Source organism: Hypomesus nipponensis, chromosome 22 (assembly GCF_054491055.1).
Source record: "Hypomesus nipponensis isolate SF chromosome 22, ASM5449105v1, whole genome shotgun sequence".
Classification (NCBI taxonomy): domain Eukaryota; kingdom Metazoa; phylum Chordata; class Actinopteri; order Osmeriformes; family Osmeridae; genus Hypomesus; species Hypomesus nipponensis.
This window is the reverse complement of record NC_140382.1, coordinates 5347051-5488917: the sequence shown is the minus strand read 5'-3', so window position 1 is coordinate 5488917 and position 141867 is coordinate 5347051. Positions and strand designations below refer to the sequence as shown.

General features: G+C 48.7%; 5 protein-coding genes across 7 annotated transcripts; 2 read left to right on the top strand and 3 right to left on the bottom strand.

Moving 5' to 3' along the window:
* Positions 1 to 40665: 40665 nt before the first annotated feature.
* Positions 40666 to 84185, top strand: ntng2b (netrin g2b). The gene is made up of 8 exons (XM_084687202.1): positions 40666 to 41024; positions 42120 to 42925; positions 51568 to 52211; positions 66991 to 67163; positions 68311 to 68340; positions 80642 to 80809; positions 81851 to 81985; positions 83397 to 84185. Exons 2-8 carry the CDS (start codon positions 42713 to 42715, stop codon positions 83618 to 83620), a joined length of 1587 nt encoding a protein of 528 aa, XP_084543328.1. The 5' UTR covers positions 40666 to 41024; positions 42120 to 42712; the 3' UTR covers positions 83621 to 84185.
* Positions 84186 to 85453: 1268 nt separating this feature from the next.
* setx (senataxin) lies at positions 85454 to 102370 on the bottom strand. The gene is given in 27 exon segments (XM_084687119.1): positions 85454 to 87684; positions 87903 to 87990; positions 88240 to 88329; positions 88719 to 88919; positions 89040 to 89132; positions 89623 to 89807; positions 89924 to 90031; positions 90268 to 90417; positions 90586 to 90657; positions 91404 to 91522; positions 91638 to 91739; positions 91828 to 91996; positions 92313 to 92465; positions 92976 to 93199; positions 93362 to 93529; positions 93818 to 93917; positions 94096 to 96214; positions 96217 to 97562; positions 98101 to 98166; positions 98399 to 98507; positions 98636 to 98819; positions 99081 to 99200; positions 100379 to 100598; positions 100888 to 100997; positions 101184 to 101394; positions 101526 to 101705; positions 102197 to 102370. Coding segments are annotated over 27 exon segments (7764 nt in total). The 5' UTR covers positions 102200 to 102370; the 3' UTR covers positions 85454 to 86610.
* Positions 102371 to 104541: 2171 nt separating this feature from the next.
* dolpp1 (dolichyldiphosphatase 1) lies at positions 104542 to 109253 on the bottom strand. Of its 2 annotated transcripts, none has more exons than XM_084686273.1 (8): positions 109095 to 109253; positions 108280 to 108380; positions 107274 to 107358; positions 107048 to 107147; positions 106729 to 106827; positions 106434 to 106562; positions 106177 to 106266; positions 104542 to 106023 (listed from the first exon to the last, which is right to left on the bottom strand). In XM_084686273.1, the coding sequence occupies exons 1-8, from the start codon at positions 109168 to 109170 to the stop codon at positions 105987 to 105989; spliced, it is 717 nt and encodes a 238-aa protein (XP_084542399.1). In that variant the 5' UTR covers positions 109171 to 109253; the 3' UTR covers positions 104542 to 105986. The 2 variants fall into 2 exon arrangements, with proteins under 2 accessions (XP_084542399.1, XP_084542398.1); XM_084686272.1 differs by having other exon boundaries at positions 107048 to 107150; positions 109095 to 109252.
* A 310-nt stretch (positions 109254 to 109563) lies between these two features.
* On the bottom strand, positions 109564 to 119317 carry miga2 (mitoguardin 2). Of its 2 annotated transcripts, none has more exons than XM_084687739.1 (16): positions 119224 to 119317; positions 117905 to 118278; positions 117522 to 117732; positions 117149 to 117264; positions 116793 to 116913; positions 116372 to 116502; positions 116050 to 116167; positions 115648 to 115754; positions 114709 to 114815; positions 114377 to 114449; positions 114169 to 114255; positions 113791 to 113889; positions 113375 to 113509; positions 113118 to 113171; positions 112839 to 112955; positions 109564 to 112442 (listed from the first exon to the last, which is right to left on the bottom strand). In XM_084687739.1, the coding sequence occupies exons 2-16, from the start codon at positions 117998 to 118000 to the stop codon at positions 112242 to 112244; spliced, it is 1773 nt and encodes a 590-aa protein (XP_084543865.1). In that variant the 5' UTR covers positions 118001 to 118278; positions 119224 to 119317; the 3' UTR covers positions 109564 to 112241. The 2 variants fall into 2 exon arrangements, with proteins under 2 accessions (XP_084543865.1, XP_084543866.1); XM_084687740.1 differs by having other exon boundaries at positions 119199 to 119270.
* Positions 119318 to 120042: 725 nt separating this feature from the next.
* aif1l (allograft inflammatory factor 1-like) lies at positions 120043 to 130381 on the top strand. The gene is made up of 6 exons (XM_084687675.1): positions 120043 to 120200; positions 120359 to 120420; positions 122423 to 122489; positions 124373 to 124414; positions 125055 to 125217; positions 128100 to 130381. The coding sequence occupies exons 1-6, from the start codon at positions 120176 to 120178 to the stop codon at positions 128185 to 128187; spliced, it is 447 nt and encodes a 148-aa protein (XP_084543801.1). The 5' UTR covers positions 120043 to 120175; the 3' UTR covers positions 128188 to 130381.
* Positions 130382 to 141867: the final 11486 nt, after the last annotated feature.

Here is a 141867-nt window from a genome sequence, read left to right as displayed (position 1 = left end):
GTGTGTGTGTGCGTGTGTGAGAGAGAGTTTGTGTGTGTGAGAGTGTGCACACATGGCCAACCATATGACCAACTATCTTTTGGCGTGGGAATATATGTTTTAGCCTGTGATTTGTCAAAATCTGGTTTGCAGATACTCCAACAAGGCATGTGCACACACACACACGCACGCACGCACGCACGCACGCACACCAACCCGCAGTCTCCCTCCCCGGTGATGAGCGACAGCACCAGCACCGGGCTGGTTAGGGAGGGCGCCTCACGTCCGGCTCTGTAATTAACCATGATCAAGGGACGTCCTGCCTGTCACGGCTGCCTCGCGTTCCAGCCGGTTCAAAAGGACTCAAACCTCCCTGGCCTGAGCCGAGAGGAAAGCTGCGCGCTCGCTCGTGTTCGCATCCAATCAGTAGCGAGCGTGCGCTTGTGCATGGATATGAGGTGGGGGCTGATTTTTGACTTCTCTAAAAGGAACCAGGGAAGATCAAGAAGGTTCTGCCACCCTCCCTCTTCCAAAGCGCACACACACACACACACACACATACAGACACACACACACACGTCTACGAAGGTATCACCGGCTAAGTCTACCGCCCAGACCACTTCAGTTCTTTTCTCTCCTGAAAATACACAAACACACAGATAAACACACACATAAGCATAATTGCTCAGAGATTCAGTTTGACGGAAATGGATTCTCCAAGCTCTCTGTCTCTGGTGATCCACCTGTCTCTGGTGAGCCACGCCTCTGAAGAGGCCCAGCACTGCAGGCACCGGGCAGGGCAGGGCAAACCGCCGGCAGGCCGCCTCGCATGCTTTTAGCATCCTGGGAGGCGGGCGGAGGCAGGCGGAGCAGTGTGGAGATGAGGACAGGAGAACGATCAACTGACCAGACGGGATGGTGGGCCTTGTGTTTGGGGTGGGGGGGGGGGGGGGGAGAGGGTGACGGGAGTTAGAGACAAGGTGAAGGAACAAATGTGGGGTCGGTGATCCGTTCGCGGTGTGTGTTTGTGTGTGTGCGTGCGTGTGTGTGCGTGGCGGGAGAGGGTCTGCATGTGTGTGTCAAATCATTTATTTCATTCACACATTCCTTCTTCTCATTCACTCCTACATTCTCCACATCATTCAGGAAACAGAGCGTCGAGTCTCCATGAAGAGGGTTTAAACAATGCAAGCCTGGCAACCCAAAACGCTGCTCAGCAATGGTTATGGCAAGATCATAAAGATCTGTGTAAAGCTCACAAACATAGATACACAAACGCACGCACACACACAAAGTCACACACATACAGACACACACACGCAGACACATACACGCAGACACACACACTCAGAGGTGCCGGGGCTCCCTTTTTGGTGTGAAACTGCTAATGAGAGCTGTTGTAGTCTTTCCTGTGTGTTAGTGCGTGCGTGTGACTGTGTGTTGGTGCGTGCGTGTGACTGTGTGTTAGTGCGTGTGTGTGTGTAGCCCCCCTTACATTCTCCTCTTTATGGGCCTATCAGGCACTCTGCCAGTTTGCCAAATTACCGGAAGGATTGGAAGGAGAAGGAGAGAGGAGCTGGGGACAGAGAGGAGGGGGAGGGGGGGGGAGGGAGGGAATGAGGGAGGGAGGGAGGGAAAGAGGATGAGGGAGAGGTTACTAAACTAACTGTTATGGGACTAAGGAAAACGGGGGGGGGGGGGGTACAGAGAGCAGAAGGTCTTTGTAATAGAATGATAGATTCTTTTTTTTCTTCTTTTCCTTTCCCCTTTCTTCAGCATTTCATCACCTGTTCACAGTGCCAGTCGGGGATGAAGGAAAGGAAGAATGGAAGGATGGAGGAAGGGAGGGAGGGAGGCAGGGAGGGAGGGGAAGGGATCTAATCTTAGGGTTGAGGGGGTGGAATTAATATATAGAAACAGGGGAATGGGAGACAAAAACAAAGAAAGTTAATTGTCGGACGACCTTGTTTGCCTTTATTGTGCTCTACTGGAGGAGGTATTTAAAGAGAGACTGAGGCTGGGCTGAGGGATGGAGGGGAGAAGAAGGAGGGAGGGGAGGAAGGGGGAGAGAAGGAGAAGGAGGGAGGGGAGGAGGGGGTAGAGAAGGAGAAGGAGAGGGGAGGAGGGGGTAGAGAAGGAGAAGGAGGGAGGGGAGGAGGGGGTAGGGGAGGAGATGGAGGGAGGAGAGGAGGGGGTAGGGGAGGAGATGGAGGGAGGAGAGGAGGGGGTAGGGGAGGAGATGGAGGGAGGAGAGGAGGGGGTAGGGGAGGAGATGGAGGGAGGAGAGGAGGGGGTAGGGGAGGAGATGGAGGGAGGACAGGAGGGGGTAGGGGAGGAGATGGAGGGAGGAGAGGAGGGGGTAGGGGAGGAGAAGGAGGGATGGTGGAAGAGAATGAAAAGCAGGATAGGTGGAGGGCTGGATTATCGAGGAGAAGGAGATGAAGTAAGAGGGAGAATGGACGGGAAGGGAGGGGGATGGAAGGAGGGAGGAGTGAGGCAGGAGGAGGAGGAGGAGACTAAAGTAAGAGGAGGAGGGTAGGGGAGGATAGATTAGGGAATAGAAAGGAGAGGTAGAGGAGGGGTAGGGGAGGGGGGAGGGTGGATTGGAGGAAGGGAGGGATGATGGAGGAGAGGGAGGGTGATGGTCAATGCCAAAAGTCCCAACCCAGTTCTAACCCGGCTCAGATCCCGCACAGCGCCACCACCGTCTTCAGAACAAACCGCCCTGGGCATTACCAAGACTGGAACTCTGAGATAATTGTTATGACTGTTTTGACTGTCCTGGCACTTACTGAAAGCACTCTGGTTTGACAAGTCAAAGACAGATATATATATTCATGTCTCGTTTATTTTTTTTTACTTCTTAGCAGATTGCCGAGCCGGACTGGAGCTGCAGAGATGGAGAGAGTGATATATATATATATATATATATATATGTAGAGAGAGAGATATATGGATGGAGTGAGAGAAGGAGAGACGGAGAGACAGAGAGTGAGGGAGAGGGAGAGAGCGAGAAAGAGAGATGGAAAGAGAGCGAGTGGGAGAGAGAGGGATAAAGACAGATAGAGGGAGAGAGAGAGACGGAGGGAGTCAGGGGAATTGGAAACCAGAGACATTATCAAGCACGCAAAGGAAAACGCAGAAACAGTCATTCATATTTCATAAGCAAAGCCGCCCCCCCCCTTAAACCCCAACCCCCCCGCCCACTCCCCATACCTTTAACGTTTGCTTATTAAATTCACATCTGTCAAAGCATACCTCAAAGCAAGAGTACACACATACACCCAAACACACACACACACCAAGGAAACCATATTCAATGCTTTTGGACACACACACACACGTAGGTCCTTTGCGCATCTCTATCTCTCTCTCTGTCTCTCTCTCTGTCTCTTTCTGTGTCTCTCTCTCTGTCTCTCTCTCTGTCTCTCTATCTCTGTCTTTCTCTCTCTCTCTCTTTTCTCTCTCTCTCTCTCTCTCTCTCTCTCTCTCTCTCTCTCTCTCTCTCTCTCTCTCTCTCTCTCTCTCTCTCTCTCTCTCTCTCTCTCTCTCTCTCTCTCTTACTCCCCATCTCTCTCTCACACACAAGTGCTCACAGTTTCAACTCATTACTTTAGACAGGCTTTTAATGGAGGCTGGAACTGACACCACTGTGTTGTGTCACACCAACACATGAACGTGAGAAATGGAGAGACAGATTAAGTGCATGAATATGTACAACTTTTGATCAATTTCTCAACGTTTGGAATGACGTCAATACTTTTGTAAGTTCCCTTGTATAGTGAAATCATTCCAAGTATCGAAGTTGAGAAAATTCCAAGTCCTGACAAGTCAAAAATAAGGCTAAGTCCAAACGTTGGAAATGATGGAATTTGTCTCTGAATGTTTGTCTTTTATATCTAAACCTTATCAGTTCTGTAATTTTTCTATTGGTACAATACTGTTTGTCACAGATGCATTATGCATTTCTCCCACTATTGGTCTCTTACCCTAGGTGCTTCAGATTACAGTTACAGTTACAAGACTAGCTGCACTGGGTTACTGAGTGTAAAGTCGTAAATCTGTCCCATGATATCTGGGCCTTGTAGTCCATGATATCTGGGCCTTGTAGTTTTTTTATGGAAGAAGAATACACACAGTCTTCTCTCGCCCTCAGCCTCCAAATATTCAGATTTGCACTTTGGGTTTAATATCTTCTACATATTAGTGGCAACACTAATCAGTCAACAGCTTTGCATCTGGTTTTCAGTAATATAGCATATAAAGGTAAAAAGGGATTACGTAAGAGGTTCATTTCAATCATATAATCCATAATCATTACCCATGTTCACAATGACAACACTGTGATGTTTTTCCACAACAGAGAGAGACAGTGAGAAAAATAGAGAGAGGTGGGAGGGGGGGTGGTTTACAGAGAACGGTCATGGAAGCCATCGAAAACCCCCAAATCCCATCCAGCACTTGTCACAACGTCCCACCTCTCTCTGTCCATTCTGGTGGGGGGATGATGGAGGCGTCTGAGATGGGAGGGACCCAAAGAGGCCCCCCAGAGACTCAAAGTGCCCTCAACAAACCTGGGTCAACGACCCTGCCAGAGGTGCACTTGATTTGTCTCCCAAACCGACACTCCCGGGATCCATTGGCTTCATTGCGCTCGTTGAAATACATCAAGCGCACCCCGAGTGGTCGAGTGACAGTATTTGAGCATTCCCCAGTGATGGACCCGGGTATGATCCCCAGAGACGGAACCACGTCGTCCACAGTGACCTCATCACCGGCTCCCGAGGTGAACTTTAAACTTACGTTTGATCTGAGTGGACAGTGTGTCTAGACTAATTGGCGTGACCATTAGAGACTGTGGCACACTCGCCCACACACCCACACACAGAGGAGCCTAATGACTGCACCAGTGGAGAACCATGCGTCAGTGACAGACGGCGGCGTCACGGTTGACGCCCTGTTATCTCGTCCGAGCGCTAAGCGACAGTGATCTCAGAGGCGGAGTGAGACGGGCCGAAGATGAGCGATCGATGGGCGATCGATAGCGCCCTGCCAGGTAATCACAAAGCACAGTGATTAACAACAACTGATCAATTGCCATTAACCCTTAGACGGGAGTGCTACGTAGACCCACGCAGGGGGACGCCAGAGATAAAGACAGCGGAGATGACTAAGAAGCCTGAGACGAGGTCGTTACCTATGAGCTACAGAACTGTCTCGTTCACGTCCAAAGTGGTATAGATTGAGACCTGCGCGTCTGTGTGTGTGTGTGTGTTTGTGCGTTTGTGTGTGTGTGTGTGTGTTTGTGCGTCTGTGAGGGTGTGTGTGGGATGAGCGTGGGTTCCAACCACTTTCTCAGTCCTAAAGATCAATACACTCCACTCAAACTCAAGAGCTTTCGTGGAATACATTTTTACCGGGCTGTCGTATGTGATTTTTCATGTCCTGGCGTGTGGAGCGTGAATCTTTAGCTAACTAGGCTTGACGTTGACTAAGACACAGTGAGCCAACATGATAGGATGATACGTTTCCAAGCTGTGTACAGCTGTTTCTCCATGTCATATGTGTAAGGAACAGCGAACACAAATCATGGCACGGGCTTGTAGTCTAGGGAATGTGAATAATAATGTAATAATAATGTGAATTTCTCTCTTCACCCCCATTAGGAAGAGGTAAATTGAGACACCGTGGAATAAGAGAGCCAGGGACAGTTATGAACGTTGTTCCCCCGGCCACCACCGCTTCACTTCCTCCCCCTCTCCTCCTCGTGTTTCACCCTCTTCCTCCTCGTTGCCATCCTACATCCCTCCTCCTCTCCACCTCCTCCCCCTGGTCTTGTCCTCCGACGTCAGCCTGTCAACCCTCCAGGGGGGGGAACCCAGCCCTCTCTGCATCCTCATGTCATGACCAATCAGAGTCTTTCTGCTAGGAGAAGCACCCAGAAGGGGATGGAACACATACTAGAAGTCAAAGATTTATTCCCAACAGCAAAGTTTGGAAGAGACCATGCACACCTCTGCTTCACTCTTGAGAGCTGACATAACGGCAAACTCGCGCTCGCCATGTTCTTAGTTCGGAACGTCAGAATCCTAAACTTCTATGAAGAAGGAGAACGTTTGTAGAAAGTGTACGTCTCACCCCACCCCTCCACCCAACCGGCTCCAAGCTGCAGTTCCAGATCCTTACAGTAGAGGGAGCGTTGTGGCGCGTGTGCTGGGACCACTGAGCATCCCACCTCAGGAAAATAGGTCAGAGAACTCTCTAGCTCTCTCTTTCTAGCTCTCTCTCTCCCCCTCTCCCCCCTCCATCGCTCTCTCTCCCTGCCTCTTTCTCTACTTTCAGTTACTAACACATCCAGACCACTGATGGGTTACTCCCACTCCCCTGCTCTTTGGACATCCACATTTCACCATCCAACACCTCAATCTCCTCTCCTCTCTCCTCTCTCCTCTCTCCTCTCTCCTCTCTCCTCTCTCCTGTCTCCTCTCTCCTCTCTCCTCTCTCCTCTCTCCTCTCTCCTCTCTCCTCTCTCCTCTCTCCTCTCTCTTCTCTCCTGTCTCCTGTCTCCTCTCTCCTTTCTCCTCTCTTCTCTCCTGTCTCCTGTCTCCTCTCTCCTTTATCCTCTCTCCTCTCTCCTCTCTCCTCTCTCCTCTCTCCTCTCTCCTCTCTCCTCGCTCCTGCCTCTCCTCCTGTGCCTCTCCTCTCCCTCCACTTGTCTCCTCCCACCCTCTCCCCTCTGCACAGCTGCAACTTCTGCCGCCACCAGCGATCTTGGACTGTGTTATTTAAAAAGAAGCATCCCGACCCCCCCGCTAATGTCGTGGCCAAAGGTTCATGGTTAGGACAGGGTAGAAGTATCCGGAAGTATATCTCAAGTGTGCAAGGGGGACCTAGAAGGAGGCATGATTATCTTCAGGGCTGTTATGTGTTTCCTCTCCCAAGAAGGAGTTGTTATGAATAAACGATCAACAACCGTGCATGAGAGAACAGAAATGAGGAGGACAGAATGAGGAGGACAGAAATGAGGAGGACATTGTATGATCCCCTTGTATGATTGTATGATGTATGATTGAAGGCCAAGCATCTGGGTTTGCTGTTGTCCTTCTGAGTCTCTGCCCATTGTGAGAGAAAAGGGAACATAGAGAGGGGTTTGAGTGAACATTAGAGATAGGGAGCTCGTACACATGACGCATCATGGAAAAGGGAACAAACCATGGAAAGATTATGTATAGTATTATGGAGGAAGAGGGATTTTAGGAGTCTGGAGCTTGGTGTGTCTTCCTGTACCAACTGCTGCATTGCTGAATAAACCTCTCAAGCCATGTCGACTTTGAAGGTTCTTCCGTCTCCAACTCTATTTTTCGATCCAAATCCTTCTGAAGTCAAATATCCTACAACGACTTGGCAACCCCCGGTAACCTAGAGTTTGCAGAGCGAGAGAGTTTGCAGAGCAAGAAAGTGAGAGGAGAAAGTAAGATGGATTGAGAGCGAGACAGAGGTCTTTGTAGAGAGAGAGAGTTACTGTACATTTGGAGAAAGACAGAAGGATAGGGTAAGAGGGGGGGGGGAGGAGGAGGAGGAGGTGGACGGGTAAGAGGGGGAGGAGGTGAGGGGGTCTGAGCGAGAGGGAAAAAAGAAAGAAAGAAAAAAATGCAGATCAATACCACGCCAAGGTCACTTTAAAATTCAATTAATAGGAGAGGGGGACACATTACATCCGACTACAGCTCACCACCCAGGAGCCCCAGACTCAACATGACCCCCCCCCCACCATGCCCCCCCAAGTATGAAGGCGAAAGCAGACGAGCGGAGATGGGGGGATGATGGAGGAGAGGAGCAGGGGGATGAATTCCACCCTGTATTATTAACGACAGAGTGGTATTTGGAGAGGAGTCGCTGTGAAATGAATGCCTCCTCAACACCATGCTTTATTAATAGGAGGGGTGAGAGCCAACAAAGGCATATTTGTCTCGTGTGCGACCATCTGTGTGTATTTGACTGTGTGTGTGTGTGTGTGTGTGTGTGCTGGGCTGCTTGTGGGAGAGAGGGCGAGAAAGACGGGGAGAAAGAGAAAACCAGACGTTGAGAGAGAAAGTGTGTGTGTGTGTGTGTGTGTGTGTGTACGAGGGACATCTTTCCAACCATCTTTTCTATTTTTGCCTCCAACATATAGCCTGACACCTAAAGGTCATCTTTAAGCGTCTAGATCTGTGATATATGCTAAGTATCCGTCCACGTGATGGTTTCCACACTGCTTGTTGTGTTTGGAACTTGGAGCCAGTCTCCCTTTGCATGACAAACTGTCCTGAAATATGCATGCGGAGCCATCCCTTTCTCTTAATATTCATACCAGCCTGGAGGTGAGTTCTTCTCTGACGCTGCTATCACAGACTGCCTGAGTCCAGGCACTGGCTGGGCCCCTTCTTAAACGCTTACACACACATGCAAATACTGGACACAGGGGGTACAGTAGATGCACCCGTGCATATTCATGGCATTGTCATTTTCCTTTCACTCAAGAGTGGCTTTCTTCTCGTCACCCTACCACTAAGACCTGATTGATCAAATGCTGTTGAGGTGGTCGTCTTTCCAGCAGGTTCCCTCAGCTCTGTCGAGGGCTTTCAAACCTGTCTTAGAGTAACAGTTTGATTCCCAGATGCACCTCCCTGACCAAGGCCGGTTTCTTAGTTTAGGAAGAGTCTCGGTGGTTCAAAATGTCTTCCATTTCATCATTTTGAGGTCACTGTGCTCCTGGGAACACTTGACGGTTTAGAAATGGTTTGATCTCTTTGCCCTGATCTTTGCCTCGCCACAACTTGATCATGGAGAGTGTCTTGGACCACTTGACTTGGTTCCTGTTCTGACGTGCAGTGTGCGTAGTCTGACTTTATTTACAGGAATTCAATTCACAACACAAACAATTGAATAAAAACTTCCGGAAACTACTTTATTTGTTATATTACTGTATTCATGAACAGACACACAGAGACAAGACAGTTACAAGCACAGATAATGACAGAAACACAGACATAGACATACACACACATACTGATGACAACAAGGCTCTTGTTAGCTGTGTGCTCCCAATCTAGGGCTTGACCTGGGACTGAGACAAGGGGTGTGTTTGTTTGGGTGTCTGTGGTGGCACAGAGGGGAGCTAGGGTGGAGTGCTAGACAGGTCGACCCTCAGAGACCTGGGTGATCCTGCCGTTAATTACCGTCTGCTAATTATGAGATTACGACGCATCATTAGACAGAGCAAGCCACCGGAGGGCCTGACCACTCTCTCTCTCTCTCTCTCTCTCTCTCTCTCTTTCTTCCCTCTCTCCTTCTATCTCCCTGACCCCGATATTCTGTCCCAATTAGCATGGCCCTGCTCTGTCTTCTTCCTCCTTTCTGTCTCTCTCTCTCTCTCTCTCTCTCCCTCTCTCTCTCTCTCTCTCTCTCTCTCTCTCTCTCTCTCTCTCTCTCTGTTCTTCTCTCTCTCTCCTTCTTTCCCCCTCCTCTCCAGATACTGGTGATATGGTAGAGTGGTGTTGGGGGGTGACTCCTGGTCACTGTTTGACTAATGTGGCGTCACAAGCTGTCAGACATACCTTGTTGAGCTGAACTCTAGTTCACACACACACACACACACACTCACACACACACACATGTATGCCCGCACACACACACACACACACACAAAGTCATGCACACACATACACACATCGTCCACACATGCATGCATACACACACTCATGCACGCTCTATATTTTTCTGTCTGTCCTCCCAACCCCTCTCCCTCCACCTCTCTTTTATCTCTTTCTTCATCTCTTTCTAAGATTTTTTTTCCTCCTCCAGAACCTGAAACATACCGCTGATGAGTGTGTGTGAGAGAGTGGGGTGGGGGGGGGGGGGGGGGAGAGAGGGAGATAAAGAGAGGGAGGGAGCGAGACTCCAGTCCACCAGGCCAACATTACTATGAATATGCCACAGATATTGGGATGATGCAATCTAAGTCTTGAGAGGTGAAGTGAATATGCAATACGTAGCAGTGCAATTCTTTCTCATTCTCTCCTTTACTCTGCTTCACCACGAGTGTCCCTCCTCACTCCCCCTCTCTCTCGCCCTCCTTTTCTCCCTTGTACTTCCATATCCCCCTCTCCCTCTCCCTCTCCCTCTCCCTCTCCCTCTCCCTCTCCCTCTCCCTCTCCCTCTCCCTCTCCCTCTCCCTCTCTCCTTCTCCTATTGTGTGCCCCAGCCCATGGGTGGAGTGGTGGGACAGGATCCACTGGTCTGGGATCAGTTCTGGTCTGTCTGCCTGGCAGAACATCTAGTGACCCATGGTCCCAACGCATCTTTTCCTGGGGAGGAATGGGGGGGGGGGGGGGGGGGGGGGTGAATGAGGTGTGGGGATAAAAGGGAAGAGATAAGAATCTCAAGAAGAGAGATCTCGCTCTCCTCCTCTCTCTCTCTCCCCCTGCCTTCCCCATGACCAAGTCTATGGAGCTGGACGTCAAGCAGCCATCTGAGTTGATCTCTTTGCGTTGCGTCAACTCTTTGAGTTCATCTGAACCTGGTATCAGAACAGACTTCCATTATTATGTCCAATGACACCAACCCCCTCCCTCAAAATGATATTCACTACCAGTATGCAACAAGATTGTACGGTATGTCTATATTTTATTATTTTATTACAATACATTTGATGTGGTGTATATGAAATAAAAAACGTATGTGTGTGTGTATGTGGTCAGTATGATCCATCTGAATGAGCCAGGGTGTTCAGAATGCATGTCATGTAAACTCAGTGACTTAATCTGGATATCATGAAAGCAGAAGTGTCAATCAACGACAGTCCTTGACCCTGGTTGGGCGCATGGGTTCCTTTGGGGCCGGACTTCCTCCAGCCTTCCAGTCTGTCAGGACATTTGGCTGTCAGCTCTCTGGGCGTCAACATCGCCAAACACATCTGCAGCAGATGACAACTGGAGAGGAGGAGAGAGAAGGGCAGAAAGAAGGAGAGGAAGAGGAGGGGGAGAGGTGACACGAGGAGGAGAGAGAGAAGGGCGGAAAGAAGGAGAGGAAGAGGAGGGGGAGAGGTGACACGAGGAGGAGAGGGAGAAGGGCGGAAAGAAGGAGAGGAAGAGGAGGAGGAGAGGTGACACGAGGAGGAGAGAACCGTCAGAGTAGGGCATCAGGAAAGAGGAGGGGAAGAACATAGATGCATAATGTACGCCAAGAGGCCTTCAAGAGTTGCAACAGAACAATCCCATTAAAACTCTGCACACAAGTGAAACCAGGCTGTTGGTATGGTTACATGGTTCAGCAGCCTTGGCCCAACGCTTGATGGGTATTGGGTTCACAGAGAGCTAACACAAGTGTACCAAGGGTTCCAACTTGTGAAGAGGAGCCGGAGCAAAGAATGACAATGGGCCCGCACCTGTACTGGAAATTGGCCAATAACCTTGGAACTTGAAGTTGCTGAAGTTTATTTGTGTCGACTCGTCGGTTTCTGTCTCCTCTCTCTTTTGTCTCGGTTCGTCCCATTCTCGCACCGTTCATCTGTCTCTTCACATCCCTCTCCCCCTGTTTCTCTAGGTCTCTCTGGTGCCCTTGTGAGGGTGCCCATGTGTGCGTGCTTTGATGTTTGTGTGTGTGTGAGAGAGAGAGACAGAGAGAGAGAGAGAGAGAGAGAGAGAGAGAGAGAGAGAGAGAGAGAGAGAGAGAGAGAGAGAGAGAGAGAGAGAGAGAGAGAGAGAGAGAGAGAGAGAGAGAGAGAGAGAGAGAGAGAGAGAAAGGTGTCAGCATTTTATGAAGAATAGTTCAACCGCCGTCCCGTTGCCCCACCTTAAGGACACGCTGAGGAGAGGAGAGACGAGGCCCACCTCTGCCCACCTCTGACATTTTAATTTGTCTCTGTTCCCTGTCCTGCGTCCGTCAATACAGCATCAATGCTGCATAACACCAGCCAGGTCACCTGGGGCCATCGCACTCAATACCATTGATACATGTTACTGATTAGGACCTACAGTACGTGCCACATTAGCCTGCTATGGTATGCCTGGGAGGAGAGGAGAGGAGGAGAAAGGAGAGGAGAGGAGAGGAGAAGAGAGGAGAGGAAAGGAGTAGAGAGGCCACCAGAGCAAAAGAGGACAGAGTGCAGAAGAAAAGAAAGAGCTGAAAAGAGGAGAAGGCCTTTGGAGCGTCCGTTTGAGTCTGACCTTCATGTCGATATGTCCTTCAGGTCGGCCCCATTGTTCTGTCGTTTGCATAATCGTCAGTGAACTTTCAAATTCAGCCCAGTAAGTGAAACTTAAACATGCTTGTGGTGCTTGTCTGTCTGTTTTCTGTGCCGTAACGAGGTATGGGTTCAAATTACAGTGTATGCTGAGTTTGTCTCTGTGTGTGTGTGTGTGTGTTGGTGTGTGTGTGATTAGTGGGACTCTGGATTCAAATAAAGCTTTTAAAATGTGTGTGTGGGGGTGCTGAAAAGCAAAGGGGATGCTGTAAAAAGGCCCCAAGACTCTCTCACACACACACACACACACACTCCCAGACACACACAAACACATACACTCTCCCAGACACACATAAACATATACACACACACACTCACACTCACACACACACACACTCCCAGACACACACAAACCCATCCACACACAGGGTCATTAAGGCCTGACGGTGGCGTCCGTCAGCGGGCCAGAGACACCGCCTCCCCAGACGTCGATACAGCTTTGGCACACCTCGACCCACAATGCCCTCTGAGACCCTCGCTCTGTCCCGCCCGTGTCAGCAGAAACAGGAGCCACCGTGTCAGCCTCCTGTCCTTCCACCCCGCCCGCCCTCCCTCCATCCTTACCTCCATCTACTCCCTCCCCTCCTTCCTTCCGTCCATCCATCCATCCCTCCCTCCGTCCCCCCTCCGTCCCCCCTCCGTCCCCCCATCTCTCTCTCCTGCTCCCTCCCTCCCTCCCTCCCTCCCTCCCTCCCTCCCTCCCTCCCTCCCTCCCTCCCTCCCTCCCTCCCTCCCTCCCTCCCTCCCTCCCTCCCTCCCTCCCTCCCTCCCTCCCTCCCAGGGGTGGCAGGTCAATCCTAATTGTATGCTAATCAGGGCATCGCGCTCGTCTCTCTAACTGCTGACAATCGATGGTTGATGTCAAGGGATGGTGGCCAATGCAAAAGAGAAGCTTTGGAGTAAACAAAAGGGACTGGGGGGAAGAGAGGAGAGGACAGGAGAGCAGAAGGGACTGGGGGGAAGAGAGGAGAGGACAGGAGAGCAGTGGGGAGGGGAGGGGAGGGGAGGGGAGGGGAGGGGAGGGGAGGGGAGGGGAGGGGAGGGGAGGGGAGGGGAGGGGAGGGGAGGGGAGGGGAGGGGAGGGGAGGGGAGAGAAAAAGAGAGGATTGGACATATCTGAGAGATATAATATAACTTGTTTGTCTCTTGTAAACTCTCGCATTCCCTCTTTCCCTTCATCTCTCTCTCTCTCTCCTTCTCTCTCTTTCCGTTAACTTCTGTAGAATGACTCACAGTGAGGACTGAAACTGTTGTGACATGCAATAAAGCAGAGCATGACAAGCCTAATGGGATAAAGCCTGGGTAAGGAGAAACGACACCTGAACTAATGAACACATGCCTCCATGCTGGTCTGACATGAACCGGAATGTGTATGTGTGTATGTGTGATTGAGCTGTAGCCTAACTGTGTGAGAACTGACTGCAGGCTATCTCACACATCTCCCCAGTCTTAAGCATTATCCTTCATCTCCTCGTTACCCCCAAAACACTTTCTCTCTCTTCCCTCCCACATGTCTGTTTCCCACATTGTGCCCTGCCTTCCCTCACCCCTCCCTCCCTCCCTCCCTCCCTCCCTCCCTCCCTCCCTCCCTCCCTCCCTCCCTCCCTCCCTCCCTCCCTCCCTCCCTCCCTCCCTCCCTCCCTCCCTCCCTCCCTCCCTCCCTCCCTCCCCCTGATACATTGGGGTCAGGGTAAACCAGCGGTCTGTAATCTCGTAATCTCCCTCAATCTCTCCCGATTAAACACCAAGAGATGTCCCTACAGGAACTGGGAAAATCACAACAGTTATGCAACCCAAAATGACACAGGCAGACAATGATGTCATGTCAAAATAGGAGGGAGGATGGGGAATGGGCCGGGAAGGATGTAAATGATGGCTCAGATGGCTGAGGGGTTAGGGAGTGGGGCTATTAATCAGAAAGTTGTTGGTTCGATTCCTGGCCATGCCAAATGACATTGTGGCAAGGCACTTCACCCTACTTGCCTTGGGGAGAATGTCCCTGTACTTACTGTAAATTGCTCTGGATAAGAGTGTCTGCTAAATAACTAAATGTAAATTAAGGGGTTGAGAAGTGCGGACAGAGCGATGGGACTGGAGGTAGAAGAAAAGAGGCTGAGAGAGGAGGAAGGGAGAGGGCGAGGTTGAGGAGACCGTTCCGACTGAGGTTGGAAGAGGGATGACGCAGACACGACTTGTAATCTTGTCACTACGTGATCAGCTTTCTTTGTCGAGGATTTGAAGACCTCATTGGGGTCTTTTCAGGACTCGGTACGATGTGTGCGTGCGAATTTACATTTGTGTGGATTGGTGCGGGCACATACATGTGTGCATACACGTGTGTGTGTGTTTTGGAGGAGATGGGGCAGGACCAAAAGATTGAGTGACATCATTTATTTTATGACATCATGTTACATGAGCCGAGATTTGACTGGTGCAGCAAGATGATGAAGGGTTCACAGACAAAATCACCTTCCATTCTTTTCATCTTTTCTTTTAGGTTATTTTCTATCACATCTGTGTTTTGTCAAATAAAAGGAAAAGTTTAGCAGTGTGGATGGACAGCCTTGATCCTAATGTCTCAGTCGTTTTACCAGGGAACAGACGCTTTCTAGAGACACGTATCTGCAATGTCACAAGGTCCCAGGGAACCAGGCCCCACCTCCAGACCATAAAAGAGGAGCTTTTAGATGAGCTTCCTCTTGTGAGGCTTCACTATAGGAACCTGCAAGGTCACAAACATCACACTTAGACACACTCAAACACACACACACACACACACACACACACACACACACACACACTAGTGGTCACATCCGTGCAGACAGCAGCAGGGTAATGGTATATAGGTGGCAGTGGGCCAGACTGGCAGGGTTCTCCAGGAAAGTGGAACCGGACCTGAAGGATGCCCGGACCATGTGACCGTGTTCTGTTAGCCACGCCTGGCTTCCCTGGTGACAGGAACATGGCAGAACCGACCCGACAACGCCAGTCTGGATCGATCCCACAAGGACACGGCCACCCCCCCACCCCTCGACCCCCCACCCCTCGACCCCCCCCCCCACCCCTAACTGGGACGGATTTTCTGATTGGCCAACTGGTGACTTCCCACTATGCTTTAGGAGGAGGTGACCTTGTTTGTCTTGGTGAGCTTCCAGCAATGTTTCCGGGACACACACACACAAACACACATATTCATTGGAACGAATAAACATACACACACACACACACACTCAGGAACGACCACACACCCAAACACTGCAGTGCGTTCACTGGGGCAACTTGTGTTGGTAATTACAGTGGACCACAGTAACTCTTACTCAGGAACATGAGCCGGAGGAGGCTGATAATAAAACGCCAGGCTTCCGCTTCTCCACTTTCAAGTGCCTATGAGAATCTGATACCAGTGCAGAGCAGGTTAGAGCAGAGCAGGTTAGAGCAGAGCAGGTTAGAGCAGAGCAGGTTAGAGCAGAGCAGGTTAGAGTGGAGCAGGTTAGAGTGGAGCAGGTTAGAGTGGAGCAGAGCAGGTTAGAGCAGAGCAGGTTAGAGCAGAGCAGGTTAGAGTGGAGCAGAGCAGGTTAGAGCAGAGCAGGTTAGAGTGGAGCAGAGCAGGTTAGAGCAGAGCAGGTTAGAGCAGAGCAGGTTAGAGTGGAGCAGAGCAGGTTAGAGCAGAGCAGGTTAGAGTGGAGCAGAGCAGGTTAGAGCAGAGCAGGTTAGAGCAGAGCAGGTTAGAGCAGAGCAGGTTAGAGCAGAGCAGAGCAGGTTAGAGCAGAGCAGGTTAGAGCAGAGCAGGTTAGAGTGGAGCAGAGCAGGTTAGAGCAGAGCAGGTTAGAGTGGAGCAGAGCAGGTTAGAGCAGAGCAGGTTAGAGCAGAGCAGGTTAGAGTGGAGCAGAGCAGGTTAGAGCAGAGCAGGTTAGAGTGGAGCAGAGCAGGTTAGAGCAGAGCAGGTTAGAGCAGAGCAGGTTAGAGCAGAGCAGGTTAGAGCAGAGCAGGTTAGAGCAGAGCAGGTTAGAGCAGAGCAGGTTAGAGCAGAGCAGGTTAGAGCAGAGCAGGTTAGAGCAGAGCAGGTTAGAGTGGAGCAGAGCAGGTTAGAGCAGAGCAGGTTAGAGCAGAGCAGGTTAGAGTGGAGCAGAGCAGGTTAGAGCAGAGCAGGTTAGAGTGGAGCAGAGCAGGTTAGAGCAGAGCAGGTTAGAGCAGAGCAGGTTAGAGTGGAGCAGAGCAGGTTAGAGCAGAGCAGGTTAGAGCAGAGCAGGTTAGAGTGGAGCAGAGCAGGTTAGAGCAGAGCAGAGCAGGTTAGAGGGGAGCTGAGCAGGTTAGAGCAGAGCAGGTTAGAGTGGAGCAGAGCAGGTTAGAGCAGAGCAGGTTAGAGCAGAGCAGGTTAGAGTGGAGCAGAGCAGGTTAGAGCAGAGCAGAGCAGGTTAGAGCAGAGCAGAGCAGGTTAGAGTGGAGCAGAGCAGGTTAGAAAAGAAACTAAATGAGTGGAACATAGAAAAATGGAGCCGAGTAGAGAAGAGCAGGAAAGGGTGGGTCGGAGCAGGTCAGGGCTGGCCTGGGAGGAAGTGAGGGGCAGGAAAGGGCGGGTCAAAGCTTCTCCTTCTCCAGGCTCTACATTTTGCACCAGAAGAGCTGTACTGTGAGAGTAGGTAGGCAACAAGGGAAGAGCGGAAATAAAAGACAGAAAGAGACAGAGGGTGTGAGAGGGGTGGGTCAGGGCTAGGGATGAGAGAGCGGTAGCATCAAGGATGGAGGGAGACCAAACACAAGGTAGAGGGGAAGCGTGGAACGGAGAGAGTTCAGTCGCCGTGGAGATGAAATGAGAGGTTAAAAGAGTGGAGGCGAGGAGGAAGCAGAGAGGAGCGCGGAGGAGGGAGAAAACAGCTGGCAGAGAGAGGAGCGCGGAGGAGAGGGAGAAGAATCCCCCATGTGAAGACAGAGTTGCATAATTCATGCGCTGCTCCTTTTAGAAATGGCAGCTTCATCAGGACAGGCCCGTTTGACTGGAGTGATGCTGGGGCGTCCCTGTATGTATGTGTGTGCATGGAAGTCTACTGTATGGATAGTGAGTACACTACGTGTGTGTGTGTGTGTGTCCACTGTGTGCACTGGATACAGCATGTGGGTGTGTGTGAGTTTACTGTGTACTGGGTAGAGTGTGTGATTGTGTGTGTGTATGTGTGCATCAACAGTGTGGGTTGTATGTACAGCATGTGTGTCCGTACGTGTGGTCGTAGGCTGAGTGTGTGTGTGTGTGTGTGTGTATTTAACTGGAAGAAGAGCTGCATGCCTTCACCTTGCTCTGCTCTTCACCCTCACTCTCCCTGACTGCGCTGTACAAGGCCATTAGAGCTCCCCCCGGCCATGGGAAGCAGTGCAGCACTCTCTGTCTGCTTTCATGTGTCAGTGAGTGGGCTCAAAAGCTTGTGTGTGTGTGTGTGTGTATCTGTGTGTGTGTGTGTGGGTGTTCATCAAAAAGTGTGTGTAATTCTCAAATGTATTCTAAAGTGTGCGAACGTGTTTGTGCGTGCATGTGTGGATGGGTGTTTTGAACTTGATTGATCGTGTGTGTGTGTGTGTGCGTGTGCGTGTGTGTGTGTGGGAGGGGGCACTCTTTTTCACTGTCACAGAAAGTGTGCGTTGTGTCTTTGCACTCGCTCTCTGACCAAACATTGGTTCAACCCCCCCACGTACACACACATACACACATGGCCACATATCCTAATAATCTCTTGGTTTTACTATGTTGACTGTTGGCTTAAAATCATACAAGAACAAACAACCAAGACAGAGAAATGGGGAACAGCATTCTACAGCACTCTTCAGCACTTTATGAAGGAGCTTTGAGACAGAGATTCCCTCGACAAATCAGTTGACAATTATATTGCAGATTTCAAATGTTTGAATTCAGGTACTTAAACGAATGGTTGGTGGAAAGAAAATCTCTGCTAAACTACAATTCAAAACTTAAGGATTTGCTAGAAAATGGTCACCAATACTACATGCAATGCCTCAACTGTAAGAACCCTCTTATTCTTCTTTTCTTCCCTTATTACCTGTTTATGTTTATTGTAATAAATGAAGGAGCAAATCATTGAGACTGACTAAATAAGTCCAGAATTATATTTAGACTGTAAACTAATATAATTTACTGCCTTCTGTAATTACATAAGTATCTCCACTTGTGTGTTTTTGTTCTATGTGTGTTCTATAAAAACTGAGCAAAAAAATAAAATAAATCAAAGGGTTTGAGTTAGGGTACTGTACTACACTACACTTTGTTGTTAGTGTGCTAGTATATTGCAAAGGCGTTTCCTGCAACTAATACAACTGGGAAACAGACTGAACAATCCAATCCATATTTATAATGTATACACATACTCTCCCTACTTTGCATTTTTGAAAACATCACAGAATAAAAGCTTTGCATGATAATTATCGTATTTCTGTGTAAAGACTACTAAACAGGGTCAAATCTCATAGGCTAATAAACAAACTGGCCTACCCAGGTGATTCCACAATGAATTGGGTTGTGCTTCAATTTAATTTAGTCTCTAAAACGATTTCCATCTGTAAACGAGAAGCTTTAAAAAATGCATCACCCAAGATGCGCCCGTGGTTGTAAGGTCTCCGATACGCATTAATAATGGTAAAAAAAAAAAAAGAAGACTAGACCTGGCTAGACTAGGCCTACCAGATTAGTAACCTACCTATTACACCTACCTCCTGACACAGGATGGAGACTTTTGGATTGTTTTAATCGTAATTAACCATTTTGACTTTTTTACCCTATAGTTTTGACGTTTTAAAAGTCTTAAGTCCTCATCACGCATCGCAAACACACTTATGATAAGCCTAGAGTTAGGTTTAATTTGGCCCAAGCTGCATGTCTACCAGTCAGCCCACTTGTGAACTTCTAAACGTTTTTATTTAGCCTACCTCTTTTTGTTGTGAAAACGATAGGCTCGAAGTCATGTAAGAGCACAGAGCAAATCTCTCGTCTGAGAGTTTACACTATTACAGCCACGAAAATCACCCCCAATCTCTTAAACAAACTGCTTTTCTGATAGTTGTTAATTAGGAAATGGTTAAACATTCTATGCGTGTTTTTCTCGTCACACGGAGAACCGAACGCCCGTTTTCTCTATATCTCCGCTGTCTCCCCTCCTTTACTCCCTCCCTGCGCCCTCACGCGGGTTTCGTCAATTAAAGCGCAGGCCGTAGCGCGGCATGTTAATTCGCGGTAAAATATTCCTCCTCGAGCGCTAATTAGGTGCGATCCGTGGCGGAGGTGCTGTGTTCGCCAAGCGAGAGCAGGCTGTGCTGCAGCTTTCCCTCGGTAACGTTTGGCTGACCAAAGCAGCCGAGATAACGGGGAATTATTTTAATTAACCGGGGCCGCTTTCTGCAGTTAATGAGCCTAGTTACGGTAAAAATGGCCCAAGTCTTGATGCAGCACGCATGCTCAGGCTGCAGACGTAGGATCAAATGTTCAAATAACAAAATGTGTAGATAAATAAATTAAAAGGTGAATAAATAACCAGAATACATGCATAAATAAACAACCGTTTCTGCGTTCCAGCAGCAGCAGCCGGCGTGTCTCCTGCCATACTGCAACAGAATGGAGAGTCTGGATAATCTCATGCCATGGCCTGAGAGAATAAGAGAGAGGGGGAGAGAGAGAGGAGGTAAAAACAAAAAAAAAGAGAGATTTGAAGCCAATGCCAACAGCTAAGTCCCTGTCGGAAGGACATCACATCTCTCTCTTTTCCTATTTCTCTCGCTCACTCTGTCCTCTCCGTATCTCCCTTGCTCTCTCCTATCTCTTCTCCTTTTTACTCAGACCAAGGAGAACAAGCTACCCTTCAGTTGAAACTCTGCTGGGTTTCAGTACACTGCAGAGGAAGGTCTGGCCCACATGGCTAGTTATTAGTCTTCAGTTATGAAACAGTGACATTTGCCCCGGCTTGGGATACATTCATCTAGCTGGATCACGGCACCTGCATCCCGGCTGTAGAACTGCTGGCTACGACTCTCTCTCTCTTCTTACTTACGCGGCACATACTGTGTCTGAGATACACAACAACACACGCACACATACAGTACACGTGACACCCTTGAATCTAACAGCGTGTACAGCACATCTACACTCCATCCACACCTACAGTATTAGTCTGTCTAATACTGTAGAGAGCAGACATACACATGCGTATTTAGAAGAAAATTAACAAGTTCATTATAAACAAAATTGATGTGCACATGAAATGTTGTTTAATGACTTACATGATGTGTACTATAATAGTGAAATAGATCAGGAATACATAAGAAAGACAAGGCCAACATGATTTTGAGGAAGGGAGGAAACAGAGGTGATGATGTTGAAGGATGTGTGTGTGTGCATGTGTGTGTGTGTCTGTGTGTGTGTGTGCGTGTGTGCGTGTGTGCGCGTGTGTGTGTGTGTGTCTGTGTGCGCGTGCGTGTGTGTGTGTCTGTGTGAGTGTGTGTGTGCGTGTGTGGGTGTGTGTGTGTGTGCGTGTGTGTGTGTGTGTCTGTGTGCGTGTGTGTGCGGGTGTGTGTGCGGGTGTGTGTGTGTCTGTGTGTGTGTGCGTGTGTGGGTGTGTGTGCATATGTGTGTTTGTGTGTGTGTGTGTGTGTGTGTGTGTGTGTGTGTGTGAAAGAGAGACTGTGTAGTCTACTCCTTGTGATGTATTGATGGAATCTTATCTCTGAGGTGTGCTGACAGCTGACAGTGTGTGACAAACTACAGTAATTGTTAGCTTATGGCTTCAGAAAGTATGCATCCCCCTTTGCACAGTGTAAATGTATTTGTAAATGGATATAATTGCCATTTCTGATGATTAATCTAATCCTATAAGATTAGAACCACCAGGACTAAATTGAGTAACCGGAAAGGTGCCTTGGTCTGGGAGGTGACCAAGTACTCCACTGTCACTCTAAGACAGCTCTAAGGAACCCCTCTACGGAGATGGGAGAACCTGCCGGAATCTCAACAGCACTACATCAATCAGGTCTTTATGGAGGACTGAAGAAACAGAAGCGTTGAGTAGGAAAATGACAGCTGGAGTTTGCCAAACAACGTTTAAAGGAGCATGAGGAAAATATTAATTGGTCTAATGAGACAAAGGTGGCTTCCACAAAGTACTGAAGTAGTGTTTTTAATACATTTGCAAAAATGTCTAAAAACTTGTTTTCACTTTGTCATTAAGGGTAATTGAGTGATGGGCAAAAAGAACAATTTCTTTCATTTACAATTCAAAACTAAAAGTGAAGGGTGCAAATACCTCCCCACTGTTTTAGTGTGTTTTGAACTGTTTATGTATTTGTTTGACAAACAACTGTGTGCAGGTTAGTATGTATCGAATCGTTATGTCACAGTGTAATCCTGAACGTCTGAAGCATTAGAGCTCTGAAAATGCTGACGTAAAGGACTGACATGGCTGCACTGACAGCATTATCATTGGCAGAAAGTCTACGAGGCTAAAAGCCTAGCTAGCTAACAGAGAAAATGAACAGACTAAGCTTCCAGAATATTGTAGCATAGGGTAGTATCTGTTACTGTTGGTTTGCACTAACTTCTTGAGACTTCAGGATATTTTGAACACTCAAAGTTATCCACACTAAGTACTTAGTCTGCATGAAAGACAAGGCATCGTGTTCATTATAAAAATATTACAAATTCTACATCTCACCGATCCCTCTCTTTTAGTAACTGCTGCTCTACTTCATTGAAATTCAAACAAATTCGCAGGAATCCCTCAAGGAATATTGTATACAAACACAAACTTATTAGGTGAGTTATGATACGTCACTTCTGAACTAGCCCATTCCAAACACTACCCTTAAACTTTTGAATTAGTCAACATGGCAAGTTTTGTCATTAGAGACCTCTCCAACACATCTTTAATATGCAGTACTGTACTTGACTGCAACCATGTACCATCAGCCCTCCTCCGCAGCGAGGCAGCAGGCTGGACTGAGCATGGAGGCAGACAGGCAGGCAGACAGGCAGTCAGGCAGGCAGGCAGTCAAGGTCACTGATGTATGTGAGGTATGTGATGTGAATTCACTCCCGAGATTGATTCCTCCTGTACGGACTAATGACCAAAGCCTGCTGGATGGGGAGGGGCGTCTAGGGAGAGGTAGGCCAGAGTCCAGAGGGAGAGGAAGGAGAGGAGGGATGTGCAGGCCTGGGCGCTGTAGGCTACGCAGGTGCTGTGTGCAGGGCCATGTGTGCACTGTGTGTTTATGTTTTCAAGCTTTACTGCATCCTATCCCGTATTCATATGCGTTGCAGATATACCGGTACAAGCCGGAGAGACATGCTGTTGAGTTTCCTAGCTGCATATGAAGAGGTGATTTGAAATAAAAAGAGAGGGACTGATTGATATTCTGCATGGGAGTGTAAATGTGTGCATAGCCTATGCTGTGAAGGTGTATGCAAGTGGTGAAAAGTTATTTGAAATGAGTTGGGTTCAACGCTATGTTTCAGGAGAACAAGAGAAAGAAAATAGATGAAGGGAGAGAAATTGAGTAGGGATGTAAGAAAAACGACGAGTCTAAAGAAGCAGATGGACGTTAGAGGAGAAGATTGGGAGGAGAGGGGATGGGAAGAAGAGAGGTTAGGACCGGATACAGTCATAGCAGATAGAGTGGAAGAGAGAGAGTGACAGAGAGACATAGACAGAGAGAGAGAGAGACAGAGAGACAGAGAGACATAGAGAGACTGAAGGAAGCCTGGATAGAATGGAGACCCAGTCAGAGTAATGGAGTTACAATGGAGTACAAAAAAATCAATCTCCAAACTGAAAAAAAGGCGATGAGATTGAGGTCTGTGGTATTTCCTGGGTCGGGCCCCCATAAATCAGGCTCCCAGGGAAACGGGGACGAAAGGAGACAGGTTCCTAGCAGGAAACTCATTTTGGATTTGAAGCCATAATGATTGAGCAAGAGGAAGCATGTATGTGACAGTACAACAAGGCTTTAATGAAACCAGCTCGAAACCCCTGCTGAAATTAACGTTTTCACATACACCCACATGTATACAAACACACACACACACACACTCACATAACACCCTCAATTCTCGCTTCCTGTCCACTGGCTGTATTGGAAACTCACCCTGGTTTGGGGAAATGAGCTGAACTTAGGCTGGAGCTTGATGGACGTGGTGTTCCAAAAGAGACCCAGAATCTGGCAGGGCTCATGTCTCAAACACACACATACCCCACTCTGACCCAAGCAGCAAACACACTGCATGTACACACTGACCCAGAAGGAAACACACGCACACACACGTAAACACACACACACGCACCGAAAGAAACCGACAAACACACATACAAACGCACACATCGGGAATGAGCGATCCCATGAAAAGGGACAAGGTTTCGATGACAACCTTGTCGAAACACGGCCCAACCCACAGGATGATGGAACATCGAACCGCATTACCTAGCATTACCAAAACGCGAGAACACACACGGAACGCAGTGTGTCAAGAGAGAGGGCCGAAGGAAAGAACCTACGCAAACAAAATAATGATGACTTTTTGGAGAAAATGCTCCACGTTAAATGAGGCGGATCAGTGTGATCTCCATGTGGCGGTGGCCAACACACAGTAGGGGGAGCAGATGAGGGCGGACGAGGAAGAGAAGAAAGGCAAACAAAGAGGAGACGCTTTCAAAGAGCCCCCGTTGACTCCAGACGACTTAATGAGGAATTAGGCCCGGCGAATGCCTAAACAAACAAACGGAGATTCAGTTCAGTCTCTCACTCTTTCTCCTGTCCCCCCCCCCCCCCGTCCCCCATTTTCTCTCCCTTTCTCCATCTCCAACTCTCTCGCTCGTGCTCCCTTTTGTCTCTCTTCTCCTCTGCCCCCCCCTCCCCCCCTTTCCCCTTTGGATCCCTTAAACTCGCTCCCCAAACCGGCCTCTCTCTATCTTTCTCCGTCTCTCGTCCGTCTCTCCCTTCCTCCCTCCTTCCTCCCTCCTTCCTCCCTCCTCCCTTCCTCCCTCCTTCCTCCCTCCCTCCTCCCTCCCTCCTTCCTTCCTCCCTCCTTCCTCGTTTGTGTTTATGAGCTCAGTGGGCCCCCGTGCCCATCAAAGGCAGCAGCAGAGATGCGAGGGCGGAGGTGCACCCAGGCCTCCGCAGTGGGGACTACAGCTCTGCTCTGCTCCCACTTCCTCCTCCTCCTCCTCCTCCTCCTCCTCTTTGTCCTCCTCTCCCTCATCGGGGAGACGCTCCTGTTTGTTTTCCGGTCGGCTATACTTTACCCGTGGTGTGAAGGAGCAGCTTCTTCAATTAAACGCCATGTCAAGGAGCAGCAGGGAAGGTTGTGTTCCGTGTCATTAAGGTGCAAGGAATATGCTTTCCTGGGTCGTTAGAGGCGCAGCAGCGTTACACGCACACTCACACACACAGTGTGTGTGTGTCGCACACTCACACACACAGTGTGTGTGTGTGAGTGTGTGTGTGTGTGTGCTGCAGGGCAGGCTCACCACTGGGCTTTGCTCACCAGATGATTAAAGCCAATCGTTTCTGGATGTGGAAACATATACACACGCACACTCACACACACATCAAAAGACCTTCAACCCCTTTCACACGCACACATACACACACACCAGCATCTGAGACGTGTCACGGTAACACACACAGGCAAATCAACAGCTTTTAATCATAGTGTTGAGGAAACAATGGTGGGACTGTGTCCGCTGTCAGCAGGGCAGCCTAATGGAGAGTGGTGACAGAGCCGTATCCAGTTGCCTGGATGCAGGACTCCTCGTCAGCAGACATCTGCTCGCTGGATCCCGCTGAGCACCAAAAGTACTACTAACAGCACCGATGTTCATTCATACTATGCGTTACATATTCAAGACCAGATTGGTTCTCATTTTCTATTTTTTTCTCTCTTTCTCTCTCTCTCTCTCTCTCTCTCTCTCTCTCTCTCTCTCTCTGTCTCTCTCTCTCTCTCTTTCTCTCTCTTTGTTTTTTATTTCCTCTTTCTCTCTATTTCTTTCTGTCAATCCGTCCATTTCTTTTTTATCTCTCCCACTCTCTTTTTCTCAGTCCCCTCTCTCCTGGGCTTCTCTCTCCATCCTCTCTCCCACTCGCCCGTCTCTCTCCCTCCCTCCCCCTCCTCGTTCTCTGTCTTCCTTTTCTCCCTTCTTCTCCCTGTCTCTCCATCTCCCCCCTCCCCCTTGTTCTCTGTCTTCCTTTTCTCCCTTCTTCTCCCTGTCTCTCCATCTCCCCCCTCCCCCTACCCTCCCTCCCTCCCTCCCTCCTCCTCCTCTCTTTCTCTGTTCTCATTAGAAAGCCATGTTAGCTGTGTTCTCTGCTCAGAGGCAGCACTGAGGAGGGCCCACGGCAAAGTGACCTTCTGGGATCCAGGGGAATACTCTGACACACACACACACGTGTAGACAACCCCCCCCCCCCTGTACACTCACACACCCACACGGAATGCTCTGACACCGTTGATCCGCGGTGACTACACCCAGGCAAAACTGGGATGTGAGGATCACTGATTGACAGGGACAAAGGCTAAGAATTCTAATGAGGGATGAGTGATGGCGAGGCATCATCCACATGCAGGCGGACAGGATGGCAGCCCACGACTTAACCCTTCCATCAACAGGTCACGCAGATAACTCAACCGGAATTTTTCATGGCAAAAGTGAACTGGATGTTTGAGATTGTTCTGAGAGATGATTTGCCGGAGAGATGTTGTTTAATAGATGGAGATTGTCAACTTGAAGAGCGTGTGTACCAGTGAGATGTTCAGAGCGATCTGCTTCTCTGGTCCATCTGGTGGATCAGACAGCAGCTGGGCCTCAGGTGGCTTCAGGATGGAGTCAGCTGAGGTGAGTCTAATGAGGTTCTGTGTCGGTTCTGAGAAGGTTCTGAGAAGGTTCTTCTGGCTGGGCTGTTTTGGTGGTGCTCGACCCCTGGTATCAATGGAGCTCTGTGGTGTTTGTGTACTGTGAGGCCACTGCAGCTGGATCCAATTGTGTGACCACAGCCAAGTAGACGACACCTGAGAGACTGGAGACCTGAGACTCACACTCTCTCTCTCTCTCTCTCTCTCTCTCTCTCTCTCTCTCTCTCTCATGCACACACACAGGCTCTGTTACCCAGTTGCAGAGCAGTAGTGCGTCACCAGAGAGAGAGTAGAAATACTGTTTGAGTACACAAAGACACATGCACACACACAATGTTAGAAGGATCACCCGACGGATTATTTCGAAGAAAAAAAAAAACTGTAAAAAGAACCAAAAGGCAACAGATTGAATGGATCAACTGTTCCAGTTTGGCCACGTTAGAGGACTTTGGCACAGTATATCGGACGATTTGTGAGTCTCTTTCTTGTTTTGTTTACACCCTCCCTGTTGTGACTCTCGTCTATCAAGAAAGAAACGTTCAGAACCACCACCAAGCTTTAGTCTGCATGTACCCTGTGATGTACACCCCATGTGAGCGTGGGCATGATGTATTCCCAGCGTGTACGCACCAGTGTGTGATGTCGCCCCAGTGTGCGTGCGTATCCATGCGTGTGCCTGTGTGTGCGTAACATAGCCCCACTGTGTGTCTGAGCGTGTGTCCGCTCCATCCCTGACTCCCAGCTCCTCACTGCCAGCCGCTGAGAGCCAGAGATTGATACCTACCAAGCCCGGTTTGTCTGGTCCCGCGCCAGAGGCTTGTGTGGACAAAGCCTGGACAGGGTCGCCATGGTTTCTGAGTAATGGCCCATTTAAGGTGCCACTGGTTCCGGCCCAGTGGCACCGGGGCAGCCGGTGTGGGTCAGAAACGGTTCTTAGCGATGTTGCCGGGGAGAGAGAGGGCCTGATGTTTCCCTCCTGGTTGGCACCAGTCCAAGCTGCCTAAATGTCCCCTGACATTGCAGAGCCAGCCAGTCAGCTTGTGCGAGTGTGAATGTGGGTGAGGGAAGGGATGTGTGTAAATGTGGAAAAAAGAGAGTGAGAGAGAGAGAGTGTGCGCTGTTAGCGTTGACGTGTGAGTACAAGCGTCAGAGAGCGAGAGAGAGAGAGAGAGCTAGCGTCTGCGTGCGTTCCTTTGCATGTGAGAGCGTGTGTGAGTGTGTGAGAGGAGGAGGAGCAGGAGGAGGAGGAGGAGGAGGAGGAGGTGGTCGGGTGTGAGGGGGGGGGAGCGCTTGATGTCTTCATGCTGTCGTCTGGCTGGGAGGGGATAAAGCAGGTGCTTACACGACTCAGTGCCCTCCCACCCCCCCCCCCCACCACCACTGTGCCAGCGCCGGGGGCAACCGCACGCCCCACGTTAATCACCGTGTTCCCTGCCATTACACTCTGGTGCCTCACACACACACACACACACACAGGGGCACCCCTGACTAGCCAGGGGGAACAAGGGCGGCTAATCTGACAGTGATCTAGTGACTGCGAAGAGACACTCACACTGCACAGAGGAGCTACAAATATACTGTTGGAATGTGTGTGTGTGTGCCCAGGAGTGGGCGCACGCTTGTGTTTTGATGTGATGTCAGTCAGCTATCTTAGACGGCAGGCCTGCAGTAACATGCTACTCAACACCTCCTGCATGAGTAGTTGTGTGTCCGTGTGTGCGTGTGTGTGTGCGTGCACTCGCGCTTGTGTTTTGATGTGATGTCAGTCAGCTATCTCAGATGGCAGGCTTGTAGTAACATGTTCATCAACCTCCCCTACATGAGAAGTTGTGTTTGCTCTCTCATTATTCTCCTGCTTTCTTTAAGGAATACACTTAAAACAGGTGAACAGGTAGGGAGTCAGGTGGCTGCGCGGTTAGGGGATTGGGGAACCCTCTCACGACAATTTAACCTGGTATCCGCGTCACCTCATTCTTCTACACCAATCATTATAGAGACTTTGTTTCAATCATCGCTCATGAGGTTGTTTATTAGCAAGAGTTCTTTCTTGGCCTCCACACTCCTAATGTGTGCTTCTGTTCTCGTGTGATGATAGAGACAGTATCGGCACGAGGCCACACCAGTGGAGAGAGAAAGATAGACAGAATGAGATGGAAGAGGATAAAGGGATGAACCGAAAGAGAGAAAGACGAAAAGTGGCATCGAGAAAAGGTGAAAAAAAGCAAACAAAACCGATGAGAGAGAAGAGAGGAGAAAACAAGTGGATCTCCCGGGGACTGCTCTGTGTTCATCCCACACGTATCGAGGGGTGAAGAAAACAAATGTTTGGGGGGGGGTGGGGCTGGGGCTGGGGGGTGTTTTGCGGGGTCGCATCACTCGTCTCCACCGGGTTCTATTGTTGGAGCTCTATGCTTGCCGGACAGCGGGTGCAAGGGCTGGGGCAGGAGTGAGCATCTTAACCTTTAGACAGAACTCCCCTGATGTCTCTGGAGAGAGCAATAGAGATAGAGATGGAGGGGGGAGATAGGAAGAGAGGGAGGGGGAGATGGAGAGAAAGAGAGAGGAATACAGAGGGAACGAGAGATGGAGGGAAAGAGGGCCAGAGAGAGAAAGGGTTGTTGGCCTGACGATCATCACCCACTTTAAAAGTTAAAAAACTAATTCTACAAACAGACCTTGTATCGCGCAACCTTCTCAAATGTATTTATTTCTGCAGATAAGCCTTGTAAATGTATCACTGAATCAAGAATACTGATACAGTTTTCCTTAATTGCTGAAGCAAATGATTCCAAACAGTATTCCCTTTACAGTTAACACACAGCCCCAGGATGGAAGACTCTAAACAAACTCCATAACCATCAAAGTTCCTCTGACATCTACAAGGCCAACAATTACAAACAGTTAAGGATGGACCAACTGGCTACTGGCTTGTGGACCAAAATGCACCAATCCACAGAAGGCACGGTTAACTGGTTTATTGAATAAAAGGACAAGGAGAACGAAGGAGATCCGGTGGGCTCAGGCAGGTGTGGCAGGCAGGCAGGTGGATGAACAGGATGATGTGGCACGGTCTGTAACAGGCAGAGAGAAGACACAATTACTAAGAGTGTACAAAGCTATTTTAACATAGCATAGGAGCCGATACTAACACACGTAGGAGAAGCGTTGAACTGGCGATGAGTGTCTGGGGAAACCGGGGTTGAAATACTGTGACGCCGATGAGGAGATGAGTTGCAGGTGTGTCTATTTCACAGGAGGGCTGGAGTATGTGGCAGGAGACCTGGAGCCTGGAGCCAACACCTGTGAAAAACACAAAACCTGGTCCGGATCAGGCCAGGGACAGAACTACAAACTATCAATACACCCTAATGCAGAGGTCGTCAACCCAGGTCCTCAGGGACCCCCTGTCCTGCATGTTTTAGATGTTTCCCTGCTCCAACACACCTGATTCAAATGAATGGTCGTTAACAGACTTCTGCAGAGCTGGATAACGACCCATTCATTTGAATCAGGTGTGTTGGAGCAGGGAAACATCTAAAACATGCAGGACAGGGTCCCTGAGGACCAGGGTTGACGACCTCTACCCTAATGTAGTTCACCCTCTTTAATATGGCTGCACCATTTGTTTTGTATCTAAAAGTATGTTGTTTTAACAAAAATGACTGCAATAAAGCAGAACAAATGTCACTCAAGATCGCTCAAATGAATATTGACTGACAAAAGGCTTCAGTTACAAGTTAGTACTTTACAGATTCCTGGCCAAACAATATTTGCGCTTCACACTTATAACCCAATAAAGGCGTGTCCCACAGGCCCCTCCTTCTTCCCTGGACCTGGGCGGAGCCCCACTGTACGCACAACCACAGGCCAGCTTGTGTCCCATGGCAACCACAGTCTTCTGTGTACTGCTGTGGGGGGGATGAGGATAACATTTGTATGTATTTTTTAAGTTGGTTGAACAATCGTATAAAGACATTTGGCACAGAGTCAGAAGAGGTTCACAGTTAACGGATACAGGGAGTTTTTTTGTCAGTTGACATGTGCTTAGTATTTTCTGTGTGGGTGAAAGCCATGTAAAAATGTGTATGATTTATTTAGCCACAAAAGAAAATCCACTATTGTGCTTGTTATAATAAAGATCAAATGAGGCCCCTCTTCCTTTAACGTATCTTAGCAATTGAGAAAAAACAGCAATGATAAGTATTAGTCAATAGTGTTACATACATCAGTAACACGATATATTATTGAGTCTATGGGAATAATAGAGAACAGTTTCAATTTCAAGGTCAGACTCTTGAGCGAATGACCAATGAAAGGAATCTAGATGGAGACTACAGGATGCCTTATAAACAAAGAGGAGGGAGAGAGTGACAAAGAGTTCCTATATAACTGCTGTCCCTTGTACAGGAGATGCAGGGTCCATATGTCCTGAAGCCACATAGAATGTGGAGGACAGGAGGGAGGGATCAAAAGAAAGAACGGAGAGCAAAAGAAAATATATGAAACTGTACAAAATGTAATCAAAGCTCCGAATGGATTGGAAGTCCTCATTGCGCTCTGTACGCACTCTCTAAAAACCACCAGATGTCTCAAAATCTGCACACATATATTTGTTCTGGTCCCCAAGGGCAGTAAAAATAAAAGGGGTCTATGTTGGATGGAAAAAACTGAGAGGCATGGAGAGAGAGAAAGAAAAATAGAGTAAATAGCCAACAAAGGAGAGAAAGAAAAGGAGAGAAAGAAATGACGCGAAATTGAGAGAAAGTGAGGGGATTCAATGATAAGTAAAAAACTTAACATGGGCCAAACCAAAAAATGGTCCAAACTTGATTCAGCCTCTCTTTGTGCCTGTGTAGAAAGTGTCTCTGTGTAGATAGCCAAAAGTCAGAGCCTCAACACAGGAACTCTTATTAAATATGAACCATCCTACCCCCGTCCCCTCCTCCCTACAGATGCAGAACCAGGATATTAATTATGCAGGCTATCAAGGGCTTCCGGGTCAGAGGTTGTTGGAGCTGCAGGTCACATGACGTCCAGACACAGCGGAGAGCAGGAAAACAAGATGGTGGTGTGTGAAGCGAGGAAAATAAACGGGGACCTACAGACACGCTTGCACACACACACTGACAGACGGGTGTAGACAGTAGACACACACTCAAGCACACACTTATACTCGATTAGCGTGTGTTGTTGCTCATTGATTGTGTCTGGAGAAACAGGAGAAGATTTCTCCTATTTTAGAGCGTGCTGGATAACACTGCAGAGGGCCAAACAGAGTGCAACCTCCACCCTCCATTTTACACACACACACACACACGCACACGCACACGCACACACACTCACGCACGCACACGCGCACACGCACACGCACACGCGCACACGCACACGCACACGCACACACACACACACACTCTCTACCCCCAACATGACCCAGAGATGAGAGGAGGGAGAAGGAGGGAGGGAACAAGGGAAACAGACAGAGGGAGGGAGGGTGATGGAGAGAGTATTAGAGAAATAAAAAGAGAGGGCCGATGGTTTGAGGGGAAGAGAGAGGAAGAAAGATCGGCTCGCAGGGGACTGAGGAAAGGGCATGAGAGGGGGAAAGGCCCAAAACAGAGTTTGTACACAACCAGGGAGACTAACAAAAAGACTGTTGAACGAACGAGGCCCAGGCTCACTGCGAGCACGCATGCACGGCGCCCTTCCGACGTCCTCACCAATCTTGCACGTTTTTTAAAATTATTGTCAGGATATATGAAAATAATTCACTAAAACTGTTAACAGAGTAAGACTTTGAGAGCTATATCCTGTCTATGGGACTGACCTCTTCTGTGAGCCCGCTGCCCCAGATGGGAAGTGCTCTCTTCTCTTGCTCTTGTCTCTGAAGTCTCGTGTTCTCTCTCACATAGAATTACAAATCATTTTATATGCTTCAATACTGATGACAAATGTAACCTTTGACTGTGCTATGACGCACATATCCAGGTATTGTGCATGTTTCCAAGTAACCTGCACTCTCTAAAAGGTCAAGTGTGGCTTCCTCTATGCAGTTCTCTAACTACATCCTATGCAGGCAGTTTCTAAGAAGTCATACGCAAACAGTGTCAAGCTGTCATACAGAGGCCTCCTGTCTGAAACTTTCCGCAAGACGTTTTAACACATCTTTTCTTAGATGCACATCAGCAAGCAGTTGCTAATTCCTAACTAAATGGAAAAGAGCTCTAAAACATATTGCAAGCTTTTGCTAATCCATCCTGTACCCTACACATTATCTAGTAAGCATTTATATTCATTATTTCTCCAAGGTGCATTCAAACAAAGGAGCCTTGAGGATCCTTTGACAAGACCAATTAGAAACAGTGTGTAAAAATACAATAAAGATAAAGGGGAGACAGATTTTTATGGGTGTACTCACATGTACACAAATGATATTTTGATTTGATCATTTTTATTGTTCAATTTTTGAGAAAGAGAGAGAAAATGGGAAGCCCATCTCGAAAGCAAGGGAAAGACAGCGCAAAGACTTAGTCAAAGGGGAGCGCGAGGAGAGCTGGTGTTAAGCCTAGCTGGTCTGTGTTCTTATTGTACTTCCATGGGCTTCAGAACAAACACATTGATCGTGTTTACATTAGCTGAGAGGCTGAGAGTGCTGGGGGAGAGAGGCCGGCCCTGAGCCTCGCCCCGCCCCAGCCCGCTGCACCCCTTCTGGGATCACATCGTCCAGAAAGGAGCTTATCCCGGTCCACACCTCCACCCACTCAATCCTGCATTCCCACCCTGACTGAACACCCCCCGAGCCCCACCTCCAGCCTGCATGCTGTGGGAAAATGCACACAAACACACACATACAGACTTCATGCATACACACGGTCACACACAGTCGGATGCAGACACACACTGAGCATATGTCTATATTTGCACACACATTCCCGTTGACTTACAAACACACTTATACAGGCACTTATGCTTGTACACACACCCAGAGCAAATATACAGTCATTAGTACACACACACACAAACATCAGCCACAAGCCATGACCCCAACGCATTGTGTTTCATCCAATGGAGGGAGCAGAAGATAATTGAATGGGAATTGTGGCTATCAGTCTGGGTCAAGTAAGGTAGATCTCATCAGAGGGTGAATGATAAGGCTGGTTTACAAGCCCTTGCAAACGTTCATTAGTGGAGGCTCGTTAGCACGTTAGCTTATGGTAATTAGCAGCCCCCCCCCCCTCCAAGGTCATTCTGGATGGAAGCCCTGCCTACAACCTGCGGTTATAACCGGAGCTTGTGAAAAGGCCGTGAAAATGTGATAAACTATAACAATACATAATAGTTAAACCATTGTTGTTACATAAGAATTGCTGTAACTAAATGAGGTAAATGTGCAACTGCTAGGTATTAAGTGTTGGTAGTATAGGTTAGTAAAAAGTGTAAGATGGCAGAGCATGGGGGAGGGATTTAATGGTTAAGGGGATGTTGTAAAGGTGCAGTTGACAGTTGTGTCACCAAACTAAAATGTTAACATCCACTTAACCCCTGAAGGCAAGCCACACCTTTAACAAGCCTCACTTGTGTGCAATAATCTTGACCGCTAAACTGTTTTATGACTTCCTGTGCAACTACAGCACATCATTGTTACTATAAGTTGTGCTATATAGTCACATGATAGTTATTCTTAATTAGAAAAGAACAAAAAAGTAATCAATAAGAAACAGAGCAAACAGAACAACTGATTTTTTTGCAGCAAAACTACTAGGAACATGTTGGAGAAATGTAGAATGGAACATTATATTCTGAAAATACTGGTGCTAACATTCCTTGCCAGCAGAGAATCCTCTCCTCACATGACTTATAGATGACACTAGGGTTACGTGAACAAACTGACCTAGGCTGACCATTATCATACAACAGGTGCAATAAATGTGTTTCTGTGTTGAGTGAATGATATGGTCAAGCCTAGGGTCAGAGAACTCTGTAATTTTCTATGCACACACTGTCTCTGGGATCGATCATAATGACAGCTGGTATGCAGAGGAGGGTACTTCTCTCCATTAAATGGTCCTACATGATAATTTGTGAACCAGACAAACTTTGTATTGCGATCAGACTTTGTCTCCTTGCTGGCAAGCATTAAACTATTATAATTTCTTTGAATCCGACGACTCTGTGCATTACTTGAGAAATTATCCTAACAGAACATGATAGCGAAACAGAAAAACACCTACTTTAGGAGCATTGCAACAAAAACACCAAAGAACATGACAACAAAACATCTACGTAGAAATCCAGATAGACAGACAAGGCCAGGTAGCAGGCTTTTGTTGTCTGTGCCCCATTTCAATTTAAACTGTACCCAGACCACCTTTGTAGTCAGGGACATGTGCCCTGTGTCATGTCAGTGATACAGCCATACACAAGAATGATATAAATAGTTTTCAGGGTATCCATTTCCACTGTATCCAAGACATTGACCTCTGACCTGCTGGACGAGGCCTACAAAGAGACTGTCTCATTACCCAGAACCCTCTCTGACAGCGGGGGTCTTATTCACCCCCAGAGGAGGATACGGAAATACACGATGACCACGGTCACTACTGCTGCTGTCCAGGCGAGAACAAGATCCTTGATCAAGAGATAGAAATGTGACACGGCGAAAGTCAAGGTCACACGGATGTTACAATGGACCCCATGCATGTTGTAAACTCAACATCCCCATCAATGTGTGTTGTATAGTACCCAATCATCAGGATCCTTTCCCTAGCGTATTTATCATGAAGCATATTAATGTATCAGTTAATGTTGGCCATAGCGTGTAGTATAGCCAATAGCGTATAGTATAGCCAATAGAGTATAAACAGGTAGCATGACTCAGTCAGAAGAAGCAGCTGTTTCAGAGCAGGAGAACGGAGGATTGTTTGCTGCTGAAATAGATATGTAGATAAATGAATGAACGGGGGTTAGGGGTGAGCATGGTGGAAGCGGGTTTGGAACGGGCGGGGGGCGGGTCAGGCCGACCAATCGATGAGGGGGCCGAGGCTGCCTATTGATCCATGCAGGTTTATCCTCCCAATGTCAACGTCAGGATGAAGGACTGGACCTCCAGCAATGGAAGACATCTGTGTAGTTCCCTATGCCTCTCTTTCTCTCTCTCTTCCCCTTTTTAGTCTCTTTCTTTCTCTCTCCCTCCGTTTGTCTCTCCCCCAAATCCAAACCCAAATCCCATCGTTCCCTGTTTATCAAGTGGATGACCTCCAGACATCAAACGCATCGTCCATGCAGAAGAGTCGACTTTGAACATCAAGGTCCTCCTCAATCCACTCCTGATGGAAAGCAGATGCAACCATTTAGAGGGAACACTGCAATATTTAGGGGTGGGCTTTCCCATAAGCGCATCAAACTCGTACAGGAAAAACCCACCCCGAAACATTTACCCCTCTGGTCGTCACAGAAGGTGGCGTGATGAGGGGGGTGTGGAACACTTCTCGGATGCCTGCTGGAGGAACAGTGTGTGTGGGTGTGGAGGGTGGTTACGTAACCTTCACTGGGGCAAGATTGGGAGGCAAAGCGGGTGGAGAGGAGGGGGAGGAGGAGAGGAGAGCGGGGGAAAGGGAGAGGAGGGGTGTAAAAGGCATGTAACTATTCTTTCCAACTGCAATATGACAACGACAGCTTTAGTACCTCTGGGTGCCTGTCTGATCCCTACTTCAGGCGTAGAAAGATTGAGGGAGAGAAAGAGAGGGAGAGATAGAGAGAGAGAAGGCAAGAGAGAGAGAGAGAGAGAGAGAGAGAGAGAGAGAGAGAGAGAGAGAGAGAGAGAGAGAGAGCGAAAGAGAGCAAGAGAGAGAGAGAGCAAAAGAGAGCAAGAGAGAGAGAGAGAGAGAGAGAGAGAGAGAGAGAGAGAGAGAGAGAGAGAGACAGAGACAGAGACAGAGAGCAAGAGAGAGAGAAAACAAGAGAGAGAGAGAGCGAGAGAGAGAAAGAGAGAGAGAGAGAGAGAGAGGAAAAAGAGAGAGAGAAAAGAGAGAGAGAGGGTGGGGGTGAGAGAGAGGGAGATTTTCCATAGAGATTTTATTTATTTTTTCTGAGAGAGAGAGCAAGGGAGAGAAAGCGATAGAAAGAGAGAGAAAGAGAGTGAGTGTGCGTGTGAATGAGTGATTTTGGGGAGAGTCTCACCTTGGTTGCAGTACAGACAGACGCTGTGTAGTCTGGGGGAGATGTGTGTGAAAGGCACCTCCAGAGCACTGCATCGATCACCAGAGCACACGAGGCCACGCTGGAGATCCAGTCAGGCGCACGCTGCAGAGTAGGAGACACGCCACTCCTAAGGTCTCACACTCTTATGGGCACACACACGTGCGGACACACATGGATGTGAACACATGCATATACTGCATGTACACACACACACACACGTACACACACACACACACAAAATGAGTGTATGCCCGTTTTGGAACACCAATGTGGAGCTGGGTTGAGGGATCTCACAGAATCCTTAACACAATTCTGGTCAAATCTCCCCAAAATGTCACCTTAATCGGAAATAATCGAAAATACAAATATGATAATAAAACTATTGGCATTACAGTACACACCTATGTAGGCAGGACGGTCATTTTACAATTACACGTGAAAAACCCCAAGAGAGACTGGGAAAGAGATAAAGAACGAGGGATGGAGGAAGAAAGAGACGGATGGAGGTTGGGAAGTAGGTGATTGGCTAAAGGGCTGGGGGGGCGGGGACTGTGTGTCAGGGTTAGTAAAGGGTCATTCTGGGTTTCTCTCCTGGCGGGAGAACACCTGAGGAGGGTGAGCAGAGCAGCAGCCCGAGTTAGAACAGCTATGGGTTGCTAGGATACGGAGTGGAAGGAAAGCTGTATGTGTGTGTGTGTGTGGGTGTGTGTGTCTGGTCTACACGAGAGGAACCAAGCTGCGTGTGTGTGGACATGCAACCCAGGTTTGTTTGAGAGACCCCATAAGTCCAACATGACAAATGATCTATCGCCTTTGTCACAAACTACAGTGACCGCACCAGTCTTATTGACCTAAATACCTGAACACAACTGGGAGGGGGGGGGGGGGGGCTTCTCTAGCCTTACATGACTGGAGGGATGGTAACCAAGGGGATGGGGGAAGGGACTATTGACAGACATTCCAACAAACCAACTGTCATCAACGTGAGTTTTCAGAGTGCTAGAAGGCGTCAAGCCTTGTCACAGGAGAGGTGTGGGCGCAGAGGCAGGATTCAGATGATTGGGTCGGGAAAAACCACAAAAAAAGTTATTTTGACTGTAGTAAGATGGTATTTGTGTTCTTCTTTCGTTTGACAAACATCTCTAGCAATCCAAACACCACTATCACCCCCCCCCCCCCCCCACACACACACACTCCATCCCAACCCCCTTCCAACCCTGCCATGACCTCTGGGTTTGAAGACAAAGTCCTCAAGGGGCTTCCATTGTATAAATATGTGTAGTTCCTTACTGAACAGACAGAGCGGGGACTGTGTGTGTGTGTGTGTGTGTGTGCGTGTGTGCGTGTGTGTGTGTGTGTGTGTGTGTGTGTGTGCTACTTATATTTTATACAGCTACTTATATTTTATTTTTTATTCCCCCTAGTATTAGCTAGACCCCCCTTAGTATTAGCTAGACTTTGCTCCTTTTGTATAGTTACTCCACATATTTAAGTTTCAAGATTCCCATATGTTTAATGTATGCACCTCTCTGCCAAAGTCAATTCCTTGTTTGTGCAAACATTCATGGCGAATAAAAATCCCTTCTGATTCTGATTCTGATATGGTCAAGGCAGGGGAGCCTAGAACTGCAGATCATTTCAGATCATGCACCCCCTCCTTTTGGGGCCTTTCCAAATGCCCAGGCTGATTAATGCAAGGGCGCGACTCCCACACAAATGGACTTTTGCGTCACTTTAGCAAACAGACACCGAGGAAGGGAGGAGTGGGAAGGAGGGAGAGACAGAGAACGATAAACTGTGAATTAGTGAGCAAGAGAGAGGGAGAAATATCTATGTATACGTATGTATAGCGGTAGGTAGAGAGAGAGAGAGAGAGAGAGAGAGAGAGAGAGAGAGAGAGAGAGAGAGAGAGAGAGAGAGAGAGAGAGAGCACTGTCCTGAATTCTGTCCAAACTCTGCAGGCAGTCACGATGAAGGGTATATTTTTTACCAAGGTCTGCCAACCAGGCTACTCCGCCAGTCCTCTGCCAAACTCAGACACAGAGACAGTGCTCACCTGCCCTCGACACTTTCCTCAGCTCAGCGCTTTACCCACTTTTAACCAGGGCCAGCGATCCACGGGTCAGTCAGAGCTGACAATGATCCAAGTGACAATCATGTTGAATCCTACTGGATATTAGCATGGCATATTAGTAACATAGTCCACTTTGAGTCCGTATGCAAGTCAGCACATAAAAAAAACGACTCTGCTTTTTAATATGAATGTCTTTCATCTTAAATCTTTAAGCATACTTCGATATCCTTAAATAGTTGTTGGGAATTTATGATGCGTGGTGTGACACACTATTCTGGCTGACAAACATGTGTGTGTGTGCTTGTGTGTGTGTGTGTTTTACAGTACATATGGGTTTGTAGGTACGGTGTGTGTGTGTTTGATTCAGACAGGGCGTTATAGTGTTATTGATGTTGGTGTAAGAGAGACACGTAATTGAATCTCACAATCTAACACCCCTCATTCATCAACATCACCAAAGGTGGCATCCATGGAGGCCTGTATTGATGCTTAAACACTCAGCTGATACAGATAGTGTAAATACAGTATGCATTTCCTTTCACATCGATCAAAGGTTGATTGGGAATCATTGATGAGGTAAGGGATCAATCAAATGTCGATTATAAAATGCATAATCGTTGCTTGAGGGACACGTGTCAGTATAAAAGAAAGTTCTGATTTTACAAGACAAACATTCAAGAGAAAAATTCCAAAACTTATTTCAGATGTATTTGTTGTCAAAAATATTGTTATGAAAACACATTTTTTGGGGGGTCCACAACTTATTCCCCTTTAAAATGTCAATTTATCTGTGACAGTGAGAACGAAGTTAAGCACTTTACGGCAGTCACATCGTAAATTAAACCCAATAACAAACATCATTGACAAAAGTAATCTGTCGACGGCTTTGAGAGGACAAGATTTGCCGTCTTACAGACCACAGCAGATTCATCGATAGCGCTACTGTAGCCTACGCCCAATGCGTGGCCTGCAGAAGTCAAGCTTAACCAATCATAAAACTGGAAATGTAGGCTACTACTTTAAGTACGCTGACACATTTTATTACTTTGATAAATTACAAGAACCGTTTGTTTTGTTCCAGCACTTGACAGCGCAGGTATTTAAGTTCGTATTTTCAATACAGAACAGGTTTTCATTGAGGAGTAAATTCATTATTTGGGCGGAGAGATATTACTTCTCCACCCAGGTGGTGAAAGGGTTACGGTGGATAGGAGAGATGTGAAAAGAGAAAGGAGGCAAAGCAAGGACAAAGTATCGATCCGCTTTCAACCGTATCCTGTCAGTGTTCCCTGATACAGCAGGTTCATAGTTACGTGCAAATCTCCATCTCTTTCTGACAACATGTTTGCTGTGGCTAGAAATAAATTATTAGGCCTATGGAGTTTTTCCCCCTAAAAATGACTCCCTTTTTATGACACAGCACTTCCAACTTTGTTTCTGCTGGTTCTGTTAATCTAATTCTGTGTGATTTGTGTGTGTGTTTTATTTTAGACCGACAAAGAACAATGTCGTCATTCTCCCCCGTTTAATTTACTTAACTTTCAAGTGGAAACTGCCGCCACTCGAGAATTGACCGCAATGAAACGATCAGCCCGCTTCGCTCCATGGACAGCGAAAGAGCGGCAGAAGATACAAATCTATTAAGGGTTGTTTTAAGCAAACTCTAATTATAAGACGGATATCAAAGATCTGAAAAAATACAACAGACTAGTCAGAACATTATTGCAGGCTAACGACAATCAATTTAATCTATGACAATTTAATGTTATTTAAGTTAGAAGTCTACAAAATGAAGCGACGCAACTAACTTTTGCAACCCCCCGTCCTCCACATTCGCCCAATAACCAATAATATTAACCCAGCTCGTGCGAAATCGCCATCTGGCATTTAGTTGAAGACTAGATGAGAGAGATGGAGAGAGCACGACATAGAGGCGCTCCACTTCCCGTTGTTCCTTTAAGTAGCGCATGTTGGTCTGCCGGTGGGATGGTTCGGTTTGGAGCTGAGAGAAGGAGTTGCGCCGCCCCGGCTCAGTCCAGCAGATAAAAGCTCAGATAGTGATTGAAAGTGATGGTGAAAAGGATTTAGCCTGGGCATTAACTGAGAGTGAGAGAGAGAGGGGGAAAGAGAGATATAGAGTGCGCAGGCCTATGCGAGAGAGAGGGAGAGAGATAGATAGAGAGGGTGGGGGTGAGAGAGAGGGAGATTTTCCATAAAGATTTTTTTTATTTATTTCTGCCCTTGAGCATCCCGGATAAACCCGAGCTGGTAAAACAGGAGGAGGATAAGGGCGGGCACAACCCCTTCCTCAAAGTCAATATTTTTACTTTTGATACTCCTTCACTTTGGAATTCACGCGCTCCCCTTCCCCGTTTCAGATCTAGGACACCGATCACCGTGCCGCCATCCTCGGTGTAATAAAAAAGTAACCGACAGAGGAGCAAACAAATAGCGAGATCGCGTACCGATAACGGGAGTACAGTACTACAGTAGGCTACACCTCGACGGAAGACCGGTACAGTGGATGAATTTGTGGGCTTATGTCAGCAAAATGTTCGTTTGACGGGACACGTAACAGCTTGCCCGGATGGACATTAAAAGTAAGTGTTTTATTGCACGGATCTAGCAGAGAGTGCATTACTGCATGCATGTCATTCTAGCCAAATCTAAAACGTAACGTGTTTGTCTAGTCAAAAATGTTAAGATTGTCATTACACATGAATGTTCCCCCAATGCAAAAGTTGTGACTTTTTTTAATACTGGCAAATAAATCAATTTAGAGAGGCAAGATACAACGCTTCCCAAATGGTTGCCCCGCCGAGGCTGTTGCAATTTGACACACCCCTATACGGCTATCAGTGCGGGGAAATCGCTTTGATGACTTCAAAACTACGTGCTGAAGTCCTTGGTGTCCCATTGCCGACATTATGGTGTGCGTGTAGGACTACACATTCTCAGACTGACGGTGTGACCGAACATAACGGTTTGTGCAATATGACTTTTATGACTGCCGTTTTGTCTCGACCTGAAAAAGGATGATTCTAACTCTCCACACAGGCGGCACCCGCGCAATCTTACCTTTTTTATGCGGATGAGAGACACATAATTGGACAGTATCATTTTGAGATTCGACAACAAAAATCGTAATATTTCTGAAACAGCCACCAAACATATTGGACTTAAACCGGTTAGAATTCATAAGAGCTAAAATATCTGGAAAGTCGTAGGCTACTGAGCGTCTAAGCGTTATGCCGTTGCTCTATTTAAGCTTTACTTTGAGAGTTGTCACCCAGAGAAGCACACATTTGTGACTTCAGGGTTGTCACTCACATACTGTGAAAAGTCTGATCTCTGATTTGACTGAACCACTCCTAAAAAAGCAAGACACCCACACACAACTTTGGAAACTTCGGTATCGACCTTTCATGTTTATCTCAAAAGCCTGTTGTAAACGTTAAAACTCTCAAAACGTTATCTCTGACATGACACAATGACGCGGCTCACGAACATCTGTTAGCTGCAATTCTCATCTTGATCGGTCATAAATTATATAAGCATATTCTTCAGTATCGTTGCGTGGCCTCGGCTTTAGACAAGTCATATAACATGTCATAAAACATGTCACAGACAATTTGATGAATGGTCATTTCACCCTTTCACTTTCTCTGTCTAACGTTTTCCCTCTTTTGTCATAGGACAATCACAGAAGCAGCAGCCGTGCGCCACGTTCAATGGATGCACATAGAGAATCCGTAACCTCTCAGTCATCCTCACCAGACAGTTGTCCTCGGTCGCAGCAGGAAAAAGGTCGTTGTGGTCTGCCTCTGGATCTGTGCTGATAGCATACCTAAACAACCTCCGGCTCTGTCACGAGCAGCACGGTTGGAGTATGGTTGAAGTTGACGTGTGCTCTCTCTGTAACTTTATACTACCCCACATCCATCACCCGTCACTCCTTTCTACGCCTACTGTCAAAACAAGAAAGTGTTACATATTTTGGAAGCCGTGAATATTTGTCAAGGAAAGCTAGGTATAGTAGGTCCCACGTTGACATTTTATTCGGTGAGATATTTTCCTTTATTCAAGACGACTTTCTCACGTTCTCAGTTTCTGACCACCTTTCTCGGCAGAGCGCGAGGACGCACGTTGGAAACATTCGAATTCAATCTATGTGTGCACATGATCACACCTCGCGTTCCACGCTCTTCACCCCACCTCTGACTACCGTGGCCCCCCTCGCCATTCTCCGTACCCCTCTTGGACCACTCCCGTGGCTCCCCCGCCTGTCATGCTCCGCCTGGTCGTGTTGCTGCTGCAGTGCTTCGCCGTGACGCTGGGCCAGTACGACCTGTGCAAGTCCCTGGTGAGCACGGACGATGGTGCGGTGTGGGAACAATACGCATGTCACCCTAAAACGGACAGCATGAAGGACTACATGCGGATCAAGGTGGAACCGCCGGGAATCACCTGCGGAAACCCACCGGAGAGGTTCTGCACGCTGGTAAGTTTACTGTAGACTTCTGAAGTTGACACTGAAATTCAACGTATTTTCATGGGCCTAAATTCATTTTAATGTGTGTTGACTTGTTGAAAAGCGTGTGGGTATTTGGATAACTTTATTTTGCACTCAATATGAAATATAAAAACACAATACGTAAAAAAAAATCAACACAGTTTGTCCAAGTCAGACCGGAAGCCTCCTTGTGCGCCGTGAACGTGAGTGGGGCTCGGCCTCAGTGTCGCGGGGCACCGAAAGGCATGACACCGGTAAAATGACTTGGCACGCTCTTGCGTCTCACTGAGTGGTATCGAGGTGTTGTTTACCGTGGCACGGTGTTGGCAGGATGTCATCAGGCTTGATTGGGTTTTCTGCAGGGATTTCGAATTTCGCTTGGTAAACTGCATGGCGGAAGTGAGGGTGGACCCCTCCCGTTCAAGGGCACTAAGGGCGAAGGCAGGGAGCTGCGGTAAAACAGTCTCCGCATTACTATGCAAACGGGCCCGTTCCCTTCCAGGTTATTGAGCGAGCTGAAGTTAGCAGACTCCCAAAGTAAATTAGTTTAGGCGTTAAAACATTGAAGTGGTACAAGTTGCAGATTTGACTTATTTTTTACTCATGAATCTTAGATATCCTTCAGGCAAGTGTAATATTGGTAATGGCTGGCGTGGTGATGTGGTAATTAGTTTCCCTGTCCATGGGCTGGCCAATCAGATTGAATCAGTCTGGCCTATGATTCATCAGACAGGTAATCTGATGAAGGATATCTCATTCTCTATGAAGAAAGAGAGTGAAAGAAAGGAATCAACCTCAGGTGAAACCAGTCTTAATATGCTACAATATGAATGTGTCCTCTACAAACAATGAGCTTGGAATAAAGAGTGAAAGTTCAACTTTCTATTCCCTTTCGCAGATGCACCCCCACCCCCCTCACACACACACACGCACACACACGCGCGCGCGCACGCACACACACACACACACACACACACAAACACACAGAGACTAATCACAGGACTCAGGGGTTGCTTGACTACAGGATCAGGAGCGGATATTGTCCCTGGATACCTGATGGTTAATGATTTGTTTAATGTACAAGTAGCGGAAATTGCTGACAGATAGGGAAGCCTGTGTGTGTGTGTGTGAGAGAGAGAGAGAGAGAGAGAGAGAGTGAGAGAGAAAGTGAGAGAGAAAGTGAGTGAGCGAGGCATAATGTAGGGAGGTATAGAGGAAAATACAAAGGAGGCAAAGGTCAGTGGGAAACAGAGAAATGAAAGAAAGAGTGAGCTAAAGAGAGAGAGAAAGAGAGAGAGAAAGAGAGAAAGAGAAAGAAAGAGAGAGAGAGAAGGCTTAAAAGGTTGTTTTCCTGTATTGACACCTGCCTTTTAAGGGCCCTGATTCTGGAAACTCCTGCAACTATGTACCTTAGCCATGAAATATTGATCGAGGCCTAATGGGCTTCCTCAGGGTGCGTCCACTCCGGCTGTTGGGGCATCATGAGTGTGTGTGTCTGTGGGGGAGGGGGCGTGGACAGAGAAAGAAGGGGAGGGGCTGAGTCGGGAGAGAGGCGTGCGTGGGGACGGTTCATCCCGTCAGCAGTATTGGCCACAGTGGAGAGACAGAGGGGCCGGTCCGCTTGTGGCGCCTGACCGCAGGACTTCAGCCCTCCCACACACCCGGCTCCACAGACTCCTTGGCCTCAGTGCCTAATCTGGTGCACATCTGGCCCTCAGGTATAGCCAACGTAGCCACGCACGCCACCGCGCAGTTCCATCCAACAACCCATGTAGCACACTGAGCCGCGGAGGTTGCCGACAGGTTGGGCAGGGGTGGACCCAGTCCAGACTGACTGTGTTTCGGGTGTCCTGTGACCTTAAATGATGACTGTGCGTGTGTCAGGGCTCTTTGTGTCATTCTTTTGAGGAGGGATATCGTTGCAGATCAGTTATTTTGTGAAAAGCAGCACAGCCACCTCCCCTCATCCCCCCCACCCACCACCCTCCCATGCCTCCAGATTTGGCTGCTTCTCAGAGAAGCAGGGTTCTTATCTAATTGGAGTACATTTGCATTTACTCATTCAGCAGTCCCCCAAGTCAAGATACGGTCAGGGAGATAGAAAGAGGCTCCGCATTAGCATGGCCACAGAGGGAGAGAGCGAGAGCGAGCGAGGCAGGAAGGGGGAGAGAGAGAGAGAGAGAGAGAGAGAGAGAGAGAGAGAGAGAGAGAGAGAGAGAGAGAGAGAGGGAGAGAGAGAGAAAGAGAGAGGGAGGGAGGGAGGGAGGGAGGGAAAAGAGCAAAAAGAGGGGGGATCAAGAATAGGAGATGGAGATCGAAGGGAAGGTTTGTGGAAAGGGGGAAAGTGATGGAGGTCAGTTGAGACACTGCAGGGCTGCTGCGGGGTAGTTTGACCCATAACCCCCCCCACACACACACCATGTAAAACCACCTCTGGCGAGTGGATGATGTTTTGATGGATCTTCTGCCTTGGGCTGGATCATTTCCCTGGGAGCTCTGGGATCCATGTTTCGATGTATTTTAGCTGGGGTTTCCAAGAGAATGCGTCCTCCTCCTTTTCCTTTTCCTTCTCTTCCTCCTTCTCTCCTCTCTTCTCACTCCTCTCCCTCCTCGTCCATTGTCTCATTTTCCTCGCCCTCCTCCTTCATCTCCCTGTCGGCCTCCTCCTCCTCCTCCTCCTCCTCCTCACCGTTCCAGCTAGCTACAAGCTGGCTCCTTTCAATATGTTGTCAGCTCCTTCCTTTGAGGATGGGGCGATTGTAGTTCACCATGCATTTGGGGAGCTTGTTGGCAGAGGCTATGTAGCCTGCATTTGGGAGTGGTGCTAGGTAGCTAGCAAGCTAACTAGATATCTTCTTGGGTTCCTGGTGCTGTTGGAGTGGTGGTGGTGGTGGGGGGGGGGATGGGGAAGTGTCTTGCAAAGAGAGAGTGGAAGAGATAGAGAGAGCGCTAATGGTGAGGGGAGAAGTAGGGAAGATCACAGCTTAGCTAAGCAGAAAGATGAAATCAGCTCAGCGTTGCAACAAACACCCCATCGCTTAAGAGAGGCAGAAGACTGCGGCGCCAACTGTCCCAACGTCTCCACGCCTGCCTAGTGCCTTCCTCCTTAGAACTGAAACCTTCAATCAACTCGACTCCCTGGAGATTTAACGCCGTACTCCCAAGAAAACTGACCGTCGGCTGTGTGTGTTTGTGTGTTTACTGTATTTATGTACAGAATGTGTACATGTGTGTATGTGCTGTATGCGTGTGTGTGGTTGACTCGAGTGTGTGTTTTGGATGTGTGTTAGCGTGTGAGATGGAATTAGCAAGGCTAGGGTATTTCTGAGGGTTGTCACATGTATGTGTGTACAGTGTGTGTGTGTGTGTGTGTGTGTGTGAGTACAGTATATGAATCAGAAGGGAAGACAAACACACCTTCCTGTTCCACAACAGATTTACCCGTTTTAGAAGGTAGAAATGAGCCAGTTCTAAAAATAGGCAGGGGAGAGTGAGTGAGAGAGAGAGAGACCAAGGCAGAAAGAGAGAGAGGAAAGAGATTGGGGAGAGAGAAAGAAAGAGAGAGACCGGGACAGAAAGAGAGAGAGAGAGAGAGAGAGAGGGAGGGAGGGGGGTGGAGGGAGAGAGGGGGAGAGTAGCAGCACAGCAGCGGAAGAGAAGCTGCTGGAAAGAGAGGAAGATGGCAGCTGGTAGCGTGAATCAGTAGATCAGTGCTTCCCAGTGTGGGCCTGAAGCCATCCTGGCTCCCCCCAGCCCAGGCCCAGGCAGCCTGCTCTGTCTAGGGCCAAGCACATCCTTCCTGCTGTGGACCATACTCAGGAACTAGACCTTGTACCTGCCCAGCCCTCTCTGGAGGAAGAGATCCTTCTGTGAATCACAGCTGGATCCTGTGTGACTTTTGGGATCCTGTCAGACCCTTACCTCCTCTTTCTTTCTCTCCTCTTTCTTTCTAGTCCCTGTCTCCCCCCTATCTCTTCCCTGTCTCCCCCCATTTGATCCCCTACCTATTTCTTTCCTGCCCTATCTCTCTCTCCCAATTTCTTTGTCTCCTATGTCTACCCATGTCTCTCCCTCTCTCTGTCTGCGCAATGCTCCTGACCCTGTCTCTCGCCATGTCTCTCTCTCCCCCTCTCTCTCCCTCTCTCTCTCTCTCTCTCTCTCTCTCTCTCTCTCTCTCTCTCTCTCTCTCTCTCTCTCTCTCCCTCCCTCTCTCTCTCCCCGCCTCTCTCACCCCTATGTCTCTCGACCCAGTGTAAAGGCAGTACCAGTCTCACCTCATGGTGTTGGGCTCGGGGCTCGTTGATCTGCTGGGGTTAGTGGGTTAGCGGACAGTTCTAAGTGAGTCTTAGCCAGGTTGAGTGTGAGACTAAGGGGGATTGGCGGCGCATAGCTCAGACACCCTGAGGTCATCTGACATGGGAGCCGGCTACCTTCCTTCTTTACCTCTTCACCTCTCTGGACCTGCAAGCTCGTAATGAATTGAGGACGGTGTGTGTGTGTGTGTGAGTGTGTGTGTGTCGCAGTGGAATGGGAGCTTTGTAGGTCACGCAAAATAGTTCAAAGGGAAGGCGGTCTGTAGGACGAGACCAGGGATGATGGCATCCTGAAGGAGATGACATCACGGTGTTCTTCTCTGTGCCTCTTACTTATGTAATGAGCCCCCCTTCCCGACCCCCCCTTCCCGACCCCCCCTTCCCCCCGACCCCCCCCCCATTCCTTCCCCCCCCCATTCCCCCCCCCCCTCTCCACCAAACGCACTAATCTGAGAACAGGCTGTCCTGGAGCGTGGTGCGACCAGATGCAACCCCTCACCCCCCCTCCCCCGGCCCCAGCTTCACCCCTCTCTCCCCCTCTGCTTCGCCAGTTGTGGGATTTGTCTCGTGTCCTCTGGCCTGCTTTAAAAAAAAAAAACACACACACACGCACACACGCACACACACACACGCGCACACACACACACACACACATTCTCCTGTCAGGGAACTCCTTAGGGAGGCTGAGCCTGTAATTAACCATATAAAATAGTTAGCAGAGCGTCACAGTCTATCTCACTCTCTTACTCTATGTTTCTCTGCCCCTCTCTCTCTATTAAAAACACAAACATGCACACTAACACACACGCACACACTTACATCTACTTACTTGTGCATATACAGACACTTGCATGCTGTGTACTGTACATGCACACATACGCACCCATTTCCAGACAAACACTGGACTAAACAAATTCACCCATGAGACAATTGATTGTCATATAACTCAAAGACAAGACAATCATATATAGTTTATAAAGGGCAATCTCAAGATGAGAAAATCAAACCCAGCTGAAAAGCAATATCCCTGTGTAGTTGCTTTCTGTTATAGGGGGAGGGGGGGTCATTCTGACCATGGTTCCTGTAAACAAACTAAATTGTGTTCTCAGACTCTCTGTCTCTATTCCCCATGCCAGCAATACCAGGATAAGTCCTGCAGAACTGCAGAACTAGGGGACATAAAACTGTAAGGAAAGAGAGACGGAGACAAACAGAGGACAGAAATAGAAAGTGAAATAAAAAAGAGAGACAGAGTGAAAGAGAAAGAGAGGAAGGGAAGAAACCTAATGGAAACTAAATGAAAAACAACTTTTTTTGTACAATGAGGTCCATTAATGAAGTAAGGCATTTTCTCAAACACTTTGTAAGTAGTTTGTTTGTGGCACTAATGTCCTGTGCTGCTGAAAGTGTTTCCATGACAGGCCTTTTAGAGGGGCATTGCGCATACGTACTTCAAGTTTAAGACAGGTAGGTTTTTGAGTTTGTTGTCAGTGTCGGCCTGTCTGCCTGTCTGTCTGTCTGTCTGTCTGTCTGTCTGTCTGTCTGTCTGTCTGTCTGCCTGTCTGTCTGTCTGTCTGTCTGTCTGTCTGTCTGCCTGTCTGCACCTCAGGGGATGACTAAATTCCAAGCATCTGTTCCACATGGGATGTTCCCCAGCCCAAAACCGGGGAACCCACTTATCACAGCGACACGCAGCACGTTGACATGGTGACAGAGTTTCAGCGCTATGGTACCCGTAGTCGTTGGCGACAGGATCCCAGCGAGGATAATTGCTGGAGGGGCTTAGCGGTGTAGGCCACCTGCCGTAACAGTTGGCCAGGATCTAAGTGTGTGTGTGTGTGTGTGTGTTGGCAGGAGGTAGAGTGTGTGGGATGGAGGATATAGGAAAGTTGTAAAGTGTGTGTGTATGTACTGTCTGAGTGTTTGTGTGTGTGTGTATGGGGGGGGGGGCGAGGGGATAGTGGGCAGGGAATTTGGAAGGCTTAAGCATGTTCCCCCACCCCCCATAAACAATATAACACAATCCTATGATTATCCCTGCAGCTCATTGGGGAAGGCGGGGAGGGAGGGGGGGGGGGGGGGTAGACAGTCAGGAGAGACAACACATGGCTTTATGTCTCCTCCCGAAGTAAGAGTGATCTCTTCTAACTCAGACACTCTAATGCTGCGTGTAGACACACACTGTGCATGCACGGACACACAATCAAACATGCATGGACACACACACACACACATGCATGGACACACACACACACACACACATGCATGGACACACACACACATGCACGGGCACACACAAATGGCCAAGCACGGACCCTGTTATAGGGTTTAGGTTTAGGCCCCCTCACTGCCAAAGGTCCAGATTTTTTATTTCCCTTTGTATTTTTTGTATTACATACAAAACAAGAGGAAAACTTTTTTCTGGGAGAAAACCCTCCCACCAGGCTGGCTACGGTCCTGCTGTTTATTTTATACAAGTATGAAAGGTTTTAAAGGGCAGTGATGAACATTACCTCAAACTGACAGTACTGGTCACATTTGGCGAGACGTTCAACTGCAGTCGCAGGCCATGGTAATGAGGCACACACACACATCATTATATCCAAAATCCTTTTCCGAAACGCTGTGATATGTACTACGTGTGGAACTAGGACAAGACACTAACCTTGTGATCATCTTCAATGAGATTTCTAGGTCAAGGTTCAACTTATGACGAACAGTCCACTAATCTTCCTGTGTGTGTGCTTGTGTGTGTGTGTGTGTGTGTGTGTGTCTGGCAGTCTGTAGACAGTGGTGATAAATAGACAGAAATGTAAAGGGATAGAGGGAATTGGTAACACATTTAGAGAGGTAGAAAGAGTGAGGGGTTTGGGGCCGGAGAAGGACGGATAAAGAGAAGAAATGGAATGAGATGCCAACAGCGAGGGGTGAGGGCAGTGCTGGGGAGAGTTATGGAAGAGGGGAGGCTAAGAGTCTGGGGGAATCGGGATGGAAAGATGGCGAGAGAGAAAGTAGGAAGGAAAGGGAGGGAGGGAGGGAGGGAGGGAGGGAGGGAGGGAGGGAGGGAGGGAGGGAGGGAGGGAGGGAGGGAGGGAGGGAGGGAGGGAGGGAGGGAGGGAGGGAGGGAGGGAGGGGGAAGAGGAGGCGATTCCCAGCACACTAATGGAGGACCGTGGTCCCGAATGAACCTCCGGTCAACACGAACCGTCATGTCACCAACCTCCACTACCCATCCGTCTTTCCATCTACCACTCCAACTCTTTATCCCTCCATATTTCCAATAAAGTCTGCGTTCTGGTTGTTTATAGACTAGTGGGCTGTCATTGTGTGTGTGTCTGCTCTGACAATGATCTGAACTGTGTTGTGTCTGAGAGAGGGAAAGATAATCAGGTTATCAGACAGGAAACAAGCCACACATATCTCCGCTGTCTGTATGTGTGTGTGTGTGTGTGTGTGTGTGTGTGTGTGTGTGAAAAAGATAGAGAGATTATTATCTCATATTGTTTGGTAATAACAAAGTAGTTTCACTTCTAAGACGTCCTCCCACGCAGTCCTATCATTTGTACTAGAATATCTCTACTGGCTAAGTTCCTCTCCTCCTCTCCTCTCCTCCTCTCCTCTCCTCTCCTCTCCTCTCCTCTCCTCTCCTCTCCTCTCCTCTCCTCTCCTCTCCTCTCCTCTCCTCTCCTCTCCTCTCCTCTCCTCTCCTCTCCTCTCCTCTCCTCTCCTCTCCTCTCCCCTCCCCTCCCCTCCCCTCCCCTCCCCTCCCCTCCCCTCCCCTCCCCTCCCCTCCCCTCCCGTCCCCTCCCCTCCCCTCCCCTCCCCTCCCCTCCCCTCTCCATTCCTCCTGATGTCACCCCAAATCTGATGATTAATGGAGAAGCCTCCCAGGATGGTAATTCTGCCTTATTGTTATTAGACACCCAGCATGGGTTTGAAAGACTGGTCAGATTTGCAACACTGTAGTGTTGCAAAAAGATTACATTCAAAAGAGGAGGGATTCAATCAGCTTAAGCAAAGCTTGTGCAGTAATATGTAAGGAATAAAGTGTTGGATCAATCCTGGTTCGTAGGTTCTCTGGCTTTTCTCTCCATTCCGGTTCGATATGTTTTCTACTTGTCTGTGTGTTGTGGCTCGTGTGTTGTAGTGAGAGGTGTCTCAAAGTCTCAGACAGAGCTCTCCACCGCAGCACAGCGCCTACCTGTCACACCTCCTGACACCAACAACTTAGAGTGTCTACAAAATAAGAGTTTTTGCGGTTAGTGATTGACCCAATCCTCTAAACCTGCTCTCCCCCCCCCCCTCCCTCCCCAACAGGAGAACCCCTACCTCTGCAGCGACGAGTGCGACGCCTCCAACCCCGACTTGGCCCACCCCCCTCAGCTAATGCAGGACCGAGAGCGCGGCGGCCTCATCACCTACTGGCAGACGGTCACATGGTCGCGCTACCCTGAACCCCTATTGGCCAACATCTCCCTGTCCTGGAACAAGAGCCTGGAGCTGAGCGACGACATCCAGATCACCTTCGAGTACGGCCGGCCCACCATCATGGTCCTGGACAAGTCCATGGACAACGGCCGCTCCTGGCAACCGTTCCAGTTCTATGCGGACGACTGCCAGGAAGCCTTCAACATGCAGCCCAAGCGGGTCACGGACCTGACGGCCGCCAACATCACCCGGGTCATCTGCACGGAGGAGTACTCGCGCTGGGTCGGCTCCAAGAACGAGAAGAACGTCAGGTTCGAGGTGCGCGGCCGCTTCGCCGTGTTCGCCGGCGCCCGCCTGCAGAACATGGACAACTTGTACACCCGCATGGAGAGCATGAAGGGACTGAGAGACTTCTTCACCTTCACCAGCCTGCGCCTCAGGCTGCTCAAGCCGTCCCTGGGGGGCACGTACGTGCAGCGAGACAACCTGCTGAGATACTTCTACGCCATCTCCAACATCGAGGTGCAGGCACGGTGAGTGGCGCGCGCGCTCGCGCGGCGTTAGAGAGGTCGGCGGCGGTGACGACAGGGTTGTAAGTTGCCGGGCTGTTCCGGGTGAGTTGCAGCAAAGTGAGACGGGACTTCAGGAGAGCAACAGCAGAGTTCCAAGACAGTCACAGGAGTCGTAGAGCGTTGTTAAAAAACCATATCAAAGGGATATAGAATGTTGCTTCACGTCTGAATGAGTGCCTCAGCACGACAACAATGTCTTTATTGATGGGAAAACGACGTTGTGTGCTGTTGGGATCATGTTCCGATACTTGCCAGGTGAACGATAACCGCAGTGCAGTCGATACTGAGTGACTCTCCTACGGTGTCATACAATACTCATGTGATGTAGAGAGGGGGGGCTTTCCCATGTTGGAGGGGACCCCGACGAGCCTAGACCTTCCAACCCCCGGTGGATGGGATGCGAACCCACAGTCGAGCACTTCATCCTCATACAGCCAAATATGAGTGCCTTATCTGTCCCACGTCCCCCGTCGCCCCCCCACTCCTCAACCCGCTTCCAATCATTGGACAGCATACTGAGGGGGTCATGCCCCCACACTAATCACTGCAATGGTCTACAATGCAAAAGGCAAACCTGCACACACACACACACAGACACACACACACACGTGTGTCTCAATCCCAGTGTTGTTCATGTCTCACAAGGCTGAGCGGGTGACTTACGACCAGTCAGAGAATGTCAGACAGAACAGGAAGCTGGGTGGATTAAATCCCAGGCAAACTGGTTCACAGATCAATTCACACTTCATAACCACCCATAGAATGTCTAGTCGGCTGAATGAAATGTATTATGTATGTCACAGTTTGGAATGGAGTACCATGGCTTTTCCCTCTTCACATTTATGCACTGGAATAAACACACTCACGGCACGTGCATACACACACACACACACACATTCTAAATACATGTTCATACACGACCAGTTTAATCCAAGGCGGTCTAAACCCCTCCACCCCGCCCCCGCTCGCCTTTCTCTGATCCCACGCCACCTGTCATTGGCCGAAATGAGCGATGATTAACGACACAAACAGGCGGCCCCTTGCTGGTCCGAGGTAACCGACGCCCCCCCCCACCCCTTGTTCTGCAGGGGAGACGACGGGAACCCTTACGTGGCAACTTTGTGACATTGAGGGATGGTTTAGCTGTTACACGCCTGCTTAGCATCAACAAGCCATCTCTCCTACCTTTCAGAATTATTATTCCAATCAATACGGCAGGGTGACATTTGAGTGGTATTTAACATCCTTGTTGGGTTGGTGGGGGGGGGGGGGCACGAGGAGGAGGGAGGGGGGGCTGGACTGTGCGTGAGCAGGTGAAAATGGAAAGTAAGGAATACGCTTATGTGCACAGTTGGGGAGGGGGTGTAGCGAGAGAGGTGTCGACTGACACGGGCCTGCCTGTGTATTGAAGGGGGGGGGGGGTCCAGGAGTGGTTGATGAAGTCCTGAGTGGATGCTGACACAGCATCGCAGCACCCCCCCCCCCCCCCCCCCCTTCAACCCACCGGCTCTAAAGAGCAGATGTGTACGTATCGATCACCAGACGCTTCTGAAGCTTAGCACTAGAAGACAAGGTGATAGAGAGAGAGGGAGAGAGAGAGAGGGTGAGAGAGAGAGAGAGACAGAGAGAGAGAGGGAGGGAGAGAGAGAGAGAGAGGGTGAGAGAGAGAGAGAGAGAGAGAGAGAGAGAGAGAGAGAGAGAGAGAGAGAGAGAGAGAGAGGGAGGGAGAGAGAGAGAGGCTGAGAGAGAGAGGGAGGGAGAGAGAGAGAGAGAAAGAGAGAGAGGGTGAGAGAGAGAGAGAGAGAGGGTGAGAGAGAGAGAGAGAGAGAGAGAGAGAGAGGGAGGGAGAGAGAGAGAGAGAGAGAGAGAGGGAGGGAGAGAGAGAGAGGGTGAGAGAGAGAGGGAGAGAGGGTGAGAGAGAGAACGAGCAGACCTGGACCTGCAGACAGACAGAGAGACCAGCCAAACATTATCCGTGCCAGTGATATACTGTGCAACCATCTTTCCTCCTCATTTTCTGTTTTTACCGGAGACACCGATCTTCCATCCCTTCATCCCTGCACTGACGTCCCCCCCCCCCCCCCCCATCCCCCCCCCCCATCCCCCCCCCCCCCCCCCACCCCGAGCCCTGGAAGTGACTGATACGATCTGGGGCTGGATCAGGTGTCAGCGAGCCCCGATTTAGCCCTCGTGGAGGCAGGAGGGACGCTCCCTCCCTCCCTCCTCTTTGCCCCTGCCCTCCACACCTCCCGTAACATAATCACTAATCAATAAAGTTATTCTGGGCGGCCAGCAGGACTATTGGGTGATGGTAGATGGGGGGTCCAGGACGGCAACTGTACAATGAGAGGTGTCTAACGCTCTGCGATGTGAAATTGATTTTGGGGGGCCAGACGATTAGTCAACGTTCCCTGGACAAAAGGGCTAAGCCATCTCATCTCATCTCCGCCAACTGACTGGGATTTCCAATGCTTTAAATTTGAATAATGAATATTCTCTCCATCTACCCCCCAACCCCTCTCTCTCTCTCTCTCTCTCTCTCTCTCTCTCTCTCTCTCTCTCTCTCTCTCTCTCTCTCTCTCTCTCTCTCTCTCTCTCTCTCTCTCTCTCTCTCTCCTGGGTGCTTGACGGGGGACAGCAGGGTGTAATGGGTTTTATATAATAAGGCAGACCGTCTCGCTACTTCGGGTCGCCACGGTAATGAGATAGGCTGGCGATATCGACGGGAGAGGTTGTTGTCACTTCCTGGTGGGCTCAAGTGTCCCTGGAAGGAAGGAAAGCAGGAGGAGGTGAGGAGGGGGGGGGGCAAGGAAGAGGAGATGGAGGAGATAGAGGAGGAGAAACAGCAGGGGGTGGAGTGGAGATGACAATTCTGAAGATAAATGAAAGGAGGAGGAGAAGGGTAGAAGGGAGGAGATATGGAGGAGGATGAGGAGCGGCGGAAGACAGGATGAGAACAACGCCAGAGAAGCTCTCTGCCCTGCCTGACTCTCTGCCCTGCCTGACTCTCTGCCCTGCCTGTCTCTCTGCCCTGCCTGTCTCTCTGCCATGCCTGACTCTCTGCCCTGCATGTCTCTCTGCCCTGCCTGTCTCTCTGCCCTGCAAGTCTCTCTGCCATGCCTGTCTCTCTGCCCTGCCTGACTCTCTGCCCTGCAAGTTTCTCTGCCCTGCCTGTCTCTCTGCGCTGCATGTCTCTCTGCCCTGCCTGTCTCTCTGCCCTGCCTGTCTCTCTGCGCTGCATGTCTCTCTGCCCTGCCTGTCTCTCTGCCCTGCATGTCTCTCTGCCCTGCCTGTCTCTCTGCCCTGCAAGTCTCTCTGCCCTGCCTGTCTCTCTGCACTGCATGTCTCTCTGCCCTGCAAGTCTCTCTGCACTGCCTGTCTCTCTGCCCTGCAAGTTTCTCTGCCCTGCCTGTCTCTCTGCACTGCAAGTCTCTCTGCCCTGCATGTCTCTCTGCCCTGCATGTCTGTCTGCGCTGCATGTCTCTCTGCCCTGCATGTCTCTCTACCCTGCCTGTCTCCTCTCTGCCCTGCATGTCTCTCTGCCCTGCCTGTCTCTCTGCCCTGCCTGTCTCTCTGGCCTCCCTGGTGTGTGATCTCCTTAGATCTGACAGTGCATTGTCAGAATGACGGGCTTGGGCTGCAAAGAGCTGGCGTTGGTATTTGGGAAGCCAGGTACTCAGGCCTCGATACTGCTGTTTTATCAATAACTCTGCTACCTGATAGCCCATTAAGTGCACACGCAGGGAAGCGAGGGAGGAGAGCAAAGAGGGAGAAAGGGAGAGAGAGGGGAGGTAAATTTAGATTTGTGGACGTACCCAGATCACTCAGCATACTGGATGAGAGACAGACAGCGAGTGGGGGACAGTGGGAGGGGGAGGGTGGGGGCGTGGAGTGGGGGGGGGGGGGTGCAATGCAAAAGAGAAAGAGGGTCAGACAAGGTGGAGGACAGACAGATGGAGGGATGGGAAGAAAAGCTGGACAGAGGACAGAGAGTAGATGAGGACAAAGGGGAGAGGAGGAGAAGGGGAGCACAGAGAGGTGGCAGAGGGACAGGAGGAGGTCAAGACATGGAGAGAGACCGAGAGAGAGAGAGAGAGAGAGAGAGACAGAGAGAGAGAGAGAGAGAGAGAGAGAGAGAGAGAGAGAGAGAGAGGGAGGGGGGGAAGAGCGCCGGACACAACGGAGAAGGAGGAGGAAGAGGGGAGAGCCGGTGTCATGTGAGGAGAAACGGCTGGAATCCACAAGTGTGTCGTCACTGTCACCTTGTTAACCCTGACAACATAGCCCATTTTATATTTCAACCCAAATCGAATGCAATATGTATTGTGAAAGGAAATTATTCACGAGGATATGAGCCCGTAAGTTCATGCACTTTGACCACACAATAGAAACCGTTTTGTTGTGGCTTTGGAGTGTCCTATTAAAATACACCTCAACATTTCATGAACGTTTCCTTGAACTCATGATGCCTGATAGAGGCTTTATGCAGCATCAGAGAGAATGAGAGAAAGAGTGTGTGTGTACATCTGTGTGTGTGTGTGAGAGAGAGAGAGAGAGAGAGAGAGAGAGAGAGAGAGAGAGAGAGAGAGAGAGAGAGAGAGAGAAAGAGAGAGAGAGAGAGAGAGAAAGCTAGAGAAGCTACTACCACCGCCTCAACTCTCAATCACCATTCACATTAGTGAAATCACATTCGCAGCGAAGCTTCCCTTACGAGCCCGCCTCCAAATCCTCCACCCCCCACCCCCCTCGCCTGTCCTCTCGGGCCCATCTGTCAGCAGCCGTCCCTGGGCAGGGGAGCGAAGTGGAGCGGCCTGGGCACCACCATTGCACCGGAGACTGTATAATGGATTAGGCCAGGTCGTGGATTGGGCCAGTGTAATGGAATCAGCAGCAGGCCGAAGAGTGGGTCTCTATAATAGAATGAAGGGCAGGCCATAGGCTCAGCCAGAGCCACCTAAGTGGATTAGGCCTATACTGGGGGATGAAGGGATGAGGAAGGAGGGATGGCAGGATGGAGAAGGTTAGGAGAGGAAGGACATTCATCTGCTGGTAATCCTCGACAGAGGCAGGTCGTTTGCTCGTCTGAAGTCCACCGACTCGTTCGATTCGCGCCGTCTTGATGGAAGGGGAAAGACATTTAAGGGAGCGAGCGTGTGCGTGCGAGTGAGTGAGTGAGAGAATGTGTCTGTGTGTCTGTGTGTGTGCATTGCTTTTCTGCATCTGATGTGCTCATTCACAACTTATCGCGCACGCACTATCGCACACACGCTATCGCACACACACTATTGCACACACACTATCGCACACACACTCCCCCCCCCCCCCCCCCCCCCCCCAGAGTAAGAGCTGCTAAGGGCTTGATAGATGAACGTGTTTGGGTGGGCATGTTGCTTCATGCCTGCATGTCTTCAGACCCATGTTTCTGTCTCCCTGTGATAGTGGACTCCTGCTGGGAGAGATAATGTGCTTGTTGTCTCTATCCAGCCTGCCCTCCAACCAGATGTTTTGGGGGCTGGGGCTGGGCTAGAGCTACTAGAACTACTAGGGCTAGAGTTAGGGCTGGGGATTGGTGAAGGCTAGAGTTAGGGTTAGGGCTGGGGCTGGGGATTGGTAAAGGCTAGAGTTAGGGTTAGGGCTGGGTTAGCACGTGGTAGTACATGGCAGCTTGTTGAGCAGTGACAGGTCCCAGCTAGCCAGGTGACTGATTTGTGGTCTCAAGGCTCCGTCTGTCTCTCTCTTCTCCTCCGGCGTTTGAGCGATTGCAGACACCTCTCTTTTGTTCCCTATTTTTTCACCCTCTTCCTTTTTTGGTCGCGATTATCGATGTTGTGTGACTTTGACTTTGGAAACTGCCACCCCCATGGTGAATTATACCAAAGTTTGATGTTGTGTCCTTTAGTGCGTGTGAAGGTTAGTGAATGGGAGGTAGAGGTAGAGGCAGAAAGAGAGAGAGAGGGAGAGAGAGAGAGAGATCGAAAAGTATGATAGATATACTTCCAGTGGCATGGGGCTGGTGTGTGTGATTTGGTGGTGAAGGATGGTGTGTGCGTGTGTGACGCAGTGTAAATGCTACCGCGTGTCCACGGCAAGAGCGAAGGCAGAGAGAGGAGCGAGAGAGAGAAACTGAGGTAAAAGCTGACCCCTTCAGATTGAAAAAATTGCAATCCTCCGTAGCGCGAGACGAGTAACGTCATCTCAAACTCTTGTCCAGCTTTTATATCAATACACAGTCCCAGTCAAAAGTTTGGACACATTTTCCCATTCAACATTCAACATCCCATTCAATATTCAACACAAACAATATGCCCATTGCGCGTGACCACACCCTCGACCTCATTATCATAATGGGCCCCTCCCTTCCACAGGCTGACCACACCCCCATCCCCCCCCCCCCCCGCCCCCCTCTCTCAGGAGTGATCTCCCCAGGAGACGGCTCCGGCTCGGGACAACGGATCTCTTTCTAAATCCTTGGTGAGCGGGCGGCGGCTCCGGCCGAGGAGAGAGTCCCCGCGGAGAGCCGTGGCAGCGCGTCACCGCGCTTCTCGCGGGCGGTGATTTATGACAGCTCGCTTGTAACTGATTTGATCATCACTGTTCATACCTTCGCAGAGGAGGAGCCGAACGTTGAAGTCAGCGAATTCCTGCTCTTTTATTTCCCCCCCCCCTTTTTTTCTGTTTGTTCTTTCGCCGAAGGCACTTTTTCAGACGCCTCTTTCTCTTTGCCTCTCTTCCTGACTTCCTTCCAGTCTCCCCTCCCTCCCTCCCTCCCTCCCTCCCTCCCTCCCTCCCTCCCTCCCTCCCTCCCTCCCTCCCTCCCTCCCTCCCTCCCTCCCTCCCTCCCTCCCTCCCTCCCTCCCTCCCTCCCCCCCCCCATTCTCCTTCTCCTCCCATAAATATCCTTTGAAATTCCCAAACGCAATAAAGAATTCTCCGAGGTGGACCCTGCTTAGCACGCCTCCCAGCATGCTGGCCATGTGGGGGAGGGGGGAGGGGGGGTCTCCCACCGCTTCCCAGCTTCAGAGCCGAGCAGCTCGCTGGACGAGAAAGGGGAGAGGGAGGACTCGTAGAGGAGCGGGAGAGAGAGGAGCGAAGGAGAGGAGAGGGAGAGAGGAGAGGCAGAGCGAGGGAGGGAGGGAGGGAGGAAGACGAAAGGCAGAGGGAGAGAGATGGAGAAGACGAGTGTCCTTGGAAGGGCTGTTGGCTCCACGTGAGATACATTCATTAGCATACTATCACCAACACGCGCACGCACGCACGCACCGCTTCATTACTATCAGACTGTTGCATTAGCAAACGTTTATGAGCATGTAAATGGATGCCCTGACACACCCACACACATACTTCGAATCCCATGCAGACACACCCAGTCAGGACCGATGCAGAGCGAGAAGCTGACCATCATGTGCTCCGCTGTACATACGTCACTATTATTTCATCACTCATTCCAAGGTTACTATGGCGCAGCACGCTGGAGGGAATATGATTGGCTCAATATCTAAACAGAGCCAGGCAAAAGAGAAAGCGTGCAGTCATAGGGGATGTCCTAGGGGCTTCTACTGGCTGGATCTCGTTTGGGGTCACAGCCCTCACAAACAATCATCGTGCTGCTTTTTAGTAAAGACCTCCAAGATTTAGTCCTTCTACTAATTGCCTCGCTAACTGTGCCAGTGTTTTGAATCCCCCCCCCCCCCCCCAACTCCCCTTGTCCTAAAGCAAGGGTAGCTCTCATCTTGCCGTGACTAATGATGTTCTCCCTGTGTCAAGGTTTAGCAGGATATTTATATTAACCCGTGTCCCCCTCATCCCAAATCCACTCAAATACAGCTCCTGGGCCTGCTTCCTGTGCTACAGGAACACACACACCTGCATAGAGTTACATATTCCTTTGCTTACACAACAGTAGACTGTGTGTGTGCGTGTGCATGTGTGCATGTGTGTTTGTTTGTGAGCCTCAGGGCTAGTCCTGTCCTGTGTCTCAGGTTTCACTGGGGCACAGTTAAGTTCCATCTCCGAGGTTCGCGTGGAGGGCACACTGTCTCGGAGGGAAGGGCGGGAAATCCGCAGTTTACTTCTCCCGGTCCTCGTAATCCCTCTGTGTAACACATCCACACCCCCGCACACGCACACAAACTCAGGCTGCTCCACGCACATACACACCTGCAGACGCACACACACACACACACATGCATTTACCCAGTGCTACGCACAAGCAGCCAATCACACACACACACACACACATGCTTTCAGGCAGTACCATATGAATGCACACCCCCCTCCCCCCCCCCCACGCAGACCCAGCCCCTGCAGGCAAACAGCTCCTCTCCACCCCAGCACAGTCACCCTGGGGGGCCCGAGGCCCCGTGGGGGGGCCCAGGCAACGAGGAGGCGTCCCGCCAAACCTTTGTCATCCCTCCCTCATCATGTTTTGGTGCCGTCTGTTCTCTGGGCCCGGCTCGCACTCTTCCTCCTGTCTTCGCCTGCTCCTTTCTTCTCCGTTCCTGTCTTCCCCCCCCCCCCCCCCTCATTTGGTCGATGTTCTGGAGGAAGAGAGGAGGATGCCCACCCCCCCTCCCCCCCCCTCCCCCTCTCGTCTTCATCCTCGCATTTTCTAGCCCTACATCCCTCCACCCTCTCATCCCCCTTTCCATTTCTCCGTCCCTTCATCCTCTCATCCCCTTCCCTCTCTGTCCGCCCCCCCCCCCCCTCAGGCAAGGAGGTGGTCTGCGGCGTTCATTAAAATCCATTCTGTTGCGGGGGGCCCTGTAGAGCTGAGGGCCTCGCACAGCCTCGCTGCCCCTTCTGATCTCCAGACTGACAGGGTGGAGGGGAGGAGAGGAGCGAGGGGGAGAGGGGGAGAGGAAAGAGGGAGAGAGGAGTGAGGAAGACAGGGAGAGAGGGGGAGCAATTTTTCAACAGGGGCATGATAGTATTCCGGAGCCACCACCACCGTCTCTCCCACTTTCTCCCCGTTTCTCTTTCCTCCTGTTCCTCTCAGCCTGCAGCCCCTGCCTCCACTCTGCCCCTACCCTGCCTCCTCCCCGCCTCCACTCTGCCCCTGCCCTCCCTCTCCTCTACCTCCACTCTGCCCCTACCTTGCCTCTCCTCTACCTCCACTCTGCCCCTACCCTGCCTCCTCCCTGCCTCCACTCTGCTCCTACCCTGCCTCCACTCTGCCCCTACCCTGCCTCTCCTCTACCTCCAAGGTCTTCACCGAGGGCTCAGCGTTAGGCACGCACAAGCCATCTACTGCATTCTCTCGGTGAATAATTTACACAGCTACACTTACACATGCGCATGGACGCGCAATCGCATGGCGCGCGTAGAGCAGTCCTGACACATTTACACACAAGCGTACGGGCACACACATCTACACACACACCCACGCAAAATGCGAGTGCACACTGGCACTCACCAAGAAGAACTTTACAGAAGGACCACACCCAAACTGTATCTGTAGACGCCAAGGACCCCCCTAGGACACGTTTTCAAATCAACACACAAACAGACACCATACATCTCACAAAGTCAATCAAGGTCGTTTCAATGGCAGAAATGCTTTATTTCTTGATGTTGTACCCTACTGCTGGTTCCGTTTTGAAAATAAGAGTTTAAAATAAGCTCAGTGACCTAGCCAAGTCTGTCTAAGTGTGTTGTAGTGTGTCCTGTGTGTAGCTTGTGGGTGTGTGTTTGTGTGTTACCCCAAAACCTCCCTCTGGCCTTTCCCCCATAGCCTCAGAATGAGTCTGTCAACTCAGTCCATAAGCGCACTCACACACGCATGCACACACACATACACATCAACACGCACACACGCACACACACACAGGCTTCTAAAACTTGGCAGAGCTTGCATAGTGGGTGGATTCTGCTTGCTCTCTGTCTGGTTTATTCGACGACGTCGTTGAAAAAGCATCAATTGTCCATAAGTGAGTCTAAGTGGCTGGAGAGTAGCAGCACAGTCTAAATAGGCTTACAATAATAACACAATAACTCCTGGTCAACAAGCTGCAGGAAGATCTTCAGATATGGATTACTTGTTCACCAGTGTAGAGCAAGAAGTGAGGAGGAGGAGGAGGAAAACTAGAGGAGGAGGTAAACGCTCAAAGGGGATCACACACAAGCACACACACAAGCACACACACAAGCACATACGCACACATACTAAGACACGCACACACATATACACACTCGCTCCAGGAGACTGCGCTCCAGGAAAATCGATCTTCTCCCTTCAGAGAATGCAATTTATGAAGCGGGACCACAAACGCAGTCATGTCCAATTAGCTCTGGCGAATTTACGAGGCTACTGGCGGGAGGGGAGGGCGGGGGGGGGGGGGGGGTGCGCGGGCAGCGGTGATAAAGACTTTAGGAACAAGCCAATAAGAGGGACGGATCAATGACCGGGCTCCACGCGGATCTGGAAAGTCACCCACGCTTCACGGCAGAGGCAGCCCGCTCCTCGCTGGGCTACGCTGGAGGAACGGAGGGGCGAGCCGGCTGGAGGGCCACAACACAACATCATGTGACGCATGTCCTGTTAAGATACGATACAATACCGTCGTCCCATGACACGCGATTGACCATACTGTGACTGAACCGAAATCAGTCGGCTTTGCGAATCGAATGCAAAAACCTGGAATTTGTCAGCGACCTTACCTCTGCGCTCCACAACAACGCCTCAACGCCTCGCGCCTCAAGCCCCCGACAACACAGCCCGTGACAGGACACGACCCCCAGCCTGAGTGATGCTCGATACAGGAGGGTGCACAGGCGCCGACGCAGCTGTAAAACACCTCACCTGGCAGTGCGCACCAGCCTTTAGTGTGGAGCACCTGTCTGAGAGGAAGTGAAGCGTTTCACCGATACTCTGGCTGCCTGCCAGCGCGTGCTCCGGACGCGCCCGGGTTCCTGTGGGTAGCGAGATGTGTGTCTGTGTTTCCGCGGTTAGTCTTAGGAGTTGTTGTTGCTCGCTTTTGGTTGTTTTGTCGAGGAGTCAGCGCTACTGTGGAGGTGTAGTGCAAGTACTGAGAGGTGTGTGTGTGTGTGTGTGTGCCTGTGTGTGTGACAGCTGATCAAACAGAGAGAGCAGCTGAAGTCCCGGTGAGTGTGTGTGTGAGGCACAGCGCTTGTCACCTCGGGGTTGGGCCCTGGCAAGGTTGCCGTCCCGCCAGGGACGCTCCTCAGTAACCATGGAGACTGGCTGATTGACGTGATTTGATCCACAGCTTCCCCTCCCGTACGGCTTCACCCCCCCCGAACCCTCTCCTCCCCCTCCTCACCCCGCCACCTGTATCCCCCCGCCCCTACAGAGGGAGAGAGGGAGAGATGCTAAGGATTGCCTCCATACCAGAATGGATAGGAAGTACATTTACATTGAATCATTTAGCAGACGCTCTTATCCAGAGCGACTTACAGTAAACACAGGGACATTCCCCCCGAGGCAAGTAGGGTGAAGTGCCTTGCCCAAGGACACGACGTCATATGGCACAGCCGGGAATCGAACCAACAACCTTATGATTAATAGCCCAACTCCCTAACTGCTCAGCCATCTGACCCTCCCCCCCTGAGTAGTAGAGAGACAGAGAGATAGAGAGAGAGGGATAGTTAGGAGAGATAGAGATGTAGAGAGGGAGCGATGAAGAGGGGGAGATAAAGAGAGGGAGACACAGAGAGAAAGAGATGAACAGAGGGAGAGGAGAGAAAGAGAGAGAGAGAGAGAGAGAGAGAGAGAGAGAGAGAGAGAGAGAGAGAGAGAGACGAAAGGACGGGGTGAGAAAGTAAAGGGGAAGATGGAGCGATACAGTGGATGCGGTGGAGGGAGAGAAAGTGCAACGACGGCCAGTGTACAGTGTCCCTGGACAGAGAGAGAGAGGAGCAGGCGGGGGAGAGAGAAGGAGAGGAAAAAGCGCAAGTGAGAGACTGAGAGAAACAGAGTGATAAAGCCCCATTAACTGCTGCCTCCAGCTGCTTCCTCACCTCCTCTCCTCCCCCCCCCCTCTCTCCTCCCCCTCTCCTCCTCTCACGGCTCTCCCTTGATATTTGTTTGTCTATAGTTGTATTTATTCTCTCGGTTGCCGCATCTTTCTCTCGCGTGGAGGAACCCGCTCTCCTCTCGTCCTCGTCGCCCTCCTCTCCTTCGCCCCCCGGCACGACCAGCGCAGGACCGGTCATGCAGACGGGTGCCGCAGAGTTCCGACCAGACCGTCAGACAGGCAGACAGACGGACGGACGTAAAGAACGACTTGTGATCAGAGAAAACAGTCTGACGATTCTTTCTGCTGATCAATACACTGTCTCTCTGTTGGGGGGGGCTTTTAATGGACAGGGAGAGGAGTGTGCAACCCCCCCCCCCCCCCCAGCCCCCCCCACACACACACCACCACCACCACCACCACACACACACGTACACACGTACACACATCTGAATAAACAAAGAGCTGATGGATGCAGCTGTCCTGTCTTAACTTGTCTCGGCTAAAAGCTGCTACTCCCACTTTGATGACTTAGCAGCGAGGGGCGGCCATCTTGCACATTAACATACGATTGTGGCCATGTATAATTTGTGCGCGGAGGGACTGTGGGGAGGGAGTGGGAGAAATCCCAGCGCAAGCTGTCACCCGAAGAGAGAGGCGGAGAGCGCGCGCGCGTGATAAAAGGACAGAGCGGGCACGCGTGTGCGTTTCAAAGAGACAGGGAAGGGGGAGAGTGGAGAGGAAGTGGAGAGGAAGTGGAGAGGAAGTGAAGAGGAAGTGGCGAGCGGCGCTTCACAGAAGCTGAGGTGTCACACCCACTCATGCGTGCTAATGAGGGCCGGCCGCCCCCCCCGCCTGTACTGTACCGCTGGAGTCAAGAGCGGGTGGTCAGGGGGGACGCCGGCGGCAGCAGTACTCTGTGACCTTGACTCCTGTCCTCTGGAGCAGAAGACTCTGTTAACTATCCTACAGCACCACAACTAGAGGTGGCCAATCAAACACACACACACACACACACTCGTGACACACGCCACACACACTGAGTGAACTCGGACAATTCATGTATGGAACTGAACTTTGTTGAACTGACCTCTGAATGTAGTGGTTGGCTTGGGCCATGTTATGCTTGTGAGTTGGAGATGCAGAGAGAAAGACAAGGAGAGAGATGCAGAGAGAAAGACAAGGAGAGAGATACAGAGAGAAAGACAAGAAGAAAGATGCAGAGAGAAAGACAAGGAGAGAGATGCAGAGAGAAAGACAAGGAGAGAGATGCAGAGAGAAAGACAAGGAGAGAGATACAGAGAGAAAGACAAGGAGAGAGATACAGACAGAAAGACAAGTAGAGAGATAGAACAAGATAGCGATGGAGACAGAAGCTTGACAGAAGAGTTCTCTTCTCTGAGAGAAGGGAGTTGAGAAGCAATGTTCCCATGATAATGGTGTAAATCATGATAGACGCAGTATTAAGACTGATCGCAGTGGTGCCCTGTGTGCCGTGTGTGTGCCCTGTGTTTGTGTGTGTGCCGTGTGTTTGTGTGTGTGCCGTGTGTTTGTGAGCGTCAGCCTAGCATGGTTGATCTCCTGAATGCGATACAGCCAATAAGCCTAACACCGGCTTAACCAGTGCAGTTCTTAAATAGTCTGTTCCTTCCTCTGAGTCCTTCCTGGAGATGGAGCTTGAGGGAGCTGATCAGGTAATGGAGAATCATCTCCTGTCTCCTGTCGGACTTCCTGTGTGTGACGCGTTCCTGGGCTGTCACTCACTCCGCCCCCCCCCCACCCCCTCCCTCCCTACAAGCATCTCTGATTTGGCATCTGTCAGGCGGTATCTCAGCCTAATGCATCAGGATCACTCGGGGGGAGAGGGGGGGGGAGGGGGGGGGGCATGGGGGGAGGGGGGGCATTTGCGCCCAATCAGAGAGCTTGCGTTGCTCAAATCGATCTTGTCGAGTCAGTTTTATCAAGTCACGTCCTGTCTCACTGCAATGTCTGAGGAAGGAAATGGAACGCCACAATGGTTCCACGTCTGTTCCGAAGGTGCTGTGGTAGTTTGGGATCTTAATGAATCTCTGAGGAGTTTGCTGGAAGCGCCTCCAGGTGATCACAGCCTTGTTCCTCTGCACCCGCTCTGAGCAGACCCTGGACATCTCAACGACCAGCTGGCCACGTCAAACTGCGTTTACTTGTTTATTGTTTCGATTTAATATGTTGGTGTGCTTATGCCTGATTGTTTTGTGCAAGGACACTGCCGTCGAGGTGGATTGGTGACGCAGAGAGGCAAGACCTCAGAACCTGGAGAGAGGGATGAGGGGATGAGAAGTGACAGAGAAGGAGAGAAAAGGGGAGGGAGAGAGGAGAGAGGGTGAGGGAGAAGAAGAAAGAGGGATGAGGCAGGAAGATTGAGGTAGTCCTTTTGCAAGCGTACAGGGCCATTCTTTGAATATTTGATGTGGACGGATTGCTGTTCACTCCACCGGAACAAACCGGATTGGAATCCGGTCACTCATCTGGAAGCGGCTGTAATTGAATGTCGCCGTTGCGCCGTAACTTCCTCATCTGCTCCTCATGATGTCTACCTCTGGACCAGCCCACCTGGGCCCTGCACGCAGACACACGCACACGAGCACGCACACACAAACGCTCACACAAATGCAGACCGACGAATCCGCCTGTCTATCCGTCTCTCCACCCATCTACATAAGGTATCGATTGATCTACTCTGACCCCTAAAGCCCTACTGTGTGTGTGTGTGTGTGTTCCATCCCCAGGTGTAAGTGTAACCTGCACGCCTCGCTGTGCCTGCTGCAGGACGGGAACCTGCAGTGCCAGTGTGAACACAACACCACGGGCCAAGACTGCCAGCGCTGCAAGAGAGGCTACAAGGCCAAGTCGTGGAAGGCTGGCTCCTACCTGCCCACGCCCAACGGCTCCCCAAACGAATGTACGCATGGCAGACGCAGGCGCTCCCACGGGCGCGCTCTCAAACACGGGGGACAGATCGGGAGACTCGCTTACACCCCAACTCGTTCCCATCTCGCCGCTTATAAAGAGATTGACACACACACACACACACACACACTGGCTCCAACTGGGCTCTACGGATATGAGATCATCCTAGATATGAGACGTTGTTTCCGACACAAGGGCACTTATAGTATACGCATTCGAAATCAACATCCTATCTGTGTATTACAGCAATCAATAGTTATTCAGTTGGAGCACTAACTAGAGCATGATCATTCAGGTTAGTGATCGATCCCAGCTGAGTAACCCAATACATATCAGACAGTGATACAAAACTGGACAAGAAACATACTGCCCGCCGGCTCTTCTGTTGGCACGTTGGTGCGTTGCATGCCTGGACAGAGTCCTGTATGGACTTGTATAGCTGCCCTACTTCATCATTAATCGAGAAACATTCATATCAAATATGCCGACATGGAACCCCTTCAGCTTCTCTGACAGTGGTCCTGGATACGAAACTAAGATCAAGAGAATGTGTGATGCGCTGGGAGAAAAGGATGGGGAGGGAGAAAGAGAGAGACGAGAGGAGGAATGGAGGGGATAGAAATAGAGACTGGGTTGACAGACTTCTTTCTAGTTTAGAGTAGATGAGCAGAGACTGTGGGGGTAGATGCTGGAGAATAGAACCAGCTAGCTAGCAGGAGATGATAAAATAATAATCTAGGGCAACCCTCCCACCTCCTCTGTGCCCTCTCTCCACCACCCCTTCCATCCCTCTTCACCTCCTACCCTCCACCCCACCACCCTCCAGGGTGGCCCAGTGTTTGATATCTAACATGCCCTTACTGGCATCCCCTGTGGTCCAGTTCTCAACTGGGCCTGGCGGGGCGGGGCAAGGGAACTGCACACACAAAGCTGTGAGTTGTGTTCCAAAATCAAAGAATTTGATTTGACTGATGTTCTAGAATACTTCACACTCTAACCATATCCCCCGCCCCCCCCCCCCCCCCCCTCCACAACATGCCTGTGATGAATGAGCAGAGTAATGTTTTAGACAAATGAATGCATAAGCAGATCTTCATCCTCTCTCTCTCTCTCTCTCGTTTTTCTCTTTTCTCTCTCAGGTGCAATCGCTGGGTCCTCCTCCGGTTCTAGTAAGTAACTGGCAATTACAGCTTAGGAGCTATTTCTACCCTCCTCTCTCACTCTGTCTCTCTCTCTCTCGCTCTCTGTGTCTTTGTTTCTGTATCTCTTCCTAAGTTGCCTCCCGCTGTCGTTCATTAGACATTTCTATCCGTCCCTCCTTGCCTCCCTCTTCAGTCAGTCATCCCTCCCTGCTCATCCCTCCCTCTTCCCTCTCAGTGTTGCAGCACGAAGGTTCCCGACTCCTTCATTATTTATGGGCCTCTCAGTGGTCTCGTCCTTTCATCACGACCACACTAACTTACACAGGAGGGCTCCTTCCACCGCTCTGCCTCCTCTGTTTAGACTGCCTGACGGGGACAGAGAGACGAGGGGGGAGGGGGGAGGAGAGGAGAGGGGGGAGGATGAGAGTAGAAGTGAGGGAGGGGTGGGGTGACAGGTAGGCGGGAAAAGAGAGAGAAATGACAGAGAACATTGGGGAGGTGGGGGGGAGAGAGAGAGAGAGAGAGAGAGAGAGAGAGAGAGAGAGAGAGAGAGAGAGAGAGAGAGAGAGAAAGAGAGCGAGTGAGAGAGAGAGAGAGAGAGAGAGAGAGAGAGAGAGAGCGAGCGAGCGAGAAGAACGGGAGGTGGTGAGACAACACGCAAAGGAGGGAGAGGTAAAAACTTGGATGGGTCCGAGTCTGTAAGTGTCTGGTAATGCCGCGTGATTCCGAGCGAGGGTCGGGGAGAGGCAGGGATGAAAGGGAATGTGATGGGGGATTCTCTGTCTGTGCAGCGCCTGGGAGCTCCGAGCGGTTAGACACAAGCTCTGGGCAAAGTGTCAGCAGCAGGGCTGACAGGCTGCTCGAATCCTCTGGTCTGTGGGGCTGCAGGGCGGCTGGACTGCAGGGCTGTTGTGTTGTATTGTAGAATGCAACACACCAGTAGAATGGAACATCATACAGAATAAACCAACACAACACAACAGAATATAATATAACAGAGTCAAATGGAAGAGAATCCATGTCCAGACAGGACATGCATAGTACCAGGGCTACTACACCAATTCTGTCTTTTCAGTAGTCATATCGAGTTCAGAGGCGAGTTTGTTTTGCTCACTCTCAGAAAGGCCAACTAAGACACCTGCGCCGGTTACCATGGTGACCACAACCACGGCCACTGCCACGACGAAGGCGGTGACTAAAACTGCCCCTGTGACCTCCGCCCCCATCACGTCAGTTCCTAAGGGGCTCTCATCCAACCTTCCGGAAGGTGGGCAGTAGAACTATGGTAGCTGGTAGCCGTAGACTCATGCATCTGTTTGTGTGTGTGTGGAGGGGGGGTGGGGTCTTATACATTTGTGTGTGTGTGTGTGTGTGTGCATACCCATATCGTGTGTGTGTATGTGCGTGAGGAGAGGGGAGGAATGAATACCTAAAGGGTAGTTTACATTATTCACCAGCAGTTCACCGCTCAGCTTGAGCATGTTCTGAAGTCTGTCTATACGTCCCTGGGACGGGGCTGTGTCAGCTCTGGACTGGTCCCACCGGGGGGGGGGGGGGGGGGGTCTGTCCAGCCCGGTTTGTTCTGACTGACTGGTTCTGACGAACCCAGATCAGGTACAATCAGAGTCTGTCAGGCCAGGATGTAAAGTGCTGCTTAGAACCAGCCAGGGCCTCAGCTGACCAAGGCTAAATTTAAATCTGCCATCTTGGCTGCAGCTTGTGTTGTCTCCGGGAAAAAAAGCACTTACCGCAGGATGAAGGGAGGAAGAGGAGGAACAGTGGCAAGGGGAATGGAAGGAGGAGAAGAAAGAGGAGGAGAGGAGGATGGGGAGGAGGAAGAGGAATTTCAGGAGCGCCGTTCTGTTTTGAAGGAAATCCATTAAGTGGTTTCCCCTTGAAAAGTGAAAAGCGCTTTCGACCCTCGGCAGACTTTGTCGACGAGCGCTGATGGATTGACAGGGCGCTGACTGGATATTTAAAGCCCCAAATCAAACACAGAGCCTGGAGGAGCCCTCGATGACCTGCCGTCAGCCAGCCTCACACCCATCACATGACACAGACGCCCAGGACCTCCGGCCTCGCCAGGGTCTCCGACAGGGATGGGCAGAAACACCCTTCAGGTAGAAGCAGGTTCCATTCAATTGAGAGAGGGAAAAAGGATGCATTCACAACAAGGAGGCCTGTTCACTTATTTCCAGCGTGCACACCAGGGTTTAGAGGATGGGAAAGGGCAGGGCCACCACCGCTTACCTTGCCAGGGTAGGTGCCAATGGTTACTGGACGCCTGTATATCCTGACGGTGTTGGGTTCCAGGGCTCTGTCACCTCACAGCGGTTACCATGGTAACAATTTCATGGCTCGACTGTGACCGTCTTGCTTAAGAAAATGGTCGTTTGTCTGGCTTGGACATGACCCCAATGCGAGTCGTGTCTCTTGATCAGTCTGGTGTGTGTGTGTGTTTACAGGTATATGGATGTGTGTGTGCATCTAGGCTTGTGTTTCCATCTAGGTGTGTGTGTGTTTGTGTGTTTTGGTGTGTGTCTGTGCATGTGTGCGTGTGTGCGTAGATTTATGGTTGGCATATGGCGCTGCTCAGCGATCCCCATAAATCATCCTCATCCTCCTCTCTTCCTCCCAGGGATCCGAGGTCTGAGGTCCTCCTAAACACACACACACAGCCACACACACACACACACAGCCACACACCCTGTCACACACACACGCACGCACACACCCTTCCCCTCCGTCTAACCTCCCCAGCATCTCCCTACAGGTAACAGTGCATGCTGGGCCCGAACAGTCTGGCTTTTAGCAACCTTCCCTTCATAGACAAACTAGCATCCAGACCATCCCTCCACCACACGTGGGAGTCTGTAATCAGTAGCCTGCGCTGGATCGCTCTGCCTCAGTCCCAGCCAACTAGGTTCAACCTTGGGCTGGCCCCAGACCTATTGGACGTAGTCCGTATCAACTGTTACATATGAGGAAGATGTTAGTGTGCACGGGACATTGTCCTCCAGGACTCTCTCATGCACACGCTCCACAGTGTGAGTAGCAGAGAGCGCGGAGGGCATGATCTAAGCTGGGTATTATGCTGGGTCAGGGCTCTTCTCCAACCTTCCCTCCCCCTCCCCTTCCCCCTCTGCCTCCCACCTTCCCCCTTCACTCGCCTCGCTCTCAGTGAGCATGCCCAGAGGGGGAGATTAGAGGGCCAGCGGCCCTAATCCTCAGAGCCCTCTGCTGATTGGTTTTCTGGACTGATGGGTCTAGGGGGAAGGGTGGTCTAAAACACACAAAGTCCGAAATTCCACCCAACCCCACTGCTGCCCTGTATTGCCCTGCCATGCCCTGTTCGGCTTATCTCTACCAACCCCTGCCCAACCCCAGCTCCCACCCACCCCTGCTCCCCCCGCTCCACCCTGCCCACTCCTGCTCCCCTTGCTCCGCCGTGCACAACCCCTGCTCCTCTGCTCACCCCAGCCCCTGTCTTCCTCAGAAGGTCAGATCCCCTCTCCTCAGCGAAAGACTAAAGCCATCATACACTGACATTCTGACCCTTATACACACTCATTGTACACACACACACACACACACAACACGAGTACGCACACACTACCCAGTTAAGCACCAATTCCTGTCCTCGCATAGGCCAACCCCTCTACTGGTGGTTCCTGGTCTGGTGAGATCTTCACGTTGCTTAAACATTAGCTGCCAATAAACCAGGTCAATTACACCTCGTGTCCCAACCTGGGGTTTTATCATTATTGAAGAGTTAGTAGCATAAAGAGAGCGCCGCTCTCCTATTTATTTCGATGTGTTAAACCTGCCGAGAGATATTCCTTCCTGTCACTCAGCTGGGTGTCATTAGAGGTTCTGTCTTCCACTCCTCCCTGGTGAATCACAACAGCGTTGTTAGCGGCGACCAGATCGCTGTCTGTCGCCGAGGTAACTAATGAAGAGGACACGGCGACTGACAGGTGACATTAGATGTTATTGTTATCGTTTATTTTGGCTGCATTAGTGCCGGTGACAAATGATCTCATTACATGCCAACATGCTCGTGCGAGAGGCGTGGGGAAAGAAATAAATTGGGACGTTGGGACCATGGTTCATTTAGTGTATGTGTGTACGTGTGTATGTGTGTAGGTGGGGGCATGTATGTGTGGGTGTGCATGTGTGGGTGATGTGTGATGGGTGAGCATTGCCTGGGATGAAAGTTTGTAGATAGTAGATCCATCTGTGCCGACAGACTTGCTCATGTCACCAGATTATGTAACTCCACAGTTTAGTGGGCAGTTCCCAACGTGACAGTGGGATGCTACTGGGCATAGGCTCGTCACACTGCACTTAGCCCAGGGCTAAAAGCGTTCTTAGAACCTTCTTAGCCCCAGGCTAAGGGAGTTGTTAGCCCCAGGCTAAGAAAGCTTTCATATTGGCTCAATCCTGGCACATTTCAAAGCGGGATAGCCCCGACTTTACCCGAGGGCTTGCTGGCCCTGCTCCGGAACAGGGTTATCCCCAAGTTTGCGGGGTTATCCTCGGAAAATGAACCAAACACAGGGTTAAAAGGCGCCCATGTGAAACTGGGCTTTAGGTTAACCCTGGGTTAGCCATGTGTGTCTGAAAAGGGGCTAAGTTATCCCGGGGTCCACTCATTGCCTGGGCTAAGGATAGCCCTGGGCTGAGGATAGCTCTGGGCTAAGGATAGCCCTGGGCTAAGGATAGCCCTGGGCTGAGAATTCACTGTGTGAAAAGCCTGTCAGTTGGGTGAGGCTCTGAGTGTCTGTGGATGCATTTGTGTGAGTGGTCGTGTCTTTGTGCACATGTGTATGTGCAAGTGTACCTCTCCTCCACTGTGTGTGTGTGTGTGTGCGTCTGTGTTTACGTTGGAGGACTGAGCCTATGTGCTTCTCACTGACAGAGACCAGCACACCAGGACCAGGTGACCCAAAGCCAGGCCCCTCGGACCAAGAACCTCTCACACAGACTCCAGGTACACTAGTACAGTGTACTAGTAGTGTGTAGGGGACTAGTAGACGGGTCACTAGTTTGCAGGGGACTAGTTAAGTAGTACACTAGTGTGTAGGAAACTAGTAGGCTGGTCCCTAGAGTGTAAAGGACATAGCGGTTGTGTTTATTTGTCTCTATTGTAGGGTTTATCTATTGTTTGTTGCAACATTCCTCCATATATTTGTCGGTTAGATGGCACACACACACACACACACACACACTTGTAGTGAAGCATGTAACATTTAACAAAGGACTCCTATCAGTATAGTCTCACCTTACACTGACCACTGAAACCAAGCAGCCTCTGCAGTCACTAAAGCTACACAGTTTCCTAGAGCAGCACGTGTTCCCCAGGCACAGCTTGGAGTTTAGCATGTCTCAGTGAGAAGAGACACTCCTAACTGCGTCCTCACTTTGGTCTGTGTGCGCATGTTTCTGTGAGTGTGTGTGTTTGTGTGTGTGTGTGTGTGTGTGTGTGCGGTCAGTGACTGAATGTTTTTTCAAAAGAAAAGGAAAGCTAGGCTTTCTCTGGATAAACAATCTGAGGCAGCATCTCATATGCTAATGCCTCACCCTACCCCATCCCTCACTGTACTCACACACTTTTTCCTCAAGAGCCCCTCCCCCGCGTCGACGCCGCCTCCCCGGAGGCCGACGCCCCCCCAACGGCGCCCCCAGCCCCAGAGGCGGAGCCCCCCCCCCACTGACAGCCTGCCCCCCACCACCCCCACCCCCACCCCACCCCCAGAACAGCCTTTGGAGGAATGGACTTCTTCAGACCCACAGTCCCTGTCCCTTCCCGTATCCTCTCCACCAATAGCTGAGGAGTCGGCAACACTGATAGGAAAGGAGTCCACGTCGTCTCCACTAATTGAAGTCGAGTCTGAACCTCCTCAGACAAAGTCTGGGGAGTCCGACCCCCCTCAGCCAATCACCGAGGAGTCCTCCTCCTCTTCACCAATTGTGGAGGCGGAGTACACTCCACCGCCCTTGACGGAACAGTCTGAGCCAATGGTGCCTGAGAATGAAGGTAAGCCTCACCCATAGCTAGAGCTAGTGCAGGCTAGATTCTAGACCTGTAGAGATGTACAGTCATTCTAGAAGCCTGGTCTAGTTTACATCGAGATGTACAGGAAATAGCACTATGATTTCATTCCAGTCGAACGCTTAAAATATCCTTTCTCAAATGTTGATTTTGTCAGTGGCATGGCTCCATCTGGACTGGAAAAGCCGTCCATGGTGCTGTACCTCCTGTAACTTTGTTACAGGATGCAACACAATATCAGTTGTCAGAGCTGCTCATTCAATTTGGATAACGACACAGGAATCCTGTTACGAGTGGGCGAGTGAGTGTTTGTAGTGGAGAACGAGGACGGAGAGAAGGGGAGGGCGGGGGAGAGAGGAGAAGAACGAGAGAGAGGGAACAGGGATGGATGGAGTGAAGACGGGAGAGCGATAGCGCGAGAGAGAGAGAGAGAGAGAGAGAGAGAGAGAGAGAGAGAGAGAGAGAGAGAGAGAGAGAGAGAGAGAGAGAGAGAGAGAGAGAGAGAAGAAAGAGATAGGGAAAGGGGAGAGAGTGATGGATGGAGGGAGGAAGAGATGGGTAGAGTGTTGGCTGTGCTCATGAGGGTCCTGGTTCACTTAGAGTGATGTCTACACGGTTCAGAGACAGAGTCCCTATGGAGTCACTGGCACAGCAATAGAGAGAGGGGGAGAGGGAGACAGAAGTGGGGAGGGAGAGAGGGGAGAATAGAGAGACAGACAGGGATACAGCGGGAGGTAAGGAGAGAGGGGGAGGGAAAAAAGGATGAGAAAAGAAGAGAAAATGAGAAGACAGTTTCAGTAGTTTGCCAAGACAAAAAAAAAACAAGATTTACATTCATAATCTGCTCCCAAAGCAAAGCCCTGGTTGCTAATGTTATGGATAGTCATGTAACTAATACATCTGAATTTATGAGCCCACTGTCCACACAAATATTCTGGTGACATCTAACATGTCTGCATCAAGCTGGCCATTCCTAAAGTGTTGTGTGCGTGTGTGTGTGTGTGTGCTAACTTCAAAGTGTGTCTCAGAGTGTTGCTTAGCAATGTCAAGGAATTTTGGCCTGAGAAATCACAGGCACTGTCAGCATCCTGGACAGCATGCCTAGCAAGTGTGTGTTGGCTATCCATCAAACTTCTAGTGACCAGGGCAGATGATCTAACAGCTCCATCACTGTCGTTCCTTGGCTAAGCAAACTAGCACACACACACACACACACGCTCTCTCTCTTTTTCCAAACTGGTAGTCCGCCAATGCAGCCTGGCTCCAAGGGTGTCACTCAGACAGTACAAGTTAAGCTGAGGAGCGGGGTACAGATGAATGCCCCTGGCACCGCAAATCAACCCCTCCCACAAGGCACCGTGGAGAACTCTGATGAAATGGGGTTCCTCTCTCTGTGCTGCTCTACACTAGCTGGGGAAGATGCACCGTTTCAGGCTTCTTGCCCCAGTGAGGGCAGGGGCAGAGGGGTAGTCAGACAGTCAGCTAGTCAGTCAGACAGTTAACTAGGCGGTCCGACAGATTATAAACAGATAACAGATAAACCGGATCTATATACCCAGCCATGTGTGCGGCTGGTTGTGTATGTTTTGTGGTAGGAGAGCAGGGGCCGTGAGTAACATTTGCGTGGGGGGCAGGGAGAAGTAGTTTGAGGTCATGTATGATGGGAAGGGGGGTGAGGGGGGATGAAGTAGTGAGAGGGGGGATCCACAAACATCTGCCAGCCTTCTGTCCCGCTGTAGCCCTCTGGATGTAGGGTGGGCTAGTTGGCAGTGTGTCTCTCTTTCTACGTGTGTGTGTATGCACGGGAGACTTGCCTGGAAGTGTGTCGTCCTGGAGCCTGTCAAACTCGTTGACCTTCCTGGGATAGACGTATTTTAGACGCACTTCCTCCCTATCGCCACCAGGGGGGGGGGGGGGGGGCACTGCCAGACAGAAGTCCTTACTGCCGTAGCCTGGTGATGGTTAGTCTTCATCACGTCCTTATGCCACTCAGTTTTGACAAATCTCGAGATCAAAGCTGTCAATACCTCAGCAGAAAGGAGGAACCAGAGGATGCTGTGAAGGAGGAGGAGGAGGAGAGGTGGACAGAAGAAGGTAACAGGCTAGCTGCTCGAAGCTCTGTAGTCTGTACAAGTACAAATCCACGTACTTGTGGGAACTGTGGGGGAAAAAAGATCCACAGCGTTGTCGGAGCAAATCAAAGTTTGCTTTCCTCCGTTTGAAGGTCATCCCAAGTGCCAATGTCATGCCACTGGGACGACGAGTTCACGTTTGTCCTGCGCCAAAGCTTGCGGAAGTCTATTGAGCGGACTTGTCTCCTCACCGGTCATGGCGAGTGTGTGCCCTTTACTGTAAGGACAGGAAGTGAGACCTTGGAGGATAGAAAACCCTTTGCACCGTTCAGATAAAAGGAAGGGGATGTCATGTCTTCAAACCCCTCAGGTTCCTGATGCTCCTGTGTCTCCACACTCTCTCTGGCTCCTGCCACTCACAGCTCCGCTCGAACCCGAGGGCCCCGACACCGAGAGGCCCACGCCGCCCCCTGGACCGACCCCCGATGACACGAGAGGAGGAAAGGGAGAGAGGGGAGGGGAAGAAAGAGGCGGGGAGAAGGTGAACGAGGGAGAGGAGGAGGAGGAGGAGGAGGAGGAGGAGGAGGAGGAGGAGAGGGAGGCAGAAGGTATCATTGTGTGTGTGTAGACTAGTGTGAGCTCGTGTGACGCGGTGACCCTGGCGAGCGTCGATCGTCTTGTAGTCGTGGCAGTCTCCATGGGATGCTGCTGGAGAGACAGAGAGAAGCGTGTGTGATTCTGGGCTGGGATGTTCACAGTCCCCTCGGAACCAGCCGGTCCCGAAGCTGAGGCGGTGGACACGGAGGAGTCACCTGAACCCTCTGAAGGAAAGGGGGAGGAGAAAGAGGAGGACACGGAGGGCAGAGAGGAAACTGAAACTGAAGATCAAGGTAACCGGTGAAGCGTTGTGAAGGACACGTAGGCTATACTGATCTGTAGATTGTAGTGTGCTGTAGGAGTGTGTGGAAAAAATTGCACTGTTTCAATCTTTGTTTCAGCCGGTCAGACATCATAAGTCGACCTGTGGAGTAGAGAGGCGAATGAGCTGCTGGCTTGATATGGGTGCAGCCAGACCTGACTAGTAGACACATAGAGGATACTTGTAGATTTTCGGTAGAAGTGTGACTATTTTTCTGTGGTGCTGGCAGAGTCTCTAAAACGGGAGACAGGGACTGAGAGAGAAGGTCCGTCAGGGAATCAGGAGGAGAAGGAAGAAGAAGAGGTGGAACAAACAAAGGAGGAGGAGGAAACAGAGGACAACGGGGAGGAAGAAAGGAAAGAAGAGATGGAGGAGGAGGAGCAAAAAGAGGAAGAGCAAATGGAGAAAGAGAGAAAACAGAAAGGTAGAACAGAATCACTGCTCCATTAGCTTGTCAGTCACGACAATAGTTTGGGTTTGGTGTATGAACGCACCCTCGTAGAGTACAGCAGTCTTCCTCTCTCCCTTGATTTAAACCTCCTGTCTCCTGGCCTCTTCTTTCCTGCCACCTGTGTTCCCCTGGGGCCTAGGCTACTGGCTGTCTAAGTGCTGTTGACGTTAGTCTGCCTCTTGATACTGCAGCCTGTAGGCCTACAGTAGCTAGGTAGGATAGCCACATTAGCCAGTAGCCCCATGCAGTAGGTACTAGCAGCCTGAATGTTGGTGGTGCCAAGGTATCTCTGTAGCGTGTGAACCTGCTGTAGCTAGGTAAGCTAGGCAACATTTAGCCTAGTATCCCCTATAGGTGCTAGCAGGCTGAGTGTTGGCCTGCATCGTAGCTCCATGCAGCAAAGCTAGGCTACATTAGCCCGGAGGCTGTGTAGAAACCCCAGAGCTGGCAGACTGTGTGCAGTGGTGCACAGCAGTGTGGAACCTGATCGCCTGTCTTTAAACAAAGATTCCTTCATCTCCTCAAGGCCTGCTCAAGCTCTTGATCTCGGGAGAGCCCCAGGCCAGACACCTGTTTGGGATTGTGTACGATGATTTCAAAGGTAAGAGATAGAGCAGCGATGGTACAGACATCAGCAGGGAGGAAGCAGAGAGGCATGGAGAGGACAGGAGTATAGGCATCCTGATTTATAAACTGCCTGTTCTATTGGCTTAGTTCAGTGGGGTCTTTTTTTATCGAACGTGATTTACAGGGTATTTTACAGAAAGAAGAAAGAAAAATAAATGTGGAAAGTGTCATTTGGAAGAGTAGTAGACCAGTGCTGGAATACAGTGGGTGAATCCAATAAAACGTTGCTAGGTTTTAGTTTCTCATCCTTTCTTTCTGTCTGTTCATGGTTTCTTTTCTAACCACACCTCCCCCTTCTGCTTTGAATTTGTTTGGCTCAAAACCAAGGTAAGCATCTAGAACATTCACCCCCACCATGTTTACTATCATTAGCATCACTAATTAGACATTCTGTGTCACATTCTCTTCTTGGGGCATCTCTCTCTCTCTACCTCTCTTTTTGTCTTTCTTCTCTTTATCTCTTCACTCAGACTCTCGTCAAACAGATTCTTGAAAGATTTGTGTCACATTAAATGTATTCCCTCCCCAGGTGCCACATGACAACAGTTCCCCCATCCAATCGTATGCTAATAAAGCTCTCTTAAGACTGACTGTCACTTTAATGGTTCATTTGTTACACAGTTTAATGAAGGCCTCTTGTAATCAATTGACGGCGCTCCATAAGGCAGCATCTTGACTTTGCGTTTACGTGTGAGACAATGTCCCCTTCCACACTCTGTCTGAACTTTAATTGGGCATTTATATTTAACTAGCTGGTCTCCCCCCTCTCTGCCTCCCTCCCTCCCACTCCCTCTCTCTCTCTCTTTCCGATATTTCTCAATATCTCTCTATCGCTTCTCAACTGCTGAGGGAGGCACTTTACAACGCTCCTCGCCCGCCTCCTTTAAAGCTGTGCATAAATATTTCAGGCGGCATCATCAACCAAACAATAATAAAATAATAATGTGATGGCTGATTAAACAGCTAAACTCCAACTTTTTTATGTGCATTTAAATGTGTATTTGCATAAACATGCAGGTAAACATGCCTCTTTAGAGGACAGAGATGCCTCCCAGCATTCACACTCGGCAGCCTTCTAAAGATGACTAAAACCTTAATTAGGTAGTAACCTCAGTCAAAGAATCACAGATAGTACGTTCTCTCCTCTTTTCTCCTTTCCTTTCCTCTCCATAATATTAACAATATATAATTATTGAACTGTTATTCCTCAACTCTGCATAGTAAATGTACACTGGCATAGGTCTGTTTGATTTGGTCCGTTTCATACACTCAAGACTTCCACACATTCACGATAATTACTTTTCGTTTCCCACAAGGGGAATCACTCTTCCTCTCACAATACCAAATAATGCATTCTTAAATCCATCTTAGTGTTATGCGGAGAACCTTACATTTGTAAACATTGATTTCCGCACAATACGTATGTACAGAAGGGCTGGATAAGTATCTACTAAATTGATATATGTAGATTATAATTATATTGATTTTGCAGACAGACACAGACAGATATAAAGACAGATAGACAGACAGATTGTAAGAATACAGATGTAATAGATTGAGCTGTAACACATCCTGTATGTCGTAAGAAAACACTTTCAACTCTCCAAGAACAAGCCTCTTTAATCTTCCCACAAAACACACACACACACACACATTCCCGTCAGTAGAGCTGAGTATAGCACAGTCAGCGCTACCTCTAGGGAGGGGTGAAGGGGTAGAAGGAAAAAGTGGAGACAGAAGGGGAAGAGAAGGAGGTAGAGAGAGAGAGAGAGGTCTGTTTTCACTGAATTAGTCAAACACACAATATACAAAAGATGGTCAGGATAAATGTATTGACTATTTTCTATTAAATTATTATATATACAGTATATATATAAATGATCTATGAACTTTCTATTAACTATTACCATTATCTTAGTAAAATAGAAATATTAATGCGGCAGGTGGTCTTTCCAAAGTGTTTGTATTGAACCAAATGACCAAAGATGCTGTTAGGCCCATTGAGAGACTTCAAACTACTTATGTGGTCCCTTCATGACACATCCAAACCTGGGTCTGTTCAGATTGCTCGCCAAACTCTGCCCGCCGCTCATTCATCCACAACGCGCGACGTTCGTCATCTTTCTTCCCTTCATCTCCTCCACACGAGATGTCTCTAACTTGTTCTTCTTCCTCCTCCTCCTCCTGTTTCTCTCTCCCCTCAGACTGTGAGTGTTACGGCCACTCTAACCGCTGTAGCTACATCGACTACCTGAACATTGTGACATGCGTGAGCTGCAAGCACAACACCCGGGGCCAGAACTGCCAGCACTGCAGGGTGGGCTACTTCCGAAACGCCTCCGCCGAGCTGGATGACGAAGGCGTCTGCATGGGTGAGTTGGGGAGGTGGGTCTGGGTGTCTGTGCGGGTCAGTGTGCGCATTCTTGTCTGCGTGAAAGTTCCTGTTTGTGCCAGTGTGTTTGTGTGTCTACATAAAGACGGGGGGGGGGGGGGGGGCAGTGGGAGGAGGTGTTTGGTGGGGGGTTGATTGGGGGAAGCATGATTTGTGTGTGTGTGTGTGCGTACGCATGCGTGCGTGCGTGCGTGTGTGTGTGAGCGTCTATGAACAAATACACATTAACGGGCATTGATGTGAGAATTTGGGGCGAATATCCACAAATGCTACACCTTGTTAATCTTACATATAAAACCTTTTGAATACCTCCTCGCAAACAGTGCCTTGGATCGACCTGTATTGAGACGAGCCATGTGGGTTAGCCATGGAGATAAATCTGGTGTTGGTAGGACTCCATCTGTAGGTGGCCAGTGAGGGGGCGGGAAGGTAAACTTCCCATGCCGGGCAAAGGGTGGGGGGAGGGCACACACACACACACAGGGCCAGGCCTTGGAGTCAGCACAAATGAGGCCCCATTAGCTTGCCTGCCAGGCCACTGGCACACTGTGCATGGCACAGAATCAATACAGAGCAGGCTCTCTAGAGCATGTTTACACACACACAGACACACAGGAACCTTCAAGCTGACAAGAATGCACACAAACACATGAGACGCTTCATGCCAACACAAATGGGCACGCACACACTCGCGCACTCTCACACACACACACGTTCCCCCCACATTGCCACACAGTCGTGCAGTTGATTTTCTGTCCAATACTTCATCTAAGCCCCAAAAAGTACGCTAAATAAACTGTCAGAGACCATTACGTTTTCTGACATTTTACAACATCCCTCTGTGTATTTCACTCTTTCCCACACTCCCCCTCTCACCCCCTTCCCTTTCCTCTCCATCTCTCGTCCCCAAATCCCCTCCTAACTCTCTCTCCCTTTCCCACTCCTCCTCGTCTTGCCCCTCTCAATCCCCCCCCCCCTCCCCCTCCCCCTCCCCCCGCCCATCCTCTCTCCCTCTTTCCAGAGTGCAACTGTAATCAGATGGGCTCGGTCCATGACCGCTGTAACGGTACTGGGTTTTGCCAGTGCAAAGAAGGCGCCACGGGCCTCAAGTGCGACGACTGTCTCAGCGGGTTCTACTGGAAACAAGGGTGTTACCGTGAGTATGCGGCGCAAGAGACTGCACTCGGCGCTCTGTGTGTGTGCGTCTAAGACAGGGGGGAGTCTTGGTGTGTGGATGTTGTGCGAGTGAGACGAGACTGTTCCTCAAGTGTCAAAACACTATAGTCTGTGTGGAGCTACTGTTACTGGAGCACAGCACTACTTCGTCTGTGCATGGTCCTTCCTTCTCCTCTTCCTCCTCTTCCTCTTGTCACCTGGGACTTGGTCGCGCAGCTCATTAGATGCCTCACCTGCTCCGTTAATGGATGACCCTGTCGCACCTTGACCCCATTACACACATGCTCGCACGCACGCACACACACATACCTACCCTCTTCTTCTTCTTCACCCGACCCCCCCCCCCCCCTCTCCCTCCCCAATGCCGTACTATCGTATCAGAGGATGTTTTGGGAAGGAATCTCGACTCTATTTCCTGCAGAGCTTTGTCGAACTGGGTCAGTCAGTAGCATACTGTACACACTAACACGCCATCTCCAATTTACATGAGAGAGAAAGAGAGAGAACGCGCAAGAGGGAGGGAGGGAGGGAGAGAGAGATAGAGGGAGAGCTGCGGGATAGAAAGAGGGAGAGAAAAAGCATAAGAGAGAGGTGGTGGTGGGGGGGGGGGACTGTGAGAGGAGAAATTCTGGGTTTGTTGTAGGAGAACAGCAGTGGGGTTACAGCTGAGGCTTCCATAGACGTTTTTATCTCTTCAGCAAAAGAGTCCCATCAATAATAATGCATTCTGTCACGTCATCATGCCCTACAAAGTCGCCCATGATACCCTCTCTCTCTTAATACACACACACACTCATTTGCGCACAGACACACAAGGACTTCCTCATCGAGATTTTAGGTTGGGTATCATGCACGCCACAAAGTACCTCTGTGTTTCCCCTAATGTCTTTCAGAGCTGTTTAAGGATGTTATTTATTCAGGCAGCAGCAACAGGGTTGAGAATCATCTGAATTAAAAATGGAGATATCGTTCATTTGGCCCAGAGAAGGTGCTTGAGTAACACAGATGAAGGGGAACAAGAGGAGGGAAGAAAGAAGACTGGTGTTACTGTGTCAGTGATGGCAAAGCTTGTAAACGTGTCTCCCCCCCTCCCCTCCCCCATGTTGTCGTCCCCCTCCCCCATGTCGTCGTCGTCCTCCCCCCCCCTCCCCTCCCCCATGTCGTCGTCGTCCTCCCCCCCCCTCCCCTCCCCATGTCGTCGTCCCCCTCCCCCCCCTCCCCTCCCTCATGTCGTCCTCCCCCCCCCCTCCCCCATGTCGTCGTCCCCCTCCCCTCCCCCATGTCGTCGTCCCCCTCCCCTCCCCCATGTCGTCGTCCCCCTCCCCTCCCCCATGTCGTCGTCGTCCCCCTCCCCCATGTCGTCGTCCCCCTCCCCCTGTCTCCCCTCACAGCCAACGTGTGTGACGAGGAGATGCGTGTATGTCAGAACGGAGGGACCTGCTACCAGAACCAAAAGTGTATCTGCACTCCGGACTTCAATGGGTTGCTGTGCCAACAGTCCCGCTGTGAGGGGGGCAAAGACTGCAGCTCAGCCTGGACCCCCCACCTCCCACTGGCCTCCATGCTACTCTGCGTCCTGCTCCCCTACCTACTGGCCATAGTAACTGCACACTGATCCTCCCCCCACGACCTCCGGAGCCAGGGGTGGGGTGTGTGTGTTTTTCCGTGTGTGCGTGTGTGTGTGTGTGTGTGTGTGTGTGTAGGGAATGGGCAACCCGCAGCACGCTAGCTGACCAACGGACCCTTTGAACACTTGAGTAGAATTGATACACACGTGTGAACACGCGAATGCACACACCTCACTGGACTGTTATTGGACTGGGAGCGGTCCTGTGTGTGTGTGTGTGTGTGTAATGGGGAGAGACAAGAGAGGAAGAGAATAGGAGTATAATAAGCAGAATCAGACAACTAATCAGTGTCTCTTTCTATATCCAGTACATCTCTCTCCCTTTGAGCGAGCTGGAGCAACCTCATACCAAAAACAAACAAACAAAAGAGAACACTTTAGTCACTGCTGTTCACTACAGAGAAGGGAGGGATGTGTGGTAGGAAGAAACATAAAGACGTTTTGTTTTTCTCTTTTGTTATTGGTCGGGTCAAACGCCTCTCGGTGGGCGCACTGCTCTTTCTTTTGTGTGATTGGATGGAGGAGGACAGAGAGGGGGAGGGTCTTGAGGAGGCTTACCTGAGGGTTATGTGGAATGTGGGAGGGGGGGGGGGTGTGAGTTGTGGGATGGGCATCCGCTATTGAGGCCTACATAGAATAATGTCAAATTAGGTTTCATTTTTCTTCAAAAAATGAGACTTATTTTCACCTTTTCCTTTTCTGCTGCATTTTTTATGATTATCTTCTGTCAATGTATCTTATGTGCCCACTAACTGATGCTGACATTCTACCTATTATTATACTCTTCAGGTTATGAATAATACAATTTTAGTCACTATTATGGTCGTCATAGGAATGAGTGATTGTTGCCACACTTAGCGAGATTTAATCTTCACACTGTATTCAGGAAAAAACAGAATTTTAACTTCATCAGAAATCTAAAAAGAGAGTAAAAGATCTATCAAAGTATCGATATTATATGACATTATTTGAATATTTTTTGTAGAGATTATTTTTGTTTGGAGTTATAATAAATGAGCTATTACAAATCGGCATTTTATTACACTGTAACACCTACAGTAAATGTGACTGTTATTTGTTCTTGCTCGTATGTTATTGAGTCACTCAATTTCTCAAGAAAAAGCATCGTCATCTTTGTGTTATGAAGGGTAGCCGCTAATTAAGAGTGGCGTATCTGATGAGAGCTGTACCACCACCTCGTTCACCGCAAATGTATTTTATTCAAGCTGAAAGTGTGAAGAAGCTTTAAGTAAACAATATCTACGAACCTTGACGGCTCCAAACCTGAGAGACAACTGCTGTTCCTGGGACGCCCACCTCACCCGTGGAAACCAACCATGGCTGTAAACGGTAGTCTTGATTAGGCTACCCCTTATAGGCGTCGAAACCAAATCGTTCACATCAACGGTTTTAAATAAAATATCAGTAACATAATAAAACAATAAAACACACAAAGAGAACAAAGTTTGGCTGACTCTCTGCTACACTGCAGATAGTGTTTGTGCGTGTTGGACAAAGGGAGGATTGCTGCGTCACTGAAAAGACGCACATCTCTACAAAAGCAACACACCTGTGAGGTGAGAAATGTGAAACGGTTAGCTTTTCTGTCGGGTATCTGCACATAGGCATTTCTTCGGATGAGACATTCAGCTGTGTTCTGAACGTCACATCCGCGATCTACGATTGCGGGTCATGTCAGAAAGGGGAGTCAGAAAAGTAATAGGCTTTGACCATACCAGCAGACACTACATATCAGGGAGTGGCGTTGCAGAAGGGGAAAGAAGATTTGACAGAGGAAGAATAAAAGGACAAGAGTCCGTCAACAAAGTTTTCTTTTTATTTTAGCATCTTGTGGAAAAGTAAAAAAAAAGCCCTGGACAGTCTCGTCCAAGATTCAAAACATAACGGAGTTCTGCAGATCCTCTCAAAATGGGAAACCACTTTATTATATGCAATAGAACGCAACGCTTAAAAAACTATGGTCGATTTAAAAACAAATCCACGTTTAGGTCTCTGGTTCAACAGGTTCCCAATATATTTGAAAGTATCTCCAAGCCACACCCGGTATGCCAACAAAAGGTAAGATTGTTAAAAGAAAATTGGAAAAAGAAATTGTACAAACATAATCTGATGCAGATAACCAAGTGAGGGAATCATTCTGCAGCTGCTGAACGAAAAGTATAGCAAGGGATACTGCTCAGGTCTCTCTCTACGTATCCCTGACAGAGACGACAAGCTTTTGCCTTAAACTACATCTGGTTCGAAGACCATTCATAAACCCATTCAATCTGGGTACCCTTGATTTCTCTCCCCCCTCTTCACTTGAACCAATCAAACAGCTCAAAATGTCTGTCTTATATTATGCATTTCTCTCCAGATCTATTTGCTGTCAGCACATACCCAGAGGCCAACCTTGGGGTTGTCAGAGAGGCCATTAGCTAGAGTTCTGACTTTTGAGTGGAATTTCAGTTAGAAACAGGATATGGAAATTATGAGAAACCAAAAGACAAACGTTAAAACGGCTTCAGTACAAATACACACACATCTATAGGAATAAAGGGGAGGGGGGAAGGGGGTGTTGTGTAAAATAATTTCACAATCAGTCCAAAAAAAAACTGATCACAAAAGAAAACAACAGCATCAACATAATATATACACACACACACACACATGTATTCTAAGTGCATTTAAGTGGCTGTACTTTACATCTGGAAAAGCAGCCATTTACGTCCCAGTGTTTTTGGCAAGATCATTGACATTGTTGAACAAGGGAAAACTAACAAAAATCCAGCCCACAGTGGAATTGGACTGTAATTATAAAGACACAGCAGAAGTGACCCAGGAGAAGCAGCCGAGATTGAAACCTGGACTCTTGTTGAGAACTTTGGGTCTGAGGAGAACTCTTCTCTCTCTCATCTTCAAGTCCTCACCTTTGACCAAATCAATATAAAAAAAAGAACCAAACTAAGCTGTTCCACTCATCTCTTTGCTCTCTTTGAACTGGAAGGGGCGTCCCTTTGCTGCTCCAAGGAGCGTTTCAGTCCCTTGGTGGTATGTGTGGGGGGCTCCAGGTGCGGGGAGCGAGCCTTGTTGTGGGTGGAGCCAGTCAATCGGGGGTCTCGGGCCGTCCGGTCCCCTGGTGCTGGGGGGCGCGCGGCTCCTGAAACAGAGTGCGTGTCCCTCTCTCCGCCCCCTGGCAGGAGAGCTCTGGAGCTCCTCTTGTGGAAGTTGTCCATGGGTCTAACTCGTCGGTGCTCCTCTGCCTCTCCCCCACTGGGGCTGTTGGTACCGGGCTCTCTCCTGGCCTCCCCTGCTCGCGGCTCCCTGGGGGTCTCGCCCCGCGGGGTGGAATCGCCACGTCGTCCTCTGGGACGGCGGGGGGCGTCGGGGTCCCGGGTGTTTTGGGCGCACGCGGCTCGGGAGCCGTTCCCCTGGGGCTCCCGGTTGTAGACGGCTGCTCTGGGGTCCCTGCTGCTGCCTGCAGAGGGCGCCCACGAGCTGAACTCCTGAGGGCTCTTGACCTGCTTTTGCCCAGTGTCACTGAAGTGGACCCTATTTCTGTTGGCAGCCGGATGGTCTCGGACCGCCTCCCGGAGAGCCTCGAGCCTGGGCTGGGGGGCCGGGGGGCACCGGGGCGAAGCCTCCTCTCTCTTCTGGAGGCCCTGGGGGGCGAGGGGCGGGCGGGCGGGAGGGGGCTTGAGCAACTGGGCCTTCGGGTCGGGGGGTGGTGGGACTCTCGCCGCCAGCCGGGGGTCGGTGGGTCGCGCTACTACCTGGGGAGGGGAGGCGTTGCTGGGGTGCTGTTGGAGGGAGCAGCCACCGGCCTGGGCCGAGGGCACGGGGTGGGTAGAGCGGCGCTGAGTGACGGAGGCGGGCCTGGGGGCCTCTGCTCGGGAGGGAGGGTTAGGGGCGGGGTAGGACAGGTTCCGGGCGAGGGAGGGCAAGGGCTTGAAGATCTTCTGGACGGCGTTGTTGAAGGCCTTCTCCTCAGCGCGGACAATGGTGCCTCTCCTGCTGGCGTCGTTGATTAGCGCACCCCAGTCACTGTCGCTCTAGTTTGTGTGCGTGTGTGCGTGTGTGTGTGTGTGTGGGAGGAACCAAAAAGGATAAGTTGAAACGGGTCAGAATCAACTTCATCTGCAAGGTATTAGCAAAGGACATCAATGACTGGATTGGAAATGTCAATAAATCCAAGGTGTGTTTGTGTTTATACTAATGAAGAAGAAGTCATGGATATAAGCCACGCCCACGCGTGTTTGACCAAACCAACCTTGAGTGTGCGCAGGTGACCCAGAATGAACAGGCTACACCTGGCTCGGGTGATGGTTACATTCATCCGCTGTCTGTTGGCCAGGAACCTGTGGGGAAAAGAAAACATGAACGTTATACAGTGCATGAGTCTCAAAGTCAACCTGCAGGGCTAACCTTCGCCCTTCACCGACAGGGCCAACCATCACCCACACACACAGGGCAAGCCTCCTCTCTTAACCCACACCGACAGACAGACCAAAGAGTTTAGCCTTACTGCCATCAACACATACAGTGACCCCCCCCCCCCCCCCCTCCCCCTCCCCCCCCCTCCCCTGCACCCTCTTCAGTCTCCTCACCCGATGCCGTCCTGGCCCGCCCGGACACAGGACACAATGATGCAGTCCATCTCCTGGCCCTGGAAGCCGTCCACAGTGTCCACCACCACCCTGCAGCCAAACACAGCAGGACCCAGCGTCAACAACCACCCTCCGCAGAGAGGGGACGAGACACAAGGAGGAAAAAGAGAACGAGAGAAAGGGGGTTCAAAAGAGAGACCGTGCGTGTGTGTGTGTGTGTGTGCATAGGCATGTGGCTGAGCGGTTAGGGAATCGGGCTAGTAATCAGAAGGTGGCCGGTTCGATTTCCCGGCCGTGCCAAATGACGTTGTGTCCTTGGGCAAGGGCACTTCACCCTACTTGCCTCGGGGAGAATGTCCCTGTACTTGCTGTAAGTCGCTCTGGATAAGAACGTCTGCTAAATGACTACATGTAAATGAGCCTAAACGCATGCGCGCGCGTGTGTGTGTGTGCGCGCGCGCGCGCGCTGGTAGCCTCACTGGACGTATCCGAAGTCCTCCCGCGACATCTCCCTCTTGATGCGCTCCTTCTGCCCGTTGTAAGGCGTGATCACGCCCACCTTCACCTGCTTCTTGTCCAGCAGGGCGCCGGCCTGCTTCTTCACGGCCGCCAGCACGTGGCCGTTCATCAGCCGCAGCAGCCGCAGCACCAGCCCCGCCTCCTTCTCGTTGCAGAACGACCTTTGGAAGCAAAACACGGCCAGTCAGCCAACAAAGTCATCCGTCCGGCCGCCCAGCCAACCCTCAAGTCGGGGGGTCAGGTCGCGGTCAGGTTCATTCTCGAGCATGCAGCCTCCTTACTCTCTGTCCTTGACCTCTTGGCCATCCGCAACGTCAAACAGGAGGTAGGGCTGGAAAGGCCAACCGGCAGCGCACCTCTCCTCCCCTGTAGCACTGCAGGCAGACACACACACACACACACCAGGGTTACCCACCATGTTCAATTCCGTAGTGCAGTACTTTGTTTGGTCCACTGCAAGACGTTCGTCGCCCCTTGTTTTCAGGTCAACTAGTCCAGAGCAACTAATCCAGGTGAGAGGATGGACCCATCCATACACCCTTGTCCATCTTATAGACTAGAGGAAGGGCTTCTAAGGGTGAGCGACTCTTTTCCCTGTGACAAAGTAGATGTTGGGCCCTCCCCCGGTAAGGGGGGGGGGGGGAGAGACCTACCTGTCTGTGATGAGCGGGGGGAGGGGGTGGGAAACCTACCTACCTGTCTGTGGGGAGCATGGGGGGGAGAGACCTACCTGTCTGTGATGAGTGGGGGGGAGACCTACCTGTCTGTGATGAGTGGGGGGAGAGACCTACCTGTCTGTGATGAGTGGGGGGGGGGGGGACCTACCTGTCTGTGGTGAGCAGGGGGCGAGAGAGAGCGACCTACCTGTCTGTGAGGAGCATCTTGTTGTAGATGTGCTTGGAGGGGAACTCGCAGATGTCGGGGTGCATGCGGTACTGTTTCCGTAGAAACACCACGGGGCTGGGGCAGCCCTGCTGCTGGCTGAGGAGCGTCAGGCGCTGACACAGCCGGGCCATCAGAGACTGGCTGTAGTGCAGCTCCTTCGCTTTCTGAGAGAGAGGGGGGCGGGACGCAGAGAGTGAGAGACCACCCTACGTGGGATGGAGAGAGCGCGTGCGGGTTGCTTAAGGCGTTTTGAAGCGGCATGCAGTGGGAGCTGCAGTACCTGGGAGACGACAGTAGGGGGCAGCTGGTTGGGGTCTCCCACCAGGATGAGTGTGCTGCAGCGGTAGAGCATGGGGATCAGGGTCTCCGTCTCTGTGGCCTGACCTGCCTGGGCGTCATGGAAACCCAACCCATGGGGATGATGTCAGTCGGGTAACGTTTTTTGTATTTTATTTTTTATGAACAAGTTGGTGGAGAAGGAAAATGATTATGTACCTAGGTTTATTCACTTACAGATGGAAGACATGATAAGAAGAGGAAACGACTTTAAAAAGGTTGCGATTTTTCTCATCCTATCTAACCCCTGCAGCTGAGCAGAAGCCCCGGCGGCGTTCCGACTCTGACCTCGTCCACGATGACGCAGTTGAAGGGTTCGTGTCCGAGGCGTCGAAAGGCGGACTCTAGGACCATGCTGCCGCTGGTGCTCAGCGTGGAGCAGATGACGTGAGCGTCGTTGAGAACCCTGGCCTGCATCTCCTGCTTCCTACTGCGACTCTGGGACAGGGAGGAGGAGGGGAAAGAAAAAGAGTGAGTTGGTGGAATGGATATTTCTAGAAAGTTCTTGCCCTTACAATAATTTTTTAATTTTATTTACAATTTGTCTGATATGGAGGTCACCAGTGGGTATGATGTTGAGGTTAGAGATCTAAAACGGTCTCTCACCTGCTTCAGCTCACAGCTGAGTGCTTGTCTCTCCTTGGCCAGTCTGGTCTTTGTCTCAAGCAACTCCCTGTACTGCATATACATCAGGAAGAAATGTGAAAAGTGAAAAAACAGTGAAAAAGCAGTGAAAAAAACTACAATTCCCTCTTATTAATATTCTCTGAAAGGACTACCTAGTGCAGTAGTTCTCAATCCTGTTCCTCAAGTACCCCCTGTCCTGCATTTTTTTGATATGTCCCTGCTCCAACACACCTGATTCAAATGGGTCGTTATCCAGCTCTGCAGAAGCCTGCTAACGGCCATTCATTTGAATCAGGTGTGTTGGAGGAGGGAAACATCTAAAACATGCAGGACAAGGAGTACTTGAGGAGCAGGGTTGAGAACCATTGACCTAGTGCAGGGGTTCCCAATCCTGGTCCTCGGGCCTCCCTGCCCTGCATGTTTTAGATCAGTGGTTCTCAACCCTGTCCTAAGGGACCCCCTGCCCTGCATGTTTTAGATGTTTCCTTGTTCCAACACACCTGATTCCAATGAATGGGTCGTTATCTTGTTATGCACAAACCTGCTAACGACCATTCATTTGAATCAGGTGTGTTGGAACAAGGAAACGTCTAAAACATCCAGGGCAGGGAGGCCCGAGGACCAGGATTGGGAACCCCTGACCTTGTGGACAAAATGAGTGGAGGTAATGTATATACTGGGCTCTGGCGACCCCTTCTGTTGAAGAGTAGTACACGTGGCTGTGATCTGTATTTTAGGGACGCGCGGGTCGGATTTGTGCTTTGTCTTTCGATTCCGTCTGTGTGTCGTGTGTGTACCTTAGGACTGTCCTTATTTGCTGCCTTTTCACAGCTGATTTCCATGGAGATGTTGTAAATCCAGTCCTCAAGCTGAGCTCTGCGGCGGTGTACGTCTGGGTTTTGTAACATGGCCTTCTCTATTGGGGGACACACGCACACAAACAGGTCAGCAATAGTCTGATGAATAACTGCTACGCTCCGAGAGGCGGTCTTCTGATGTCGCTTCCCATTTCGATAACATGAATGAGTCACCCGTTCGGCTCTTGATCTGGTTGTCCAGGCTGAAGTCGGCGAGCTTCTTACTGATGACCTTCTCGCTGCCCAGTCTCACGAGGTTGATGTCCCCGCAGTTGCCTGCATACAAACATACACAAGTGTCACCACAAGCCGACGGTCGGCCCCGGCGCGTTGCTGTGTCGGCGTGCGCGTCGGAGAGAGGTACCCTGGGGCCGCTGCCCGAGGCCGAGGCTCAGGTGCTTCTCCTTGAAGGCCACGATGACCTTCTTCATCAGGTTGTCGATGGCGGCGTTGGAGGGGGCGCAGAGGAGGACCCGGAGACGTCGGGGCTTGGAGAGGCGGTTGGCGGATGTGGGGGCCATGCTCTGCGCACCCTGCGAGGGATTAGCAATAACTTGGTGTCATTTTATCCATTGATATGGTGTTTAAAACAAGGCAGATTAAACCGACTATTACATTTACATTTAGTCATTTAGCAGACGCTCTTACCCAGAGCGACTTATAGTAAGTACAGGGACATTCCCCCCGAGGGTTAGGCAAGTAGGGTGAAGTGCCCTTGCCCAAGGACACAATGTAATTTGGCACGGCCGGGAATCGATCTGGCAACCTTCAGATTACTAGTCCGATTTCCTAACCGCTCAGCCATCTGACTCTATGGAGCTATGTGCCCGGCGCTACCGCAGGTCTTACCCCAGAGAAGAGATTCATGAGCAGGCCTACGATCGCCTTGCTCTTGCCTGTTCCTGGAGGTCCGTGGATCAGGCAGACCTTGGGGCCCTTGGCCTGGTTCCTGACAGAAGACGCCCCGTTCCTTACGGCCTTCAGCTGTTCTGAGTTATACTCCTGAGAACACCACAGCGGACGTGGTTCAATCACAACACAAACGTTTCCAGGTACTATCACGTGTCAATTTAGCGTCACAGAAAGGCACACGCACAAATCACTACATGTAAAACTGTACTGTTACCTACTGCCTCGTACACTGTAGATGTGGAACTAACTAAATGGGGAAAAGCATACTCCAGTGAATTAACTCCTTACTAGCTCATCAAATGATTACACTATTAGTATTTTTTGTACTATTTGTATTTTTTTATATTGTAATTTATTTGGCTACTTTATATTTTATTTTATCTTTTGTATCAGTAGGTAGACTTGTACCTTTAGTATAGTTAGACCACATATTTAAGTTTTAGGATTCCTATATGTTTAATGTATGCACCTTCCTGCCAAAGTAAATTCCTTGTCTGTGCAAACTTTCATGGCGAATAAAACCCTTTCTGATTCTGAAAGCCTTCCTTATAAAACCTCAACTTCAGAGGCTGAATGACAAAGCAAACAACTCAAACTCACTGCCAGGTTGAGGGCGGGGCCGTCAAACTCTCCAGGGGTGAAGTAGGAGATCTGGGGGGCCAGGAGGGACCTGTTCAGGGGGCTGCTCTTCAGACTGACCAGGGCTCTGAACTCCCGCAGGGTGCTGACGAGGGAACCCACCACCTCACAACACACGGGCATCTTGTTCACCGACGTGACGTTCCCACAGGTCTTGATGATCATGGTTAGGATGGTAGACTGGCCTGGGAAGGGGTGGTGGATAGATCAGACAAGAAATGAATACTTGAATTAAGGGACAAACATGTACAACTGGGGGGGGGGAACGACGACGAGACGAAGAGGGGGAATACAACTTTGATCCTGTGACATTCCGTTCCCTTAACATTCCAAGCGATCATCCTCACCCTCGCTTAGGACGTTGGACTTGTGGACACAACCGAAGTATGCCTTGGGCTCCACTTGGCCTTGCTCATGTATCGAGTAAGCTCCAGTGTTCTGAGGCAGCCACAGGACCACCAGGTCATCCTCCTTAGGGTACAGCTGACGGGCCTCTTCATTGGGCGTGAGGCTCGCTGAGAGGGAAAAGGTTGAGGTGAAGCAGGCATGGGACGGACAGATGAACAAAAGAATTCCTAGCTGTTCCAATAACTAGCATTGCCAGACCAGACACCGTTGAAAGAGGAGACGTCGGTGAACTAAGCCAAGTTGTTCACCGCTGTCTGTCGTCAACATTGGATCGAGGCTATCATTGGAATAAAATATGGCTTTTCGCCGGGTTTCCGTTTTGAAAAGTTAAATGATTATTAACCGTTCATCCTCTAAGCAGTAACAGGAATTGTGGGCTTTTTCACAAAAGTTACCCTTGAAAGTGACGTTCCATACACCGTTGCGGAAGTCATTTCCGACCAAGTTCAGCCCCATCTGTCTTGTTCCACTGTTCTTCTGCCAATCAGAGCAAAGCTGACAACAGAGAGACCGAAACCAAGCATTAATTGCAGAACATAGATCTCCAAAAAGGATCCATGAACACCAACAAAATAGGCAGTCATTTTTTTTCTATTGGGTTTGCCTTACGATCTACTGTGTGGGCTATTAAATTTAAGCATTAAGCATGCAAAGAATTCTACACAACACCCACCTCTTCAAACGCATTGATGAGCAACAGAGGGTAAAAGGTCTTGTAGTACTCATCAAAGGACTTATAGTGTGTGACCACTGGCACCAACGGGAAGGCACACAGGTCTGTAGGCGCTCCAAACTGCTTGTAGTTGGTGAACATATCGTAGGTCCACCTTAGAATGTTCTGGATAGGGGTGGAGGGGTCCAAAAGGATGTTCGGGTCCCTTGGTGGTGCCTGTTTGGCTATCACAGGGGCTTCGGGTCTGGAGTAGATCTTATAGGGAGAGCTTTGAGGCTGGACAGGCTGGGGGACCTCGATAAGCCCTAAGGGGAGGGTTTGATTTGGGATGGGTTTATATAATGGTCGTCTTGGTGGAGGCATCTGTACAGACTGTGCTTGGGGGGGCGGGTGAGTCTGGGGGGCACCAGGTCTCCGGACAGGCTGGGGGGGCCTGATGAACCTGCCCCTTCCCGAAGCACAACCAGCCGGACCTGCGGCAGTCTTCTCCATCTCCTGCACCAGCGAAGCACTTCTGGAATTTGACGTTGAAGCATAGATCTTGGTGGTGGACGGCTTGGCGTTCCTGGAAGACATTGGAGACATGCCTGGTTTCAGGAACAAGCGCTCGTCGTTGTGAGCAGCTGCGGTGGCAGATAGAGGTGCAGGCGGTTTTTTGAAAGCGTGGTTTGGATCTGCCTGCAGGTGGCCTGGCGGATCTACTCCATCTGCGGGCTCCTGGCTGTCTCCGTCAATGTCCATGTCGACAGGATCTCGCTGCGTATAGAATTCATCTTCATTTTCCTCCATTTGAGAGGACATCTCCATATCTGTGGTCCCTGTTTGAGTGTACATCATCCATTCATAGTCGTAATTATCATTACCAAGCATCTCCTCCCCCCTGGCAGCCTGGCCAGAGCTGCTAGCAGTGGCGTCATCTTTCCCGTGGAAATAGTTGGAGATTTGAATATCTGTGCTGGATGAGGCGGTGCTCAAGGTGGTGGGAGATTCTGGCGTGTTCCCATTCATCGCTTCTTTGGAAACCTTCTTCTCCGGATCTGGCTGGGAGCAGGGCAGGGGATCATCTTCATCCTCCTCGTCTGAAAACCTGAGTGGAAGGGCTCTTCGCTCGGGATCTTTTTTTTTCTGCTCACGGGTGTCTTCCTCAGCATTCTCCCCGGGGATTGCTGGGGTCCCCGACCCACCCCGATGCTTGGACTTGGCTTGCCTGAAGAACTGGAGTTGCTTTGGGGGTATGAGCTTCCTTTTAGTACCCGGCACTACAAGCGTGTCGGAGGTACGGACTTTGGTCTTCTTGGTCTTTCTGGTGCGCTTCTTCCCTGCCGGCTCTACTTGAACTCCTTGGCCGTGGAGTCTCAGCTGGTCCACGTAGTCCCGGGATCGCTGGGACAAATCAAAGGCCTTTCGTTCTTTCTTTTTAAGGCCTAGCTTCTCCGCCGTGGACTCGGGCTCCTTGGCCTTACGGACCTTTCTTGGGGGTACAATCGCTGGCATGGAGGTAGATTGGGCTGGCCTTGAATTGGAGGCCGAGGAGGAGGGAGCCTGGGTCTCTTTCTCGGTCTTGGAGGAGGTAGGCTTCGAGAGAGAGGGTTGGGCCTCCCTCTCTTTCCAAGTGGAGTCAGAAGTATGGTCTGCTGTCTTGGGAAGCGGCATGGTAAACTGAGGGGCAATCATTGCATGATCTTTGGATATCCTCTCTACATGGTCAGGTTTCTTGCTCCGGGCTTTAACAGGAAGAGGTTTCGGTTCTATAAAAATATCCTTTTTTGGGACAATGGTGGCACGTTTATGATCTAGAGAAGGCCTCTTCTGCTTGGCTATCCCCTCCTCTGCCTCTAGCATGGCTCTTTCTATGTCTTCATCTGAAATTAATTGTGTGTCGTTTTCAGGGAAAGCTGAGGTTTCACTAAACGCTGGTCTGACGGGAAAATCATTTTTAGTCTTGGGAGGAACAACTTGCTGCACATTGTCGTCCTCTAGACCCGAGTCAGCCCAAGCAGATACGACATCTTCCTGCGTCTCAAACTCAAACACCTGTGATTCGTCCCCCTCATATTCACGACACGGGCTGTGGTTCATGCCAGCGGATTCGCTCTTGATCATTTTCTTCACAAAAAAAGGTCATCTCCCGACTCCCCATCGCTATCGCTATCGCCATCCGATATTACAATGACATCCTCTCTTGTTTCATTGAACACGGATCTGTCAAGGCCTGGAGGTATATGGGGTTTCACGTTCGTTCTTTTTAACACCGGAAGGCGAGTATCGTCGACGGATTCGCTTTCAGTGGAATCAGCATGGGGGCTTATAGCCTCTCTCCTTGTTCTGTCAGAGTTAGATGTGGAGGGCTTGGGGCTTCCTGTCTCATCTCTGCTCCGACCCTCAAAGGCCCCGCTGTTCTTTACGCCTGCATTCTTGTTCAACATCAGCTCACTGAGTTTGGATTTTAACTTCCGAATTCTTCCCGGATCTGGTTTCAAAGAGGACATCTCGGGGATCGGAGGTGAAGCAGAGATGTCTTTTGCTGTTGCAGGTTCCTCAATAAATTCCTTCTTCAGTGATGGTGCTTCCAGTAGCTGGGCGCTACGATTGCTGCCATCATGGGAAGCATATTCATTGTAATCCAACGATACTTCCTCTTTAATGGGACGGCTACCTACTATTAAACCGCTTGGCCCTGGAAGGTCAGATGGTGCACAAACAGGTGGTGATGCATGGCCAGCATTCAATGCTTCAGCTGGTGGGGTGATTGTTCTAGCTGGTTTGTCCATCATCTGCCTGGCAAACTGCTTCAAACAGTTCTGCAAATGCTTGACCTCTAACCCATTCAGTATCCAATCCTTTTGAGGGCCTCTCATCTGCTGGTTCAAGAGATCCAAGAAATGGGAACACTTGGCGGTCTGTTGAGGGGTGTTGGAGCACAGCTTGCTGCCTTCCTTAAGTAGGGCCCGGATGAGACCCATGCAAGCTTGAGGTATCGCCCTGTTCGAAGCCGTCTTGCGAGGCGGTGCCGACCTCGATGATGAAGTGGAGGAGACAGAGTGAGAGCTTGGTACTTCCAAGCCCTTGAAAGCCTCACCGGGAAGTGTAGCAGTCTTCACCAACACCTCCACCCAGTTGGGGGCACAGTAGAAGAGCATGTTCATGCATCCACTCTCCAGGTGCAGATTGATGATGTAAACGAGAATGAGGGTAAAGAACTCGGAGACCTTGTCGCAGGTAGTTCTTCGTTCCTGCCAGTCCCTGTTCATTTCTCCGTATAGATACTGGATGACCTCGTTGATGTGTATGCTGTTGAGGTCGACAAGGTCCATGATGGACTTGACGAAGGGGATGAACCACAGGAAGGTGCTGTTGTGGATGCGCAGGGCCTGACCCAGATCAGACTGCAGGTAATTCACCAGACAGTTCATTTCCTCATAGACCACGCTGCCGTCCGCACCATGGGAGCGTCGCCCTCTCTTTTCCTTCAGAGAGAGACACACAGACAGACAGGGAAAGAGATGGAGAGAGTTCTTTATTACCTCGTACACCAGAAATCACTGACTTCCCAGCTACCCTATCCTCGACCCTATTGATGTACTGCATATTGTTGATTTATTTCAAAAGCAATGGTCAAGTCTAGCCTGGGAACCAGACCAGTCTGCAAGCTCATGGTTCATTTGCTCTGGCAAATGGGTCTGGCCGCCCTGCCATTCCAACAGATTTCCTTCCGACATGAAAAGTGCCGGGCCACTCACAACCGTTGGTCTGATATGTGGCGGGTTTAATACAAAGAGGCGGCCTTTGGGTAAGCAACAGGGATGACGTCTCAATGCTGTGATTTGCATCTTGCTAATTGGTCTGGCGATGCCAGGCTAGGTTAACCCAAGTGTATCTGAGGGAGTGTGCACTTCGCTACTTGTGAGTCTCCATCAACAGGAACCATGGAATTGAATCCCAGAGATTGACTTCATTGTGTGCCATGAATAAATATATTTACAAGCTATTATTGTACTAAATAACCTTTGCCCTGGCCTTGACTTTCTGACGCTGTTGATTAACAGCCCACGGAAAACCTTTGGAATCACCCTGCAGGAAACATAAGGAAGGTTTAAGCCCAAGAGGTCATCACATAAATCAGCACAGGAATGTGCTAGTGGTGTTACACCGGGTTTCCAAGACAGTGGTTTGGAGACGGGTCTGCCCGCAGTGGGCTCGCTCCCACGTCCCAAATGTGTGGGCAGATAAATCCACGGCCACATTCTTTACAACAATCAGACCAAAATAAATTATGTTGAGAATGTAGCTTCAGCTATGCTACCTTGCTCCGGTCTGGGACGTTAGCACAATACACCATTTGACTGCATGTCACCGTGCTATCATCATCATCATCATCATCATCAAGCCCAGACTCCACTTTGACTTGCGCCCTATAGAAACGCGGGAGGTGGGGAAAAAAACTATAATTAGTTCTCCATCAAATTCCACAAGAGAAGGGAGATCATGTATAGACAAGTATAGACATCATGTGCAAGTGTATAAACAGAAACATTCTTACATCTGAGATTCCCTTCTTATGCAATCAATCTCTCTCATGTAGCTGGTGCTCTCTGTGATAGTCGTGAAGGCAGGGATGGGGTCTATCTGACCCCAGATCCTGGAGCCCAGCCGGTCCAAGATCACCATGAAGCACTGCAGGGCCGGCCAGAAGGGGTCCTCCTTCCCATCTTCCTCTTCGTCTGCTGGGGAGGGAGCAAACATATATCAAGACAGCTCCATGACATTAACGCTCTCTCACTGAGCAATGTTAAGTAAAGGCACGCCCATAAAGCGACGACTACAGTTTTTAACTTTTCAATATCTACAACAATATCACTTCAAAATCAAATCTCTCTGGTAAAAAAACAACAATTGTAAATATGTTTGGAAGATTAATGCAGTTAAATAACTAGTTAAATGACACATTGTCATCGACTTGTCAGCTTCACTGACAAGTTACTCACCCTCCATGCTATTCTTCATCGTATTGAGGATGCACTGGAGTATGTTGGCCTGTTTGTCTGGTCCTAGGAACAGAGAGTCCATGGCCTGGGTGTCCAACTGGGTCAGAAGCATGCAGATGCCTGAAGCCAAATGAGGAAAAGCACAAATGCTTCAGACATTTTCATATCTCACAATATGCTTTTTACGTTTACAGGGCTCAAAATTGCCTATTTTGGTTGCATATGGTCCAGAAATTGTATATGTAAGACCTTGAAATACATTTGGTGCAAATAATCGTTACGGTGCGACCTGTTTTCATTTCTTTACAAAACGCTTGCTAATTAGCTTACGACACAGTATCACTGTTATTTTTGTATTTGGTAAAGTTGTCGCAACACAACGGTGGGTCACAATGACTGAAGGGTCACAATGACCCTAAGGTAACACAAGGGTTAAAGTTGGGAGGACCAGTACTACCAACTAAAAAAGTTAATTTTGAGCCCTGGGTTATAATGTGAAAAATTAAACCACACTTTTGAAATGATAAAGATTGATTCATATTAATAAGAATCATTTGAATCACCCCCTTTAGTATTGTTCTATATTAATGCTAAATGACTAAATGTAATTGAAAACATATATTAAACTGTTGACGGATTATCAATATCACTTAATTACACACACACACACACACACACGAGGCATTGAGCATGTGTGTTATGTGTATATCAGTGGCTAAGGAGCAGGGGGGAGGGGCAACCCAGGAACAGATGTCTTCCTTCTAAAACAGAGGCATAGGCTACAAGTCAAGGTTTTTGGCCTTACACCCAGTATCTTATCTTTATTCAATAAAGGGCCCAGGCAAACCAAGCACTAGGCCTAAATTGGGATGATTCACAGTTGTATTTACCAATAGAACCCCCCGGGAGGGTAAAAATAAGTTGGGTTTCAGGACCTGCTCACGTTTAATGGGATTTTTGTTTGTCTTGAAGACCAATAAACATTTTGAATCAAACTTTGCAGTGTTCCAGTGCAATTTTTTACTTTAAAGATTGATTGAAGACTTGGATAAAATTACACGACATGAGCTGATACAGTGACCGGTCCATTGTTCTATCAAAACCAATGTTACATAACCAACTAAACGTCATCTTTACGTTCTAACATTTAATGCAGGTTTTTGATTGTTTAATATTAGCCATCAATCACTCCTTGTCACTGCGCTCCGTTGTAACGTGACAGGGAGCTAACTAGCGCGCAAAATCTATGTAAAAGTATAACCAAACTATACCAAACTAAATTGAGATTGATGCCTCACCCAGCCAGTAGTTCTTGTCGTTCTTAGAATCATACAGATGCGATGGCAGCATTGTCATCTTGGTGTTGGGGTCGTAGGTGATGTCAATCCCCCGGAGGTTCCGGGAGATTCCAAGCTCCACAACACAGAACATGCAGGAAAATATCTCCTGAAGGTCATAGAAGTCATCTCTGTCCACATTGCCCAGAGACCTGGCCACGTTGATGGCCCACCGCCTCACCTAGGGAGGAGGGGAGGAAAATATAGGAGATAATGTAGATTCTGAAGATGTAGAGTAGGCGTTACTATTCTATAACCCCCAACACTTTCAAGGAGACGTGGTGAAATGTACATCTCATCATGGTAACACAATTAGCATCTAGGTAGGCTCTCCTGCCAAAGTAAATTCCTTGTCTGTGCAAACTTTCATGGCGAATAAACACCAATTCTGATCTGACAATAGTGTGATCATACAATGAATATGTCCATTGCATGTGTATATTTACAAACTATTTGACAACGAACAGTACCGTCTCATTGGGATGAACTAGGAGGAGGTAGATGCCTGGGTTTTTTTCAGTAACCTGAAAGGATTGGTTTGATTTCTCCATCTTACAAAGAGCCTCGACACACATTTCACCTGGTGGACAAAAGCACATGTGAAGGAGAATGCAGCCCAACATGTCTATATCAAAGAAAAGGTGGTGGGTGTAATGCTCCGTATATACAATGACAACAGTACTCCACGGGTCTCTACAGAATTACACCCAAGTTGCCCTTCAGAAGAGAACATTAAAGTGAATTGGTGGTTGTGTATCAAACTCACTCAGCTGGCGATGAGCCATTAGGTAGGGGTATTTCAGGATCTCTAGCAGAGGGAAGCGTAGGAGATTAGCATACTCCGCAGGATTCGTTTTAGACACTTTGGTCTCCTCTTGATTATCTTCGATGACCCAGAGATCATCATCCTCCAGCTCCTCTTTTGAAAACTGAGAAAAGTGGTTGATGAGCCGAGATGTCTCCAGCTTCCAAAGTCTCTGTTGGGAAGAATGGGAGGCGACAGGGTCAGTGGAGAGATAAAGATGGTGACCAAAAATGACAAGACAATAAAGACAAGACAATAAAACAACATAGCTGTACATGCTGAACAATACATCTAAACTGTCACCTCATGCAGTGCAGGGAAGTTTTCCCTCGCTCTGTGGTATTCCAGAACACACTCGTTGCAGAAGCAGAGGTCTGCGTTGACCGCCTCCTCATCTTCGACCGAGAGCGAGCCAGAACCGTAGTTCTGGAGCAGCTCGGCGGCACCGTTTTCTACTGACGTGCACCAGCGACAGGTACTCATCTATAGGAGAAAAACAGACAGGTAAAAATAATGCTGATGGTCAGAGCACAGGAAACTCGTGTGTAAATAACAGCTGTCAGTGGTTTACGAAATGATTTGCATTATTTGAATAAACAAATGGATCTCAGGGTTCGGCTTTTCAAGTTCACATTCAATGTTTATATCATGCGTCCACTTTTCTAATAAAGCCTCATGACTCTTTTGCGCTGCACACTTTGTTGACATGCTAACTCACATGTAGAAGAGAACTGCTTTGTTGACAAAGCAAACACGCAAACACTAGCTCAAAATTAAAACGGTGAGGGAAACTTCCTTTCCTCTGAAAAGTAACGCGTTAGCTGAATAGCTAGTCTAGACAGCCAACTAGTTAGCTAGTTGCTAAAATAATTCTAATAGTAGCTAGTTAACCAGAGAGAGCGTTACAGTACGTAGTAGTCTATCAATGTTTTCACGGAATACGATGTGGGTTTTGCGACCAAAGCAAACCTTACCATAATTAAACGGTGTTGAATATAAAAGGTGCATTAAATCGATGTAGCAGACAAACAGCTCTGTTCCAATAATATGTAATGGCATTAAACTACTAGTACATGCTGTTTGATTCCATCTCAAAAATTCTCCGCCGTTACCTTCGCAAGCGAAGTTGCTAACTGGTGGGGAAGTGACGTTCGACCTTCCCTTCCGCCTTGTTCTGTCTGATACCTGCCCTGCAAAAGCTAAACGCAGTAGGTTAACTACTCAAACAGTGAAACTGAGAAAGATTACTTCTAAGTTATTTGACAGCCAGATGTGTTGTAGGTAGATTAGTGGTTGTGCAATGATTGAATATAGGCCTATATTAATGAATTAATATGTATTCATTAAAAAACACGGCCACAGATTTGACCCATGATGACCCCAAAAATGCAGATACTTCACTTTTCCTTTGGATTTCCTTAAATAGATACAGGTAACGCAGAAGTTAAGTGCAGTAAATGTTGTTTTCCAGGTTTCTTTGTATTTTCAGTAAAACAAACGAATTAATTTTGATCATTGTCTTCAGTATTTTACACAATGAATGAATGTAAAAGTACACTGAATAACACGAAAGAAATTAAAGTGAAATACGCTAGTCATCGCCTACGTTAGCTAGCTTGAGTTAACGCTAAGGTACTAGGTTTACTATCTTATCACCAGTGGGTTTTGCGCAGTTGGTTTAGTAGCTCATTAGCACATTACTTAATAATCTGATGTATATTTTCTCTTAAGTGCTTGTTTGAGTATTCTTTTCCCTCTAGATGCAATTTCATTCAGATATAGATATCAGATAGAAATATCAACCAGTAGAATTAGGCTACTTGTAGACCGCAGTAAGAGCATCCAATGTAGGGGCAAACTCCGTCTCCGTCCGATGTGAAACAGAAAGCCTACAGAACTATACACTTCACGCTACTGCAACTGCAGTTTGCCTCGGTTTTATGTGTGCTTTTGTAGTTACTGCAATTTGTTATACCCCTTTTTCTCGAAAATGGAGCAAGATATTGAGAAGTTCAATTTCACTTGAAACTCAATTTTGACAAATGAAGTTACTGCGATTAGCCTTTGCACCATTTGCATGCTCACAGAATAGTATTGAAAATTCATTTTAAAATAGATCACGCAGTGCAATCTTGTAAAAAAAAAACACTATTAGCTACAGGCATGCAAACAGGTCAGGGGAAAAAAGGTGAGAAGGATACGGTGAACCCCCGACCCTCTAGGGGAGTCCGGGAAGAAAATGTATTGAATTTGAAAGCTGAACGCATGAATCTGGTACACTTTGAGAGAAAAATTAAGAGGCAAGATCTAAAATCTCTGCTCTTGTATACAATGTCATGTTCTTTTAACCATAAAATATTTTTTTTGTATAGCATACATCATAAAAAACAATTAAACTAAAATGCAGGGAGGGCTCTTGGTGTGGCTGCCTCACTACGGCGGCCTCTTAGCTTGGATAGCCAGAGCATGGACACAATTTTGGAGCTCCTCACGTAGAGCTTCCTTGACCAAGCTGTGGCGCTGTAGTAGTTCCAGTTCAAGTCTTTTATTGTTAAGGAGAGGCCATTAAAGCGTGGATTGACCACAAGGATTTTGAATTGGGACTCGGAGCCAGAGGGCACGGCGTGCACGTGGCTCTCATTGTGAACTTCTAAGTGTTCAGGCTCAAGAGCCTGGGGGATTTGAAGTGGGCTAAAGTCCTTGTAAAGGTAGAGGTGATCGAAATGTGACAGGCACTGCGGATAACAGTGGACAGGATCGGGGTCAATGCTATGAACCTCTCAATCTAAAAAGAAAACAAAAATATACGTAGTATATAATTGGCTCATGCAGGCATGCACACAGGTCAGGGGTAAAAAATAATTAGGTGAGAAGGATACGGCCAAACCCCCGACCTTCGAGGGTGGTCTAGGGGCATGCGTCCCCGTAAGAACATTTCTTGCATTTTTAAGCTAAAAGCATCAATCTAGTGCACTTTGATACAAAATTAAGAGGCAAGATCAGAGGTCTTCAACCCTTGTCCTCAGGGACCCCCTGTCAAAGCACGTTTTAGATTCCCTTAGTTTCCCTGCTCCAACACACCTGATTCAAATGAATGGTCGTTAATAAGCATCTGCCTAACTAGATAACGACCCATTCATTTAACCCAGGTGTGTTAAAAGGTGTGGTAAAAAAAAAACTCTGCCCCTGATTGGCTGGGAGGTTTAGGCATTAGTGACGACTGGTTCCAGAGACAGTTCCGAAGCACGGGTAAAATGCTGTGTTGGCCAAGGACACAACCCCCCTTTTCTCTGGTGAAAGAGACATGGATAAACAGTGGTACATAAACACAATTTATTTATTCAGCCTGATATGAGTTACACATGGATAAAGTAAGAGAAATGCTTCCCTTTGTGGAGATATGATATTGACAGTTCAAATTACTTCAGAGCCTCAACACACAGCCTTACTGCACTGCCCTGGTGGTGAGGAAAACAGCTTAGAAAAAAATGCTACGATTGACCCGAGGTTTTATATACATAAACACACACACATATACATGAACACACACACATTATATATATGCATATGCATATGTATATCTATATATATATATATATATATATATATGTCTATATATATATATTTTTTTTAAAATCCTCTCAGCAAATCGTTTGTTTCATCCCCCGATGATGTGGACCATTGTCTTTAAAAAGCAGGTAAACAGAAAGATTGGAAAAACAATTTCATGTTCTCTTTACAACTTCAGACAAATAGAAAATAAGAAAAAAAACAATTTCCCAGGAACTTATATCCCTGGAAGATTTCATAAAACACTTCCTTATATAACTCGAGGAAGCCCAACCCAAAAATGTATGAAAAAAAAAACGATTTAACATATAAAGCTCAGTGGTGGTTCTTATGCACTGCCTCAATAATCTCTCCAACAAAAGCAAAAAGACTTTTGATGCTTAAGTCATTAGCTTTATACTATAGGTGAGGGCATAGATGCTTGCAAGTCAGTTCTGGATCCAAATACAGAGGTTGGACAACCATTAAACACAGACAGATGCTAGAGGGTACCAGAGGCAAAAGATAAACACAAAAACTAGGGGGTTTCTTTAACATGTAACTAGTGTACTTTTTCCACAAAGTGCAAGTAATTGTTTATATTACATTTTAACTAGCGTTTTAAAATTGTTCTCTTCTATTATACAAGAATGAAAAAAAGTTACTTTAATTTTCCAAGTTATTGTACCCATAACCAAATAATTCCCGAACCCAATCATTTTCAGCCTCTACCAACTACCTACACCAAAATAAAAGGAACTTACTGAACTAACTCAACCAGCTAACCATGAGTCTGCAAAAACAAAATAAAAGATTCACAAATTTCATGCTGTACTAATAACCAGCCCAATGTTTGTTAATTGATAGAGCCCTCTTTCTCTTACAGTACACGTTTACTGTCAGCGTGCGTTTACAGTTAAAATATATATTAATTTATAATTAAATAGTATGCCTCTTGCACGGACTTGCATGCATTGGGGAGCATTTTGGGCAAGCTGTACAAGAAGGAGAGGCATGTGGCTGGACATTCTCCCGTGTCAGTTCCCCCAGCCAGGTCCAGGCACTCTCTTTTGGTCCACCTGTAAACGGTTTGGCCCTTTTATTCATAGCAACCAGGTCAGTCCAGAAGATGGTGGCTCTCCAGTGTGTTTTCTTGAGTATTTGTGTCTGTGTGTGTGTGTGTGTGTGATCCTTTAACTCAGTTTCACCAAGGGATCACTGAAGTTTTGTTCCGAGTTTTCGTTGTCTGTTTCTGTGACATGGAGATTAACAACAATGAAATGAATAAAAAAAAATAAAAAAAATAGTATCAAGTATCAAACTAAAAATATCAAGACATGTTCTTAGAAACACAAACTGTCAAATAGATTTTAGTTGTGGAAAAAAAAGATGTAGAAGACCTCACCTCGCTTCAGATCTGGTCACTGTGTACTCAAACCAGAGGATGTTGGGGATCAAGCTTGTGTCTCGCACCAGAAAGAACTCTGATATCGGCCTGCATTCAACAGGACATAAGTAATAAAGACTTGTCAGATAAAGGAAAAAAAAAAAGAAACAAGCCTGTACGAGTAAATAGGAGCTAGCTGCCAGAATAGAGGCCGGTATTGGTTGGTTAACTTTCTAAGTGTGCGCTCTCCCCTGAGATGCGGCCCCGTTCCTCACCAGGCGGCCATCTTGGGGAACAGCGGTGTCAGCACCTCCTGAGTGAAGAAGAACCACACAACCCCGATAGTGCTGCCAGCCACTCCTCCATAGAAAACCTGACTCCAGGTGTGGTACAACAGGTAAACCCTGAGGGGAACAATACACACACGCGCATCTTCAGCTTAACCGTTTCACAACACTACAAATCAGACATTGTTGGTTAAACTAGAAAGATCAATTTCTTTAATATTACAATACACACAGTAATAGAATCTCCATAACATCCTTCTACCATTTCCCCTCTCTTCCTTACCTGCTGTAAGACACTGATAAGGCCATCCCTAACAAGACGATGGACAGTATGTGTCTCCACAGCAGCTCCACACACCGAGCATTGTTCGTCTGATGCATTCTAAACAGCAGAGAGGGAGGAACTCAGCACCCGTCAACCCATACTGCCATAACAACTTGTGGAGATCTGAGAGATTTGGATGGATGTCACACACGGAAGGGAATTCAACCAGCCTATCAGAGAATAAAGCTCTGACCACCCAGACAATAGCACCCATCAAATCTTCCGAGATCTCCAGAAAGATACTGAAAATGCTTAACTTTAGACCCGTGTGACTCACCTTAAATAGAGAAAAAGAAAGAAGTAAACCACAAAGAACCAGATGAACTGGGAATGACTGGAAGGCATGCCATACTCTGTGTTCAGGGTTGTATGTGTCCCTGCTGAAACAGACAAGAGAGTATGGTGCCGAGTTGAACATGTTTACGCATCAAAGAAGTTGCATGTGTTGGGTTATCCGAGTCAACATTGCAGTGTCAAGGTCATGTTTTGAATGTTTGGGTCACCTCCGCAAGGGCGTGGCTCCCTAAGAATGTGCTTCAGCAGCCAGTTCACCCCTTCATTCAGCACAAGTCCACCAAAGAAGGAGATCTGTCAAACAGAAGAAGGTAAGATGAGGAGTGTTTTTTTTTTTTTTTTTTAATGAGCCCCAGAAGTGCAGGTAAGTTGCGGGGCTTTTTTCTGCTTCGTTATATAGAGACAGTTGGAGCGAGACAGGAAAGCAGGGGGAGAGAGAGGAAGACCTACAGGAAATGGCCTGAGCTGGAATCAAACCCAGGTTTATTTTTTTTACCCGGTAAACCACTGGGGTGCCCCAGAAGCGCAAGTTAATCAAATGCAATCAGATCAGATTAACAGATGCACAATTAATTTGAATACAAAGATTAAAGAGCCCAGCTCTTTGCATTTGCAACAGCTGTAGATTTTGAGAGTACAGGTGTTTATTAGTATTATTCTGGGCTGACGCTGAGTTGAAGCAGGGTGTGAAATAAATTTGGGCTTATGTACAATGAATGTATTTTAATAGTGGTTTAAAAGTAGTTTACAGTTGGCAGAAGAGGATTTGGGTCAAGCTTGATACAATGGAGATTAGTTTGACCATTTGGGGTAGATGCCAGGTTTCATTACCAACTAACTAGGAGACGTGTCTGGGTGATTTGAGAGTTCTTATCACCTGGGGAGAAGAGACAGTTGATCTGGAGACAATGTGGATTCAACTGTATTGTTTTAATTAGTTAACCAACGAAAGAAGAGATTTGGTAAAGTTGCATGTCACGTCATGATTGTGGATGGATCAATTACTTTTGAGAACTGTGTGGTATAAAATGGTCTGTTGAAGGATGTTCGGGGGGGGGGGGGGATATTGTCTTATGTTTGTGTGTCGATTATGTTATGTTGTTAACGTTATTATGTATACCTCATACTTCAAATAAACATTAACTCTGTACGTCACCCAACTTCAGCTCAGCGATTGATTCTCTCAAAAACGTCAACGACAAGGGCTTAACTTACAGTGTGCAGTTCTCGCTTGAAAACTATGAGGGTGACAAAGCCCACGAGAACAGCCATTGGAAGTAGGCTGGTGTAGGCCAACACTTGTCCAGTCAGGTCACCTACAAAATCATCAGACACACACAGAAGATGGTTGGTGGGAGGACATTTATCATATCAAGTCAAGTTAGGGGAAATTCATAGCTCAGTCAGAGATGTAAACTGCCCCTCTGGTACCCTCAGATGGACTTCCTCATGATGGAACAAGTTCAAACTATAAAGTGTTGTAATTGACAAAAGATTGATTTAGAAAACATGCAATCACCTGTACCTAGCTAACTAGTTAACTGGTCATTGTTGACTAACTAGGCAACGTTTTGTCAACCAGCTTGTCAAACACTGCTAGCAAGCATAGCTTTGCTAGCTAGCTAACAAAAAGAAGCTGATTGATTACATAGGGGACTACTTCTGCACGTGCAATACTAAAAGAAACACGAAAACCAATTTAAACTATGTTATATGTTGTTACGTTTAATATGTAAATACATTTTCATTTATAACGTTTAAATATCAATGTAGCAATTTGGGCTAGTTAGCTTGGCATTGTGGACTTATTTGCTATCTGCGCATGCGGAACTGTCTCATAATTTGGCAGTTGTTGATACGTTGCCTGCAGAGCAGTGTATGCCTAAGCGCACTGCCTGTGTCACTATTCGGCAACTGCTGTTGATCGTGTCCATTCAGTAGCATACCACAGTACTTCTTATAGGTATCAAACCTGCACGCCTATAACGGACAGAGGCAACCGAAATACTAGGTTCGTTGTGAGCACTTACCGGCAGGGAACTCTACATGGGTTAGAGATATCGACCGCCATTGAGGTGGTGCCGAGCACTGCTCTTCCGACGCCATCTTACCCGGACACCGGGCAATGTGCACTGACAAATCACAATGAAACGCCCAAGTATGTCTACCAATAGTAAACGGAACCCCCTTTACGAAAACGACCCATTCACCATGCCCCCCTCCCTCTCCCTCCTCCCTATTACATAAAAAACTGCACGGGGAATACAGGACTGGTCAACCAATGATCGCGCTGCCATGGCATAAATCGTGTCCAATCATCATTAATTTCTACAGGAATATTTATTCATAAAATTAGAAATTAGTGAATGAAAACATTGGGAATCATATATGCAGGTCAAACATGGCGGACGGAATTTGGGGCAATGTCACATTAACCCTAACTCTAAAATTACATTGTTCGGTATAAGCTGCCTTTCACTAAAATAAAATAAAGCGAAGTCCAAAGTCTTCTTTAATTGGGAAAAGACTAGGTGAATATTTATTACGAAAAAAACATTAAGAAAATGGTTACAGTATGTGCTGGCATTGTAATTTCACAACAGAAAGACATCACAAAACAAGGCATAGGCTATATAGGACACTCGTAGTCTACTGTGAAGAGTTCATTCAAGCGACAGTTGATATAATTCGATTTGTCATTTTTTTGGCTTTCTGGAATTTTTATCAAATCAAAGCCAAAGACAGCAATCATACATTACATCACTGTACCAAAACTTTGGGAGTTAAAATGTAAAACCATACAAAACAGAAAGCCGAGAAAATAATTAAAGTAGTTTTTTTCACCATCTAGAATTAATTTGACTGATTCCAAATGTTGCTAATTGTTTATTTTGACTGACATAAAAAAAAAAAATGGTGAATTATTCAGGGATCTTTGAGACAGAGTAATGTAGTCTCAGACTCTAATAAAAGACTAAACGGGAAAAAAATCATTCATTCATTAACGGTTTCAAAACGAGGAAAAAAACTTGCATGCAAATTCTGATGAAGAAATACAGTATTGATTCTCGGATTAAAATGGATTACATCCATTTTCAGTTGTATTGGAGAAACTAATCTCTCAGCCCAAAAGCAACTGTTTGGCAATGCAATGCAAATAATGTGCAATTATCAATGTGATACATATTGAGACTATACATTACATTTTACAGTAATTGGATTCTTTCTTACTTACTCTGAAGTAATAAGAAGTCTTTTCAGTTGATATCAGACTGATATTTTGCTACAGGAAGCTCTGATACAGCTTTAATTCCAACAGAAAGCTTATAGCAGAACTACAATTTTGGAACAGGAAAAACAGCAGGCTAAATTAAAATGTTTGTCAACGTGCAGATTAGGTCAGCAGGCGGTTCTTTCCAAAATTGTGGGCATGAAATCAAATTTAAATAGACAAAGTTCAAAGGGAGAGTTTACGTGTTTTTACATAACTTACATATCCAGTAAGTAAAATGATTGAGACCTATGCTGTAGTCACTATCCAATTAGCCTACTCTTGATTAACTATAGGTCTAGAAAATTATTTGCATTTCATTCTTATTTGTTGGTTAATTAAGTGCAAATGGGACAAAAGGCAAATAAAAGGCTCAATTTACACAAGGTCCTTAAAGTTAGCCTCATGATGAACCAGAAGCAGGATATGGCAACCTAACAGTATTATGAATCCTGCCACAGCTGCCCTGTTCATCTCCCAATTCACATACAGGCCTTAAATGTTGTTGGTTGCCTGGATACAGCTACGAAAAGAGCTGCAAAGAGACCGCTGAACAAATTCCAAATGACTTGATAAGTCAACAAACATGAACAGGAAAGCTGTGAATTGAGACATTCAAACATATCCCCGGGTCCTGCTGGGACCTGCTGGAGAGGTCTGTGGTACAATAGTGGGGGTATAGCACGAGTGACAGCAGGACATTTAGATCCAGGATTCACAAAGATTAGATTCAACAAGATTAGGTTTTGGCAGGAAGGTGAGGGAGGGATTACTGGCTCTAATATACCAACAATGTAGTTTTTACAGACAATTAGTGATTAGAGACAATTGTCCTCACCTTATCACACATGCATGTAGACGAGACATTTTGACAAGTCTGAATCACTATAACTGATAGTCTTCCCCTTCAAAGCTGCTAATGATCTAGCATTAATAATGTTTTGTACTTCCCCAAGCAGAACCGAATCCAGTCTGCATAACGCAGGCCGACTGAGGTGAGAGCTTCCACACTGGTAGATTGGCTTCCTGGCGCCCTCAGGGCTTCAGCAACAACACTACACTGAGAGTGTGAGGACAAGCGGGGGTCATAAATATACACTTTCTATGCATGCCAGTGCCCTGACTCAACCTTATTACACATTCATTATCCTGGATGAGTCCCACAATACATTGACGTTTGACTCCTAGAGGAATAAATAAACAAAATGAATGGACGAACGATAACACAGCGCAGAGGCAAAAGCAACAGCAGAAGTCCACTAGCAGACTTTAATCAGTGCAAGTCTTCGTTTGGCCGAGGGTGTTGGGATGTTTGCTAAAAGGGATGGTTTATATCCTTCCCCCGCCCCCCATCCCAAACTTATAGACATACATACACAACATAAAACACCTTTGGGTCCATCACTGCCTTTCACAAAGACAAAGAAGGATTGTCAAGGACCGGCGTCAAGTCTAAAAAGGTGGTCATTCAATGAGGGGAGATTTGGAAAAATAACGTCCAATAGGATTCCTTCTTTGTGATGTCCAATGACAGCTGGGTTCTTTGAATGGTGCTTTTCAGGGCATATCTGTCAGGTGAGCAACAGACACTGATCCGAATATAGTATGGTCTTACTGTAACTGCATTGATGACATGCTAGACTGTTTCAATCCTGTGTAAGGAATGTTCTATACTTTAACTTCCATACTGTAAAATTTGTCTCGATCTTTGTCAGTCATGTTGTTTGAGTCTCAACATGAAAACAAACATTTTCAAGTTCATCTTTGCCAGTTAGGCCTGCCAGCCTGTCCTGGTTCTTCTTCTAGTCTAGTCTACCTAATATAGCTTGGCCCGGCCCGGCCCAGTCCGGGTCACACTCTGTCCTGGGTCTAGTCATGTGTGTCCCATCCCGGCAGGTCCCTAGGGTCAGTTGGACTCGGTGGCGTCGCCTTGGTCCCTGGGCAGGCTTCCGTTGAGCTGCAGCAGGCTGTCAATCCCCAGGTAGCCCAGCAGGATCTCACTGCGGCGGTGGGACAAGTTCAAGATGTCCTCCGCGAGGGACTGGGACGAGGTGAAGCGCACCTTGTCATGATCGAACATGTCCTTCAGGTACTGCACGATTTGTTGCTGGACAAAGGGAAAAATAGGACCATGTGATTGGGTTCGTTTTGTAAATGAAAGGGCTACTAAGGAGAACTGTTCCACGTTCTGTAACTTTGTTATTTTGCTAACAGTATACCTGAGTAAAACTAACAAGGTACAGGGTTTGTTTTAGCTTTGCCACCAGGAGCTGTCTGAGCATTGGGGTTACTTTCAATGTAATTCAAATCTCTATCCGGGGTTAGAGATTCATTTGACCTATCAAATCACGAGATTAAATCGTCAAGCTCACAGTGATTCAAACCTCACGTGTGTTTGGTGGGAAAGAGAGGAGGACAAATGACATTTGTACACCGGTGAAGGTCGTTTGGGTTGAACAGGCAACACCTTTAAAATCTCCGAGTGGTAACCAGCCCTCCTCACCTTGAAGATGGCGCACACCTCACTGAGGTGCTGTCTGGGTCCGAGGAACCCAAAGGCTAGAACAGGGCTCACGTGTTCCGATATGGCATAGAAGTGAGAGATGAACCCGTCGGGAACCTGCGGAACGAAAAACCGGGTGGACACAACGCAAAATGTCACAGGCACGAGAGGGACAACGGTGTTTGTACTTTGGCCTCGTTGTTCCAGATGAAGTGCAGAGTCTGCACGATCGTTGTTTTTTTTTTCTTCTTCAATTTATTTTTGTTATCTTGGACTCACCATCAGCAGACGTCTCTTTGCTTTGAGAACGGACCAGCATGCGGTCGCCAGGGCCTGTGTACGGAACACCTCATTATAATCCCACTCTTTTCTGAAGTTTCATGTCTTCGACCAGAATTTGTGGGGAGCTTCTAAGTGTTTCAGTTGGGATTGATGCTCGTGTGTGAGTACAAGTGGGATTGTGGTGTGTGTATTTACGTGCCTGTCTGTAGCCATGGTTGAGGTGTGAGCGTGCAAACGCGCGTGTGTCGGTTTACCGTCTCTTTAAAGCTGTCGGAGAGCCAGCGGTTGCGGAGCACAGCCACCACAGATGAGGGCGGGCTCTCCAGGTCCTCGAAGGCATCCATGAGGATAAAGTCCAGGACGATGTCAAAGAAGCTCATGTACACCACCTGCACGTGGGCCAAAGATCAAAACACAGGAGTTGACCAGACAGACGGCGACATCTGAACAAGTTACTCCCCCCTCAGGTACTCCAAGAGAGTTTTCGAGCAACTTTGCGAATCGGCCACCATGGCACAATGTCACAGGCGAGACGGGCCAGACGTCCCTGTTGGCTTCCCCTTTCTGATGACACAAACGACTGAAACGAGGCATGCCAGAGGGAAAAAATAAAGTAGAGGGAGGTGTCGACATAGAAAGAAGGCGAGGGAGAAAAAGGGGTCTTCCTCACCCCTCGTCCCTCCAGCTCCATCTTGGTGATGGGCCAGGTCTCTTCTCTTTGGGTGTACAGCAGCATATCCTCGTAGCTCTCCAGGAAGGCTTTGGGGCTCTGCGCAGAACCAACAAAAGGCTCTGCTTAGACACAACACAGATACCCATACACAACTATCGCCAATAGTTCCATCAGGTGGGTCCCAATACAATGGAGAATGCAAACAGAGCCCACTCTGCTCGCATCACCTTTCTTATGTGGGAATATGACAAATTCACTGAGACCACACCCACGGGGAAGTAAAAAAGGAATGTTGATACTCCCTTTGGCTGTGGGAATCATGGCAGAGAACATTAGGGTGAGGAGGAATGATGTGAAATGGTACAGGGTTGTCACCTTGTTGGCTTTGACCATGAGTCCGGTGATCATCTGCTTTCCTGTCTCCATGAAGAACGTTCTGTGTCGCTCGTCCAGCAAAAGAACCTGGAGAAGATCTCCAACTTAAAACGGCTGACTGAGCCAAACCACACGGCATTGCTGACTTACACTTGAAACTCATCACAGCGTCTCAAATTTCAGCACCACATTCCTCCTCAGCACTCACCTGGAAGGCTTGTCTCACACAATGGAGCTTAGCCAGGAAGTCGTGGTCACCATAGCATTCCAGCAACTCAGTCCTAGGACAGAAAGATATCAAGGAGAGCCCAATTCAGAAACCGGAGGTACTCTGATAAACAGGTGGCAGACAGGTGGCAGTCAGGTGACTGAGCGGGTAGAGCATTGGGCTAGTAATCTGAAGGTTGCCAGTTCGATTCCCGGCTGGTGCACATGTCGTTGTGTCCTTGGGCAAGGCACTTCACCCTACATGAAATGACTAAATGTAATGTCAAATGTAAACATTGGTGTGCAATGACTGACTGTTGGAAGGGGCTCTACCTGGGGGAGCGACAGACCACCCGTCCCTCTCGGACCAGGCTCAGCGCCTCCTCATAGAGCGCGGCAGACTTCGCCGGATGGTAGACCTCCTCTAGGGACTCAAACAGCTGCAGGAAAGGGGGGGGGGGTTGGAAAAGGACGTTTGATACCAATCTTTTGGGCGAATATGACAGCACGAAACAGAGACCCGTTGTACCAGAGTATTGGATACAAGTGGTTCGATGGACACCCACCCAGCCTAGTGTAGTACCTAAAACTGGTCATTTATGTTCTACAATCAATCAATATAAACGTCAGTCACTTTCTCCAAACACAATCCAGTGACAGCTGGAACCACACAGCCTCATGACCTCATGTCCCTGCTCCTCCCCCTCAGGTGATATGACCTCATGTTGGATTTCTCTCCCGGTCAGGAAGTCATAAAGCTCCAGCAGTTCACCGTCCAAATGGTCAACTGTCCTTTGTGGCCTCACATGTGTCTAAAGTCCCCCAGACTTTATGTCTCCAGATGACCCCTGGTCAAACCAATCTCCATTCAGTATTCAGAATCCTAGATAGAAGGCCGTGTAAGATGCTACACCCACCCCCCAGGGTAAACCGTCCCACAGAGCGGTTAGCAACCTGCATGCCTTTAAGTCGTTTACCCCCTCTTGACCTTACTTAAACGAGTCACTGGCTGTCCTAATCAATGAACGAAGGATCTTTACAGTGTGTCACTGTTATAGTGATTAACATATTTATATATGTATATATATGATATATTTAAATAACATATTTATACTAAAATGGCCATAACAGGGCGAGGATTAGGGGCGAGAGAGAGTGAAAGGCTGGGAAAGAGAAGGGGTGAGAGAGAGAGGGGGTGAGAGAGAGAAGGGGTGAGAGAAAGAGAAGTAGTGAGTTATGGAGAGAGAAAAAGAGAGCGAGAGAGACACCGACCTCTGCTGCTGAGAAGAAGGAGTCGTCGGAGGTGATGGTGGTGGCGTCGTCATCCCTCTGTCTGTGGGAGCTCCCAATGTTTGGCAAGATGAGAGTCCCCTCGCTCTCTGGAAGAAGGACCGAGCGGAGCCAGTCACAGCACGACTACACTCGTCCCACATTCCAGCAACAACAGAAATGCTAGCCTGCTATGAAAACGCTAGAAATGCTACGAGGGAAAAGCTCATGTCATGCGTCGTGTGCAGACTAACTACCAAACCCAAGAAGAAGCTATCGAGCTGACACACTCCATTACTGCAAGATGCTAATGCTAACATACGCAGATAAGATTCAACTCCGAGCCACATACTGACCCTACCACAATGCTTGGGGTACGGAGAGGCAGCCATAGATGCTAGTTACCAAAGTCTGCTAGCAGGCTGTCAGGTGGAATGGTGGAGCCAAAGTCCTCCTGGAGGTGGTACGCACGGTGAAGGAGCGTCTCCAGCTTGTCGGCAAACACCTTGTTGCGAACCTCCACCTGAAACAAAGGTAGCAACAACAACGCAAACAACGTCAGCGAGGGCCGTGTGGCCCCTGGATTGCATGACCATAGTACTGACTGCCGTTGTCTGTCCATCAAACATGGTGACGCATCTCATTTAGTGTCTGTGGTCATCTTTCCTAGTCGAGACACATTGGAATCGGGGAATCTGCTTGTAAAGGTGCGAGATGCGGCAGGTACCGTCGGTGGTTCAGCGCAGGCTGCCCCCTGCAGGGCGAGACTGGTATTGTTTGAGGCGCTGGAGTGGGAGCTGTGGCGGACGTTCAGGGCCTGCTCCCACTTCTGCAGGGCCTCCTCAAACAACTCCATCCCTAGGGGGCAGAGATGAAGAAGAGGAGGGCAGAGGCGATGAGAAAAGGAGACGTGGAGAGGGAAGTTGGAGGGGCGGAAAACCTAACCTGGCAGTTGGAACTGTGAGCAACATTCTTAAGTGGAACCACCCAGTACGATCAGATAAAGAACAGTTTAACAGGAACATGTTTGCCAACCTTATCATGGTGCTGCGGTTCAATGCATGGCCTCACTGATAAAGGATTTGGCTACAGAGAAGATACATATGAGATAAGAAAGGCTTAAGGACAGCTGAGGTCTGTGTTCATACCCAGGATGTAGAGGTTCTCTGCGTTTGCATCTTCCATCGTTCCGGGCTCCTCCTCAACCGGCTCTGCGTCCCGGGGAGTCGAGGGATTGGCTGACTGATTGGGAGAGGACGGAACCCTTACCTGTGGCATCCAATTTAAAAAAAAGAAGAAAACACGGCGACGTCACAAACACGGGGAGGTGGCCATAGACTCTCTCGCCATGGAGAAGTTTCAAAAGAAGAGGACGATAAGCACGAGGGGGGGGTGAGAAAGGAGCGTAAGGGCGAAGGGAGGAAAGAAGGAGGGAGCGAGGTGGAGGGAGCGAGGAGGAGGGCATGGGAGGCCAAAAGGAAGGGAGGGAGGGGGGAAGCCCTACCGAGGCCAGGCTGTGCGAGGAGCTGGAGCGTTTGCTGGGGGCCAGAGAGGAAACGCCGCTCATGGTGTCGTTGCTCCGGGTGCTGGGGCTCATCATCTGTCGCCCCGATAGAGGAACTGCGGACGGAGGACGGAGCAAAAAAAGCCCACTCAAAATGTCGCCGATCGGAATATTGCTCGCCACGAGTTCGAAAGGCCCGCAGTCCTACTTAAACGATAGCTGGTCAACCGTGACAGCCAAAATACGCTATCAACACTTCACACAGGTTGAGGGGGGGGGAAGCGGTGTGTAACTTGGGGGGGGTTGAGAGCGTGGTTTGTGTGCACGCGTGTGTGTGTGTGAGAGAGAGAGAGACAGAGGGAGGGAGACTCACTTCTCTTCAAGGACGAAGGCCTCCCCGTCCTCAGCAGACCCTCTGGTATACCCACCGTTTTCTGGCCCTCCTTCCCAGCCGTCACCTGTTTCCTCTTCCTGCCCCGCCTCTTCATATGGTGCGCCGTGAGCGCCAACGCGACGCTCCCCAGCGCCGTGGCGAACAGCACCTTCTTCAGGCTCGGAGTCAGCCGCAGCTGGGAGAATATCGACTGGCAGGATGACGGAGAGAGGGAAGGGGAAGTGACATGAAAAACAGGCCCGAGGATGACCAGCCACACGATTACATGAAGAGAATGGTTTTCAAATGACCCAACTGTATATGAACCCACATGTCAACCCGCGTTCAAAGAGGTTGACGGGTGCCGGGATGGCAGTGTTTACCTGCCCAAACGTGGAGTACAGAAACACGGGTATCTCCGCCACCGTCATGGCCAGGGCCTGTGCGATGGACATCCCGTCGCCTTGTTTCATAGACATCTTAGTGAGAGAACGTCCAAGAGCTCACGTCAGAGCCCTGCCCACTCACATCCACCTGCTCACAGGGTGCACTTTGCGCTCTGGGTCCAGCCAGCTAAGGGCCTGGGGTGCCTGGCAGCTGGGGACATCCACCTCTTGAGCCTGGCTCCGTTTCAGCTTCCACCTGTAGACTCATCCAATGACTGTACGGCGGCTTGACTTCTGCCTCAGGGGTAAGGAGGTCATTTGGGTGGGGGGGCTTCACTTCTTCGACTTGTCCATGATGATCAGGTCAGTCTCTGGGAAATAGAGGAAAGTTCATCCTGTTGCTGCAATTGGTGCATTGTGAAAAACCATTCTGTTAGACAACTGTATTACTGTGCCAACCTATACCTTTAGCCTCACTTTCCATTGGGGAACTGTCACACACAAAAAGGTCAGACCTCAACAAACAGAATTTGTGACCTTGACAGATCAATTATATTGCAACGATGGTGGTCATGATTGAGTGAAAATTGAGAGGACAAGAGTGTACCAGCAAACGAATCTACCCGGCAAAACATTTGACCGGAGCAGATCAAGTGACAGATGAAGATGTCTTGACATAAACCCTTGATGGAAAGAACAGCTGGAATACACTCTACAAAACGAGAATACAACAGTCGCTAGCAAGACCATAGAGGTAGATACGCATAAGGCTAAATCCCTTTGAAAGTAGCTAGACGGGTTATTAACCACCATGCTCTAGCTAGCTTTTACTAGCCGAGAAACTAGTAAACAACTGAAATGCCATTGAATTGTGCAAGCTAGCTAGAAGCCTGTCTTTCCAGTTAGCCTCATGGCCATTCAACTAGCTAACAATCTGTCACACAACCGAACGTAATATAGTACTACATATTTTATCTAGCACAAACATGACAAGCCTATCCTGCCCTGGCTGATAATCGAACCGAGATAGCTACAAGCAAGGTATCAGACAGACTTTTAAATGCTATCTTGATAGCTAGCTAGCGAACACCATGGTTTTGCCATTGCCATTGGTCTGCTCTGAAAAGCCTGCTTGAGCTATCTGACCTGACAGCATCTCTCTATGCTAGTACTGATGATGCATTCGTAAAATCACTGGGATCATGTACAGTAACCATTTTGTCATTTAAAGAAATGCCTTATCAAGTGTGAATGAGTTTAATAGACAGAACATAAGAGAAACCCCACTCACAGAAATGTGTTAGCTAGATAGTTACCAAGTGTGGTGAGGGAAGGACATCGCACTATCGAAGCCGCATTTCACATACTAGCGTGAACTACGATTTGGGGCGGTACATTTGATTATTGACGTGACAGTTTGCCAATGGGCGCTGAGGATTGTAGACGTTTTTTCCCCCTGACCAATCGTGTATGAAAAGAGGGATGACAAATGTTTGTTATCCAATGAGATCAAAGATCAGGACATCCCTTGAAAGTTCAGGTGTTAAGTCAAATCCCTTGCACTTGAGAAAATACGTGAATCTAACCCCTATCCAGTGGTCTTCCACCCTGGTCATCAGGGATACCCAGCATGTTTTAGATGTTTCCCTGCTCCCATACACCTGCGTCAAATGAATGGGTCGTCAACAAACCCAGCAGAAGCCTGATAACGATCCATTTATTTGAATAAGGTGTGTTGGCAAAGGGAAACATCTAAAACATGCAGGAAGGGGGGTCCCTGGGGATCAGGTTTAAAGACTGCCCCTAACCAACACAAATGTCACATCGAACTAAATGACAATTAGCAGCGATGTCATTGGAGTGTCCCATGACTTTCTGTAATTGTCTGGACTTGCTGCTTAATACTGGGTAGCTAGGTCTGTTTCAAGAGAACCCATTGCACTTTTTATTGCATGTTTTTTTTTATTGCGCCCTTGGTTCGGATATTAATGACATGATGGGCTTGTTATGGTTGAGTCCAGCAGTTCAAGCTGACGAACTGGGCTGTTCCACAAACCTCCACACGAGGGAGACAGAGAGCTACTGACATTCCTGGCGAGCCATAAAGCATCACTCCACTTGGTGTGTGAGCAGTTAGTTGACCCACTATTGGTGTGCCATTAACTACACGCAACCGCCCCCGTTGCCTTGCGAAGGGAAGCAGATTGAAGACAGCAAAACCGGCATTTTAACCCTCGCTCTCTGTCTATATTCTTCTCATATTCCACGATGCCTTCGAATCAAAATCTTCAAGGTATTTACAAACAAGCCAGTGTAGCTAGTACATTTTCCTGTCTTATCTTTTGGACCGCTGGCTAGCTAGCTCACCGCTCTTGTTTCAAGAGAGCCGACATTGAGGATAGCGTTGCACAGATGATGGAATTAGGCTAACAGGCTATTTTCTATTTGCAGGAGGGAAAACCTTTGGACTATTAAAAGCCCAACAAAGGGAGAGGCTGGACGAAATAAACAAGGTTAGTAATTTCTTCAATTTTTAGCTCTCTTTTTTAAATCAATACATTTTACCTTAATGTGCTACGTGATTTATTTCCTAATATTCGTTGAGAATGCACTTGGCCTTGAACCTCATTCAAAGGAAGCTCTTTGAATGAGACCTCTAGTCTCGTAAGCCTCAACGCTGTCTCTTCTGCTTAACTGCAAAATGCATAGCTGTTATCTACACTTCTCCTGATCAGATTTGACATCTATTATTTCACGAGCATTGACCCAATTAGGCTATGCTTACGCATGCCCGGTGTTGAGATGGCCACACTTGTTGCGTGCTGCCCAGCATTATCGCAAAGCTCTGCGTCTTTCATGGTCGTGAGTAGGTATCTTCTAATACATTAACTCTTTCCCAAATCGTGGAAACAATATGTTGACCATTTGAAATCTCAGAACATTGTGTAAAAGCAGATCCGCAAGGCTGTTCGGCAATGCCCATCTATCCTTCGGGAACCCTCATCCCGTATAGACGGGAAACAGGTGTTGGGGCTGAGGGCTGAATGAGCTCTTTGTTTCGGTGTAGGGATAGCGGGCTGAACAGGCGCGCAGCGTAGTCCGGGGCTGTTCCCACACTCCCTCTGTATGGTATCTCTCTCTCCCCACGTCTCCCCATTCTGCTGGATGCCAGCCTGTCTGTAGCGCTTGGCTTAGTCTCTAAGAAAACCTTGAAGCGCTCAAAATCAGGTCGTGGTTAGAGGGAGATCGGGAGAGTCACTCACTGCTTGTGAGGAGATTGGATGAGGAAAATGAGAATAATAATAATAATAATAAATTATTTATTAGAAGTTATAATTCAAAAGTAGCTAGTCACCAAACTGAAAGTGTCATGTATTCACTATAGGCTTCAGGTCATGCCCGAGATAGTTATTTTTTTTGCTTGATAAATAATGTCTGCACACCTCTGCATCACTACCTCTATGCTGCTGAGTGTGGATGAACACAACTGTAATCCCGGTTCCATTTCGGAAGCCCTTATTTTGATCTCCGTTTGATGAGACCTACATTTACAGGCGCTTACTATCCCAGATTGCCCACTAGTACCTTGTATAAGCGCGTGTGTGAGATAGAGGGTTTAATGCAGTGATGAGTCAGACTTGCAGAGTCTGTGCTGTCCTTGACAAATGTCCTATTCTCATGTTCATTCTAATACAAGAGGCTGACATAGCCTTCAGCATCTCTATCCTCCTCCCAACAACACCTGAGTCATGAGGTCACACAGTAAAGACGGTGACATGGGCTTGGATCAGACTGAGGTCCATGGCGGCTCACATGCCTAATGAACCCTAATGTCGCGGGTTCAGATCTCAGTACCATCACAACTCTTTCAACTAGACTCACAGGAGTAACCCAGTCCTTCCTCCTTTTAAAGCCCATGCATTGGATTGAGTCTGCATTGAGTTCTAGAACGGGTTCAGGTTTGAAGTCCCTGAAATCAGTTTGCTTTATAGCCAGGCAAAAATCAATCCATCTCAGATGAGTGGTTGAACATGGATGCTAATGCATGGCCTCATGACAGCCTCCAACTAGCAATGTTCGCTCCAGGGACTGAAGAAACCAGTCTCCTGTGGCAGACTGCTCCATCATATTTTCATGAGGCTCCCATGGCGTTTCTGGCTTCCTCCTCAGTCTCTAGCGGGCTGCTCTAGTTTACAACGAGACCAAGTGGGCCATCTTCCTCCTTTAGGGCGGTCAGGTGACAGACGGCCTCAGAGTGACACCAACTCCAAAAGTTGGGAGTTTGAGTTTTTTTTTTTTTTTTTTTTTTTGCCACGTTGAAGCCTGCTTGCGAGGCGAGATGTTGACATTCTTCTCTCAGTGGTGAAACAAAAGCTGCAGAAAGTAGCCCGAGATAACCGACCGTATCAGGTTATTTCACAAGCACAAGAATGGCTTTGAACTACTTTTTTCCCCCCTGATGGACTGTTTGTTTTGTCCCCCTCATGCCCTCTTTTTTCCCCCCACCCCCTGTAGGAATATATGGAAGATCAGAAGTACCGGGATGAGGAAGACCTGCCCGAAAAACTAGATTCCTTCAAAAGTAAGCAGTTGTCTTGGAATCCCAGATGGATGGTGTGGGTGTTTTTGTTTTTGTGTGTGTTATGTTACCGAGAGTGGGGCAAGGCCTCAGGCTGCGTTAGACCATATGTCCATGAGTGTGGGTGTGTGTGTGTGTGTTGCATTTCACAGCTGTGTGTGAGAGATGGGGAGGGGGGGAGAGAGAGCGAGCGAGCATGTTCAAGTGTACACGGCCTGGTTTGTAAGTGGGTTGGAAGGCCTGGTCCCCCGTGGCCAGGCAGGAATGTGCTGGTCTCTCCTTTTGGTTGTTGTTGCACCGTCAGAGAGTCCTGGGAGAGAGCAGCCTGCAGTCCAAGTCCAGGGAGTCACCGCCGCCTGCAATAACAGGCCAGCTTCCAGCCGGAGAGATGTACACGCAAAGCACACGCCCAGAGGCGTCCTCATGGAAGATTCCTTTCCAGATTCCTCTAAGATTAATGTCCACAATGTGCGTGTGTGCGTGTGCGCGTGCGCGTGCGTGTGTGTGTGTTGAGGTCACACTGTTATGGAGAGAGGCAGAGAGAGAAGGATGGACCGGGGATTGGTGGTGACGACTCCTACTGGTGACCTCAGGGTGAAGCTGTCCTCTCCTCTTGGCTCAGAGGGTACTGGCGCTGTGTCGGTGTGGACGAGATAAGCAGATAGAGGGGAAGGAGAATAGGAGAAAGACATGCAGAGGACAGGGGAGGAGAGAAGAGAGCAGAGGACTGACACTATTTGTCGGTGAGGAACTTGGCCTTCATGTCGACACTGAGAACATAATGGGGAAAAGGGAGAGGAGGAGGAGGGGAGGGGGAGGAGAAGAATGGAGCGAGGCCTCCCAATGTGGAAAGTGAGAACATGAAGGAATGCAGAAAGTGACAGGCGGGAAGAGGACATCACTTGTTTAGATGCGATTGTCTCCCAGACTGGATGATTGACAGGCTGTTCCACGACAAGAGGCCCACTCAGAGACCGTGCGTGTTTGTGTGTGTGTTTGTCTCGAATTCATCAACAAGGTCAGCCTTGTCTCCTCCCACAGCCCCTGGGGTCACTCAGTGACACAGTTCCAGAGCTCAAGGCCTGTCTCTCGCTTTCTCTCTCTCTCTCTCTCACACACACACACATGCACACACAGAGGCACCATTGTAATAGGGGAAGCAGCCAGGCCTAATCCAACGATCTCAGATCTATACAGAAAGAGAAGGAGAAGAGGGATAAGGAGAGAGACAAAGGGAGAGAGCTATAAGGAAGAGGATGAAAGATGCCACAGTACATGACAGTAGTTTTTTTTGTTCTTGTTTTTGTCATGTTTTTGAATAGGATGCAGACATCCATCCACAGACTGTGCCTACCTCTTTTCCATAGTTCAGTGGGACCTCAATCAGTGATCGCTGGTTGCCATGGTTGCAGACTTCTCGTCTTAGCCTCTCATGTGGAAGCTCTCTTCACTCTCGTCTTTCAACCGGATGCTCTCCGCATCCTCCTTTCCTCCCTCTCTCCTTTCTTCTTCTTCTTCCCCCTCTGTCTCTCACCCCTCCCCCCCCCCCCACCCTTTCAGTTTGCCGTGACTGACCCTTAGCTAGCCGACACACACCTGTCATCATCAGCTGTTTGTTTGTTTGTGTGTGTCTCAGTCTTTTGTGAGCGCGCGCGTGTGTGTGTGTGTGTCTACAGTACGCGTGTGTGTATGCTTGCTGACACGGTCCCAGAAGCGTTGGTTCCTCCGTCAGGAGGGAGGGCGATGTTAGAGTGCAGTGGAGAGGGTGCTGGTGTTATGCCATGTGACTCACCTCCCCCACCACCATCTCCCCGCCGGTCTCCAGTGTCTTATCAACCCCTGCCTACATTAACCCTGTGTTGTGCTGACCTGTGATTGCTTTGCAGACAAGTACGCCGAGTTTGACCTGAACGACCAGGGAGAGATAGGTGAGTGATATCGCCGGCCGACACACGGGTCATTTCACCTTGGCGCGTGTCTTAACTGTTTGTTCATCTCTGCGGTGCGCGCGCCACTGTGTGTTCATGTTTCTGAGCTTGTATGCCGTACCGAAGGCAACTCTTGCCTGTGCCTTACGTGAGAACTGTAGTTAGGGATGTGTGTGGGTTTTACTGTGTGTGTGTGTTTGTCTTTGGATGCTCTGCTGTAGTTAAGTCTCAGATGTCTGTGCTACGCCATATGTGAAGCTGGAGTGTTGCAAATCCTACTGCCTGTGAGGTGGCTGGCGCTCTTGAAAGGCCCACGTCACTGCTGTCGAAAGTCGATGCTGTATCACCTCCACCTGGCCTTAGTCACTGACCTCTTCACAGCCCAGCACTCTGCTGAATCACCTCCACAAACTACTGCCTTTTAGTGGCTTATGGGACAGCTCCATCATCTGCAGAGCCTCGCTTTAGTGGCTAAACATGTCTTAGAATAGCTGTTGGTCTAACACCTAACCTTCACTCAAAGGCTGGAACTTGACAATCAGCCAGGAGTTGAGTAATGTCCTGTATGTGTCCAGTCTGTGGGGAGGTAGTGTGTGTCTTTGCATACGTGTTGACGGTGTGTGTGTGTGTGTGTCGTCAGACATGATGGGCCTGAAGAGGATGATGGAGAAGCTGGGCGTCCCCAAGACCCACCTGGAGATGAAGAAGATGATCTCAGAGGTGACAGGAGGCAGCAGCGACACCATCAACTACCGGGACTTTGTCAAGATGATGCTGGGCAAACGCTCCGCCGTCCTCAAGCTGTAAGTTAGCCGTGTGCGTGTGCGTGTGCGCGTGTGCGTGTGCGTGCGTGTGTGTGTGTGTGTGTGGCCCGTGCTGCGACTGCCGCCCACCTACTGCTTTGTATCGCATCTGTTGTGCTGTCATCTGGGCAGGCGTGGTTCACCCTGTGTGTGTGTGTGTGGTATAATTTGGGTTTTGCATGTAGCATGCTTTGTTGCTGTCTGCTGTTCTCGTCTGTCTGGACAGTTTTGAGAGTGGCTGTTTGTTTGGCCCACATGGTTAGGGTTCACATTCTGCTGCGTCAGCAAAGTCTTAAGGTGGCAGGTGATGTCATCGCTTATCCCATGGCTTGAGGCCAAACATGCCGACTCCATGGTTACAGACTCCATGAATAGTAGCGGGCAGCTAGCGAACAGCTAGTTTCTCCCGGCGTTGGGATGCCGGTACTTACCTGGCGTTTCCCAGCTCTGATCCAGGATCAGGTCCCTGGAGTCCCTGCCTATCTGGAGCACCCCGTTCTAATTGAACAGACAAGTCTGCGTCGGCACTTTCTAACCAGCAGACCGCAAGAGTATTGAAGGGCCCCACTGTGCCCAGAGAGACACTGCAGAGGAACCGGATAACATGGTTGTGGTTATAAGAGGGGGGTTGGGTGGGTGTGTGTGGGGGGGGGGGGGGGTGGGGGGGGCTTTGGTAGTGGGCCAGATGTGGGGGAGGTAGCCTGGCTGAAACCAGGACCCTTAGCCTGACAAATCTCTCAATGATCCCAAACACACCAACTGGCCTTTTAGAAACCAGCAGGTGTGTTTTCTTTGGCACAGTCGGTCACAGTGAATTGCATGATGCTCTATTTACACTACTGGGTTGAGGGAGAAGGTGAGTTGGGAGGAGGGTGGGGGTAATTTTAGCCTAATCTCTCTCTAAGTGAATTGAGACCCCCCCCCCCCCAACACACACACTAACTCCCACTCTTTTCAGACCTTTCTGCCCTCCAGTGTTTAATGTCTGCATCTGATTGGAGACCCTCCAGTCTGGTCTTGGAGAGCTACAGAGGCACCCTTGTCTTGTGATGTTTTTCTACTAGGAGGGGGGTGGGGGAAAGAGAGACTGGTGAAAGAGAGACTGTTGGGAGAGAGACTGATGAGAGAGAGACTAGTGGGAAAGAGCCAGAGGGAGAGACTAGTGGTGGGAGAGAGACTGGTGGGAGAGATTCAGACTAGCCCAAGAGTTTGGCAGAGGGACAATAGATTTTTGCCGTAATTGCAGGAAAACTATTTGGGTCACACACTGCAAACAGACCATTGTGGAAGCCCAATTTCATCCTCTTTATTTCCCGGGTTTACCATTTGAGTGCCAGCACAGACTAAACAATATATACACACACACACACACATTCTTGCCCAAACGCACAACATTTGAAAGTGTTTAGCATCATGCACCTTGTATAAACTTCTGTGACATCTTGTTGTATACTTTCCAACCTGTGTTTTGTGATGTAGACCTTTTAACCTGCACCTGTTTCAGAACTAGAACGCAGCACGGTACTTTGAGGTATTCCTCACAGGAAAATCCATCACGGCGTTAATGTGTCAGACTCCCATCTGACAATTAAATGATTCATCTTAGATTACACCTGTTACTATATACCGGATTGAACCAGTACTGTATTTCTGGTGTTTGATGGTGTAGATTTGGTATTTACCTGTTTTGGGGCCATACCATGGTCCTGTAATTTTGTAGTGTGTACTATATTTCTCAGTGTTTGGTCGTACAGATTATAGCAGAATACCATATTTATCTGCTGGCAGTGAGCCAACATGTATGTATGTATGTATGTATGTATGTATGTATGTATGTATTGCAGCAGCCAGCACCAGGGAAACATGACAGCATCTTGGTCAGCAAAGCTAGAACTCTGGGTAATGTAGTCTGGAATATGCACAATGGCAGTTGCCGAGGGAGGAGGTGTGGTCGCTATGGGATCAGGGCTCGTTAAGGGCTTACGGAGCTTTGAGGAGGTTAACCAGGAAAGGAAAGACGTCCCACAAGGCCTCTGAATAGAGCTGTCGGCTCCATCCCTCCTTCTCAACGCCTCGCTGGCCATTGTCTGTTACTCCTCTATTCTGCAGCCTCTATCCTCTCATTCTCGGTTCGGTCTCTGCCCTTTTGTCTCTCTGCCTTTTCTCTCTCTTTTTCGTTTCGTTTTAGTTCATTTCCTGGGCCTTTTTTATTTGTATTTCTCTGCTGGGTGGCTGTAACCAAATTCCCCCTCAGGATCTCATCCTACCCCTCCCTCCCTCCCTCCCTCCCTCCCTCCCTCCCTCCCTCCCTCCCTCCCTCCCTCCCTCCCTCCCTCCCTCCCTCCCTCCCTCCCTCCCTCCCTCCCTCCCTCCCTCCCTCCCTCCCTCCCTCCCTCCCTCCCTCCCTCCCTCCCTCCCTCCCTCCCTCCCTCCCTCCCTCCCTCCCTCCCTCCCTCCCTCCCTCCCTCCCTCCCTCCCTCCCTCCCTGTCCTTCTCTGTCAGTGTGGATCAGTGTCCTGTTAAGGGACTTAAGCCCCTTGTTGATCCCAGCGGGGTGTCTCTCTCTCTGCCCTGCGCTGACCTGTTTGGCCGGACACTGAGTGGACACGGCAGCCATCTTTAATCTACCCTGGCACTGCAGCGGTAACGGCGCTGGGGCCGCGCTCGGTCAGACGGGCACTGCTGTCAAGCACGCACGCTCGCTCGCACTCCGGCCATCGTTCCGTAGCCGCTGTGACTTCAACAAGCCATCTCCCAGCTCTACCTTTCCCTCTCTGTGTCTCTGTCTGTCTGTCTGTGTCTACCTCTCTCTCTCTCTCTCTCTCTCTCTCTCTCTCTCTCTCTCTCTCATATGTCCCTCCTCTTCTGCCCCCTCTCCCCAGGGTGATGATCTTCGAGGACAAGGCTAACGGGGCCAGTTGTAAACCCGGCGGCCCCCCTCCCAAGCGGGACATAACCAGCCTCCCGTAAGCCCCCGCGCCCCCCCCCTCCGTCCCCACGGGCCGGCCAGCACTGACCTCCACACCTCCAGGGGGCACAGGAGAGCTTGAACAACAGCAGCAGCAGCAGCAGCAGCAGCTCTGAGTGTGGAGCGGGGGAGGGAGCGAGAGACATGTACATAGCCTTACCCAGTCTCACCCCCAGGAAGACCTCAGTCCAAGGGGGAGGATGTCCTTCCTGTGGAAGACAAAAGTGGAGGAGGTGGGGGGGGGGGTGGAAGACTCTGTCTGTTCTATATTTGCTGTGAAGACGTAACGACAGATTTGTTTGCTTTTTTTAATGACCTGTACATACATGTATATATTTATATTGGTGGTGATATTGATGAGATGAGGTCTGTGTAACTTTAGCGTTTCTAAGCCTGTAACCATGACGATGCGTACGCCCCCCCCCCCCCCCTCCGTGGCGTCGTCAGGTCCTGTGAATCAGAGCGGTTGTTATGACGATTGTTTTGTGGTATCCCGAGTGATCGTGTAAGTGTAGTCTATAATAGGATGCATTGAGCCCACGGCTCACCTCTTCCGAAGTGGTACGTGATTGTGAATGAGTATATCCACTGTTATTTTAATCATTTCAAATGTAGCATTAACCGTCTAAGCAACGTGAGGTGAGTTGTGGACGCGTTTTAAGGGAACACGGTGTTGGGTTTACTTTGACCCCCCCCCCCCCAACCCGGTGTCCAAGTTACCGTGTGAAATCAGTTAGGGTGTGAAAGTAGCATGCTAATGATGAGACGAGCACAAAAAAAACAGGTCACATGTGAGTTTTTTCAGCCGTGGTCCGTGACGTCACACCGTTAGTTTCCCCACGTTCTTTTTAGTGATGTCACCGTGTTGCACAGTTAACCAGTGGTTGATGATGAATATGATGTCACATGTCGTACTGCCAGGACTCCGTCTGGCCCGCTGGCTGTCTCTAGGTCAGGTGTCAGATGAGCGGGCCGCTCCCCAGACCTCCAGAGTTGGGTGGGTTTCAGCAGGGATCTATAGGGCTGAGGTCGAGAAGAGCACACACACACACACATCACCCTAACCTGAACCATTTGAAAACACACACACACACACACACACTAAAATGGTACTTGCAGGGTTTTGATGGTCAGTGCACATGTTGGTTTTTGGAGAGATCTGATTCAAGGCACAGCTGTACGCAGCGAGGACAGTCCGCAGAATTGTCTGTAATCTCACGCTTTCCAAGTGCCTAAATATGGGGCCAGAACTGACCCGCGGTAGAGCACAGTGGAGAAGGGACCCCAGTTTCCCTGGGAGAAACTCCCTCAGCAATTAGACCATGTGATCCAAGTTCTTTTGTCATGTGGGAAGAATAGTTTTTAAGGTGTTTGTTCACTAGTGTTTATTATCATTGATTTAGAGGTCAATTTCTTTTGAAGATGATATTGGTGACTAACCTGAGTCGATAATACTCTAGCTAGCACGTACACGGTAGGGTGTTGAAGGGTTAGAAAGCGGAGATGCACCAGCACTGAAAAGTGTGTCTCTTTATTTGTTAAAACCTTTCCACTGTTTAGTTTTCTTCTCAGTTTTAAAAGCAGCACGGCATCTTAGCAGCTTAAGGCACCAAAGGCCTTTTAGGAGAGTCGGATACAAAAATATTTTTTTTAAAGAACTAGTTTATGGTAGTGTTTGCTTTCTCTATTGAAGTCAGTGTCAGATTGTCGTCTGTTGAATAACATCCTAATCTCAGTTGTGCTTTTTCAGCCCCTTATAGCTGTCTTGTTACTCTATCTTATTGCTTCGTGTCCTATTTGTCTCTTTATTTTTTGCATTCTTTTCGTTCTCCTCCCGGCGACCTTTTCCCCCCCTCTCATTCACTCCTAGTGCGTTCCCCCCCTCTCATTCACTTCTAGTGCGTTCCGCCAGCCCAGAACCAGCTCTGTGGATTCTAACGTCTGTGCCTCAGTCTTTGTCTCGTTTAATTTTTTTCCTCTGACTCACTCTGAACATGGAATATGAAATGGTTGCTTTTGAATTTTACTTTCATATTTTATTTGATATTTAGTATTTAAAATGTCAATCATGTGTTTTTATCTGTTTGTCAACGAGTAGAGGTGCTGGTTTTGTTTTGTTGGGCACCTGAAAGATACTTAGTTTTTTTTGTGCACCAAACACCAAAGGAATTAAACTTCTTTACAGTTACACTGGGATGATTGTTTTTGGTGTCATTTTTAAGTCAAGAAATGTAATAAAACAGTTGGTATGCTTGCCATTATGGGTACGTGTATCTCACACAAACGACACATGCGTGGACTGGATCCTGTAAATCCCATTTTAAAATGTCAAGCGTAATGCATATTTAATTTCACAGTGCATCTGTGGACAAAGGCTTGAATGATAATCCCTTTTGATGGAACAAAAACATTAGTTGCATCGTGTGTGTGTGTGATAGTTTTAAACACGTATGGCCGGGAGGAATGAGCAACAACGTCACAGTGGTTTATATATACAGTAGATAAAAGAAAATATAGCAGCCAATTCCTGGGGCAGGAGAGAAAAAGGATCATTCTTTTAAATGACAAAAGCAGAGACGTCCTTCAGACTAGACCACCAGCTACTGTCGAATGGAAGCACAAAGAGGGGCTGTAATCTTGTTAAACACACACACTTAACTGAACACTGGCAAGCATATTTTCCGGCAGGTCCTCGACAATGAATCATTCATAACTTGAATATTACAATCATGTTTGTGTATATATCTCCACTATGACGACTTGAGGTGAGCACAATGTGCACCGATAAGGAGATCAAGCACACTAGCTACCAGCTCAGTCCTCCACATGGGGGGCCTCCTCTCGCCTCCCCAGCCCTTCCTCTGCTTCTCAGCCTCAGGACAGAGGAGCGCTCAGCCTGGGCGTGGACCTGGAGCAGGTGGGCTGTATCTGCAGGGAAACAAGCTAATGAGCGGATGCACCCTAACAAGCCATGCCATCAGGATGTTAACAATCAGCTGTTTATAACGAGATGGTTTGTCAGTGTTCTCTAAGGTGACCTGCCAGAGGATTGTCCTCTGTCCCAGACTCAATGGAGAAAAAAACTGGCAAAATGTAATGTTGTAGTAGGAGTAACTCCTAGATGTAGGTTAGGAGTGTGTGTGCGTGTGTCAGGGTGGAGACAGGCCTGGTGGGGTCTGATTTCCTGCGGCAGGTGTCCTGTTGAGGGGTGGGCCTGCAACATCTGGCCTCTTGGACCTCTCCTCTTCTATCTCTCCAATCCTCTCGGATTATCTCCATCCTTCCTGCTTTTTCAGAGCAGATGAACTTCCAAGGACAACCATAATTAGTGGCAGCGAAACCAAGGGGACGGTGAGGGAGGGTGAAAGCAATGAGATGAGTATGCTTCTTTGTGCTGTTCAGTCAAACAAAAACATTTCTGTCTGCCTTGTCTTCTATGTAGGGAAATCCTATATGTGGAAATACTGAATCAACCATTATTTCATCCTGAAAGAACTATACATGGACTTCCATCGGGAAGGCCAGGAAGCGTCAAGTCCCAGGTTGTTTTCCCAATTTCTTGTTACCTGGCTCACCGTTGGTCCCTTGTGGATACGACCTCACAGTCCCGAACGTTTCCTATTGGCTGCGACATCCAGGAGACAGGGAGGGAAACGGCACTGTGGTTCTGCCTGAGGCTCGTCTGTGCTGCTATGACCTTTTATTCTGTTCATGAACACTCCCCCTCCCCTCCCACTCTGCTTCTCTCCATCCCACCGTCCCTCTCTCGTTCTTGTCTTCTCCTCCTGTCCCTCCCACTCCATCCCATCTCTGCGAGTCCACTGCCATCTACTGGACACCAAACACTGTGTCTGAACAGAGTCTGTCCGCTTACACGTTCACTCAATAACTGTCTGTGCCAATGTTTTATAGGACGCCCTAACCACGAACCCAAGCAGATAATACACACATCGACCTGTGTCGTCGCTAATTTATGACGGTCAGCGTTTGATCTGAACTCAAGTCTAACCACAGAGCAGGTGGCTGTGTTCCCGCATTTCTACGCAATCAGTCAAAGATCAGGATGTTACACATTTCACCACAGCGTCTGAATTCATAGAACTACTTCCTGTGAATGATACACTGTAGCAACCCCCCCCCCCCCTTCCTAGACACACCTGCACACAGCTGTGCCACCTCCAGGTACAATACAAACCCTGAGATGAGGCAACAGGAACATTTTACAGCCACCCTCATACTGATGATCAAGATCCTTATCAACACGCAAGGCCAGAATGAGTGAGTCACTGCTGCTGTTTTGACAAGGACTCCTGAGGATTCAAACACACCTGAGTTTTGCAACGGATCTCTGCATCTAACCGGCCTTCCTCTCCATCTTTCTCCTGCTTTGATCCCGGTTTGAGAACCAGAACCAGAATCACTTAAGTCATGGGAGGGAAAACAGTCTGCTGAAAGAGTCTTGTAATTGTAGCCTGTTTGACTGTATAATTTACAGATTTACTGTTACTTGAATATAGGTGTCTATTTAAATCTTAAATACTCTTCTGTCTCTACCATTTTTCAAAGAGACTATCTTTTCTATCTTGGTTGTATTTTTGCAATCTAATCCTAAGAATGTAATCCGTCCATGTCCAGAGAGTGGCGGTGTGGAGCTGTGGAGAGCAGGCCAGGCTCGACAGCATTACCTTTGTCCTTCATGTGTGTGTTTGAGAGTTTTTGTGTGGTTCCTTTCATCACGCATCCAAACTGCAATCTCATGAGACTGATGTGGATAATGTGCATCCCCGCTGGTGCCAGAGGCTCCCACAGCGAGCTGGCAGCTGGCAGCTGGAAACGACACGACCCAGCCCGTCTCGACCTCACTGAGGACGGGGGGGTGTTTAGAGAGCTCCCACACATTCACCCGAAGAGATGCACAGTACGCTATTAATACACCTAAGTACGGTTGTCACTAAACTTTGAACTGTGACATCCACCAAGATAAATGACCCGTTAGGTGGGCTTATCGGGCACGTTTTTCCGTTTGGACTCATAAACTTTTTTCCATTGAAGTAATGGAGCAGAAAACGTAGGTGTTGTTAGTATCCACGACGTCAGTCGTCATAAACTGCTTGATTCTCCAAGCTCACCTCTATAAAATTGGATCTCAACCAAGAACATCCAATGAGAGATCGCTTTTTTGCTCTCGTAATTTCATAAAAGAAGCCTCTGCAATGATTATAAAGAAACAACAGCAGCATTTGTCTTTGAAATTCAATGGAATCGCTTTTAGCAAAGTGCCATCACTATTTTCATTACAATCAGGAGAGACCAGTGAAAAGAATTGTTTATTGAACAATCTAGCCAGGCTGGAATGGTTATGTGGAAGAGATACATGCTGAGGCAAGAAGGGCCTTCAAAGCATGGGTTGAGTCAGGCAGACAAAGAAAATGGTCCATTATTTGAATAGAAGAAACATGCAAATGCAAAATTGAAATATGCTCTACGTCTCATTAAGACGAACGAAAAAACAATGAGGTCTGACTCTCTTGCAAGGAAGCTGCAATACAATAGCCCTGTTTGATTTCTGGAAAGAAATCAAGAGAATGAATAACTGTAACACATCGTTACCAATGAACAATGAGGGTGCCAGCGGCTCAGAAAGAATTACTCAGTTGTGGCAGAAACATTATTATGAGCTGTTTAACTGTGTTAAAAGTAACTCATTTACAGTTGGTAACATTTATAGTAATGAAGATGTAAGTAGGTAAGTAAGACTTTATTTATATAGCAATTTTCATACAAGAATTGCAGCTCAAAGTGCTTTACATAAAGTCAACAAAAACAATAATACAAGTGTTGATCTAAAACATATAACAAACCAGACTAGCCGCACTCTATCTGCGGTCTCGCGAATCCGTCTTAGATCTGAGCTGCCACTTGCAGTTTCTAATACACAAACATGACAAGGGGGTAGACAGGGCGGGAAGACAAGGTAACGTTTCAGCATAACATGAGGAGAGAGGAGAAACCCCAATATATATTGCCCACTTGTGGGCAGTATATATTGGGCAGTATGCAGTATATAAAAGCAGTATGCAGAAAGTCATTGTGGCATATAATGATGGCATGAGGCTGCTGCTTAAAATGCCATGATGGAGCAGTGCAAGTCAAATGTTAGTGAGTGTTGATGTATCTACCTGTTCTGCTGTACTCAGGAATCTCATGTACAGACGGGTGTGTAGGTTAACTGAGTCATTCAACAGCATCATTGCAACACTAGTGAACCCTGGAAGGAGTGCGGTAAGGTTCACTTCGAGACTGTGGAACCATTGGCCTTTTAGTCTATACGCTAATATCTGAACATGCTTTCTGTGTATTGTGGAACTATGACTGTTATGTGTTATTGTATGTGTTTTATCTTGTATTTGTCTGAATTTTCCTATGTTTTGTATTGTGCTATGAATGAGCATTCATGAATACATAGCAGGATAGTATGGGAAATATACAGACCCAAGCATGCACAAGTTTGGCCTTCCAAGACAGAACCTTTGCAAGAGCTTCACATCGTTAGACATGGCCTTGGCCATAAAACCTCCTACAAGGAAGAAAAGAATCTTTCCACAATGAGGGCCTTTCACTTCGTTGTTATATCGTGCTCACGTCTAAATGTGTATTTCAGACTCAAAAGGAAATATGTCGAATTCTGATGGTCTAATAAACCAGAACTGATTTCACGGAAGATGGTTGTTCATCTTCATGGGGTGCTGCACCGCACACATTGGGGATAGTGACGAAGTTTTAGCTCTCTGCGGGGTGTGTGTTCCTTCACAAGGCCTGTCCAAACAGTCCATCTCGTCTGACGTCTTATCTGACTTCCATGCAGTGATCAGGATGTTGGAACATGCTGGCCGGAGCAGAGGAGCTCTGTCTTTTTGGCACAGCAGAGAACGCACACTTCCTTGTTCCCTGCTCAGTAGCTCCTTGTTCCCACTCCTGTCAGAAAAATGGCTCAATCGCACCTTATCTATGCCGGCTTATCTTCCTCAGAGACTGACTGGTCTGTTTCCAAAAGACTTTCTCAACTGGCCAGCAACTCGCACACAGATGCAAACACACACACACTTGTATACAAACATACACACACACACACACAAAGCATTTTCTGGAAACAATCAAAAAGATAAGTGGGTTTGGATTAATGGTGCTTACTGAAATCATTTGTCAAATATTTTATTTCGACATCATTCTCATTTCACTAGTTCTATAGGCAAATCATGACTCACATCCGATCACTTTGTGAGATTACAGTAAATAGCTTTGAAACATAGGTCCTGTGTGGTGATTAGAGAACGTTCCTGTATTTTGCCTTGTGCACGTTGTATCTGGGTTCAAATCCCACTGAGCCCAGGCAGTCCATCCTACAATGCTGCACACACATCGTGGGTTTGCCTTCCAAACTCTCTGCAGATTCTATGCACAGAGCACATACAAAGCTCTGCTTAAATAACTATATGTAAACACCTTCCCACTTGGTTCACTGGGTTCTCCAGGCCAACATACAATTGTTGACATGCCCTGAGCTCATCAAAGGTTTCCAGAACTAACATCCTTCAAATGCCCCTAAGTGAAATGTAACACTGTGCAAAACCCCACATGTATTAAGACTGTCTTTAAGAGCGATATTAAACAGAGAGGGTTTCAACACAACTCCAAATGAACTAATCCAGCCCACGTGAAGTGATGTTTACGCAGTGACATGACTGTGGCGGTAGATGGTCCGTGTCCCGTTCTGATCTCTCATAGCGACGCTGTGTTATTGAGCATGGAAGAGAAACTATGGGGAGAGCAGAGCACGGCTTACAGGAAGTCTCCCTGATGATGAGAAAATCATTTACACACACACACACTCACACACAGGTTTGACGTGCAGCACTCACATGGGGAATGAGACGTACACAATCTCTCTCTCTCTCTCTCTCTCTCTCACACACACACACACACACACACACAGTCACACACACATGTATACACAATCTTTTCTCTTTCTCATTTGTACTCTCTGCCACTCACTCTCTCTCGCTCTCTGGCTTTCTCTCACCAGTCAGCTAAGCAAACATTATGTTCAGTACCTCAACCTTAAAAGGTATGTTTCAAATAGACCATGCTATATGCTGAGGAACATGACTCAAAAACCTGGTATGGGTTTTAGTGAAAGTTACAAGACGAAACAAGACGCTACCTGGGACTGCAGCATTGTGTTTATTGATCCTTCACTCCAAGGAATCATTAGGGAGGTTTAACAACTGTAAACAGTCAGAACAACTGCAAGTCATTTACGCATTTCAAAATTGATGAAGTTAATAGCAGGCATCGACCTTCCAGCTTGTGAAAGCTTGGGGGCTTGTGGAAATGTTATGATGACCAAAACACCCTAGTAGTGCCTTGGCGTCATTCATCCATTTTTCTCCACCGCACCTGTCAACAAGACAGCCAAGAATCAATCAGTCAGCCAGCCAATATTAACCACATAAAAAAAAAAAAACGTTAACCAGAGTGCTATAAAATCAGATCCATCTTAAAACACCAACACAATGAAACTCTGTAAAGATAAAGCAGCGCACGCGTGATCAAACAACTGATTGTGATGCTACTGCATTTGTGCAGATTCGTAGACCACAGAAAAGAGATGCGGCTTGAGACAGTACTTCGATGTAACACTACAAGGTGCGGGAGAATGTGTCTTCCTTCAAGGTTCTTCATCTAGTAAAAAACACTAGGATTGCAAGGTGCCGTGTGTCGTTCCTCAAGGTGCAGATTTATATTTATAACTACTCATACGGTATATTCACTCTATTCAGTCTGCTACAGTTTACGTCCGAGAGAGCACCAGTAAATCGCCGGGAGAACAGCTGATGGGACAGATTTAGGTCGAACCCTCCTGCTTGTTCTGTTGACACACATGTCCATCGTAGCAGTTTAGGAGCTTTCCAAACACCATTAGCCGCCTCCTGTTTAACTCAAACATACCATGACTCAAAAAACAATATCTTCATCAGCATGACTCGGCAGACACACAGATGAACGAGGTTACACTTGAGGGTTAGGGTGCTTGTAATAAGTGTTGGATGGAAGTTTCTTTAGCACATACTTCTGTTGAGAAGCATTTTATAAGGGGCCTTATTACCAAATAACACTACAAGCACCAGGACCCTGTTCATCTGTGCGTCTGCCAAGTCATGCTGATGATGATATTGTTGCCATAGTCCTAATACTGACCCTTACCCTTGCGGATATTATTAACACTTATGACGTGTTATTAATGCATATCTATACTATAATGCAAGGAATTTCTGTCTGTGTGTGTTTGTGCCTGTGTGTCTGTGCAAGATTTATAGTGGGATTTTAGGGGGACTCTGGTGCACGAACCTCTGAGCCAAGAGCATGGCCAGCCACGCTACTGAGCATGCCCAGAAGAACCAGCAGTTCAACATCTTCTCCCAGTTCTCGCTTTTGCTTGCCTCACTGTCACACTGAGCACTAACCCCATAACACAAGTGCACAAAAAACTAAACTAAACTATGTGCAGTGTGTGGACAGTGCACTGTGACAGTCTACAGCGTGTTAGCCGATTGTGAGTAGTGTGCGTGTGTGTTTGTGAGTGCGAGAGAAAGAGCGCTAGAGAGCTAGCGAGAGAGAGAGGTAACAAGCACGTTTTCTTAATTCTCGATAATAATTCTGGACCGGACAGCGCGTGTGTCAGTGGAGTTAGGAGCAGGTCAGGGGTCAGTGTTAGGGCTAGGATGAAACCTTTAGGTGGCTTCGCCTAGAAAGCTCTTCTTTGCAGCGTGACACAAAAAGCAATGGTCGGGTCTGGCCAGTGTTACCATCTGTGCCAGAAGGGATGCCAGCATGTCGCTGATGTGCGCTCCGAAGCCACAGCATTTTTCAGAGAGTCTGTTTATGAAGTATAGACGAGCCTGGCGCAGCCACGGGGGCAGACATCCTTGGGAATGTTTGTCAAGACTTCAGTGAACGATGAAAAAGTGATTCACCCTAGCCTGGGAGCCAACAACATTTTTAGGGAAAGTTGATCCGGCTGATCTCCAAAACAGGCCATTTCTAATCTCGTTGCTCTGGAGCAGAAGTCGAATCCAAAGTAGCCACCCGAGCACCCCTCCCTGCCCTCGGTGTCAGTACTGTGAACTCCCAGCTCATATCTGCACAGCAATCTCATACTCCCGTCCTGATCGATGGTGTGATTAGAAACAACTGCTTCTCCACACACTAAAGCACAGCACTACTTACGAAACACACGACATGTGGCTCACATATTTGGACTGTAATTACCAACTGCATAATGTTGGCCGAGGAGGCTTTCAGCCTGGGTATCTTATGATGGGGAACACATTTCACCCAGTGCCGCTGTGCTTCTGTTGTGGATGCGCGATGTTGCCTTGACAAAGCACAGTGGTGTGTTCAAGATCCAGATGGCAAGTGGAATCATGTGACGCTGGCAGAGATGGAAAAGCCGAAAGGTCTGGAGCTGAATGGGAAGCCAGCCTCCTCCCATGACGTCAGAAACCCCGTAGGTCACATGGTCAGGCTTCCCACTCATGGGGCCTTCATTTATTGTTCCTGTCTAGTATCTATCCGCATGTCTGTTTTTAATCACACCTATGATTGAAGGTGAATTTAGTTACATGGTCAGTCTGCAAGCAAAACGGATCCTGATTAAGTCTCAACCCGATGACAGACTTACCTAAACACACTCCCACACCCTCAGACACCTCCTCCCACCATTGTCTGACAATTGCTTTGCACATTTTCCCTGAATGTGCAACTTGCGGGAGTTGAGCCTCCAGTATGCGGTAAGGAGGGGTTCCCAATAAAGTGCGTAGACACCTGGCCATGACACCTACAGTATATGAGCTTATTGGTCATTCTTTTTCAAAACCATGGGCATTGATATGGAGCTGCCCCTGGCTATAACAGCTGGCACTCTTTTGGGGAGGCGGCCCACAAGTTTCTGGAGTGTGTTTATGGGAATTTGTGCCCTTTCAGCCCCAAGAGCATTAGAAAGGTTGGGCACAGGCAGATGGGGGTGGAGATGTTGGGTGATGAAAACTGTCTTGCAGATGGCAGATAGAATTGATCCCAAATGTGTTAGATGGTGTTAAGGTCAGGGATATGTGCAGGCCGGTCAAGTCTGTCTACACAAACTCATACCAAAACATGTCTGTGGCTCCAACTTTGTGGTAACAATTTAGGGAAGGCTTTTTCTCTTTTCGTCTTGATAATGCCCCCACGCACAAAGTAAGGTCCACACAGAATTGTGTCAACCTGTTTGCCTGTATATCTATCTGTCTTAGGGGTTGCATCAGCCTTGTAGAGTGGAGGAGGCCCTTGACATACTGGAATCGGCTGGGGGGCAAGGATAGCAGAGTGCGGTCTGAACATGTGACACTAGAGTTCATTTTAGGTGCTTTAGGGTTCTCACTTCATTGCCACAGAAACCAGGAACTTGGGCACGGAAACAGGAAGCATGTGGGGGGTCCCCGAGTTTCTGTAGCTGTGGTGACAGGATAGCAAGAGCACCGAAACGCTATGACTGGTCTGTCACCCAACACTCACCTTGACTTCAGAATGACTTCAAATATTTTTCTGTGCTCGATTGATCATGGCTGACTGTACCGGCTGATACCGGCTGTTCCCTGAAAATAAATCTGTAGGCAAATGTATTCAAATACTTAAAACGTTTGGAAAATATGCTTGAATACTATTTGGTTTAGGTTTGTAGTGGCACTTACAAACCTGGCTGAACCCATCAACAACTCTGGAATACTCATCATCATATACAGAGCCATCATTACACTGCACAGTCACAGACACAATGGCACCAAGGAACTGTTTTCTGTGACAAAGGGCAAAAGAAGTTCTGTGTCTAAGCTCAACCCTGCCCCATGTCTTTGATCCATCTAGCAGATGTCTATGGACGTCCTCAAGACTCATGCCCCCACACTCCAACCTTCAGCCCCCAGCCTCCAGCCACAGCCTCCGGCCCCCCAACCCAAGGCTTTGCCCCAAGAGCTCGTCCCCAGCCTCCAGTCTAATGTTAAATTAGAGGTTCAGGATGAAGTCAGACTTCACAGTTTAGCAAACAGTTGAAGTTTGCTCCTAAGACTACTGATAGGCCATGTGGATTACATACGTCTTAAAAAGGAATAGAGAGTACGTATGTGTGTGTGGAGGAATTAAAATGTCTGTATCCAAGACCTGGAACTTCTTGTGTGAGAGTTTTCCTATTTTTCCTGATAACAATGTGTGTACATGTTGAAAGATATCAGGCACCCAGATATGCTTCCTTTATATTCCTGTCACCCAGAGAGCCACGCTCACAAGATCTGTTGGCCATCAAAATAAAATAATGCAACAGATGACACGTTTTCCCTCCATGGATTGAATTGTTCATCTGTGTCTTGCAAGTTCAAATGCTGTTGTCTTGCAAGTTCATTTCTGACACACGCAATGTCCACCTACCGTGTACTGTGGCCTTCGAGGAAATGATTCACACACGCCCACACACACGATTCACAAACGCCCCTTCCCCTCACACACATGCTGTTCATCATCGAAGAAATTCAATAATGTACATACATGTTTAATGACTCATAGTCATTGGGAAGGATTCTCATCGTAACAAACAGGATCAAAGTAACACATGCATTTCATCTGATCATCCCTCCACAAATGGAGCAACACCGAAAAACAATGTTCTGAGGGACTCTGCAGTGTCAAACTGGTGTGTGTGTGTGTGTGTGTGTGTGTGTGTGAATGTGTGTGTGTGCACTTGAATGCTAAAAAGTTACAATAAGTTATCTTGAGTCTTGAACCGGGTAATTGTTCATCAAAAAATATTGTTCATATTATGCTGTGGCACGTATCAAATCAGGACACGGTTTTATTTTATTTTTTTCAAACGAGAAGCTTTCAACACTAATTTGCCAGTCAGTAAATCCTGCTCTAACAACACAAGGTTTTTTTTTAATTTTCTCATCCCTCCCACTTTTAATGCGTAGGAGGAGACAGGCTGCTGGACTAATGAGCATGAATGCTCGGAATATAGGAAATGTAGCAATCCAGCACAGACACATGATGACACAGGCTATTGTCGTGACACAATCTGTCAATGTCATGCATAAGCCTATCTTTAGCTCTTGATTCATCTATACAGCAGCAACAGAAGGCCTACAGTTAAGGTGTTCCGAGAAAGTCGGCAAAAAGACAAGCAAGAAAGCTAACACGCTTCACAATCTCTTCTCTTTACCTGAAAGAAATCTTCGACTACAACTGTGACACCAAACCATGGGGAAGATACTTCCTATGGTTGCGCTATTCATATTTGAATTGTTGTTGTTTGAAAAGCCAGGCTAATCTATTGATCCCGAGGCATTTTACGAGGTGAATTCTTTCCACAGATGATAAACAGGGAGATTCTTCGTGCAGATGCACGGACGCACACAAAGGGACAATGGGCTCTGTCCCTGGGTGGCCAATCACTGGGGCCACAGGAGTGACACAAGTTTATGGCTTTCATGCTGGCCGGAGATAGGAGACCCAGAGAGAAGGCATTTTTCAAGGGAAACCGGACTTTCCACTGAGTCACCTTCGACCTTTTACAAGGCTGAAAATCCTGGAAAGTT

What these genes read in the sequence shown, in the direction of transcription:
- aif1l (XM_084687675.1), top strand. Translation starts at nt 120,176, where the DNA reads ATGCCTTCGAATCAAAATCTTCAAG. An exon ending in GGCTGGACGAAATAAACAAG is followed by an intron (nt 120,421 to 122,422) that starts GTTAGTAATTTC and finishes CACCCCCTGTAG; the next exon opens with GAATATATGGAAGATCAGAA. An exon ending in AAAACTAGATTCCTTCAAAA is followed by an intron (nt 122,490 to 124,372) that starts GTAAGCAGTTGT and finishes ATTGCTTTGCAG; the next exon opens with ACAAGTACGCCGAGTTTGAC.
- miga2 (XM_084687739.1), bottom strand. Translation starts at nt 118,000, where the DNA reads ATGTCTATGAAACAAGGCGACGGGATGTCCATCGCACAGGCCCTGGCC. An exon ending in CCTTCTTCTCAGCAGCAGAG is followed by an intron (nt 114,816 to 115,647) that starts GTCGGTGTCTCT and finishes CCTTTCCTGCAG; the next exon opens with CTGTTTGAGTCCCTAGAGGA. An exon ending in TCATGGTCAAAGCCAACAAG is followed by an intron (nt 113,890 to 114,168) that starts GTGACAACCCTG and finishes GGTTCTGCGCAG; the next exon opens with AGCCCCAAAGCCTTCCTGGA.
- dolpp1 (XM_084686272.1), bottom strand. Translation starts at nt 109,170, where the DNA reads ATGGCGTCGGAAGAGCAGTGCTCGGCACCACCTCAATGGCGGTCGATA. An exon ending in TCAAGCGAGAACTGCACACT is followed by an intron (nt 107,359 to 108,279) that starts GTAAGTTAAGCC and finishes TCTGTTTGACAG; the next exon opens with ATCTCCTTCTTTGGTGGACT. An exon ending in GGAGCCACGCCCTTGCGGAG is followed by an intron (nt 107,151 to 107,273) that starts GTGACCCAAACA and finishes TGTCTGTTTCAG; the next exon opens with CAGGGACACATACAACCCTG.
- ntng2b (XM_084687202.1), top strand. Translation starts at nt 42,713, where the DNA reads ATGCTCCGCCTGGTCGTGTTGCTGCTGCAGTGCTTCGCCGTGACGCTG. An exon ending in TGGGTCCTCCTCCGGTTCTA is followed by an intron (nt 68,341 to 80,641) that starts GTAAGTAACTGG and finishes CTCTCCCCTCAG; the next exon opens with ACTGTGAGTGTTACGGCCAC. An exon ending in CTGGAAACAAGGGTGTTACC is followed by an intron (nt 81,986 to 83,396) that starts GTGAGTATGCGG and finishes CTCCCCTCACAG; the next exon opens with CCAACGTGTGTGACGAGGAG.